Source organism: Chanos chanos, chromosome 13 (assembly GCF_902362185.1).
Source record: "Chanos chanos chromosome 13, fChaCha1.1, whole genome shotgun sequence".
Classification (NCBI taxonomy): domain Eukaryota; kingdom Metazoa; phylum Chordata; class Actinopteri; order Gonorynchiformes; family Chanidae; genus Chanos; species Chanos chanos.
This window is the reverse complement of record NC_044507.1, coordinates 8,550,429-8,665,615: the sequence shown is the minus strand read 5'-3', so window position 1 is coordinate 8,665,615 and position 115,187 is coordinate 8,550,429. Positions and strand designations below refer to the sequence as shown.

The 115,187-nt window shown below is 38.4% G+C and overlaps 10 protein-coding genes across 11 annotated transcripts; 2 read left to right on the top strand and 8 right to left on the bottom strand.

The window, feature by feature from the left end:
• The first annotated feature begins 12,385 nt into the window (after positions 1-12,385).
• LOC115826985 (ferritin light chain, oocyte isoform) lies at positions 12,386-15,244 on the top strand. The gene is made up of 3 exons (XM_030790938.1): positions 12,386-12,553; positions 13,227-13,373; positions 14,949-15,244. Exons 1-3 carry the CDS (start codon positions 12,386-12,388, stop codon positions 15,240-15,242), a joined length of 609 nt encoding a protein of 202 aa, XP_030646798.1. The 3' UTR covers positions 15,243-15,244.
• Positions 15,245-17,821: 2,577 nt separating this feature from the next.
• Positions 17,822-19,026, top strand: myod1 (myogenic differentiation 1). Its single transcript, XM_030790107.1, has 3 exons — positions 17,822-18,331; positions 18,596-18,674; positions 18,791-19,026. The coding sequence occupies exons 1-3, from the start codon at positions 17,822-17,824 to the stop codon at positions 19,024-19,026; spliced, it is 825 nt and encodes a 274-aa protein (XP_030645967.1).
• Positions 19,027-21,758: 2,732 nt separating this feature from the next.
• Positions 21,759-29,748, bottom strand: tnnt3a (troponin T type 3a (skeletal, fast)). Its single transcript, XM_030789938.1, has 12 exons — positions 29,729-29,748; positions 29,471-29,484; positions 27,567-27,754; positions 25,635-25,648; positions 25,397-25,442; positions 25,155-25,271; positions 24,888-24,965; positions 24,607-24,720; positions 24,362-24,474; positions 24,179-24,269; positions 23,435-23,475; positions 21,759-21,795 (listed from the first exon to the last, which is right to left on the bottom strand). Exons 1-12 carry the CDS (start codon positions 29,746-29,748, stop codon positions 21,759-21,761), a joined length of 873 nt encoding a protein of 290 aa, XP_030645798.1.
• Positions 29,749-35,846: 6,098 nt separating this feature from the next.
• Positions 35,847-62,193, bottom strand: lsp1a (lymphocyte specific protein 1 a). Its single transcript, XM_030789837.1, has 13 exons — positions 61,840-62,193; positions 54,621-54,767; positions 51,666-52,041; positions 51,412-51,554; positions 50,906-51,161; positions 50,623-50,763; positions 49,397-49,440; positions 48,060-48,141; positions 47,420-47,560; positions 46,207-46,305; positions 45,481-45,573; positions 44,130-44,238; positions 35,847-36,377 (listed from the first exon to the last, which is right to left on the bottom strand). Exons 1-13 carry the CDS (start codon positions 61,896-61,898, stop codon positions 36,355-36,357), a joined length of 1,713 nt encoding a protein of 570 aa, XP_030645697.1. The 5' UTR covers positions 61,899-62,193; the 3' UTR covers positions 35,847-36,354.
• Positions 39,060-40,050, bottom strand: LOC115826138 (uncharacterized). Its single transcript, XM_030789838.1, is given in 1 exon segment — positions 39,060-40,050. A coding segment is annotated over 1 exon segment (678 nt). The 5' UTR covers positions 39,814-40,050; the 3' UTR covers positions 39,060-39,135.
• A 12,839-nt stretch (positions 62,194-75,032) lies between the features above and the next one.
• On the bottom strand, positions 75,033-76,393 carry LOC115826225 (troponin I, fast skeletal muscle-like). Its single transcript, XM_030789961.1, has 5 exons — positions 76,352-76,393; positions 76,046-76,174; positions 75,636-75,725; positions 75,378-75,554; positions 75,033-75,119 (listed from the first exon to the last, which is right to left on the bottom strand). Exons 1-5 carry the CDS (start codon positions 76,379-76,381, stop codon positions 75,033-75,035), a joined length of 513 nt encoding a protein of 170 aa, XP_030645821.1. The 5' UTR covers positions 76,382-76,393.
• Positions 76,394-79,526: 3,133 nt separating this feature from the next.
• On the bottom strand, positions 79,527-81,297 carry LOC115826214 (troponin I, fast skeletal muscle-like). The gene is made up of 6 exons (XM_030789948.1): positions 81,290-81,297; positions 81,150-81,186; positions 80,848-80,976; positions 80,258-80,347; positions 79,973-80,149; positions 79,527-79,613 (listed from the first exon to the last, which is right to left on the bottom strand). The coding sequence occupies exons 1-6, from the start codon at positions 81,295-81,297 to the stop codon at positions 79,527-79,529; spliced, it is 528 nt and encodes a 175-aa protein (XP_030645808.1).
• Positions 81,298-86,580: 5,283 nt separating this feature from the next.
• LOC115826215 (troponin I, fast skeletal muscle-like) lies at positions 86,581-88,575 on the bottom strand. The gene is made up of 5 exons (XM_030789949.1): positions 88,540-88,575; positions 87,493-87,621; positions 87,214-87,303; positions 86,944-87,126; positions 86,581-86,667 (listed from the first exon to the last, which is right to left on the bottom strand). The coding sequence occupies exons 2-5, from the start codon at positions 87,613-87,615 to the stop codon at positions 86,581-86,583; spliced, it is 483 nt and encodes a 160-aa protein (XP_030645809.1). The 5' UTR covers positions 87,616-87,621; positions 88,540-88,575.
• Positions 88,576-92,669: 4,094 nt separating this feature from the next.
• Positions 92,670-94,466, bottom strand: LOC115826244 (troponin I, fast skeletal muscle-like). Of its 2 annotated transcripts, none has more exons than XM_030789982.1 (6): positions 94,459-94,466; positions 94,242-94,278; positions 93,970-94,098; positions 93,316-93,405; positions 93,048-93,224; positions 92,670-92,765 (listed from the first exon to the last, which is right to left on the bottom strand). In XM_030789982.1, exons 1-6 carry the CDS (start codon positions 94,464-94,466, stop codon positions 92,670-92,672), a joined length of 537 nt encoding a protein of 178 aa, XP_030645842.1. The 2 variants fall into 2 exon arrangements, with proteins under 2 accessions (XP_030645842.1, XP_030645843.1); XM_030789983.1 differs by having other exon boundaries at positions 92,670-92,759.
• Positions 94,467-97,958: 3,492 nt separating this feature from the next.
• LOC115826231 (troponin I, fast skeletal muscle-like) lies at positions 97,959-99,435 on the bottom strand. Its single transcript, XM_030789968.1, has 5 exons — positions 99,397-99,435; positions 99,099-99,227; positions 98,881-98,970; positions 98,592-98,768; positions 97,959-98,054 (listed from the first exon to the last, which is right to left on the bottom strand). The coding sequence occupies exons 1-5, from the start codon at positions 99,424-99,426 to the stop codon at positions 97,959-97,961; spliced, it is 522 nt and encodes a 173-aa protein (XP_030645828.1). The 5' UTR covers positions 99,427-99,435.
• Between the last annotated feature and the right edge of the window lie 15,752 nt (positions 99,436-115,187).

The following is a 115,187-nucleotide window of genomic DNA, read 5'->3' as shown; positions in this document are numbered from 1 at the left end:
CAATCTCCTTGCCCCTCAAAGTCCACCTGTTAACTAGCCCTGGGTCCAGCAAAGACAAAATACAATCAATAAATAATTAATAACAATTAATTTTGGTCTCATGACAAAGAATGTCTCTCAGCATTCACATTAAGATTAATGTGCTCAGGGACTCACTCCAAATCCAAACAGATTTTGCATTCCCTGAATTCTGCAATTGCTTGCAAAATGAAAGACACGTCTAAATCTTTGGAAAGCTTTGACTTTATTTACTTTCCTTCTTTGTAAGTATATTTATTTTCAATTCATTATTCATTCTTTTTTCCTGATTATCATTCTGTCTCAAGCCCCTTTTAAAGAATGGGCCTTACCCCGTAATTAACCGTGAATCATTTCCCCTTACCAGCGTTACTATGACTCTACTAAGTCTGACAGTGTGAATCATTCAGAGCTTATTTTGATATGTATATGCAATAAACATCAGTAGCAAGCAGTAGCAAGCACCTATTTGAATCATTACCCATATACTCGTATGTATAATATACTCGTGAACAATGTCGGGATAAAAATGTCATCAAGCTAATCTTTGGGTTTTTTTTGGATCCATTCTCTCATACAGGCTCTGTATGGGTTTTACAGATGGGCGGTCAGTACTCGGCCAACCTGTTCGGTATCCCTGATTCAGAACAATTTGACAAAGAAGCTCATTTTGCGGACCAAAGGATGAAAAAGCACAACACACAGGTTGAGAGTGAAGACAGTACTTCTGTGTAAAAAATTTTAATAAAAGATTATGTATTATGACATCTAAAAGTAAACACACACAGGGAGAGAATTTAAAGGAAGCATTAGCTATTCAGTCAGTAATATCTATAAATGAAACTGAAAACATATTCATTTTGCTATTGTCATAAGATGACAAAACATGCGTTAACACGAACTCCTCCGTGTCACTACTAAAAACAGCATGTAAGTAAGAAAGGGGTGGAGGGCACAAAGCTCATCTGGAAAGCACATCCAGTCTCCCCAATCCCTCTTCTCCTGCCCCCCTGCAGAGGCTGGTCAGAGTGGGGACAGTTCATTGTGATTAACGCCCTTGCGAGAACAGCATGTCAAGACATGTCCGTCCTGTAGTTAGATCCATTCTCTGTGGTTATGATTGGGAAGAGGTTGGCCCTCTTACTCCCATGAGTTAAAACTCAACAAGGCTGGTGACGGTGCCCTAACTAGGGTCACAGCTTTGTTTGGAGAGACCTAAATGTGGTAGACTAATTCAAAGCAGTTTCATGAGAAACTACTGGATAAGTATGGGAGGCAATACTCAAGCCTGGAGTGGAAATAAAACTTAACCTCTGTTGCAGTCTGGCACATAAAAGCCTTACAAAGAAAAAAAAAAGAAAGAAAAATCAATAGATAAAAAAAGAAAGAGAAATAAAAAAGAAATATACAAATCACGCACAGTGAAACTGTAAGTATATGACTCATTCACTGAATAGCCAGAGCAACAACAACAATAACCTTATTATTATTATTATTATTATTATTATTATTATTATTGTTGTTGTTGTTGTTGTTATAACAACATCAACATCAACAACAACAACAACAACAATAATAATAATGATAATAAAACATCATCAGTAACACTATTACTACTACTACTACTAATACTCATCAATACTCAACTGTTTCTTAAAATTATGAGCAAATGGAAGGATTGCACAAGCTTTTGTGACTTTTTTTCCCCCTGTGAAAATAATCCATAACAGCATTAAACCTAGAAAACACTGTTTCCTTTTTTTTTTACATGCAATGAATACGTACCTGATCAGTCTGAATACCAGTGTTAGCTTATCCCTGCCAATAAGTGAACATACACACACCCCCCCCCCCCCCCACACACACACACACACACACACACACTCACACTCACGCACACACACTGTTGCCATTGCATCTTCTCAGGAGAAAAAAAAAAAACCAAGCATGTTAGTACAAAAGTAAGAGCCAAAGTGTAATGATTGGCAACCTTGCCTATGTATACAATAGAACATACCTTCACTGTGTATAGATCTGAGGAACATTACTGCACTTTAAGAACAATGGACTGACTGAATTTCCATTATCAACATTATATAATCCTTTCCTGGGATGTGGATCTGACATCTGGACTCTTTTGGAAGATTTTAACTTGGATCACAGAAACATAGGCTAACATTCTCCACCTGTATATATCGACCAGTTTACAACTCTGTCTGCCACCCAGACAATATACACCTGGATATCGTGCAATTATTCACAGTCACTCAAATTCCTGTGATGTTAGGGGCACGATTGCACTGATATGCACTTTAGGTGCAATGAACGTGCAGTTATACAAGTGATATATTAAATCTGATACCCAGCAGTGTTTACCCTCTCAGACATGGCAATCCAGACCTGTAAAATCCATTGAGATTTAACTATACCCCCATTGTTACCCAGAATCCACGTGTTTAAATTTCACATCATGGTTTTTAAAACTGATTTAGTGTTGTGGCATTGTATAACAAATCAATCACATTCTCCTGGGTTATGACAGTTAATTTTGCTTTTAATCTGACAACTTGTTTGTTGGCAGGTTTAAGTCCTTTCAATATGTTTTTTAAATGTACTGAAATGTTCTTAGAACGCAGAGCACTAGACCATATCTAACTTGAGCTACACACTACGTAAATCAAATCAGAAGAGCTTTTTTTTTTTTCATATTTTCCACAATTACGCATGCTCGGTACTCCAGGAATGCTTAGTTGTTGCGGAGAGATCAGAGGCTGGATTGGGTTTAGATCATCTACTTTAATGTGCAGTGTGAAAGCAGCGTGGAGGATGAGATTGGGTATGGGTAACGATTTCTACTGTCAGCACCTCACTACGCCTCTGCATCTTACACTGCATGGATGAGAGAGGTGGCTCTCAATCAATGAGTTGGCTGACAAGAAAAATTCCAATAAAGGTTTTAATGAGTAAGATATTTCTGTTTCTGGTAACCTTAAAAAAAAAAAAAAAAAAAAAAAAATCTCAGTCATGATTACTCAGTCCTGAAACATAAACAACGGTGGTTTGCAGGGGTCAATGTCCCCACTCTCCAGTTTTAGCTCTGCTGGCTTCCTACAGCTGATGACTGATCCCCGGGTCTTGGGGGTGGTGGTGATGGGGGCTGTCGCAGCTTTTCTATTTCTCTCATCGTTCAGACCCGATCGCCCCCTGCTCACACTTCACTCCCTCCTAAAAAGACCACGTCCCTATTTTCCAAGGCTGGTGCCAACAGCGTGGACCCCCCACCCTGCCCTGGCACAATGCCCACGTTAAGTGCAGGACGGGCAGGATGGCGCCTCTGGTGCTTAGAACAACATTTAATGTTTCACATCAGTGTGGGAGCGTGGATTACACTCTGCAGTGCTTTAAATCCACTGGCATGGTAAACGATCAGTGTGTGGTTTTTCAGCACAATACACGAGGGCACGGCTCATTATTAGACCAAACACAGGGGAATACATCCAGACGCACAGAGAACAATCCACACCTGGTCTGGCTCAATAAAAGAAAAAAAAACCTAACCAACTTAACCATGTTCCCAGTACGGTCAGATATCTGATCTAATTGAATTCAATGGAGAGAGCTTATAATTTTGTGGTTTGAAAAACGATAATAAAAGCAGAAGAAGAAGAAGCTAGAGTTTGAACACTGAGAGTGGAAGGCCTTTGGATGAAGTATTCCAAATGGCATTCTATGAGAAATGGAGAGAGTGTGACACAAACCAAATGGTCCTGTCACAAAGAACACAGCAAGTACTTCCAAAGTGCCCAGCTTCCTCAGTGGCTGAAACACAGCCCCTCTCTCACAACCAGCTCCCCGTCTACTGTTGCATGTTCTCCTACTTTATAACACAAGACAACAATCACGTCATTTCCATTTTTCTTTTTTTTTTCACCCCCTTTTTAGATAATTTTGTTTTGAAAAAACACTGGCTCATGTTTCAGTTTTCCGAGTTCAAGTGCCGACTTTAATGTGGCTGCCCAGCCCCGGTCCTCTGCTCAACTAAAATGTCTGTTTGACTGCTGCCAGTTGGGAAGATTTGGCAGGCCCGTCAGGTGGTGATAGGACATACTCCATAATGTTGTGTACGCACGCCTTTCACTAATGGCAGCAGGCAAGAAAAAAATGGGTGGGGGGTGGGGGTGGGGGTTGGTGGTGGGGATTGAGAGGATGGTGCTTTTGTGAATAAGCTGAACGGATCTCGCTGACAGGATAGAGGTCAGATTCCCATACTCACTATATCTTATTAAAAATATATCCTGAAGCATAGCGCTTTTCATCATCCAGCCCACCAAATAATTGTTGGTTCAGTGAGTAACAAAACTCCCTAATATGCGTTTGACCATTTTAAAATAGATTTTTTTGTTGCTGTTGTTGTTATTGTTGTTGTTGTTATACTTCAGAATGCTCTATATTCGCTTCATCTTGGCAACATCCATCCGCTCTCATATTTTGACTTGTCTTAAATCAAAATGAAACAGTTGTTATACCCTCAGAAATATACTGTTAAAATCCTGCCGCTGCACCCTCATGTAACCTAATCTAGCAGTGTTTCAGGGGCCCTGCCAGCTCAAATTAAGAGCGGAACTGCACAGCTCTCAGTATAAACACCAAGGTAGGCTTTTTACTATCCACACACACAGCATTCCACTGCTTTTGTCACAGCTACGCTTGAAATTAGCATTAAGATATTGGGGTAGTAACTTAGTAAAATGGAGACAGAGAGGGCAAAACCAGGAACTCTGGGAATTAAGAGGTAAAGCAGATATGATACAAGTTTCACTCTTAAGTCTTTGCCCGATTTATGAGTAATGTGGAGACTACGTAGCTGTCTGTGAGAGCAGTACCCTTCACAAACGGTGCGACTACTAACAGGCCCAAAAACTTCTCAGCACTGTGTTAGAAGGAGAGGGGAGGAGACACATGTCACCAACTCTAATTATTGCAGATGAGGACAATTAGCAAGTAGCACCTTCTGTCTCACACCCAGCTCTGTGTGCATACTGATGGCCTTTAGTGCTCATGTAGCAATGTTGTAAAGTATTCACAGCAGAGGATACAATGTATTCTGGGGGAAAAAAAAAAAACCCATGAAAAAACGTAGGGAATTTAAGGTCATCGCTTGTTTCTGTGAGAATGAGCACAGAGATCCTGACTGTGAATAAAACTAGTTATTAGACATAAGCCTTGAATACAATGACAGGTCCTCTGTCCATTAATCACATTATATGATCACATGCATACAACTGATATTCTAGAAATGTTGCCCTAGCAATAATGGAGTGCAAACATTTCTGTTGTCAGAATACAGATAAATCAGACAGACAGACATAACCTGCTGTATTGGGTGCTCTGAAATAACATTTGGGCTGCCATGGACCACAATACGCCGCCATTTGGATGTCACAAGAAATGTAGCAAAATGGACCACCAAGTAAAAAGAAACAAAGACAAAGAGGTGACAATGGCTAACAACCAAAGACACATACTTAGCAGGCAGCTACCCCTAAATCTTAGCCATCAGAAACTAAATTTGGCCAAAGTGGGTTTGGCCTCTGACTGTTTTTCCACACCTGTCACCCCCGTCAACTCAGCGAGGGCCCAAACTCTGGCCCGTTTTTTAACGTCCTGTTGTCACACGACAGCATCTCTGTGTGTGTTCTCTTGGGATTTTTGTCCTGAGAGGTGAGGTGGCCCAGGGAGATCAAAGAACAGGGTTTACAAAAATATTGTACCACTATGATCTTCGCTTTGGGTGCAGGGACTCCTGCGGATGTTTGACATAGTCCACCACCAACGAGGCCTCGGAGACTCAGACTCAGTGTCTCAGAACAGCGGGCAGCTAGAAAATTCACATGGATTTTATGCGTTAAGAATTCCGACTGATTTGAACCGAGGCATTTCTTCAGACGATGGATTAAACGTTGCCTCACAAAAAAACAGGGCCCGTTTTTGGTTGGCGAGTGAATCTATTCTTTATATTACACTGGGTTCCGACAGCATTCTGGAGTCAACACAGGGTTGAAAACCCCACAGTTCAAATACAGCACAATCGAGTAACACATGAGAAAATGTAGGAAAGTTTGGTACACATAACAATAATAATTCATAGACAATTATGTTTTCTCCAAAAGGTCACAATGTCTTGTACTTGTATGATTATTAAATAAGCGCTGAGATATTAAATATGAGTATGGGATGAAGTGCCACTATTGATGAATCAAGCACTGGTGATGGCAGAATGGGTTTAAATGATCGTTTTCTGATAAACAGGAGTGTAAGGGCTTCTCCTTGCTGATTGATGCTCAGACAGACAGCTGTTAAGTCTCCATCTAAATTACAGATAATGCAGGTGTGCCTGGATAATATGCATGACTGTATGTTCCCTCTATACCATTCGTGATCTTGACAATGTTGACTGAGCTAATGCAGTGGTGAGTTGGGGTTCCCATAGCTTTTGGCCTGATAGGAGTTACAGACCACACACAGAGCCGGTCCAACACACACACACACACACACACACACACACACACACACACACACACCACACACACCACACACACTAACTTTTATGTGACCCTGTGCCTAACCTGCAGTGTAATATGACCCACATTAGAATCTCTCACATTTATTTTAAAGTGGTCATCAAGGTCGGCAAGAATTTGGTTTGTGTTTGTGCATGCACAGGCTTCTCCTGTTTCTAAGAAAGCAGGGACAACATCAAAGATCCACTCATCTATACTGTCCTTCTAAACCGGTCACACAAATAAAAACAGTGAGTTTTTTTCTTTCTCTAGTGAGGACAGACTTGTCACAGCTCTGGATAATACACGTAGTAATGTAACTCTGTTACTATCAGTCACTCCACCATACAATTAGTTTTCATTTATGGAAGGAGAAAAGCTGAAAAGTCATTTAGATAGACAGAGATAGAGAGACAGACAGATAGATAGATAGACAGACAGACAGACAGATTATAGATAGATAGATAGATAGATAGATAGATAGATAGATGCATACAATGCATCAAGTGCACCCTTTTTCATTTGTTTATGCAGGCAAGAACAAGAAACACGCGCGCACGCGCGCACACACACACACACACGCATGTGTATACACACAGTGACTCGTGTCTGGGTGGGCTGATTGGGAAGGTGTTCTTCTGTGACTGCTGTTGCTGTTTTTAAAGGGTTCTTCTTCAAAGGAGGTGTTTACAGCAGAGCTGGGGACTTGGCTCTACACCCCAGGATCTCTCAGACACACAACACACACACACACACAACCACACACACGTCCCCCGAGCTCTTGGACTACTCACACAAATTGCTCACTAGCTCTTAAGTTGTGTTCAGTTTCATCCTAGTATCTCATAGAATTACATTGCCCTTTAAATCGCAACGAATGCTTGACCGTGCTCCACACCAGGAGACCGGCCCTCTACCTAAAACACACATATAAACACAGACGCTTCGTACGTTAGGTAGTTAACACTCTCGTGAATCACTGCTATTCTTAGATCTCTAAAGAGGTTTGGAGACATTTTGCTGTCCTTGTTGTTAGCTTACACTTCTGTTTCCTAATATTTAAAAGTATCCTAAAATTACGAGATATGAATTAAGAATGAGAGATATGAGATTTAGAAACATTTTATCTGCCTCTTATATTAAGCATCACTAACGTATGAAGTCATTGTGTCATTTTAAGGACAGCAATACAAGGAGAGCGTTTTCCATCAAAACAGGTGATAAGTAAAAAGTTTGGAACTCAAGTTAAAGCATGGACAGTAAGCATTTTTTCTACTTAAAGTGTAAAAACTGACACCTGGCACTGTGGCTAATTATCTCCTGTAGCACTACACAGAATGAATTGGTTGTGTGAATTTGTGGAAAGTTCCAGAACACTTTGTGGAAAGTGTAAGAGTGTACATAAAAGCTAAGATGACTTTCACATGGTACTAGGTCATTGTCACTATTCACAGAATCTGAGAGTGATCTGAAACTTTACCCTCTGACCTGGCTACCCATGCCAACGTGCCCCTCCAAAACATTCACACTTAAACTGAGCCTTTCATCACCAGTCACTAGGGTCCCAGAGCCCCGCCTAAGCTCTGACGACTACGTATAGCTCACATTTTAGCCGTCATCACGGGCCTTTCAGTCAGCTTTTACAATAAACTATTGTCCTTTAAGCATAGCATGGTAATTGTTGATTTCTATGTCACGCAACTGTGTTATGTTCATTTTTAAAGAAACATTCTGACCGAATGTGCGTAGTCTTTTAACTAACAGTCTTTGGCCAAGCCTTCGTTTGCCTTGAGATGTAACTCGGCATCATGATGATTCATCAATCTTCAATTAATGCTGCATAACAGAGAGGATTTATGACAAACACCCATTTGCACTGCACTATATTTGTCTCTTTAATGAGGAGGCAGCATTCCAGGAGCTCTCTACTTAATCACAGTGTCTGGCACATAGGTGCCCTGGCTTACGCCACACTGCACAAACCATCATATCCCCTTACCGTACCCCGCTCATCAACCAGCTGGCATGCACCTCTCCAACAGGAGTTTAACAACATCTCCACTAGGACCACAAAACTTTGAAGAGCACACTCTAAAAACCTTATACCACAGTAAAGGTCCTCACGAGCAGCATGCTTCAATGGCAGATGATTTTTGGGACGGTTTCAGGCACCAACTGTGAAACAGCGAGTGGACAAAGAGATCACCTTTCTTAGGTTACGATCATTAATTGTTTTCTTGCTGCTTTCTTTTGGGCTTAATTAGCGGAGGACTAAGTTGAGTTGCGTTTTGTTGATGACGTTACAGAATATAGTTAATAGACAGCTGTTGGCCCTGGTAAAGGCAAAGTCCCATTGATCTGTTTCCCAGCTGTGCCCTAAGCCACGGGCGGCCTCCGCTGCACTGATTCAGTGTAAGACCTGTCTGTGCCTAAGATTTACCCAGACGCTGCGAACAATTCATATCATATTCACGCAATTTACAGAAAACTGTGTCGGTTACAAACAATGGATGTTAACTGCTCACAATATACAGTAAACCTACGGAATGATTTGGCAATGCTTTGGTTATCTTAAATTTGTCAGTACAAAGGAAATACAAATACAGTGAAATAAATGTTATCTTGAAACTTCTGATTTCAGTAATGTTGTGCTTTGAGGGGATAAATCATTACTGCAGAATTTGTTTCAGTGACGACTGTTTTCCCTTATACGAGTTTGTGGCAGCGTTACAATATTTCTATTTTATTTTCAAAAAATAGGACTGTAAATAATGTAGCGTTCCCATGCCACTGGTACATATTTGTATGAACTGAGTCCAGTGTCCAGTGCAGAGACAGACATTATGATTAAAGACCTTATTCCTGAACTCACACATTGAGCATTTACACCGACTAAGATACGAACACTCACTGATGCTCTGGATCAGCCCTGTCAAATATAGCTCAGCCAAAAATATTTGACTGCAGTCTTAATGAGTAATTTTGCACTCAGTATAGATGTCTTAAGGATGCATCCTTTAAATGGCACTCAGATTCAGCTGTGAATTTGTCACTTTTCTAAGCAGACATCTCAATATAGAGTGCAAAAAAAAAAAAAAAATTAAATAAAAAAACTAAAGCTCGTTCTTGAGTTCAATACTGGGAACATTTTCTAAGATAGACTGACACACTTTGTTAGTAAGGGACAGCAATGTTCCAGGATGGAAGAGAGAACAATATCCCCAAGACACACTGTTAAGACCCACTGTCTAGCCCCAGCGTGTTTGGATAACATTACGAGAGGGATGTCTAGCCACTCTGAGCCATCCTAAACTATCAATAAGTAAGGACAATCCTACCAATCCAGGGAAATGTCAGTCCCAGCAGCTACAGGGCCTAACAAGTACAAACCCAAAGAGCAGAGGTTAGACAAGAAAAACAGAGCGTTTGGCTGGCTCCAAGATAGGACATGCATAAATCTGGGTTTTCTCTAGTAATCCCCATGCCCCTGCAGCACGCTCAAGCCCTTGCGCCCAGCTCTACCCTTCCTCTTTACTGCTTCAATCCACTGGTAATGTAATCTGTTGCACAGACAGCCCAAGCACAAAGCTTGTGTTGTAATAATGGCCCATCATGTCAGGCCGCCATCTTTACAGAGGAGAGCAGGTGTGAGGAGTTTGACTCTCCCCATCCACTCCAACCGTTTATCGTCAGATTTAGCAAGGCCGCAATGTATGTTATTGCACAGAGAGACGTTTTTGGCACAAATATAAAGAGACATTTCGGCATGCAATCTGCCTTGGCTTTTTCGTGACCGTGATATCTTTGATGTGCACCTCATGTGGCAAAATGAGCATTTTTTTTTCTTTTTCATCTCTGATGGATTTCTGCGTGTTAATGTTTTTTCTTTTTTTTTTTTAATAAATAAACAACTCTGAGCACTACATGTGGTTTTTACGTTCAGAGCTCACAGGAAGAAAAACATTCTTAATAACATTTGTAGATCATTAGTAGGCATTTAAAGGAAAATGAGTCTCAAATCAGTTCATCGAGAGGGAAAAAAAAATAGTATCACTAATAAAAGTTTACTGAACATGATTCTCTGTTTTGTGATTATACATGGAAGAGAAAAAAAAAGAAGAGGTAAAATATCATTATAATTTGCTGCTTACACAACATGTATCGCAAAATACCAAAGACATAAAAACTACAGTATCAGCTTTGTTTCCTAACACTAAATTCACCGTTACACAAAATAAGATTTTTTTTCTTTTTCTTTTTTTTTTTTCCATGAAAATGGCCTCCATGATATATGGTTCATTCACGAGTAGTAAAGATGTGACTGTCTGAGACTCTTGAGTGTCACTGGACAGCTGTGCACTGTTACACAGCACTGAGCCAGAGACAAAGACAAAACATTGGCTGAGGCAGGACGATCCTACAGGGAGGTCTCTGGGGAACCCCCACAGGTATGACTGGGGTTGAGTCACTACACTCTGTACAAAAAAAAATCTGCTAAACAGTACCAACAGCTTCAGCTTCTGGACTATACTGACACTCAGGTAAACAGACAGATACTTTCTTCTTATCATGAAAATAATAATGCAAAAACATCGATTGCTTTTCCCAGTTTTTATTATAGTAGACTATCACTCATTCACTACGAGTCTCTGATGCTCTCTCGGGATCCCCTGGAGTGTGGCTGTAATTTGTTACACTTAAGTCCAGCCAAGCTGATTACATGTATGTCTGAGGGTTGCAGAGGTCAGGTCAAGGGTGCAAGTCCTGTTGACCCCTGACTGACCATGAGGTGGTTATTCCTCTTTCTTCCCCATGGGGAAAACAGGCCACTAAGGACCGGCAATCTCATGTGTTAGTTATCTACGCCAGAGAGAGCACGGCGCTGCAGACTAAGGCTGAAACAGGAGAGAGTGTCTCTGGGGAGACTGAAAGGGGACCTGTGAGCCACAGGCTGACTATAGACAAGTGTAACAGTAGCATGTCATCCTACATAACATGGGCGAACAGGAGACCTGCTCCATCACTAATCTGGGATCAGTCCACCGTGTACGTGGTAATGATGGCGGAGATGATTAGTCATAAATCTCGCCAACTGGTCTCAGTAGATCAGCTTATAGGAATTTAAAGAAAACGTAATGCTTTCAAGAAGATAACTTTACATTGCATTCTCAGGTGTCTCAGTATTTTAGTAAACCTGGCCACCAGAAAAACTGAAACTAGTTCAAATATCAGAATACTACTTCTACTACTAACGATATCCTTTGTAAATATCATTGATTATTGTACCTATATGGTTCTTAAGCACTTCTGAAAATTTTCAAAGAATGTCACGTATACTCTAAGCTAAGGCGGTACATCAGTTTTAGATTGTGATGGAAATAACCCCACTGAATTTCCTTTGCATAACCATTTACTTGTTTACTTTATGTAGTTCTTAATGTCATAAAACAGCATGCGTCACGTTAGAGAGATAACATATTAGTGTTAGAGTATTTTGTAGAATGTGTTCCCGTGTTCTCGCTAAACCCACCCAGGCAAACAGCCTTGCACTCACTCAGACACACCGGATGAACTTGAGAGGATGAACAGGAAACGATTTCATGTCGACTTCTCGGCTAAATTTACCCCGTACCACTGCTATTCTCCACTTTCGATGCAACGCGTTGACTATGTGTCCAACTTCGCAATATCTGACTTTATTTACATCATGTGAGGAGACGTCAGACCGCGGGCAGTAGCGTAAAGTATAATTTCAAAATCAAACACAGTTTCACGTGTAACTTTTTACGCACTGCCGCAACTTTAAAATGTCGGAACCCAGTGGAAAAAGATTAAAAACCTGCCTCCCGATCTGCAAAACACATCGTGCATTAGTCGGGAGTCGAGTTAAACAAAATCTGCCAGCAGTGGTGGAGGAAAGTCTTTGTGGAGTATCGACCTTAATAATGGAGGTCGCTTACAGACTTCAAGCACTGGTAAGGGTGAAATACGCAGGTCTTTCCATATGCGATAGAAGACGTCATGTAATAATAATTAATAAGAATAAACTTATTCGTTCTGATATCGAAGCCACCGCAGTATTTTGAGAAGTGTCTTTTGCGTTTAAAAAATATCGTAAAACAATTGTTAGTTCCTGACCAATATTTTAAAGCACTTCTGTCAAAAAATCTAGGATTGGCAAAATATTTTTGTCCCCCCCTTGAATTCTCTTTTAAATTCAGATTCAGATGATCCCCATATATGAAATATAGCTTCCTACTGCAGCGTAAGCGATTACACAATTTACCTTTAGGCAACTTGTTAACGTACTATTTCGTCGAATTTGTATCCGCATACCTGTTCACATGTAACACTTAACGAAGAAAATAAATGCAATCGTTTAAACCGATCAGGCCTAAACCTACAAGGGAGGAAATCAGGGACAGTGTTCTAGTTTAGCAATAGAAATTTTTAATCGATGTTTGTTTATTGCTTACTAATGTTGATAAGAATACATGGCATAAGATTTGCTTGTTTGCATTAAAATCTTAGACGTTAAATGTGTTTGTAACCAGTTATGGTTCATTATTTGATTTTATGTCTTAAGTTTCTCCCAATAATGTATATTCAAATTTAATTAATCCATAACCATGATGTTGTCCTTCACAGGCTAACATCTTTGAACAAGATGACCTTTCCTTGCCTAGAGTAGCAGCATTCTTCCATCAGGAGTCTGAAAAGGAGCAGAAGCAGGCAGAGGCCATGTTAAGCTACCTGTCTGAACGTGGAGGATATTATTGCACTAAAAATATACAGGTAATTCTCAGCAGACCAATGAAAACGATGTATTGTTGCGTGCCCATACCAGTTAGTTCAGTTTCCTGTCACAATATCTGTTTTCTTTCCTCGCTATCATGTTTGGTGTTCCAGTCACAGTTAAAAGATTATGGATGTCATGTCCTGTGGAGAGAAAATATGTTTATACATGGAAATCTTCCCATCCACTCCATTGGGATGGCTTTTGTCACTTGACCTACAAACAAACGTGTTTCACCATATTATGTCCAGTTGCTTTTAAGTCCTTACTCTTCCCACATCAGTCAACAGTGCCCAATTACTACATCTTTTTGAACTGTATGCCACCTGTGCCAACTTTTGCACACCTACCGTTAGATAGGTATATGCTCTCTGCATCCAAATCTCATTCTGAATCTATTAACTTATCGACAAATGCCAGTACCTGGCTTGCTGTTTCTGGGACTCACTGTACTCTGTTATTAGTTTTCCAGTTGCTTGTTTTGATGGTCTGTGACTTACTGCTCTATTAATAGAATAGTGCTAGCAGGTAGGGTAGGGTTGCATTGTGGTGTCTGCCAGATACCAAAATGCAATCCTACACTATGTGCTAGCATAATGTTAGCAGTTGCTCTACGTGACTTTGTTTTTCTCTTCAACTGTGAACATATTACACAGCTTCATATGGGATTCATATATCTTTTTCAGGAGTTGACACTTCTGTTAGTTTAAGCGCCAACCTGTATACATTTCAGTATTTTCAGTAAGTTCATCCTCATGTTAGTGTCTGTGAAATGAAAAAAAAACATGTAATGCGCAAGACTTCCATGGGTGCTGAAATGCCCACAGTAACTTTCAAAAAGACATACCATCCATGTGTCCACATACCTTTGAGATTTCATTTTTTTAGCAGGGCTCCTGAGCGGAATGGGGGAGGGGTGGGGAGGGTGGGTTGGTTTAGGAGGACAGAGGTAAACCCTGTGGGCTTTGCGGGGATCTCCCTCCTAACGTCCGTCAGAGTATAAATTTCACTTGAGTTCCGGAAAATTGAAGAGATTAATGGGAAAGGCGGAAGGACAGTGCATTAATTGTAGTTCCAGATGTATGCTATGGTTCTGGGGCTGCCACTTTAGCCTGCATCCTTTTTTTTCCCCCTTCCCTTCCGTCTCCTAGTTTTATGACTCATGTTAAATTGATGCCGAGTGAAACTGGTAAGGGTCCATCAGCAGCAATTTGGAACACCTCGTTATCCATTGGTTACTGAGGGGTGTGTATGCGTGAGCAAAAGACTCTTCAGTGTTATTCAAGAGTAATAGTTCATCACCACAGAGTTGTTGAGATTTTAATTGTTCTTCTTCTTTCTTTTTTTTTTTTTGAATCAATCTGGATCTCACTTTTTAATTCCTGTGTTGTTTGTGAAACCATTTCAAATGAAATAATTATAGTTTATTGTCTTTTAAGGTGTGAGAAATGCTTTTCTTTTAATGTCTTACCTGGCATTGTAGCTGAACATGTTTGTACAGTGCTCATGCTTTGTGTGTGTGTGTGTGTGTGTGTGTGTGTGTGTGTGTGTGTGTGTGTGTGTGTTGGTTTCAGAGGCCTGGCTGTGAACAGGTGTGTGCCGTGTCTCAGGCTGTGGAGCTGATGTTGGGTCAGTGGAAGGAGGAGATGGCCATTATGGTGGAGTTATGCCAGCTTGCCCGTGAACACGGTGACACTCATTCAGCCAGTGTGGTCAAGAGCCGTTTCCTAAGCCCCCTCATCCCAAAGGTCAAACTGCTTGGTGACCTTCTGACCAATGCTCGCAGAGTTGGGTGTACTGCCGAGGACACAGCAGGTTTCGGAGAGTACCTCATTGACCAGCTGCAGGAGGAGCTCCCTACTGTTTGAACATTACTTCTTCTAATCTTCTCATCGGTGCATAAAAAGAACTTCTTCTGTTTACTCACAAACCTATCAGCACTTCTCAGATCTCTTAAACTGTTACTGGTATTTCATACTGTAAAAGCAAGCTGTATGTAGGTGAACACACTCCATTTATGACAGCGTAAAAAGAAGTTGGTCGAAGTATCACTGTTGTGTGAAAAAGATATTGCTTAATGATCGGGAACTTAAGTGTTACATCACCGTGGAATTTCCAGGTATTATTTTCAGACGTGGAGAGGGAAACACTCACAAACAATACATTTGGACTGTCTTCCGTTTGAAACTCTTCTTTATGAGAAGCTCTGTGGATACCAACATACTAATGTACACATGCCTGTTCTTCAACTACACTTGAATGTCTTTTCTGCCTTTTCTTCATGGTTTTCCATTTCATTTTGGTTCATCAATACAAATACTTAGTAGGCCAGATTATTAATGTGTGTGCTAAAGTGGATATAAGTCCACTGGGTGGTTATGAATTTACTAATAGATTTCATGACTCCATGTATTGAAGAAATTTTGAAGCTTCCACTTTATGTCCTCTGTTTTAAAATGCCTCCTCTGGGTATACAGCATGATGTAATGTATCATTTGTCTGTTTCCTCCTATTTTGCTTTTATATCTCAGTATGAATAGTAACATGTTTTCAGTCTTTTGATCAGTTTCCATGAAGCGGTTGAAGGTAGCAGTAAGCTTGGTATATATATTTCATGAATTTCATTTGTTGCGAAGAGGAACATATTGCTTTTTTTAAGTTCCTGTTTGTGTTTGAAATGTATTTGTAGTTTTTTGAAATAAAGATAAAAGTGCTTCTGAAATAATCATGAATGTTGCCCATTGATTTGAGATGCTGATGCATAGCATATTCAAGGCGCAGATTTTAATACATTTTCAAACGACATTGCGTTTTCACAAGCGTGCCCCGTTGTGAGAAGACAGGCAAGCAAATGTGAGTTTTATCGACTCATTACTGCCATCTACTGTGTAGGCGGTCTGTATAGAGTTATTTTTGTAAGACGCTAAAATTAAATCATGGTCTATGTATACACTGAGGTATTTGGGAAAAAATCTATTCACTTAACGACGGTGATTAACCGTCGGTTAGTGAAACACAGCAAGAAAAGAGAAGAAATCAAAATTCAATCGTTAATCTAAGGTCTGGATAAGTTAACTGGAAAAATAAAACAAACAAACAGAAGTTGATGTTGAAGTACAGTACCATTGTATCAGTTTAAGCATCTAAAAATTAACAAAACAAAGTGAGAGACATACAGTTTTCTCTGATAACGTTTTAAACTCATGATGGGTGATGCTAATTTCGAAACTCTTTAAAAAATCATTTTATGTGATGATTAATCCGTAGCCGATCATATTAATTAACATTTTTAAACTGAACAATTTGTTCTCTGACATGCTTTTTGTTAACAGTTGAGCTCATGCTGTTTATTCGCGGGGATCGGTGAAACTACTGTGTGAATTTTAATTCGCAATGCAATTAGCCTACTTAGGATGATGCGAGGAACATTAAGAATGTTTTGATTTAATGATACCATTTTACTTCGTAATGTAAAAATACCTAAATAAAATAAATGAATAAATAAACGTTAAGTAAACTGTGTTTAACCTTTATTGTATTTACTTGTATTTACTGCCGCACTTCAGCGTATAATGATTTATTAAAAAAGGGAAAAATGTACCAGTTTATTGATAGTATAAACAATAAACCATTTCATTATGTCAATTAAAATCCTTTCGTCCTAGCTGTTGTCTAACATTATCCACAGGGGTGTATAAAGTACAAGTTGAAGCACTGTTACTAAAAAAATGTACTCTAAGTAGAGTTAAAGTATCCCTCACAAAAATACTTTAATAAGAGTAAAATAGTCACTCATTTACAATTTACAAAAGCTGTTGCCAGTTTAATTCCACTTAGATAACTTTTTTTTTTAGTAACAGTACTCCTACTTGTACTCTATACACCCCAGATTATCCATACCAAATCAAACGTTTTAACTCCACAATGGGACTCCTGCTCACAGTTCGCACACGGATAGAGTAGATTTTAAAACTTAGCATATATGATGTGACCTCACTGGCTTGTTTTTTTTTATGCCACTGTCGGAAAAATGAATGAATAATCTTTATCGCAGCGATCTTCATCACTGAAACTGTCATTATTCTGCTGAAATTGTATGCGAAACTGTAACCCCACCCATGTCCACTGCTCACGTGTTTATTGGTCAACCAAGGAGGCTATGACAAATAGACTCCACGCCCCTGACTCCCTGAGCCAAAATAAAAGCAGACCATTCCTTCTCATCAGCAACAGGTAGCTGGAGTGCCTAAGCAGAGGAATCAGCAGACTCAGCTGAGGCATTGTGTTAGAAAACTGTCTTGAACATTCGTTTATTTTTAAGAGGGGATTTATTTATTTTTTAAAATTTTGGTCAAAGCCTCTTAAACAACAACGAATACTGAGGCTGTGGCTGAAACGAAATAGGCATACTTTTGAATCCACAAAAGTTCAGTTTTGACTAAAAGAGATGGAGCTGTCGGATATCCCTTTCCCAATAACCTCTGCTGATGACCTCTATGACGACCCTTGCTTTAATACCAATGACATGCACTTCTTCGAGGACCTGGATCCCCGACTGGTCCACGTGAGCTTGCTTAAGCCCGAGGATCATCACCACATCGAAGATGAACACATTCGGGCACCGAGTGGCCATCACCAGGCGGGCAGGTGTCTTTTGTGGGCATGCAAAGCCTGCAAAAGGAAAACCACCAACGCCGATCGCCGAAAGGCAGCGACAATGCGAGAGAGAAGACGACTAAGTAAAGTCAATGATGCATTCGAAACTCTGAAGAGATGTACGTCAACAAACCCCAATCAAAGACTGCCAAAAGTGGAAATTCTAAGAAACGCCATCAGCTATATCGAATCTCTTCAGGCTTTGCTTAGAAGCCAAGAGGACAGCTATTACCCTGTGCTGGAGCACTACAGTGGTGACTCCGACGCCTCCAGCCCAAGATCCAATTGCTCTGATGGCATGGTAAGTAACTGGCATTGACATTTATTGGACAATTTCGTACAATTTCGTTCATTCATTTGTTTGAGATTAGTTTAAGTGAATAAAGGTGAATAAGACCATTGAAATATGTACTGGAATTTTATATTTAAGTGAAAATCTTGATAACTGATAGGCACTAAAAAAATCTTCGTAGTCATATAGCTAAAATATTTATTCTCTGACAGTTGGCAATTCATTTATAGATTTTTTTTTTTGAAATTTAAACCCCCATGTTTCCTTTCTCAGATGGATTTCAATGGACCTACTTGCACGTCACGAAGACGCCATAGTTATGACAGTTCTTACTTTACGGAGACTCCAAATGGTAAGTCATTTTACAAAACTAATAGGTGTCCTCACAAACACAGTTGGCTATCACGGTATTTAATGTCTCTATCATCTGGGATGGAAATTTAATATCTTTTTTCATTGTGTTATCAGCAGAATCACGCGCTAATAAGAGCGTAGTCGTCTCCAGCTTGGACTGTCTATCTAGCATTGTCGAGAGAATTTCGACTGAGACCCCAGCATGCCCTGTGCTGTCCGTGCAAGAGGGTTCCGATGGCAGTCCGTGCTCCCCCCAGGAAGGATCTATTCTGAGCGAGACAGGGGCACCCGTGCCATCTCCTACCAACTGCCCCCAGTCGGCCCAAGATCCCATCTACCAAGTATTGTGAACATTTACGGTCTCAAGAGTATGCGAGAGACAAATCAAAATGAGAAACATTCACGAAGATTATTCTTTTCACGCGAGAGAAACAGGAAAACCACTGACGAACTATTCAACTTGTTTGAACCCGGGGAATAGGAAAACAAAGGCTTCAAGTTTTGCTGTTGAAAATATCCAATTCCATGAGGTCTATCAATATGACTCGTCAGAGGTCAATTTCTTAAGTATGTTTATTTATATAGTTGTATAACGAAAAACACGTGACCATAAAGTTTTCTTTCTTTGTTTCTTTCTTTCTTTCTGTTTTAATATATTTCGTTTCTTCTCTTTCATCTGTATTTTCCTGAAATATTCATGAGATAGTAACCATTTCAAAAACGAAAATTGACGGACCATTTTGTACATGTGTAAATAAGAGCGTTTTTTAAGAAACGGTAAACGGACAAATATTTAGTATTTAATGATGCTTGTTTTTGAAGTTTGTTGTGTCCAATGTTAAACTTTATATTTATACATCTTGAATGCGTGAATATCGAAGTAATAAAATATGATTATTTATACACGAAAGAGTACTGTTCTCTCTCTCTCTTTCTCACCCTCTCTCTCTCTTTCTTTACTGTGTTCCGCTGTACTGAACGTAAATAATAGCTGTTTTGTCATATGAATTTCTTATAAAAAAAGTAGAGGATTTCCACTAGCGAAACGTTTTACTTGAAAATTGTCAACCAACTGCGTATTCGTTTTGTTTTTCACTTATACATCAGAAACATAGACTGTCATTTAAGGTTAAAGAATACTAAATAAAGAAAAACTGAATCAGAGTGTTGATTACAGTAAGATTTTCTATTATTATTTACTAATTCACTTGTACCATTATTGTCGTTAGGATTACGTGAACATTATTTAAATTTTTTTCAACGAATATCTGAGCGAAAAGTATTGCATATCCACACGAAAAACAGTTTGTCAATTCGAAACGGCGAAATTAATAGATTAGTAAAAGTCTTTCAGATTCGTCCCAAAAATTCATTTGAAGGAATAAAAATGATGGGTGCTGGATGGGAGACATATTTTCATTAGCCTAAAAACATGTTCTAGAAAAAAGTGGCCTATATTACCAGTATCACAATGACATATCTCAAAGGGCTGTGACATATGCAATAATATAATGGAATTTTAAACACGATCACATACATTCTGATTTCATGGTTTTCATTGGTTCATCAGTTTTATGTAAACGTTGTTAAACAACTGATGCTCTAGCAGAATGGTTCATTACGAGTGCGATGCATCAGTGAATGTGTGGAAATCTGAAGCAAGTTAACTGTTGTTTCTGTCGGAACGACCTCATTATTATTATTATTATGATTATTAATGTTGTTGCTGTTGCCGCCACCGCTGTTGTTGTTGTTGTGTAGACTCAAAACAAAGAGTACATGGAGCAAGAGTGATTGAAATGTGAGTAATTTGGGGATTAAGACAGTAACGCGCAAATATCCTTGGCTAAATTGTCGAGAAATACTACGCTTGTAGCACCACCGTGTGTGGAGATTGAAAATAGCAAAATTGCCTCTCCGACTTGTGAGCTGCAACCAGACTTTGCTTCTAACTTGAAGTTTCTTCGCTCTAAAAATGAGTCATTTAACTACCACTAAACACTTCATTAATGTCGCCATTAGTCTAACACCGATCTTTTTCTGTTCACCTTAAGCTTTCTTCCATAACAACACATAGGAAGAATGAATCACTTATGGAGATGGAAACGAGGAGCGTTGAATGACTTTTAAAGAGTGGTGTTGGCTGTTAGACATTTTCTGTGTCTGCATCACACAAGTAGTGTTCATTCTTATATAACTAACTAAGTTGGAGATACCTAAGTTTTCTTTCTTTCTTTCTTTCTTTCTTTCTTTCTTTCTTTCTTTCTTTCTTTCTTTATCTGATTTACAAACTTCCATTGCACGATTCAAAGTTAACTCAGAGATTCAGGAATTAACCCCTCATGGCCCTTTGAAGGCTTAATCTAAGGTAGTCAGAGGGGAGCGAAAATCATAATGCACACACAATTATGAAGATTTCCCGAAAAGAGCTGTCAAATAATCTGGTGATTTAATTGTAGAAGAAAGAAAAGGAAGCTCTTCAAATTTCAGTGCTTTCAAATGTTAATACAGCTTGACAGAAGTCAATTTCTAAAGTATACCCCTTTTCAATGTTCTGTCATATGAAGAAACGGTGTGGCCATAAACCTAGAGGTTGCGTAGTAGTAAGTGATGAAGAAACTGCTTAAAAACTGAAAAAGTGCTTACTGGTGAACGTTTATTGAGGGAATGTAAGTGTTTCACCAGCTATCTCATTCATCTTGGGTTGGTGTGAATGTAAGGGACGTAGATGAAAGTGACTTTATCATGTGAAGAAAAGTCTCACGAAGAAAATATCCTTGAATAGATACTTGGATAAATATATTGATTTTATTGATGTTTGAATAATAACAGATCTACAGTCAAGGTTTTAGAGTAACATTTTATTTACAGGAAAAAATGAGAACCAAACGACAATCCAAGACGTGAAATTGCGGAAATGGATCCTTAGACTAAAGCAGCTAATAACTTCCGGTAACAATAAAACATTTCCCTGCAAGTTGTCAAGCTGTTTGCCAAGGATTGCACTGCAATCTGCAGAGATGCATCAGGCCTGTTTTCGGTGCAGAAGAGGGTCAGGGAGGTGAGCTTCGGGACAAGATGCTTACTTTCTGCGACGAGCGGCAGCTCCCTTCTTGCTGCTGTAATGCGACAGTCACAGAGAACAACCAAGTGAGACCTTTTATATCGATAACCTCTAATACGGACAGAATTAAATTTATTACATGAGTGTACTTCACCTTCTCATTTACACACACACACACACACACACACACACACACACACACACACACACACACACACACACACAACAGAGTTGTTTAACATTGCTGTTTAACACCAAAACAATGAAAACTAAGTGACAGACAATACCAGACCTTATCGCAGTCAAGGAGGAAGACTGGCATGCACACAATCCACTGCACACTCTACAACTCTTACCGTCATAGGAGGGGACATGACTTATTTCATGTATCCTCAGCCATGGATTGAGCGTAAAGGTTTAGAATAGTCATGATATATGGTGTTTGTTTCTCTATGGTGGAAAGCTGGAAAGCTATTTCTGTTCATATCTATATGGAGCAGATTTTCATCAGCTATATAAAACATTATTTATTTATTTATTTTTTTTTAAATGATTTAGCTGAAGTATCTTACCATCATTTCTCCACCTCAGAGAAAGTTTCCATTTATATCACGGGTTGGCTTAGCAGTCCAGATAATAGACTCTTACTATTGATCATCTTTTATTGAGAGGAAATCTTTTGGGGGGGGGGGGGGGGGGATTAAATTGCTAAAAAGCTGTGTTTTTTTTTTTTGTTTTTTTTTTTGCAAGTGTATAATTTATCTACTACGAGGTATCTCCACACCATCTTCAGTGATCAAAAACGATCAAGTGTTTCTTTCATGAACCTCCCCAAAAAACATAAGTTTATATGAAAATTCAGCCTTCATGCATATGATGGATATATGAGAAAGTTGCAATGGTACAACAGTCTCTGGCTTCATCTCGTTCTGAGACAAAGCATGTCTTATGAATGGGATGGATGACTTAAGCAGAAATAAAAATGTGCTAAATTCTCATGCTGCTATATGGATGGAATGAGATGAAAGAGGATGGAATGGAACAGAAGAATACATCGTGAAATGGAGAAGAGAAGACCACTAAAATGAACTTACTGTTTCTGCAGCTCATCAATACGGTTTCTGAGAGAGATGACCTGGAAATGACACAGCAGTACACTGAAAAAGGCATGGCTACGTTACGTCTGTGGAGCCCCCAAAACTTACCTTTCAGCTGCTCTCTCACCAAGCGGCTGTTGAACCAACAGGGAGACTATCTATCATCTAATTTATCATCCTCTGCTACTAAATAACTAACTCTAATTACCTTATGACTATGCTGATTATCATTCGTGATATTTTTACTATTACTAAAGATCTAGATTCTTGAATTAGGCTGCGTGCTCCGCAGATAAGAAAATGGCAGCGCACAGCTGATATGCTAACTGTACGATATGGCTATTTCTAATTTCTTAAGATGTAAATACATAATTTTTTGTAGGTTGTTATTCTGAAGTTTTCATTACTGAATATATAGAAAAATATAAGTTGAGTGGAGGTGTGTTGCTCCAGTTGGTTATAATCACCTCTCCATTGAGGCTATAGAGATGCCCATGTCATGAGGTCCTGTAAAAAAAATGTCCTGAGGCAAGCATAGACACGCCATGCTTGTGGAGGGGAGCCCTGCACCTGACAAGCCTGAACAAATTTACTTACAATTTACTCAGCTCTTCCACTCTCTTACGCAGGGTTGTAACCTAGTGGAGATGAAAGCAGAGCTGAATTCAAATGTGTTCCAGGACAAGGCCATAGCTAGTGGGAAACTCCAGAATGAACTGCTTGGTTGATTTTAGTTGGGACCTTTTGAAGATTGTCTTAAGACGTTATGTGTACCATTGTGGCCCTAGTTCCTCATTGTCAGTAAATTTAAATATCATTCATTCATTCTCTAAGCCGCTTATCCTAATTAGGGTCTCATGGTGCGGGAGCCTATCCCAACGTTCATTGGGTGAAAGGCGGGGAAACACCTTGGACAGGTTGTCAGTCCATCGCAGTTAATATCAGTCATTCAATGAAATTCATGTAGAGTCTACTGAAAATGAAACTAAAAATAGGTGTGTATTTATATTTACATAAAGCAATAATTGAATTGTCTCAGACCCACCATCCACCAGTCTCTCTAAATCAGATTTTTTTCATTGTTGTTTTTTTTCGCAAGACCTCTGTGTCATTACCCAACCCTGATCTTTCCTCGCTTTATACTGCTGAAGAGAGTCATTTTTAAAATTATTCTTAAAACTGCCAGTTCAGAAGAGAGCTGCAATGAGACAAATTGTTAATTTCCACCTGCATTGATACATCTTATGCTTGTACCAAAGGTTTACATGAACTTCATTAAAGGGCTTTCTCTTGTGTCTGCTGCAGTCTGCTTTCTGCTCTTTTGTTTCCTGAAGTGCTCACCTCATACTTCTGTCTCTTCAGTCTCTCCATGTGGTCAAACTTCTCAGACTCCAGAGTCTTCAGCCATTCGTACAACTCATTGGCCTTGTCCCTGTGATGGGGGAAGTGAGATATTTGTTGGTTAAACTGACTTTTTACCCATGTGTTTTTTGTAGAAAGACTCGGTGATGTTAAGGGGCCTACTTGAGCTTATCCTCATTAAGATGGTCGATGTTGAGTGGTTTGCGTCTCTCAGCCAGGATCTTCCTCTTCTTCTCTCTCTCTGTCTGCTTCTTCCCACCTCTCTTTGAGTCAGCCTGGAATGCAGAGAGATCCAAGAAAATTGTACATCATACTAAGAAAACACACACACACACACACACACACACACACACACACACACCAGATAGACTATTTGTGTGTGCACAATAATGTCAGATCATTTGTACCTTCTGCAAGTAGCTGCTGTAGTTGGAGCCCATGTTGGACAGTGCTGACTTCTTCTTAGATTCCTCTTCTGCCTTCTTCTTAGCATTCTCTTCCTCTTTCCTCAGCCTCTCTTCCTGTAGAATCAATCACATCGACTTTTAATACATTCAGTAATCTTTCAGACCAGCCTCTTAAGCAGAAATCTGCAAAATATGGGACCTAGAGGTTTTGCGAGGGTAAAAGTGGAATCGGACACAAAAGCTGTGAAGGTGCGAGTGAGATGGAGGCAGGCGGTACAAACCTCACGTCTTGCCTGGCGCTCCTTCTCCTTCTCAGCTTGGATCCTCTGCTGCTCAGCTCTCTCTGCCCTGCGCTTCTCCTGCAAGGGGAGCACAAAAGCAAATGACCAATTCAGTTTTGATTGGATGGTGCTTAACAGTTTATGAATTTCACTCGTCTAGAACGGCATATTTGTGTATGTACTTGTGACTCTGAATATTCTGTGATCACAGTCTGATTTAGTCTTTATTGATTATTTCACAAAGAGACTGAAGCAGGCTGCACTTACAATCCTGGCCTTCAGGGCAATCAGCTCCTCTTCCTCCTTCTTCCTGAGCTCAAAGTGGGCATCGATCAAGGCCTGCAGCTCAATCAGATCCTTGTTCTGACGCTTCTTCTGAATGTCCTGTAAGGAGCATACACAGACAAATGCCACAGGTTACATAGTGAGCATATTATCAGCTTAAGGCAACATCAGCTTCCATGGATACCGGGTTATGAGAGAAAAGGGTTAAATAGAGGACTACTCACATCAAAGTCCACCTTCTCACCCTCTGGGATCTTGGGAGCAGATGGTCTGCGGAAAAGAAAAATGAGTCATATCAATTCAAGTCACTGCAAATATGAACATTGCTTTACTGTTAGTGGGGTTTTTTTTCCCTACTCCATCAATGGTAGAGTTAGTAAAATAACATTAATTCTAATGTTGATCATCTTGAATGACATAAGTTAAACATGAGTTCAAATGAAAAGTTAAATGGTAACTTACTTGAACTTAGGCTTCTCCTCTGTAGATTAAGAATGAAAAGGGGACAAACATGTTACAGGGTTAGAAATCCAACCATAGTAGTACATGAAGCAAACATTTCCAATTTTTGGGGTAGTGTATTTTAAATATGAGTCGTAAACACACTCTAGTTTAGAGGGTAAAACTGTCTTCAGATGGTCTGTCAGTATTTCACATAAAGTGGAATAAAACAGACAATAAATGAACAGTGTTTGGAAAACAGCTGCTGGTGAAGTACAGTAATCAAACCAATGTCGTATAACTCTCTGTATGTATATATATATATATATATATATATGTATGTATGTGTGTGTGTGTATATATATATATATATATATAGATATAGATATAGATATATATAGATATAGATGTTTAAATATGCATACATCAGATTTTTCTTATGTAAGTCTGATTTTTAAGGAGATGAAAACTTTTCTGTGCTATAAAGATTGAAATAGGTTTTGACTCAAACAGTCAATCTGAAGTATGCTTCAAACGGTGTGTAGTTAAACTTTCGTCTGAAATTTGTTCATCAAATGTCTGATCCTCCCTTGTAAAATTAGCGTGTTTATGTGTTGCACACCATGCAATGATAAGTAGCACAGTAACAGTGAACGCACGTTCATTGTATAATTGTTAGCGGTTGTTAGCATTAGTTAGCATATATTCTTTCACCCTTTCTCCATTTGATTTGGTATCCTGATGTTGGGACACACCTGTATAATGTTTGTTTCTGTCCTTTTTTTTGGTATAATTTTTAAATTCAGCCAATGTCACAGTGATCCTCACTTGAAAACAGATTTTACTGGGAAGGACAGGAATGCGGACCAGGAACAATACACTCTGACCAACCCAAGCAATGTATACAATGGGATTGATATGCAGTCAGCCTACCTTCCTCTTCAATGACCTCTGCATGCACCAAGCATTAAAAGCAAGAATAATGTAGACAATTTTAGTGATAAACCCAGTGAACTGCACATTCACTAGGTCACATTTGGCAAAGCACAATAAGCAAGGAGAAGAAAAGATACGTTGCATCTTTTCTGTTGTAAAACATTAGCAATACGTGTCCAATATCAGGGCTTTGATATGATTAAATATGCATTATTTACAGATGGATTAGAAGACATTTCAAACTTATCTTTTTTTTTTCATTAATACATCAAAATACAATTTCAGTTACTTTTTCATGAAATAGATTATTCATTTCCTTAAACAGGGTGATGATGTTATTTGTTAATATAAGGTTCATAAGAACAGTACATTTGTTCGGTATTGCCATCACCCTGATTAAGGCTGAGTAACATAGCCATGACACAGCATTAAACATCCTGAAAATCATGTGTAATGTTAATTATGATTACGATACAAAGATGTAAAGAAACATAGCAACAAATTGCCCACATGATCATGCTATAACTTGGGTAGCTTAATCATTCAGCTTCATCTACTTGCTAACTAGAGTCACTAACAGCATCCATATGACTATTATGCTTGGAGCATGAGCACTAGTGGGAGGCCTGGGTCCCCACAAGCATACAGTACGCATAACCAGAGCCTTATTACAAGGAGGGAGAAAATCTGTTCTGTTGAGCCCAAGAAGCAGCTTACATTTAAACTTTGTAGTAGTAACCAAGCAGGGAGATTTAGGCAAATGTGGTCACATTGAGATAAGCAGAAGGGTGAGTAATATGGGTTATGTACAAGCTTAATATGACAGCATCACTTATTGTCATTATTAGATCAGCCAGCTCAGAGGAGGAGGTCATGTCATGATAGGTAGGACTTTAGACTCTAGCAGACATGTCTGCTTACCCTTCTTAGTCTGTTCTTTGAGGCTATTATTGGCTGGAGCGCACTGTCGCTTTGGGAAGGATGAGAGAATATTCCTTGCCACATACCTTCATGCACCTCAGGCTCTGGTTCAGGTTCTGGCTCTGGTTCTGGTTCTGGTTCTGGGGCTACTGGCTCTGGCTCAGGTTCTGGCTCAGGCTCAGGCTCAGGCTCGGGTTCGGGTTCTACTGCTGGTTCAGGTTCTGGCTCTGGTTCAGGGGCCACCTCAGGGGCCACTTCTACCTCTACTACCTCTTCGGCTACAGCTTCACGGCATGCAAGGAGCGGTTTCAGGGAGAGGAGGGTTGATGAGACGTTAATTAGTATAGAAGAAGTTGAGGGACAGTAAGCATTAGAACGAGAGAGAGAATTTGCAAGGTTAATGAATGGCTTGTGGTGAAAAGCCGAACAAGGCGAGAGTTTTGGTCCACTAGTAGAGGAGATGCAGAACGTAGCGAAACATGAGAAAAGATGGTGGGAAGAAGCAAAGCAAAGGGTTTATCAATTGCAGATGGCACAGAGAGTGTTAAAAAGAGTGTAATGACACTGTGTATACACAGACCTGGAAAAAAATAAATCCCATTCCATGTATTTTCAAAACGTAACAGAAAAGTTCTGTCTTTTTAATCGTTTGTAAAGCATTTAGTCATCATCATTTATCACACTTTTCTAGCTTGTGCTTTTTAAGCAAGAAATAATAAACACAAGAGAGAGAGAGAGAGTTTTTATAGTTTGTAAATTTAAAACAGACTGTTTTAAGATTTGGAAGATCATGAGGTTCAAACAGAGATGTCATAAGAGACAAATGAAAATATCAAGAGAGGCAAACAATGGACTAAAGGGACAAGGAGCTTCAGCGTTCTACATGCCAAAAAGTTAATGATCAGAGACGTGGAAACATTATTAAGGGGAAGACACCTGAAAATCAGTATTCATTTGATTGGGTCACTTATCTTCCTTAAACCATATCTTAGTGCTCTCCATTGTTGACTTAAGAGTTGTGAAAAGGGAGAAGTACAATAGCAAAATGACCTGAGTTGCCAAGCTGCAGCCATAGTCATGTTGTAGGCGCAGCTTGTTATCAATCATAGCATGATACTGTCCTCCACAACTGATTCAATGCTTTTAAAGCCTAAGATACTTTTTGAATTATCGGGTCAAAACCATGCTTTGAATACACCATTTTGTCTGTTAACTAAAGATTTCCATTTTACTCATAGTCGTGTGACTATATTCAGTCTTGGAGGAGAGTATAACAGCACTGTGGTGTGAATCCTGTTACAAATAGCATGAAATGTGATTTATGGCACATGTTATTTTAGGCAGTTATGGTACCATACATTTGCACAGGTTTTTGAAAGCAAAAGTCATGATGAAATAAGTATGCTTAGGTGCTGATAGCAGAGTTCATGCCTGCAGAGATGCACAGCGATTCCATTGAATGTATAACACTGCTGTATAATTCAATGCATAGAAGCCTGTTTTAAGGACTAAAATAAATAAATAAATAAACAAACAAACAAATAAATAAATAACTGAGCCAAACAAGGGGAATATTTCGTGAGATGAAACTTAGTCGCCCGTCTAAACTTTGTTAAAAAAAAATGGTGTGATGAATCTACATTTTCAAATTAAAGAAAAGAATAAGACAGTTACTTCCAGGGTTTGTCACTAGGTTTTGACACCAAAGTTTTGTCACTTTGTTGAATTTTTAAAAATGGTCGACTGAAAAATTTCACTTCAAGTAACATGTCTGTGAATAATAGTTTGAACTTAATTCTGCCCTTATTGGAATGTGAATCATTAGGAAGCTGGCTCGGAATTAAGCAGCGTTGTGTTGGAGACATGAAGGGTGAAGAAATAAAATAAAATTAACAACTCCATAATGTAAGCACAGTGAAAATCATTTGGACCACAGGAATTTTAGTAGTTTTGACATCTATATTTTTGGAGAATGAGGAAACTATAGGTAATGTACTCACCTTCGACCTGTTCACTGAAAAAAAAGAGAAAAAAATCAATGTTATTAATTCAGGATCGTACATTTGTTTATCTAACTGTAACAGAAAGGATCCTTCAAGTATCATTGCTAATATTTTGTAGTTGAGTATGAGTTTTCCTGGAGACAGAAATGGATCATTAGACAGAACCAACATGTTGACCAGTTCGAAGAGAACACAGCTGAAAAGGTCTGACAAAACAGCATGAAGTCAATAAATATAAAACATAGCAACACTTACACTTCCTCTGTGTCAGACATGATTGCAGTGGACTTTGGACCTAGGGTAAAGAAAGAAAGAAAAAGAAAAGTTGTGTTTTTGAAAATATTGCATCAAAGTTTGCATATATTTCTAGTTACTCTCAAGTCCTATATAAATGCACACACCAGTAGGATTACACAGCATAAAAATGTTTCTCTCTTTTAGACTCCCATGCTGTCCCCGTCCTTTAATGCCATCCTACCGGGATAACTAAAAGATGTAGCAGTCGGTAAAAGGCGTTAAGGAAATCTATGTCCTGAAACCCTCTCAGTGTTTGAAATAATTTAACGATTGAGACTGGATTGTGTTTTGCTCTGTGAAAGATATCCTATATTAGGTCTGAACATGTCAACTTTAACATACTTTTACTTTCGCTCGTGATATTTTCTTATTTATTCTCAAACGTGTATAATTTAAAAGGCTGCATTGTTTTCATTTTTTGCTGAGAAATCTTCTTCTTGTCTCCTCTGGACTTGAACCTGTCTTGAGAGGCCTGACTGATGTTAAGTGAAAGGGCACACATGCTTAGAATACTGTCTCCGCCCCTTTTTTCACTCTCTGACTTGGAGATCCATGACACATGAAAGGTCAACGTATAGAGCAAAGATCATGATCTCTGGGCATTTTTGGAGATAAAATTTATTTTACGAATGAAGAAGCTGAAAAAAAAATATCGAGATTCATTTGAAGTTAATCTTCTTTGCACTTTTTTGATCTTTTGACTGTGATTAAACTGCATCTCATGGTAATTGTAACTGAAAATAACAATAAATGATAATTAATTGGCACTTTACTCTATATCACTGTAATCTTTGAGTACATTGAAAAACTATTAAATGTGTGGCTTAAAAGTTCATTAACAGAATTTGAAATGTGTTCCCACCCTTAAAGCCCCATGAGACTTAAATATGCAGTCGTAGACAGCTGCAAGTGACTCTCTGACATTGTTCAGGATCCAGTTTCCTCATTACAGCTCAAGTTCTTTTTCTTAGAATAGTATCCATTGAGCCAATTTCTTTTCCTTTTCTGGTCATAGCCTTCACTAGCACATTTCAGATAAGTTTCTAAAACATTGGGCACTTCTATGCAAATTTCACTGTGCAAAGATCTTCCAAACCACTTTTAGCAAAGGATAGCCTATCTCACAGAAACAAATACAGCTTGATCTTTTAATTTAGTGGAATCTGTTGAGGCAAATCAGTTCAAAAAAGAATTGAAGTTCATCTTTCAGATATAATAGCAGTAAATTTGACCCTAATACCAAGTGAAAATGATTATTTTCTCCAGTTATCGTGGTTCAGTCTGCCACATTTCTGAAGCAAATGAAACTGACTATGCCATTATCTTTAACAAAACCAGGTAAGAATAATTTAGTTTGGTTGATTGGTAAGTGCTTAATTTGCTCAGGGCGGAAGTTTAGAATGTGTCATTGTATGACTTCATTTCATGATAGCCTGTCATCCTTATTTCTTTTTTGTTTTTCTCCAGAGGATCTGTTCCAGGTTTGGTTACATAAACACCCATCATAATAATGCCCAGTCCCCCACACAGTGTATTCACAATGCTACCTCAATCATTAATTGTCATGTAATCTGTGATATAGCAACATGTATCATCAGATTATCATTATGAACCTTTATTACCCTCTATAGATGGTCTTAGAACTTGTAGGGATGAAAGTTAAACACTGCACAGAACTGTGAACATGCAGCAGAGCAAAGGAGAGGCTGGTTTCAACGTCAGTTACAGAGTATAATCACATACACACACATACACACACACACACACACAAAGGGTAACATTAATGGCAACAGTTCTATGTAATTATCTACATCATTAATTCATTACTGCACACTAAATGTGGAGTCAATCACAGCTGGAGCCCATTTACGATATTTACACAAGATCAATAATAAACAACCAGATATTGTCAATCAATTTTTCACAAACAAACTGATACACATATACATGTCCGTACACACACACGCACACGCACACAGACATATATGTGCATACTCTGTTCTAAATGGATCAGTTCCAAGTATGATGTAATGATGCATATGCATCTGCTATCGCAATCAATTTTCACCTCCTGGCTCCCAGCACCTTCATTTTCTGCTAAGCCAATAACTGGTTGCTCCACTGTAAACATCAGTAGTATTCATGACCAGTGTCTTCTCTAAATCTTAAGTGTCCAGTACATTTGGCAGTGTTTTAGCATGTGTATTCTCAGCTGCTGTCAGGAGGGGCGGGGGGCACTGAGCTTCATTCACCACACATGCTGGCCCTACGCACCATCCTTTTTCCCACCCTCTCTCCCTCTCTATCACTCGCATACTCTTTTTCTCCTTACCTCAGAAAAGCTGAAAGAAGTGAGCTCCCTGGTGGTGGAGACTGGCTCTAAAGTTCTGCAAACATCCTGGGCCGATTATGTTCTTCTGTTATAGTGACACTTGATCCCTGGGGGTCTCCCATTGGCCAAGACAATGTCGGGGGTGGAGCCAAAAAGGGCATCTCTGAGTCTTGGCCCTGATTCTCAATAAGGAGATGGATCTATTGAGAGAATGCAGGGAGGCACAAGTTTGGCATGGGCCACTCAAGGCACTGTTGCTATATTTGTGATCGCATTAGCCATGTAAGATGTAAGATTAACCCTTGCTCTGACAACGTATATATGTACTGATAGGGAAATATCATTCAGGTATTTCTACACTAGTGTAGATTTGCCAAGTCTAGATCTCTTCCCTAGAAATGTTCACAAATGTTCATACATTAATAGTTGAAACTGCTTGGTCAGAAGAGGACATGAGGATTGTTTCCGAATTTCATGATTCTTTCAACTGATTAATTAAATTGCTGAGCAAAATCACTCCTCACAGGTGTAAACAATATTTTATCCAGTATAAGCATTCCTAAGCAAACACCACTAATTAAAATGATATAATGTAGAATGTACAGCATTGGATAAACTCTGTTAGATTGAAAATTTATATTAAGATAAGTGACTCCAGTGCTTCTGTGGACACTTTATAAATGGGCCTCTGTGAATGACGTCAAGTGCTGATCACAGCCATCCGTCTGTATCAGGATCATATGCAGCTCAGATGAACTGGAGCCGAATAGCAGGCATCGTGAAGGAGAAGACATACTCACCAGCAGGGGGCAGTGTTCTTAAAGAGTCAACACGGTGAATGTGCTGAGCAGGGGTGGTGACATCTAAGGTGCCTTGGATACCCCCTGCCTCGCTGACAGTCCCACTGCACCGTCACCATGGAGCACATTCTGAGTAAAGCGCTCAGATTTTATTTTTGGACTGCTATGGAGACTGTGGCTTCCATTTGAAGGAAGGGGGTATAGTTGAACTCAACATGAGACTCCCGTTCTGACACACCAGGCTGGGACAAGCAGGCAGCAGCCGGCCGCCCCCCAAAGCAGCAGTCACACAGGTAAGAACAACCAATTTCACTTTCTCTTTTTTTTTTTTTCTCTCTCAGCAATGCATGATGATGTGTTGATGTCATAAACATGAGACAACACTTAAGACAGGTACTGTGACCTGTCTCCCAAATTGGGCTTCAGCCCCATTGTGGTGAAACTGTTAGACAAGTCTTTGGAATGAGATTTTAATCTGCCAAATCAATCTACCACCAGAATTGCTTCATGATAAAGGAAAAGGTTACATCGCTTTCAAGAGCCAGATGAATCAGAAAAATATATCTCCTATGCTTCATCAATATTAATGATTTATTTTCCTCTCAGACTATGGTAGTGTCGTTCTTTAATGTTTTTTACCTAATGGTTATTGCTGTCTTGAATGTGTTTTGAGGCTAAAGTTATGCATTCTCATTTATAGGGGACTCTGTCTGAAGTGTGCCATCTGTCATCTGTTATAATCATCTCTTGGTAACTTCAGTGTGTGTTTCTATGTGTGTGCGTGTAAGAGTTTGTGTGTGTATGTGTGTATGTATGTGTGAGTGTGTGTGTGTGTGTGTGTGTATGTGTGTGTGTGTGTTTGTGTGTGTCTGTGTGTTTGTGTGTGTGTGTGTGTGAGCACGCATATGTGTGGGTGCATGTGTGTGTACATGTGTGTGCAGGTTAATATTGGCATCTAATGTAAAAGTACATGTACTTCCATAAGGATATTTTTCCCAAGGTGGTTGCTAAGTGGCAATTGTGTGCTAGGTGGTTTTATTGCCAGGCTATTCTTACCCTTTCCTCTTTTGAACTTGCATCTTGGAGGTGCTCCAAAATACCTAACCTACCAGAGCCTTAAAAGGATGACCTCCACTCATATGACAGGCAACAGGTTCAGCTTCTGTTTCTCTCGGAGCGAGGTCCCTTTAAAACACTCTTACCATTGGCCTATATGTGAAACATTGCACTCAGAGAGGACTATCAAGAACGCTGCCATATTAACACAATTAAAGCAAGGCCTGCCACGATTTTGACCCACATGGGAAGAAAGGTTGAAAATAACAACATTAACGTAAATCATTCTGCCTGTGCGTAGTCCTGTGTGATTGCTGACATGAACAAATTTCACACTTAAAATGGGAATGACTGTATCTAGACTTTCAAATTTAGGCAGATTTGTTTGACTCTTGTGAGAGGCTTTAACTCAAATGGTTCATGTTTATTCTTACTCTTTAATGTTCACTTAAGTTTAAGGCTCAGCAGATTTCAAATTAGGTTGACTGATCAGACTCAGTAAAAGCTGAGTTAATTAATATAACCTGGAAATAAGGGAGATTACAAGGTATTTGAAAATATCACAAAAATGTGACATTAGGTCAAAAACTTACCAGACAATTTCGGTTTAATGATAAAGTACACCTGGTTTTGTGACCGATAGTATTTTTATATTTGGTATTTAAAAGTAGACTGATGAACGCTTTGAGTGGTTGACTAATCGGCTGTACATTTAACAACATTTATAGTGGCCTGTGCTCTCAGGTTTTGTGACTGCCACACCTCTGGCCACATTACACGGGCATTAATTTACACTGGAGTGAGGGTAGAGCAGTAGGCATTGGACTAAACTGTATGACACGGAGCAGGTGACTGGATCTCTCCTTTGCTTTCGACCTAAAATTAGGCCAAGGAGCCATCCAGCATTAGCTGTGTGACACTTCATTTCATGGAGAAGGGCAGTAAACTTGACTGGCCTCCTTGTTTTTCCCTGCAGCTCCCACTTGCTATTGCAAATGACAGCTGCATGACACATTTACCACTAGCACCACCATGCACTTGAAATTGAGCTAAATCTGCTGAGAGACAGCCAATAAAAGTTCTGAGATGCCTGCAGATGTGTGATATTCAAGCCTATGACAAATTAAAAAATGGTCATATTTTATTTCAAATTATGTTATGGGAGTTTAGAAACTTGAGAATACTGAATCACTATGATGAAATGAGATAGTAAATTTTAATATTTTGAAGAAAAAAACACAGAGAAAGTGTTTGAGGCTAGGGAGTAGACACACACTCATTCTAAAATTCTAAAATTTCCCCAAAATTCGGCGTGTTGGTGGCCCAAAATAGGTTCTTAATAAAGAAAAAAACTTGAAAACATTAGACCTTTATGATGTTACAAAACCATTGATTTCTGTGTGTGTGTGTGTGTGTGTGTGTGTCTCCATGTATGGCAGACTCCAGCGTACAACATTAAACAAAAACAACAGCTGTGTTTTGAAAGTGAGAAAATTATGTGTGTGTAAATATAATATAAATTATCACAGGACAGCCCTCTACTCCTAATGACTTGCATGTCAATAAAATATATTCCTGAAAAGAGCTAAGTTTGACATGTGGCACAAAAAAGTTCTCAATGCGTTGAGAACTTTTCTCAATGTGAACCACCATGTCCCTCTGACATGACATAAAAAGCATAAAATTTCCAATTCTTCCAATTGTTATAACCCAAGAGTTTTTCCTTTCTTTTCTTTTCTTTTCTTTTCTTTTCTTTTCTTTTCTTTTCTCTTGTTTTCTTTCCAAACATGATTTTTCAATTTTCCACAGGGGGACTATAAAAGTAGCATGGCCACAAAACTCTGGATAAAAACAAATATTTCAAAAGAAAATGAGCTTCTTAATATTGTTCAAAGAGTTCAAGTTTATGAATCTTTTTGAGGATGTGTTGGTTAATTGTAATAAATGGCCAACCATTCTACATTCACATTGATGGCATTCAACTAACAGTTTCTTTTAATTTGTCACAATATCAGTACAAATATTTAAGATAGTGAGGACAAAATAAAATAAGGAAACAAACAAACACATTATACTTCATGTGAGTTAACAGTCTAAACAAAGTTCAGTGAGAAGTATATATTGGCAACCCAAACACAATTTCATGATGAATTTCAATAGAAAAATATTTGCTTGTTGCATAGTTAAGAAAATGAGAGCAAAGAAAAATGTGTGTGTTGACATGAAAAGACATAGCAAAAGCACAACAGTTGTTGCAGGAAGTGCTGTTATTTTATATGATGTGTGGGAATGTGTGTGTGTGTGTGGGAATGTGTGTGTGTGTGTGTGTGTGTGTGTTTGTGTGTGTGTGAATTTATACCATAATTAAACAAAAAAAATTCTTGTGACCAAAGTTTCTAGAGGTCATCATGGCACAGATCTAAAAGGAAAGAAAAGAGAGAGAGAGAGAGAATTATTGTTAGTATTTCTTCAAGAATAGACAAATACTGACAATATATCATGATTTGACAGTGCTGGTCCAAGGATAGCATAATAATTTGTTAAATGTTTTATTATCCACAGAACACCTATTCATGATCATAAGTGAAGAATGCTAGGAAAGACAAATGTGCTAATATTATTTTTTAATTGTTACAGGGGGCTGAAGTTATCATGGCTGTTAATATCAGTAGTATTCCCCAGCCAGGCCTGCTTTCCCAGCAGTACCCACCACCTTTGCTGCCAAAACCTGGGAAGGACAATGTCCGGTTGCAAAAATTACTCAAGAAGACCGCCAAAAAGAAGGCAGCTCCACAGGCCTCACAGACACCTGTACCTTTTCGCTCAAGTTTATCCCCTGTGAATGAAGCCAGTCCTGACCTAGAACACAGTGACCACTCAACACCTCCCAAGACCCCAGAGACACCCACATATGTTGGCACACTGCACCCGCGTTTCAATGTCAGGCCTCTCTATCAGCACTCACCTTCCCCTTACCCACACCAGAGGGGCATAACTTATGGCAAGACAACAAGGTTTTCACCACAGCCATATGTTGCACCAAGCCATGCTTATACACACCATGTGGCACCACTGTTTTCATATACACCCCCGCCTCGTCCAGCTAGTGCATCACCAGTTATGCAGTCTGTCCCAAGTGGTGTAGGTTCCTTAACATCAGCCATGACTTCAGGATCTGAGATAATCATATACTCAGACACTATAAGAGATGCTGCACAAACGTCAGCCAGCATCCCAACCTCAGATGTTCTTACCATCACTCAGAAAACAGATGCCAGTTTAAGTCTTACATCTACTGTGATTACCTCAAAGTCTCCAACTCCTCAACTGACCATTTCTGATACCAGTAGGACCTCAAAACCTATGTTTGATGTTCCTCAAATCACAGTGTACACTGCCAAGACAACAGGTAGGAGATCACCTTATTATGGAGCAACACAGACTGTTATGTCCAGGAGTAGAACCCCTGAAATGAAAAGAGCTCCAACACCAACTTTTGAGGTAAGGAGGATAGTCACACCAGTGTCTGATCAGAGAAGAGACACAACACCAACAAGAGAAGCAAGAAGGGGTGCAACACCAACCTCAGAGATTAGAAGAGTTACAACCCCAACTTCTGAAATCAAGAGAGGTTTAACACCGACGTCTGAGATTAAAAGAGGTGCAACACCAACTGCGGAGATCAGGAGAGGCACTACTCCAACCTCTGACATCAAAAGAGGCCCAACACCAACACCTGAGACAAAGAGAAGCACAACTCCAACACCTACAGTAAAAACAGATGTAACACCAACAATGGTGAAGAAGAGGGTGACAACTCCAACACATGAGTCCTCATCGAAAACTCCTTCAGGGCGACCCAAGACTCCCTCACATCATGTGACACGTGCTAGAACACCTGTTTTTGAAATATCAAGACCAAATCCTCTTCTATTTGCTGTTTCTCCTATTCATATGGATGGTCGGAGATCCAAAACACCGACTTCAAGTTTAGTTGGGCCTAAGGATGAAAATAAACAGCCAGAACAGGTAAAAGAAAACAGTGTCCCTGTAATAACTCTAAATGGAGAGGTACACTCTAAAGTGGATTTGTCAGAATCTTCAGTTGCAAAAACACCCACTGAAAACTTGACAAAACCTGAGGCTTCAGTTCCTAAGACAGAATCACACGAAACTGCAAAATCTACAGCTCTAGATGGTCAGGGGAGCTCCAAGATTCCATCATATGATGTTTCTAAGCCTGAGGCGCCTACAGCTGGTTACCAACAGCCGAAGACACCGAGCTTTGAGCCTTCCAAACCTGTAACACCAACACTTGATTATCAGAGACCAAAGAGTCCCTCTGTTGGATTGCATAAGCCTCGGGTGCCACCATTTGCAGGTCAAAGGCCTAGGACACATGACACATCAAAACCTAAATCCAAGTCAACATATTATGGATTAACTCCTGCTGAATATGTTGCCTATGGAGGAATTCAGAGTTACACACCATCTTTTGCTGTCTCTAGGCCTAAGACACCAACTACCGAGGCTGCTATACCCCCACAGCAGGAATTATCAGCACAAGCATCACCTGCAGCACCTACAGCATCTACGCAAGCCCTAATGGTTGAAAAAACAACTCTCCTAGATGTTACAAGGCCCGAAGCACCAAGTAAGGAAACTCCCAGTGAACCTGCAAGTAACTTACAAGTATCTAAGACATCTGATGTTCAGAATGGAGCTAGTACAGTGTTACCACCTTCTGATGCATCAAAACCAACAATGCTTTCACATGATACAAAACCAGCGTCTGGGATACAGCCCCCCAAAGCAACAACTGAGGCTCCTAAAGAATCTGGTATCAGCGAAATACCTAAGGTTGAAAGTCCATCATCCCAAGCACAGGTAATAAAGAGCACTATTTTTGAAGCTCAGAGAACTGGAATTCTGTCTGGACTTCCCAAACCAAAGACACCCACCTCTGACACAGTAATACGCACAGCAAAAATTGAAAACAAAATAACATCTGCAATTGTAACAGCTGGAGCCAGTGTCAAAGATGAAACTGACTCTAAAAAGGAAGTAAAACCAGCCGTAACCAAGACTGGAAAAGTTTCAGAGGAGTCATTGAAGCCTAAAATGTCTTTGTTTGAAATTTCTAAAATTAGAGAACAAGCCAAAGTAGTGACTCCACCTCAGGATAAAACATCTAAAATATCAGATGCTGACAAAAGTGGAATAAAGCCGACAGAAAAACCAAAGGAGGACCAGGACGACAAGGAGAAAGTTGTTAAAGTTGATACACCTGAGGCAAAAGCCAGTGATCTACAGAGGAAGGAGTCTACAGTGGAAAAAAAGGAGGAGGGAGAAAGCTCCTTCCCAGCAGCTGGACCTCTCCTGAAAGTGGTCCAAAAACCAAAGGGCATGAAGTCTAAGGTCAGTGGTTGGTCTCGCCTCAAGAAACACATGGTAGAAGAGGTAGAGGAGCCCAAGTTTCCAGAGCCCGAGTCAAAGAAAGATGGTCCTAGTGAGGGTGAACAGAAGACGGATTCAAAGGAAGCTGCAGAGTTAACCAAGACAACTGAGAGCACAGAAGCAAAGGGCAAAGACTCCCCAAGAGCTACTAAGATGTGGGATGCTGTCCTTTTCCAAATGTTCTCTTCCAAAGAGAGCATAATGCAACAAATTGATGCCAGCAAAAGTGAGGAAGAGAGGAAAACAGAGGAAGTACAAGAGATATCAAAAGAAATCCCAGCATTTGCTCATCGCTTACCAGTTCTCCTCTATAGCCCAAGGTTTAACGCTAGAAAGCTGAAAGAAGCAGCCTCACGACCACTGACAAAGATCTCTACAGTATTTGAGATGGGGCTCATTGGTCGTAAACATAAAGATGAGGAACCAAAAGACTTTAATAGAACGGCCAGAGGGTTCGCAGCTGTAATCTGATGTAGGATATTAAATAGGAGACTTTTTTGGTCATGAGTTTACAGCTCTTTTCTTCCTCCTGTGTTCTTAATTATCAAATGGAATATCTGTTAAAATAATTTGAGCCACATCAAAATTACAGATATAAATTTGAATTACTAATGTACAAAAGAAATTCATTAAAATGTATATCTTATTGCCTCTCTTGCAGTCAGTAACCCTGACATGAAGGAGATAAATTTGAAAAGAAAAAAATCTTTGATGCTTTTGAGCAACTGAGAAATCCTTTAGATTTGAAAGTGGTGTAAGATATAGCATTGAGTTTTCTCTGATTAATCTTCACTGAACTAGAACACTGAATATTTACAGCCAACTTTAGCATAACTATTACTTGCACCTGCTTAGAATATGCAGGGTGTAGAGTAAGAAGAAAAACTAAAGCTTGCCCAAACTACATGCTCTCATTCCAGCCAGCCATGAGTTAAATTACATGCTTTATTTTCGTATGACAAACAGGCGAAAATTGTTGCTTGTTTAAGTGATTACAAATTGATGCAGCTTTTTAAAATGACATCATTTTTCTTAGACAGACTTTTATGTATGGTGCTTGATAATGGCATTGTGAAACATAAATGAGGCCAGAACAGTGTTCTGTGGTGGCAGGTGCTTAAACAAGCATTGTTTTCTCAATGTTTGTTTATTAATTGAAAGAACAGGATAAAATCCTGAAACTGAATTTTTGAAGGAAGCAGCTTCACAGTGAAAAAATGAAATAGTTAAGTCATATATGGGAGAAAGGATGACGGTGCAACTGTGCCATGTCATTTGGCAGCAGAAGTAACATGTAGAGTGAGATATGCACAGTATGTAGATTAGGTTTAACTTTTTAAATCAATCATAACAAAACTAAATAGAGATGTATGCAACGCATGGAGTACCCTGGTGACCACAGCTTGAATACATGATGTTGCATGGTTGGCATAATGTGAACAGACAGCTTTCATGAATATAAACTCAACAGTGACACAAAAGCTGATGATCCTTCTCAAAATCAAGATGATCAAAGATTTGACCTCCATCTTCATGATCATGTAGAGCAACCATGAATGCTGACTGTCAAAGTATATGCATGGCTGAAAGATTCAGACTATGCAAACTGTGCATCAAAGTGATAGAGAGAGAGGTAAATTTGAATAGTGTTTTTATGTTTGATGCTTTGCTTTTATCTTGCATGTATGTCTTACATTTAAAAATTGGACTTGAAACACTGTGTCTATTTTGACGGTAATGTGAAAATGCTTTGCATTTTGATGTGCATTGTATTAGATCAAATTAAATTTTATATATTTTTCTAATAAAACTGCTTGATTGGGAGAAAAGTCACAGTATACATTTGTAATTTAACACAGCTGATGTGTGTTGCCAAATTAAAGCACTCAGATAAGTGTTTGTTTGTAGCTATGTTCTGCATTTCCAGTCAACCTACTGTATTTATTTATCAAAATAATGTGATATTCAGAACAAGCAACCTGTTTTTACCCTCAGAATTATGATATGAACCTAACTATTTATCATCACAATACATCTGAATTTAGGGCATGTGATTTACAAACATTCACGAAAATTTTGACAGCTAGCTTTATTATTTATGTATGGTAACTATTTGCAGTATCCCTTCACAAGCAAGTAATCCACTGGTATGTTTTGCACTCTCTAACACTCTCACAGTGTATGGCTCTCTAATGCCTTTATTTTAAGGCAGAACCACACAGCCCACTCCTAACTTTCACTTTCCGGGAGGACATGGGTGAAATGAATAGCCACTCTGTAAACTTGCTCATACAGAAAATCTGGTGGAAAGAATGCTAAGACCTAATGACTGGTTGTTAATATTAGAATCAGAATTTGCATCAGAGTCATGACTATGCAAAACATTATATGCTATCATTTCTCATCAAACTAAAGCCCATATAGCGTATATTTATAGAGCATAACTCAAAGTCTGATCCCTCGGATACATTGCTTTGCAGGTGAAAATACCTCCAACAACATTCAACAAACACTATTGTGGTCTTCCTGAAAATACACAAGCAACTGTTTGAACCTGTCAACAATATATAGAATCTTAATCATTTAAATCGCACATGGGTTAACAGAGCTTAGCTTGAACGAGTTCAGGTCAAATATTTCTATTTCACACCTGTACTTGGCACAAGGCTGTAAGTATGGTTCAAGAGCTTTGTGTCAGGCATAGAGATGTCAAATCGTGAAGAGTAACATACCCACAGCATGCATTAGTAGGACTTTTACTTACAGTTACACTTTCAATTCTTCCCTTAATTGATAAGGGAGTAATTTTTATTCATTTTCTGCTCACATAAATGAATAAAAATAAGACCAAGATACACAAAAGAATCAACAAAACTGTCCAACATTCAAACTGTACTATTTCTAAACTACTATTTGTAATTGTCTGTTTTTGTTTTAGTCTTGTTCTCTATGCTGAAGCAAACAGGGCTCTATTTAGAGAGTCTTGTTGAATGTAATCATACATGGCTGGTATTAAAATTGGTATTTTCATCCTGTTTGAGGGTGGAAAACTGTGATCGCTAACTGAATGGTCTATATATACAAGCCTCTAGCTCCAGGATAGATTGGTTTGCCTGGACAATATCCCCAGTTGTATCCTAGTTTGATGCTACAGTGTCTGATATTTTCTTCATTTACAGAAATGTTCTTGTATGAGGGCATCAGACCAGTGCTCTTTTAACACCAGGAAACCACAGTGGCTATATTTTAAGGGGCAAATAGTGTCATGTTCACATTTATGACATGAATTTAGTTCATTTGTGTAAACTTTGTTGTACCACTTGTTGTACCATTTGTTCATGTCTTTTTTGTTGTTAGGAATAAACATAAATATTTTGTGACAATCTGGAGTAATATTGTATGCTAATTCAACAGACCCTTATCTGAAATTTTGAGTTTTAAGGAGTCCAGATGAAAGAACAAACTGTTGAGTGATAACAAAACCCATGTAGCCTTGGACTGTATGAAGCTCATAGTACAAACACCATCATATCAGATTTTCTGTATCATAGTCTTGTATGGCCATTTACAAAATCTAATTAACCTCAGTGTTTCTTATATAATTCAGAACTTGAAATATTTCATCACTTATATGGGCCTTAAGGGTCAAATCCAGTGGATGTGATGTCATTCGTTAAAAAAAAGAAAAATTCAAATCAGGAAACACTTGTCAAAGGCATGGTCTAAGATAAATGCATAGCACATTAGATGGTTAGGTGTAAAGAACAAACTAGCTCTTGGAAGGTGAGGTACTCATTGCTCTCGACTTTTGTGTTTCATATAGGTCCTGAAATTCTACGCTTCACTTCGCGTAGCTGCATATGCTATTATTTTCATTTTTATTTACATAGTTTTTAAGTGTGGTATATTTAACCTCAACAGGCCCAACCTTATAAGACTTTTGACATTCTCTAAAAAACAAAACATAAAAAAAAACCCCAGAACAAGACAGCTTTTTAGGCCATTTGAAAAATTACTTGACATTGGATCGCCATTTATTCATCAAATTCTGTCTCACTCTCCCTCCATTAAACTAGCTAAATCAAAGGTCTTTAATCAAGCAAGTTGGCATTAAGTAACATCATGTTGCTTGTCGGATTGATTAAGAAAAGTTTAGAAAATATTGGGATGCTTGTGTACCCCCAAACTTTAATTTGCCCAATTTTGATCTTTCATTTTGGCCAAAAACTGATTTGTAAGAACCTAATCAAATGTTTCAAACCTTGCTCTTGTAACTTCTTGTAAATGATACTGAACAGCGAATATTGCTTCTGTTTCTTTCAATAGGACAAACATTTAAATAATTTAACTTGCCATTATGTTAAAATGTCTATCTGTAAGGAGGCAAGCTAACCCACACGCAATTGTCACCGGAATATTTTCTCTTAATAGGCTATGGCCAAATGCATGGTGTTACCATGCTTTTCAAATTTCGGAAAATCAGAAAATAACTGACGAAATCTAGGTAAAAGTTTTTAAAAGTTCGTATATATGAAAGGTTTATATAAATATCCTTTAAAAGATAGACAAAGATAAATATTCAAATAAATAAATAAACAAATAAAAGCTTATGCTGAAAGTTATGTGCTTTATACCTGAATGTCAATGGCAGTTGATGAAGGCATGATTAGAGGCTAATGAACAATGGATCATGATGTGCTTTTAATTCTCTTACTTGATTTTCCATTTGAGTAACCGCTGCCATCCTCATTGTCAGCGGCAATCTTCTCATATTTGCCATGGCCGGTCACAACAAACTTGTACCTTTTGCCAGAGGGGGTGCCCTAAAAATAAAGGAGAATAAAAATAAGTTATGAGTGAGAAATATAGATAGTGAAGGAAAGAGACAGTGTCAGTGAGAAAGAGAGGGTAAGAGACATTGCTTCATCTGTTCTGCTCTAAGTCATTCTGAATACTGTTCTGGTTAAGCAAGACATAGTTGTCTTCCATGAGGGACTTGTTGGTATTATCAGAATTATCAACCTGTGCCTGCCATTCTGTGACTACTGATGTTTAGAGGCTGATGTTTAAAGCCAATGTGGCCTTTCTCTCTTGTGACTGAATGCGAGTCCATCAGGACTCTGAAAAATGCGGACAACACCACAATTGTAGGACTAATCTTGGAAGACAATGAAGACGCCTACAGGCTGGAGGTTGAGAAGTCATTAGGCTGGTGCAGGAAAAATGACCTGGTCCTGAATGAAAAAAAGACTACTGAAATGATCATCGACTTCAGAACAAAACAATCAATAAAAGCACCTATCCTCATCAACAGCCAACCAATTACAATAACCAACTCCTTCAAGTTGCTTGGCACACACATCAGCAATAACCTGAAATAGGACTTCAATGCCAACCATCTAATGTAAAAAGCCTAACAGAGACTCTACTTCCTGAGACAACTCAAAAAACACAGAGTCAGGCAGATTCTACAGGTCCAATTTTACACAGCCATAATCCAGAGCATCGTGTCACTTCCAATCACTGTCTGGTATGAAAACACATCTAAATGCACAATAAAGAAAATGGACAGAATTTTCACCAGAGCATCTAAGATCATAGGCTGCAAACTCCCCACATTGCACTCCGTATACACAATGCACCATCTCATGAACAATCAAGATCACAAATGACCCACTCCACCCAGTTCACCATCTTTTTCAGTGTCTCCCATCTGACAGATGGTATAGGTCACTAGGAGGCAGGACAGAACGCCTTAACCAGAGCTTTTTATAAAAGTTGTTAAATACACAGAAGTCAGACTAATTGTATGATATGTGGAGTTGAGTTCTGTATGTTTTGTCTTTTTGCACTTATGTTCTTATGTTTGCACTTTTGTTATGCACTTATTTTATGTCCTTATGTTTGCATTGGTATTATATGTGGTGTAGTGTTACAGCTATTCCATCTGTACTGAGATTAATTCCACCAGCCTAGCTTTGCACAGCATTCAGACTTCCCAGAGTTTCCTCCCAAAGTCTCTGTTAAAAGGCCACGATATGTGAATTATGTGAAGGTATATTTACCTTTGCTCCAGATGTAGACCTTTGAGTTGAAGAGACTTCTCCAATGATCTCCCACATGTTCTTCTTCTGTAACACATCTCCAGATTTAACATCCTGAGAAACACAGGAAAAAACACAGTTGAAAACTGAAATTCAATATGCAAAAATACAAAAACAATTACTGATTATGATTGTCAGAAAAAAAAAGAAAAAAGGTTAGATACTGATGAGCTCTCGAAATAGTGCCGACACCCACAAGGGGGCAGTGTTTGTGACAATCTCCCACAGATTTATCCCATCTAATTAACAGGTGACTTCAAACTCATTCATCTCACAGTCACGAGTTGGTGATAGGTGTTAATTTGACATACTTTGACAAATTAACTCCTATCACAAATCAGTATTGCCATGGCAGTGGAAATACTCTCCCCTCAAAACTACACCTCATTGCAAATGTAACCTCTTAAATGAACAAAAATTATTTTAAACTTCTTTTTTCAGAATAAGTTGGAATAAAAATGAGACTTTAAGCTCAACGAGTTCATATAAAACTCAGGCTAAACACAAAAAACCAAGACAACATACAAAAGAGATAAAAAAGGTGTCTTGGTGGCATGTATTAGCAATAAACTATAAATGGACAGTTGTAGTGCTATCCACGTATGCAGTTAATATACAGATTTCACTGGGGTAATGTGACACAACTGAAAGGGCAGACTGGGAGGTCATAAATTGGGTGTTACTTACAGATGGCCTGGAGGGGGAGCTCCTGCTACCTCCCTCAGGACTCCCCTTTACCCAATGAGTGATCAGGTCAGCCACTCCCACCTTCATACCTTCTGTGTCCTGAAACAAAGAGAGTTTTACATCAAAGACATGATGATCACCCAGGTGGCTTTCTGTGCTGAAACTCTGTCCGGATCTGTCAGTCATCATGCCCATTTGAAAGGATCAGTTCTGCACTGTGGGTTAACAGAGTGACTCACTGTGCACAAGGCATGATAGTTAGACAAGCTGTTAGGCTTGTATTAAGAAGGCAGCTGCAAGAATTCTCTCAGAACCACATGATCCGAGGTCACATATTTTTTGGAGCTACTCTACAGGCAAAACTATGACTACCTGCTTAACTCACTTTTGGCAGAAGTTATTGCCTCATGCTGATAGTGTGTTGAGTATCAGAGGATAAAAGTTATAGGTTCTTGAATTAGGTTCTTCATATTAGGTTCTTGAAACTGTACAACCATTTAATGAGAATCCGTTTTTTTTATGTTAGGATGCTGATTTTGCCATTTATTTTCAAGATTTTCAGATTTCATAGTAGATTTCTGCCCCTTTGTAGGTGGAAAACCACAATATTGTTCTGTTTGTTAGTCTGATGGTAGGTACTACAACTACTACTAATACTTCTACTATTACTACTACTACTAACACTACTACTACCACTACTACTACTAATACTTCAAGAAATGATTACAGCTGAAAATGTTACTCAAGGTATGCTAATCTGAAAGCAAGAACCTTTTATATTTCCATGTTCATTTCTGTCAAATGGGATATCTTTGTCTCCGGGATTATCCTCGACATCACTGTAGAGACTGGCTAATTTGACACTCTTAAGGGATGTTAAGTAAATTTAATGGGACAAATAATTAGGGGAAATTTACTAACCTGATTTCCATTTGTGTGTATATATATATATATATACATACAATATGATGTTTATAGGACTGCATAAAGAAAGATGCAGATCATCTAGCTCATGTGAACAAAAAAATCATAGGCAAGACAAAATTTCAATTTTTTTGGGGGAAATCCAATTCATGATTCTGATCGCTCACTTTTTGTATAATTATAACGTTTGCAGCTATAAAAATGTACCGACACGTGTGTTTGTGGGAGTATTGAGAGAATGTTATATTGAGAGAATGTTATCTTGAAAGTCTCTATTTGTGTTTCTAACCTTGGAAGGTGTGCCTTTGGTTGTGTTCTGGTTCCAGGCCTCTCCAGCCTCAAAAAGACTCTTTTTGGTAGCCACAGGCTCTGGAACACTTGGCATGTCAACTACTGCTGACTTTGTGGCCTTTACCTCTTTGGAGGAGCTCTGAGAAAAAAATGTACAGCATAGGAGACACAGGCAACTACATCAGTGTGCATAAAATCATGACATCAGCTGACTTTTTCTTTTGACTCTTAGCCTTAAAGAATATAAAAAGAAATTTGTGTCCACCCTTTGCAATTTTTGCACTGGATTTCCAAAACACTGATTGCACTACTCTCTCCCTCCCTCTCTCTCTCTCTCTCTACGTCACGTCTCAGAGTCTCAGACACACACTCATATTTACCACAGATGTAATGTTCTCGCTTGGAGTCCTTCCCAAAAAAGACTGAACCGATAAGAGAGTGACTCACTTAGATAACAGAGTGTTAACATTATGAGTATAGGGTTTTTTGTGTGAAACATGTCATAGCATGACAAAGTAAAAAAAAATAACGTAGGTCCCTCAGAATGAGGAGCCTCTTTAAAATGACTAACATAACTAATCTTATCAACAGGCTGTCTGACACAGTGCTACAGAAACAGTGAGAGTCTGGAAACTTACCTCAATAGCATGAGTGTACTGCTCAAGTTTGTCATCAATCTTGGATAGAAGCATTGGTGGCTGAGTCTTCTTGAAACTGTTACTGTTCCCAAAAACAAAGCTGTTTAGTCAAGTTATGTGAAACACGACACAGCAAAGGGGCCGTAAAAAGAGGCTTTGATCGAGTCTCTTGGTCAAAGAGCTGGTGTCTTGCAAAATAAATAAATGAATGAAAAATAATAATAATAACAACAACAACAATAATAAGGAGTGTTCTTGTCCCCTGTGCAATATCATGTTCCAACACTGACCACAGCTCAGTACTGACAACGTTTTTAATCACAGCGACTTTTCAGCAGCAGCTTCACGGGTGGGATATGATGAAGCATCTGTCGACATTCACACTGGCTCACAGGCTCAAAACAGTCGATTCTAATCGTAGATTCAACCGCAATATGACTTTGCCATAAATAATGAGAAAAACCTCAGTAATCCACATTGTCAACTAATTGAAAGAAAAAAAAAGAAAAGATAAACGAAAGACAGGCCCTATTCAGTGACAAAATAAACTCTTGCTTCTCATGAATGATGACTTTAGGTAGGAGAATGTGCTCTCTAAATAGAGTTGCAGGCAGACAAAGCTCTGTGCTGTGTCATTGTACATTGTACATGTGTACGTAATTGTACAGAAACAATTATAACCATCCCCCTGCCCCAAAATAGACAAGACTATAAAGACTAGGAGCTGAGATTTAGAGACTTTCAGAAGCCCATCACTATTCCCTAACATGGCCTGTTTCCCTATATTAGTTGACATGTGTAAGATTTTACATGAATAAACAAGTGATGATTGGCACGTGTGAGTCGTTAGTGATATGGTCGTGCAATTAAAGAGCTCACAGAAACATGTGTACTGGTCTACCATGACATATATGGTACAAAAAATCTCAGCTCCAAGCTGTTTAATCACTAAGAGGGAAAGAACGGATTAGTAAAATTTCGGCAGACAGCCAGCATAAATGAGGATTAGTGACTGCCTCAGACAGCATGGAGCCTTGTCTTAGTCACCAGAGGAAACACACCCTAAACATCTGGTTAAAGTTAAACTACCCATAAATCATGTTTGACAAAGGTGACGCTCCAAAAGGACTATAGAGGTGACCTAGGACACTCACGCTCATATATGTCCTAATATCAGACAATGGTTAAGTTAAAAAACACGCTTTTTGTATTTACCTAGAGATACATCGGAGAACTCAAAATAAATTAAGGATTTGTTTACAGAAAGTAAAATTTGTACTTGTGACTTAAATGAGGAGGTGTGCAAGTGTTTTGCTGAAGTCAGCAAGTAAACTCACCTTTTCTTCAGAGATCGATTTAAAGATTCTGTTCTCTCTGTGATCTGAAACAGATGTGAGAGTTTGGATAGGAATTACTTTTTACCGACTGGTGACTGGGGTTCTCTATTATCCTGCACTATCACAGATTTAATTCATAAGCTATGAAAACAGTTCATGCTTAAGAGGGGACCCCTCCGATTATATGTAATACCGAGCATAATCTTTTACTGGTGAGTTTCTGTGCATAGATGACTTCTTAAAGGAGGTTTAATAGTTTTCAGATCTATGCACTTCAGAAATGTAATGACAACATGCAGATAATTTCTCATCCTCTCAACTATTCAGCCTATTTACTCCAAATGTCATGAAGGTTGCATGACAGCACTCTCCCATTTAAAGTGCACTGTTGCTGGCCCTCTCGACTTTTGAGAACAAGCAGTTCCATGGTAAAACGGCATAGGATCCTTTTGAACCATGGCATTTCATATCCTCGACAGAAACAAGGTCCACTTGTTCAAAATTAGTGATCTAGTGCAAATTAAAGAAGTGGCAGAGTAAAACAAGCAACTTCTGAGATAACAGTTATGGAGAAACAATTTATGAATTTTTTGAGTGGTTACAGGTACAAGAGGCTGGCTGTCTAGAACATTAATACTAACATCTTATTAATCTTTACATCTGATGGTAATTAGAGAAGCTTACTGTCTTGATGGGCTTTTATCTCAGGACTGGTTAAAGGGGCATGTCTTTTTGAAGAAAACCTACATGGGTTTTCTGAGTGGGTGCTCTGTGCTAATCTCTGGACAGATGGTACTCTACAGGCCCCGAAATATTAAAGGTTTCTGGATAGAAATCTACGCCTATGATGATGTGTATGAAGACGTGTGGTGAAGACAGTGCAAACATTCAGAAGAATACCAAACCACACAAAGCATACGTGCACATTACAACCTACATGTAAAAGCACACACATGCAACTTACAACATTATATGGAACTGATCATCTGGAAAAAAAAAAAACAAGATGGAGGCATAACTGAATATCTGTCTTTATAATCACAGACAGTACTTTATATGAAAGTGGCAGTATATTCTATTGTAGAACAGATTTGAACTCAAATAATCAAATATTTCTGCTGCAGTATGAGTAAAGAAATGTGGCAAGAGAGAACACCAGAGATTTGTATTACTGAGTTATTTATTGAGTAATAGCTCAAAGCAGTAATAATCCAAAGGACATTTACCTTGAAGGTAGGACTTTTGGGACTGAGTGGGTTAAATGTTTCGTCTCCTTTGGAGCAGGTGGTGTTGAGGCTCTTCAGCCGTCTTTCAGCAGCCTCCGTCCTCCTCCTTTCTATGTCCTCTTTCATCCTTTTCTTCTCGTCCTAAAAGTAACCGCCCACAGGTGCTCGTGATCGACATCAAACATTTCAAAATATATACACAGATATATCTTGGCTACGGCACTATTTACATTTGTTTACATGTGGTTGTATTTAAACATGTTGGTGTCTCCCTGTACTGTACCTCCTCTTTGGCCAGTCTCTGTTGTTCCTCTTCCTCCCTTCTGCGCTCCTCTTCCTCGCGAATCTTGCGTCGCTCCTCCCTCCTTTTCTTCAGCTCCTCCAGTTCCACCTCTGCCTCAGCCTGCCGCTGTCTGAGTTGCTCCAGTTCTTGACTTTCCTTCTCCTGGTGGCTTCGACGGATTTTCTCCAGCTTCTGTTCTGTCTCATGACACACCTCCACATCCTCTCTCATCTCTGGGGCTAAGCCCGTGGCAACCCTGAATGACATACAAGAAAAGATGACATCATCCCTGCTGAATTGCATTAAAATCATCCCCGGTGAACTGCATTAAAATTGTAATTTTGTAATTGTAATTAGTCTAAAACTGTTATGATACCATTTCTGTGGAAAAGACAGACATGCATTTGACAGTCCCAGGGACTGTCCCTACTACTTCCATCTAGCATGCTCTGCTTTCAGTGTGCGGTAGGAACACTTGTCACATATTTATTATGCATATTTCCAACCTTGGAGCCTTCTTGAGTTTGGTCAGATGTGATGTCATTTCTTCAACAGCTTTGTCTTCGCTGGTTGTGGGAGGCATTTTATCTTGTTGCAGGACCACTTTAGACATGTATGAAACCTTCACCTCTGTCCTCTTGTCTTTCATCTAGACACATAAAATGTCGTAGATCCTTTATTAAATACACATTCCTGTGTTTTCGAGATGAGGTGTATGGATGCGCATGTGAAGACGTTAAATACGAAAGACCGTGCATACCTTTTCTTCTGCCTCTGGTCTTTTAACCTCCTCTCTCCTCCTTATGCCTCTTGCCTCCTCATCTCTCCACTCATTTACTTCTCTGTCTCTCGCTCCAAACTCTCTCCTCCTCTCACTCAGTCTCCTTGCTGGCTGGTTATCCACTTCTTCCTCACCCTCCTCTTTCTCAGATGATCTCTGCGGGCGAACGGGGGTGGTAACCACGGAGCGGACGTTCTCTTCTCGTTTTGCAGCTCCAGCTATTTCTCTCTCCTCCTCAGCATGTCCATTCTCCTGCCTCAGTCGTTTTCCCCTGTCTAACCTCTGAGTCCAGTCACTGAAACCCTCGTCCTCCTCCACGGCAGGGGAACTGCTGGGTTTGGACTCGCTCTCATAGCTGTAGGGTGGGACAGAGCATTAAGGCATTATTTCAGTATCTGGGAAACATACAATGTGTGTTATCTGGAGAATGGAGAAGTGCGTAGAAATGTGAACGAGCATCCCTAGGTTCTCCTCTACCACAAAAATAAAGAAATACCTTCAAACAAGACCATGTTTCAGGTTAGGCAATTAAACATACATTTACTGCCTTTTTTTTCATTTCCATGACTAACCCAACTGTTGCCAAACCAATTGTTACCAAACTTTTCTAGTGCGCACATTGGATAGAGAAATACATGGCCCTTGCCCTCAAATATAATTCTTGGACTGAAAAATGGAAAGAGTTGTTTAAAAAAGAGAAGTTTCAAGAAATGCCACACCTGCTAATTTTGAATGCCTCACTGTAGCTCTGTGATGAGAGGTACAAAAAGATTTTTACATTTGGTGGCATGTGTGCAGTGCAAATCTGCTTCTCACTGTATGAAAACAGTCTCAATGTGCATCTACCTACAATCTGTGAACAGACCACTCTTTAAACTAAAATTCCATTCTTAAAGGGTGAATCAGTTTTTTCTCATGTTGTCCCACTACAGAAAGTATGTGAGTGTTTTAGCCATATAATCACTTCATGAGGGTTCTGTGCAAATTAACAATCAGTCAGGCACAAACAGCTGTGTGTATGAAAGCAACGCACACTTGGGGCCCACACACCTGTAGCGGTGCGGCACTGAGGACTTGTAGGGCAAAACTATGCACTGAAGTCATTAAGTCCACCTATTAACACTACCAGTCAAACATCAAAAGCCATCCAGGGAAACAGATGGAGCTCTGTTAGCATTTTTGGATGATGATGTTGTTGCCACAGATTGGAGGAGAAAGCACTCAGGTGGGTGTGGGTAAAAACCTAATTTTACTTAAATTAGGGAGGGAGAGAAGAAAGGTCAAAACAACAAAATCTCTGTGTGAACAGGTCACTGGATGTTGAAATGCTACATACCACATGGGGTTGCTCATTTTTCAGTTGAATGTTATGCTTATGGGTCCAGAACACACCACAGTCTTTTTAGAAAGATGAACAGATTATTGTGGCGTTGGTGAAACAAAACTGAACTGTGACATTCTTTTGTGAGGCTGACACGGACCAATGTCTTGACTCAGTATACAGTCTGAGATTTCTTTAGCGTGTTAAATGTTGGACAGAGGACAAAACAGGAAAGCTCCCCATAGTTTAAATGTTCTGATATATGGTATAGTTATAAAGATTTCAGGCATCTGTATTTCAGACAGCTAGTCATTTGGCTTTCCCCTTCTCACAGGTACAGTCGGTTCAGAAAGAAAATGTTGTGAAAAGCAACAGCTGATAGCTCAAACAATCTAGAATATAGTAGGGAGCTGCTAATAAGTGCCTAACATATGTTTTTGTTCACCTCTCCTGCCAAACATACACATGGGCTACTCTGCACTCACCTCCACTCTATGTTTTTTCCCCCTTTGATGCCTGATGCCTTTTTCTTTTGTGCAATTTAACATCTTATGGCAATACAAAAGCTTGGTTCTTCACATTTTTTCCCATACACTTCACTGGGGTCTCTTTAGAACTCCTGAGCCCGCACTGACTTAGAATATGCCAAGGTTAAAAGTGTTTCATTAATACAGAGAAAATGAGGCGTGTACTTTTAATGATACCAACTTTACCTCACATCATTCTCTATTCATTAAGAAGGCTGCGGTGGAAAAAAAAAAAAATCTATTTCATCTTTTAGGAGTAGCCTTACAGGAATGTGTTCCAGTGAGTGATTAAGCAGATTTTCCACAGAGGAAATATAAGACATTATATATCAGTGTAAAGAACCACACTCTAACACTGATTTATCCTTACTCGGAGTGAGTCCTTAATTATGGGGTTGCTTAACGGTGATTTTTTTTTTTTTTAAATACAGAATTTGAGAAAATACATAAACTCTCTTAAACAGTAAATTTAATTCATATCATTTTAAATGCACAGTATATACTTAGCATGTAGAATATGTCATGTTATTATGTCTAACATTATGCATGTATTAAATACTAGATTTATACTAGATTTGGGAACAAAATCTAGTTCTTCGCAGCATGTAATGGGGGGGGGGGGGGTGTTACATCATGCTTCTGCTCACAAAAAATGTCTTACATGAAACAACAACATAATTATAAACTCTTGACGTACAAAATGCCTTTTACCCATAAATCTATTTTCCATCTCCTCCTCCACAGTTTTAAAGGAGATTTAAGAAGACTGGTCCTCAAGAAGTCTATAATTGTATTGATTAATAGGAACCACGCTAAGGTCTGTGACATACAGCAGTTTCCAAACACACACCATAGTAAACATTCTTTCATGCTTATGTAATCAAGAAAGGCCAGCTGTGTCTTCTCTCTGTAATGGGGAAAAGGGGCGGGGGTGAGGCTGTGGGGGGGGGGGGGGGGGGGGGGCACTGTAAATATGTAATCCATGGATTTTTCTCAGAGAACTCACTGTCTACATGATGTTAAAAAAAACTGAAGGAATAAATCGTAGGCCAGAGGACAGGGATTGCCTCCAGCTCTGTAACTTACTGACGGAACTCAGACGGGGACGCAGTGTCCTGAAGGGACCCAGCTGCGTCAGACAGGCTGTTCTCTTTACGGAAGGCCTCCCGTGCCCTTCGCCTCCGCTCACGTTCAATCTCCTCCGCATCTTCAATACTCCGCTGGGCCGTCACTCTGTCAGGAGAACAAAGGAGGGAATTGAGAGTCACTGTTGAAACGACACGCGAACGATTTTCCAACCGAGTGAGAAACAGGTTTTTGGGGGTTTTTTTTTCGTTCCGACCTAACGAAATGCTGACTCATCCGCACATCCTTTAAGGATTTCTCTAAACAAAGGCTTGTCTAGCTTTTTAAAGGACAAAAGAAAGAGCCAGTGAGAACATCTGTTTTAAGGTACAACACTGGTCATGATTGAGTGATGACATGCTGTACCAGAAGGGATGAATTTGTGCTTATCTAAGCCTGTAAACATGATCACATCCCTTGCTCTGGCATTTTGTCTGTGCTTGTAGAAACATGTGTGTGTGTATATGTTTGTGGTTGCGGTGACGGAAAATTTGTTTAGGATCCCCAGTAACAAAAAAAAGCTTGTGTTGTATAAATAAGTTGCAAACTGTGGGCAACGAGAGACAGACCATATGCTGCGGCCAATATGCCTAGAATATCTCATGTTTCAAAGTGACTGCATATGGACTTATCAATACATTCCTTCTTGGTATCACATTACAATAACATCAGGGTGGCTTCTGAATCAATTAAGGCAGCATATGGGTCACCAATGGGTCCATAATACCTTCCAGACCCTGCAAGCCATTAAAGTCATCACTTCTTGCCTTTGCTGCTCTCTTGTGTGTCGTTAAAAAAAAAAAAAAAAGTCAACACATTGTGCCTGTGATTGAAACAACTGTTATCTTCTTTCATTCTCAGGATCGCTGGCCTATTTTAGAACAGTCTGGATTCTAGATTTAAACTCAGCCCACTATCTCTCCTCTTCTTTTCTCACTATTGCATTACCTCACCAGGCCATGTCCTCAGGCCCTTTTTTTTTTTTAAAGAAAGCAAGCGAACAGCATGGGAAACAAGCAACAGGGTGAAAAGGTTAAAAAACAGCTGGACTAACCCACAACTTTCTTTCCTTCTTTCTTTCTTTCTTTCTAGGCAGCATTCTAAGCAATTTCCAGGCCTTTCATTATATCTCCTACTATATGTCCTTATGGGATTTTCCATTCTTGGCACCAGGCACTAATGTGATGACCAATTTGTTGCTGATTGGTTTAACAGTATTCATTGATGAAATTCTCCTCCCCTTTAGTCTACAGAAGCCACCTTTCACTCATCTTCATTGTCATTAACTGGCTCCATATGGGAATATGATGTTGTAAGGCCACAAAAAAGAAAAAAACCCCTCTACCTTACATTTAACTTACATTACAGTTCCCTGCACTGTGTGCGCTTAACTTTCTCAGCAGTACTCAGAGAGACCAAATCCTGAGTTTGGGGAATGGTTTTGCTTTTTTGCTATTGGAGAAGATAAACAGGCTTTGTGTGAGAACTGCTAGAGGCTCATACATTCTGTATTAAACAGGAAACTGGGTTGCTTCAGAATGAGCTATAGCTGACAGTAGAATAGTCTCATCTAGTAAGCAGAAGAATGACTCAAAATGCTAACAGAGCGCCGGGTACCAGAATCAGTTGACTAATATTACTTGCAAATACAAATGTGTCAAAAATGTTGAGCTTCAGATTAACAAATGCTGTCTCCTCTTTCAGAAGTCAGCACATAAAGTACCTTTCGTGTATATATTTTCCATAAATTTTGAGTAATAATGAATATGAAGCCTTCCACATGTTTTTCTCTCTAATAGACTCCATGTGACAAAGTGAGTACAGTTTGTGCCAAATGGATAAACAATCATGAAACTAGTCGAACTCTTGAGGTTAGATTTTCCCCAAAGTACTATCTTCATATTATTCTACCCACAGCTGTACCATTGTATCCAATGTTCATAATGGTTTTTGATGATTGACATAACAACTCATAAAGATCAGTTATCATCTGAAGTTATCATTATCTGAAATTATATGGCATTTCCCTGCTGGGCAATAATACTCAAGGAGCTCATTATAATTTCACTTACTGGCACAATATGATGAACAAAGAGAGAAGGAAGAACAAACATGTGTCACATCCATTGTAAAATCTAGGGCAGGACTCATGCAATTTTGTTAGATATTTTAGTGCCTGAAGAGCTAAGAGATTTGCCAGACACCTTTCCCTTCAAAAAGTGATGCTACAGCAATGCAGATATTGGAACTATTTCCTCTGCGTAGCCTACCGCGTCCTATAGAAAGGGTGACGAATTTAAATGAACCTTTATTAATGCCAGTTAATTGTTTCTGTTACCAGGGTGTCCTGATTAGAGCTATACATCTTTGAAATTGTCATTTAGCTAGTTTAACAACTTAGCTCGATGTGGTAGCCAATTGTGTAGTTTCCATTTGGAAAAATGCAGCACTGGGAGCTATGAAAGTCAGTCAACCAAGTAACAGATAATGTTAGCCGGGGTCGTTAAGGATAACTTAGCTAGTAGCATAGCCCTGGGCCGACCAGTGCATTAGCTTTGAATGTAGCTAGATTATTTGTTTGTAAATAACTTGTTACACTTTCCATTAACACACAGTTTAACCTTCTGAGTTAAACCCGCAGGCTGTCTGAGTCAAATCTGACCCCAACATCCCACAAGGGCTAAATGGTGTGTAAGTTTTCCAGCTTCTAAATATACTGGCATAGTTAAGAGAATACATCTATTTCCTTCTCCTCTCCGATGCGCTTGTTTTCCTTTCTTGATTTCTTAATATAAAGTATGGTGAAAAGGCTCACATCTTGTGACTTCAGTTATTTGTGCTCTTCATCATCCATTTTGTATCATTCAGAAGTTGTACTACACATTTTTATAGCCTCAGGATGAAACAGCGATTTCAGAACTGCTTTTTGCGAGAGTTGTCAATAGGGAAAGACAGAAGTGTGAGGAAATTGGGACAAGATTTAATCTAATCTCTAAATTTAAGCCCTCAGATTGATTATATTCTAATGACCTCAGTTTTAGATTATTGTTTGCTGGCAGATATTGCTAAATAAAAAATGTACATAGCACAAGTTATGTTGAGTGCAAGTAGCTATGATTTTAAAACATGGTTTTCCTTGTCTTGATACAAGAAAAACAATCAGAATGTGAATGTCGCATAAATTTAATAAGGTAGTAATATTAAGGAAAATATCCCTTCCAATATCTAAAAGTATAATAAATATGCTGATATTGTGACCCGGTGGACAGAAACTTCAGTAGAATACTTTTCATAAATCTGTAATGATGTGTTAGTCATAGTGATGAGGTGTAAGTCCATAGGGTATTATGTATTTTTGAAATTCATATAACATAAGTTGCGGGCAAATATTTTGAGTATTGTTATACTTTAATGGGGTTTTTTTTAACATCCTATCTATTTCCATCTGAAGTTCAGGAGTGCATCACTAAAATCATTTTATGGCAGCTGTGGTTTATGCAAAAACTGTCAATTAAAAAAAAATCATCTGTGTATTCCCAAGCGATTTAGGCCAACATGCCCTCATATATCTCTACCCATTTATTTTATTGTCTGAAGATTTTCTGCATTAGAAAAAAGTGCTCAGATCTGACTTTCTTTTTGGACTTCCAGGGGAAAAAAGCATTCCCTTTGTGGTGGATACTGGTGAATAAAAGTATTGTTTCCTCCAACTGCTAGTGGAAGGCCATCTGAGGTTTGCAGAGTAATGGGTCAGATGAAGTCATCATCAAATCAAAGACAGATTTCAAGAGTAGAAGACATTATTGACCCAGACACACTCAACCCTAAAACAGATTTCTACCAGGATGCCTCAAGCCAAGAACAGCCAATGGCAATTTAGAACAGGAAAAAAAGCATATGTAATGTGCTCGTAAGGAACTTGTAAACAGCATACAAAGATTAGCTTTAGCTCTGGGTTTGAAAACACGGTGCTGATCTGAGTTTATCTGTTTCTGACACTCATGTCACTTCGACATCTGTACATGCTCAGTCTGCAGGTGAAGGCTATTGACCGACCTCACACACTATCTGAATAAACAGGCCATATGAGACTGATTTGTGAGTTATACAAAACAATCACCTTCATAGTTTAAACTGAGTGATATAATATAGCTACAGTCTTTTTATTTGAGTAGGTTAGAAAAAATGCACTATACTGAAATGAAAAAAATGTTTTACATTTGCTGCAAATGAAGAATGCGAACGAACACATTTACTTAATTCTCTTGATTTTGGTATAATCAGTCATTCTGGTAAAATGCCCACTGCAATCATGGCTAACGCTAATCTGCTTTAGGAGTTCTCATGTGAATAACTCTGGACAGACTCAAATCATGGCTAAAATATTTTCTCTCATCGTCCAGTTGTTCAGTCTGTGAGATGTTTGCAATTTAATCCAGGCAAGACAAACTGGGCTGTCCCCTGTCAGTTCAAGTAGACGTTAGTCATCATGTTATGGCTGAATGTCTAGACCCCATTATGGAGACATAAATGGTGCACAGCCCATTGCCCTTTGCCACAGTCTAGAAACTTCTGAGCCCTATTTGTTTATTTTCACAGGGACTCTTCTCAAAGGTTCTCAGCAATCTACATTTTTGGATGATTTTTAACTCTTTTTTTTTTTTTAAAGTAATTTTAAGTGGCTTTGGAAGCATTGAGAGGCGCTGTAACAGTTCTTTGACAGTGAGCTCTGGTCAAGCGGAAAGAATGGTAAAACAGAATCTCTCGTGAAATGTCTCTTTCTCTGTGTAAGCTCCAAGAGAGACACAAAAGTCTGTGTGGAGCTGCCCTGGAGTGTTTACCTTGCCTTGTTCTCAAAGCCTGTCAACCTTTAAAAAAAGCAATGTTCCACAGAGATGGCATAGGGTTTATTGCCCCCTTCACTCAAAAAGCAAAGCCTCCCACATTCCTCTGTCTCTTATCACAGTATTGTAAACAATGACTGGGCTGCATAGGGCCCAGGGATCAGGAGGTCATGGCTTTAGCTACAATGAAAGAATCTGTAGATACAGGTTTGAGTGCAGTGTTTATTAGATACAGGCCTCCTAAGCCTTACCTGAATTCTTCACACTTGACATCACAGCTTGATCAAAGCTAATGTGAGCACAGTTGCTTTCTCACTGAGGTGATTCATACCAGATCTGCCTGATTTGACCCTTTTGTCAAAAAAAAAGGGGAAGGTTATCACCTGTTAACCCCAGTCTTCTGAAACTGCCTTTATCTCAGTATTTCCCACTATTGGATTTCAGCCTTTACTTACAACGTCTCACTTTGCGTCACAATACTTTTCTGTTATCTGTTAGCATTTCAGCATACCCTGTAAGAACCACAGATTACAGGGGCAAAAGAGCACTGATGAGGTGTCTGTAGAAGATGAGATCTCTGTCTGTGGAAGATTAGATCTCTCTCTTTTTTCTAACTTCCACTTTGACAAAAGTGCGGTGTCGACCACGCTATCATCTCGTCCAGTGTGTAGTCTGAAACATTCTTTTCCACTGATGTTTATAATTCTTTGGGGAAGACACACTGACAGCGGAAATGTAAAATAAAGTCATGTAAAACAAAGAGGGCTTTAAAAAATGCAGTGTCCTGATATAAAATGCATCTGGTGCATGTCCGTACAGTTCACATGGCAGTTAAGAAGATGAATGCGCGGCAAAGCAGTGAAAAGCTGCCACATTGTGTGTGAGAAAGAGTTGTTTTGGCAGAGCTTAAAGGAACTTGGGAAAAAAAAAATCCCCCCCCCCCCCTTGCCATCAATGCAACCTGTGTGTAAGAGTCAGAGTGTCTTTGACAAAGCATACCTGATCCACCTGAAACCTTACCACTGCAACCATGAATAGAGTGAAGAGATCCACTGTTTGAATAACCTTCTCATACGAACTCTAATCATTATGCATTCCATTGTTCTCTGTGTTTTCCCTGCATGTTTAGTCGCATTTTTCAGGACACCAGTCTTTCCGTACTTCTCAGGTCTCTACCAAATGTACAATTAACTAATGATTCTCAAAGAAGCAAATTCTTATTACTTTTTGTAGAAAGTTGTTTATCTTCCCTTTGTGCTGAGTCCTCTGCTGTTGATTCTGTGTTTCTGAGTGTTTGGACGTACGTCTTTGATATTTTATGCTGTTCCTTGCACAAAAACCAATCTTTTCCAACATACTTCTGAAGAACCCCTGAACCCCAGCAGCCCCCATACAGAGAGTAAGTCATGTCACTAGCTGTCACCCCAGACATGGGTCATAGGGGTCAGTTCCCCTCAACCTTAATCAGAGGGCTATATTCACTCTCTTCCTCCAGAGCTGTGCAGTGCACCCTAAAGAAGCAATAAACTGTGGAAAAGCACCAAAGCCAGCTCTGCTTACATAAACAATGCAAAACCAAGGAATGTGAGTTTTAGTGCAGATACAGCTGAAAAGGATGTGAAAATGATGGATCGTAGTCTTAATTCCAGTACAAAATTCCAGAGTCATAGAAATATACTGCACATTGGATATCAGTTTTCTGTTATGCTAACATCTCTTCTGTTCTGTATGATCCTATTTGCAGGACTGAAACTCTTGAACTAAAATTCTATTTTGAGTGCAAAATTTGACTCTTCAAGTAGTTAAAAACAAACAAAGAAACAAATCATTAGTCATTTTCTTTACTTCATTGTATTAGCACAATAGAGGGCCTAGAATCCATTAGGGTAAAGTCATTTTAAAATATTCCTCCATAACATGAGACAAAAAATTAAACATGCTCTGTATCCCAGCTAATCATTGTGTCAAAAGTGTCATGATTGGTTGATAGATTGAGAAGAAAACAACTGTGTTGGAAGAAAATGTCATAACCAATCACATTAAAAACAGACAGCTACATGTAAAAAATGACTATTTTCAAAATTTATAGACCTTTGCTACAGAGTATCCAGCACAGTGCAATTATGATAAAAATGATTAAGCTTCAGCATATACCATTGGAAACAGTCCAAATTTAATAAATTATTAACCCAAGCTTGGCTTGGCAAAGCCTGAACAAAGAAAGTAGTGTAGCACACTGATTAGTTACTCCTCTACCCTCTCACCTGAGAAATCTCTGTTTTTTAAATCCCTGTTTTATGCCTCAACCATACCCAAAGATTTTTCTCTCATCTCACCTCAGCAGGTTCTGCAAACCTTGCTTGCTTGAGCTTCTTCTCAGAACTGCACTTGACATGTCCCTTTTGTGTGATTTTGTCTCCTTTGACAAACGTGTGAGTAACGTCTCCTTTTCCTCCACACACACACACACACACACACAAAAAAAACAACACGGCGTCTTTTCTGTGCAATCCCAGAGCGTAAAAGGATAGTACGTAGTTATGCAAGGAGTTTTTTCTTTTTCTTTTTCTTTTTGGGATTCCTTTCTCTCTTTTTCACTTTCACAAATGCAAGGAGACACGGCACAGCTCCCTCTCAGATCCTCTCCCCAGCCCTGCCTGTTGAAAATATCAGGAGGGATTCACACGGCACTCGCTCGTCTCTGAGAGACAGAGTTTAGTCACAGCACCCCTCCTCTTCTCTCCTCCTCTGTTTTTTTGCCCTTGCATGTGGTTCTCATTCAGAGAGCTCAAACCTTGGTCCAACATCTTTTCCCTCCCTCTCCCAGTTCTGTGTGGCCATGTAGCTTTCCCTGAGGGAAATGTAAGATGATACCCCCACCCCATGCCACTAATCCACCCCCCTAAACCCGTCCCCTCTCCAAAAGTCAGACTCTCTCTCTCTCTCTCGTTTTCAACACAAAAGGAATGGAAGAAGTTAGGCTATTGAAAATAAAGATTGGGTTTTTTTTTCAATGACAGTGTTACATTAACTTCTGAAGACTTCTGAAAGTTATGAGTTACATACTTTTAAACATTCCTCTACTTCAGCACTGTAATCAGTGTTTTATAGTCTTATTTACCATCTTTCATCTCTGAAGAAATATTTTCAAGACTATTCCCATTGTAAATAAGTACTTAAGATATTAACTGCTTACAATAATAATAATAATAATAATAATAATAATAATAATAATAATAATAATGATAATAATAATGATAATATTAGTTCTTCCTCTTCTTCTTCTTCTTGCTGCTGCTGTTGTTAGTATTACTGTGTGCAAAAAAGTGTACACTAGCTCTTAACTGTATACAATGCTTACATTTATTAAAACAGAAGGCTGCTGGACTACATGATCTCAAATCACACTTTGAGACATAGTCATCAGATACTCCAAAATCTATTTAGGTTCCAGACCATTTAGAGCTATAAATAAAATCCTTTTTAAACTATGTACTGAAGAAACAAGTAGCCTTGCAACATGCTCTCTCTCTTTAATTTGAGACAATACCCTGGCTTCTGCCTATCTGTGATTTTGTAAAGAAACCCATTAAAAAATGAGTTACAGCGCTGTATTCAAGAGAAAACAAAGACATGAATCAACTTCTCAGCATCTCATGCACTGAGATAATGTCTAACATATGCACTGTTTCTGAGATGAAAGAAAGCTGTCTTAGTGAAAATTTCCTTGTGGGATTTCAAATTCAAATCAGAATCAAGCATAACATCAAGACTTCATGTTTGATCTGCAAGGGAGATTCCTTAATTGATTACTCATTTTCTCTTTCTTTGCAGTTTTACCAAGGAGGGCAGTTTCTGTTTTGAGAATGAAAATGGACCAAGAACAGAGCCCTGCTGAACACCTTACAGAATATCAGGCTTACAAAATATCATGGTTAATAAGCTGGGCAATTAGTCAGGCATGAGACCAGTTCTACTGACTATCCCAATTTTTAAGATTATCCAGAAAATTGTGGTCAAATGTGGCACAATCCAAAAGTACAAAAACTAAGTCATCATTGTCGTCAGACTCAAATTATTTACTTTCCTCATTAAAGTGGGTTCAGTACTATGGCCTCATTTGAAACCAATCTTTATTTTGTCATTAATATTGCTTACGTTTAACACGTCTGAGCTGATATCTGTGTTGAAGTTTACTTGTTTAAACATTGATTTTCCATTATTCTACTCAGGAAGGACACACAGGAAATAGATTTAAGTTTACTGATAACTGAGTAATCTAAATTGTTTTCCTTGAATAATGGTTTGAGAATAGCAGATTAAACTGTATCATGAAAGATGTCTGTTTCTTAGGCAAGCTTCCAATTAAACTGTATAAAATGCATCCCTGAAAAAGATACGGAGAGATTTTACTTTGAGACACTTTGCTTGAGACAATTTTCCCTCCAAAAAGAGTTCCAGACAGTTGGGAAACCCAAACCAACAGTCTGGCTTATTGAAGACATTTCAGTAGCTCATTGCAGCCCAGCACCCTATTAACTTTATGCTGGTGTTTCCTTTAATTTGTCAATACCTGTCTCCATTCCGTTCACAATACTACAGAAGCCACAGCCTTCCTGGCTGCATCTTTACTCTGGGAATCCTTACCACATGTTACAGCAGTGCACTGACTTCTTTCATCATCTGGATGTATAATATCCACTGTTCCACATCTTGGGAAGTTGTAAAAATTGATGTCTGAATCATGATGACACACGATGGATGTACAGTATGCAAGGCCTACTCATCATACACCAATAGAGTGACTGTTATGAATTTTAAAGATTATCATTAAATGCCTTTGTACACGTTCTCTTCCCACTTACTAAGAGCGAGAGAGGGAGAGAGAGAGAGAGAGAGAGAAGAGAGAGAGAGAGAGAGAGGGAGGGAGGGAAGGAAGGAGAGGGAGACAAAGAGAACTCTCAAATCACCAGATGAACAAGATTGTTAACATTGTTGCCATGGCAAACAACAAGCCTTTCACCTCTCAAGTACTCCAAAGTTCTTGATCATGACATGCAGGACAAAGCAGGAACTCAGCTGTAAAAGACCAGCATAGATTAATGGTTCCACTTGCATTTTGAGGAGAAAGTGGCCACACAGAGAGTCTGCAAGAGTCTTCATTCAAAACAACTCAATCCCGTAAATCAAGCCCTCTGCTTTTAGCACACTTACAGCTCTAATCCTTGCGCTAAGGTTCAGGGGATGCAAACTTTTAAGAAAAAGTGGTCCTGATCCTCGTGTGTGTATCATTTTCACTACAATATTAACATCTTAAAAACTTAAAAACTTGGTTTAGCCCACTGAATATGCAGGAAATGGTGTTTCTATGTGTCCAGGGGTAACATGATTCCTGTAATAAATGTGTGTCGAATTTGCCTCAGCTGCACTCTCTGATATAAACTCCACAACAATCATGCATACCTCTGACATTCAATCTAGGCCATGGCAGCTTTCCCAGTGCACGGGCATTATCGAGACATGGAGGAGGTGTTGTTCAACACTGTTGTGTGTTTATGTGTGTGTGTGTGTGGGGGTGTGTGTGTGTGTGTGTGTGTCTGTATGTGTGTACATATGTGTGTGGGTGTGTGTGTGTGTATGTGTATTTGTGTGAGTGTTTTCTGTTTTCATAAGGAAACATCAGTTAATCAAACCTGTGCACTGACAAAACTAAATGAAATGGAACGCTACGTCGTGACAAAGATACTGTGTAATAAAGAGGAAATTATTTCGTATTAAATCCAACACATTTTTGAATATGTTCACTGGGTAGTCAGCATTGTAACTATTAAAGATCTTACTAATTCATATTAGTCAAACTTTACTTAGAGGAGATCCACTTCAAATCCTTGGTCATTGACATGAATCCCTCAGAGGACAAAACGACTAAATTACTAACATACTTACTGACAAATATCCATTTATGCCAAACAATGCTGATTCAGACCACTCTGAAGCTGTGGTTGACTGCCAGTAGTTTTTCATTGAGTATGGTTTTATGATGCATGCTTTGACTATAACTGTTGTGTGTTTTGGAGAGAAGCTGGATGGAAACCAGGATGCTACACATTTTGTAACAAGATGAGGTGTGAGTTATGAGGTGTTATATAAGTGTTTGTTAGAGGAGCCATATTGCAATATACAATACAATACAAATTTATTAATAGCTCTCACTATGTCTTACATTGCTTGGTAGAATATATTTTGTTTCTCTGAGATTGGTGGCAAGCCTCTCCCTTCTGTAATGAAGACTATAAATAACATTGACATTTCTCCCGTAGTGGGTGAAGTCTGAGTTAACTTTGAGATGAGCCTAATAAAGAAGAGAGCTTTTTTCAGCATGTTTCAGTTATATTCTAACATACTTGCTACACTTATCGTTTTAGGATAACACCAATACTATTACAAAGTTATTTTGTGAAGCTATCTTCACAACTTTGAAAAGACCTTAATGGCTAACTTTCTTGAATAATTTTTCTTCTTTTTGTTTTTACTCACATATCAGTCTAAAAGAAACACTTAAAGGGGGGAAAAGCACACGAATCTATGGGAGAACATTTGGAGAATGATTCACCGAACATCACATTCCCCTTCTCGCTCAGCAGAGGCCAATGATGATGTAGTTTGGAGTAAAGTGGATATAAGTCTCTTCCAAACGTGTAAGGTCACTTGACGGCAGTGTGCTACACAGAGAATGGGAAAATGAATGACTGGCCTCACATGTGATGGAGGAAGCATGTGTTTCCCTCATTGACTGGCGATGTTAAGGGGAGATGTAGGAGTCTGTGGGAGGCTGGGCAATATGAGAGACAAAAAAATACAATAAAGCACACCCACGAACCCTGTGCTCTTGGCCTCACTCTCATTTCTATTCCTCAGTAAGAATAAATAAAGAGGGGTAATGATAAACCATTACAAAACTACATTAGCACTTACCGTACATGACCCCTCAAGTATAAATACAATAAGTCAAATAACTAAAATGAATAACAAAAACCATTACAGATCTTAAAAACCAAAATTATGATTTATTTGGAAAATGTTTAGATTAAAACACACACACACACACACACACACACACACACAACAAAAAACAGTGATAGCTATAATACATTACAAATCCCATCCTCATTATTGTAACATTTCATCTCAATCCTGTTCTTTGGTGCTCCACACTGATGTGTGTCGTAACCACGGGGCATCCGTGGCTTGACATTAATAAACTTAATTATGCTTAAAGTTACTTTCTCAAAGATCTCCTCTCTCATAGAAGTGTGCTGATGATGTCACGACCTCTGCTCAGAGCTCCAGGACCACGGAGGGAAGGGTGAGCACAGGTCTACTCTCAGGCCCCACGCAGAAAAGAGCAATCTGGTTTCTGCCTGGGGGTGCTAATTTATGTACTCTCCTCTCCACAGTAGATGAAACAGAGTAGCAAACAGATCATATTATAGTCTGTAGAAGTTCAGAACTCTGGAAAAGATGCTCATGGTCAAATCACAGGTTAGGAATGGTATTATACATGAACTGTTTAATAAACCTTTTTGAATATGTGGAGAGATAATCCTAGACAATATTATGAACACTCATTATAGTCAATGTAATCTATGCCTATGAAAGTTAATGCAGTTATGAGAATGTTTGAAAGTGGTACCTTCCCAAGAGTAAATACTGCAAAATAGGTGTTAAGGAAATGTTAAATAACCTTGAAATGAATTATGTGCCACTCAAGGAAACTTTTTTCCTGGAAAATCAACACTTCTATTTGCTGTATTTGTGTATAGAAGAAGTCATGCAGTGAATAGGTTCAGTGTGAATAATCAAAGTGGCTGGCTCTAGGTCAGGTCAGTGTTACTATAGGGATCCTCCCCGACTCTTTCTGATCATAAGCATAGCTCCTGACCTTCTGCTTCCCCACACAGCAGGTCTCAGCAGAGGGATAAAAGAGAGACTCGCTCTGATTAGACAACACAGGGAATAAAGCCAGTCGTGTTACAGACAAGGAGCTGACCTGTGACACAGTGGGAGGAATATACAGTCCTGTTCTCTCTCTTTTCTTCCTCTTCTTTCTCTCTCTCTCTCTCTCTCCCTCTCTGTGCTTCACACCTGCATGCACACACACACACACACACACACACACACACACAAATGGTGAAGTTCCCGTATAATTACCTTCCATCCTGCTTTAAATGAGTATAAGTTGTGATCATTTGTTGAATTTATGCAGTGCTGCTTGATAAGGTATGCCTCATAAAATTATATTTATACGTAGTGACCTCAAGAGGATATCTTATATTTTTTGTCAGGTCTTATGTTTCTGTTTAAACATATGCATTTAGTGTTGAAAAATAAGCACTGAGGTGGGAACTTATCTGACCTCATAAAATGTAAAAAGCCATTAATGGTTGCACTGAAGAAAGTGCAACACTGAAGAAGCTCCTTCTCTGATCAGCATAAACAAATTAAAAGATGTTGGGCAATAGTCTCAGATGGTTTTTCAATGGTGAATTCATTCGAAAAATATGAGGATGAGTTAAAGGCCGAATAACTTTAAATGCCAATGCTGCAACAGAAAGAGTGTGTTTGTGTCTGTATGTGTCCGTGAGTGCACGTGTATGTATGAGTATATGCCTGCACCTGTGTATGTGTTGAGGTCAAGCGGTGTGTGTGTGTGTGTGTGTGTGTGTGTGTGTGTGTATGTGTGTGTGTGAGTGTGTGTGGTTTGTGGGCAATTGGACGTGTCTATTACAGCCATAAATGCCCTTGATCTTACACTCTCGCTGACAAACGTCATGGTGAAGTCAGAAGATTAGTGCTTAAATATGCAATACTGGTATACAGCTTTCCTTCATCAAGACCTTTACAGCACCTCTAAACTATCAGCCTACATTGACTGCTCTTTCACAACATCAGACTAAACCAGTGGATGATGATGAAACAGCCATTGTCCCCAGAAGTGCAACCAGCGCACAAATCACTACCCTGTGGGCTATTTCAGGGAAGTTAAATGACTAACACCAAATCCACAGTGTGGGACCCATAAAGGTGGTATCCAGTAAAAGCCTCAGGTGGTCCCCTACATGTTGGGTCAGTTGAAGGTCGTCGTAAGTCTCTTGTGCTGTAGGAACGGTACTTATTGGAGCGAAGAGGTTGGCCACAGTAAGGACTGAAGAACACATCAAAAATTTGTTCTGTAGGTTCAAGGAATCTTCAAGAGAAATGTCTAATGCAAAACCCAGATCACTGAACTCATTAAGACACCTGCCAAGTGTCACCTCTGTGAGCTGAGACGTGCAGTTTAGAGTACCAGAATGCTGCCTATGGTGCAGATTCCTCTGTGCCCAACAGTGCAATATAAAACAGTCTGCAGGAGAGCATACAAACTCTACAAGACTCACAGCAACTGTCTATAAATGTAATGTGTTATTACAGCTTCTATTTCCTCCCCACCACTACCTGGAACTCATACCTTAACTTCAGCAAAGTGTGGAGCTCTCACATTGCCCTCAACAGTCACGCGCCCCTTTGTGTCTATGTCCTCCCCTGAACGTGCTTTATCTTATTTTAAGGATAGAAGGACATCCCTAGGGATAGATTGGACATACCTATATGGAAACAATTCATTTGTGTTATTTTATGATGTAAATCTAAAATCTCTACAAGCTTAATAAACTTCTTAGTAAAAAAAAAAAAAAGACATTGATATCTTTCTTCACTTGACACTGACGTTTTTCATTTCATTTTCATTCATTTTTTGAAAAAAATAGCTAGCAATAATTCAGGTAGGTGAGGGTATTTGGTTCAGCTTTATGACAACTTTTTAATAAAAACAAAATACAGTCTCAGAGCAAGAGAGACTCTCCACGTATCGTTACGAAATGCACCATTTTCATTCCCTCAAGTCTCTTAACTATTTGGTCTGCAAGCATTTCTTTTTATAAAAGACTGCCATAAAGCTGTATGGCAAAGTTCTCTCTCCACTTAAGAAGACCGAGAGGAAATAAAGCCAGAGGACGGTTTGATAAGGTGCACTCAGAGGCTGACAGATGAGTTTTCCTTTCAGTGAGTCTTTTGCAAGTCACTCTCATGCTACATTCCACGCTCACACTCTTTTTCCACTCCTTAAGTGTGCTCAGGAGAACTGCGTGCTCTTTCCAGTGCCCCAGGGCTGGAGAATCAATCATAACCCTGTCAACAGCATCAACTGCTGTCACCTCAGTGCTTCCCCACAACCACCACCCAGTCCAATATTTAATGCTCATTCACCTACTCTGAGAGGGCTGTTCTGGAGACATAGGAGTATAAGTGTGTGTAGAGAATATGGAGGTCAATGTAACTGAATGAAAACCTCCCTCTGGTCCTATATGCTCTTTAATGGTTAAGCCACACACACGGTATGGATCTGTCAGCTTTCATGTCTGTTACTGGTCTTCTTCACCCTGTCCTATCACTGACTTCTCTTATAGAGTATTTGTGTGAACAAGTATGTGCAAACAGCCATACAAACATTACAGCACTGAGGTGAGGAGGAAACTGAATAACTATAATGAAATTTATTTTACAGAGACGCCATGTACTGTTTTTAATGCCAAAGCAGCTTTATCTCAAAATCAATTACTGTTATCTTGAGCTCAGCATAGTTTTTAGCACTGAAAAGAATTTGGGAATGATTCCAAAGAAACTTTTCCCTATTTCCATTTTTCAGACATTTGTTGCCAGCAATGACCCATAATAAAAGATTATGTTTTGCCCTAAACTTTAGTTGGAGAACATTAGAGTCTCACTTGTCTAGTTTACTACAGCTCACAGACTTGGAATGAATGGAATTTTGCTTTATGTGAAACTTTATGTTTTCATGATATCCAACAGGTATCCAGATGTATGTTTCTCCTGTTTTAGGAATAGCTTAAAAACATCTACAGTGAGGAGGTTGCCTTGTGGCTCACTGTGTCAGCAAAAAGTTAGCTTGAAGTCTGAAAAAATATCACTACAACTGTGTTAGAGGGTGAACAAAACTTTTGCTTGTGAAATTCATTGACATTGAACACCTGCGTCAATAAACATAGCTCCTATTTATCTCGTGTATGTATATACTGGAACTTTCCGTTCAAGTGTTAACACATTACTAACCAAAGGAGAGCACATTCCAACTCATTCCCAACTTCAGTGGTATGACCAGTGACTGCAGAGAAGTGGCCCTTGTTAAGTAATCTTAACCTTAAGCCCAAATGACTATCACGTTGTCTAGTTCAGTTTCGATGGATGGCTCCAAAACGATCATGTATAATTGCGGTGAAACAAATTTTTGCTGAGGAATTTTTGATTCTTAATCACCTTGCGCATCTGCTACAGTTGTTACATTAGTTTATAGGGGTGGTGGAAGTGGTGCATTTTAACTGCAGAGCTGGATTTTACTGCCCCCACCTAAAGCTTTACAACATGTAGGCAATGCTTCATGTCCTTACAGGGAAATGCCCCAATAATCCTTTCTCGGTGAGAGGAATTCACTGCACCAGAGGTTGTTAACCCCACTGTGTTTTTTTGTAATTGGAATAATGTGCAGGCACATTCCAGAAGGCTGAGATAATGGGAGAAAGGTGAAACAGATTGCTAATAGAATAATTGTGTTCCCTGAGACTTCTTGCTTGCATTTGGATAAATTAGATAAATTAAATTAAATCAGCTTTCTTTCTTTTTTTTTCTTTTTCTTGCAAAGAGCAGTGTTGTGCCACAATTGACAAATTTGAGTCATAAAAACATTGCAAATTTTGTGCCAAACTGTGGCTTGAAAGGTTTCCCTAGAGTGGAGTGAGAAGGGCTTTACTCTACTTCTAACAGCTCCAAGGTCCTTGATTCAACTTGGCAATGGGCCACTTCTACAAATTCCTTCAAAAACAATTCTTTTTTCAGTGCCCCCTTATTAAAATGAAAAATGTATTTGTAAATTTGTTTTGACATGCAGTAATGTAACATACTGCATTGAAATGGTTGTTGTGAAATACTTGAAATGACAGTTTCACACAAGAGTTCTGATTCATGTCAAGTTAGTCTGTCCGCATACGCTGAGTCCATATGCCCTCTGCTGGTTGATAATTGTTAATTGTTACTATGTCTGGTGAAGATGACCAGTGGTGGGCGACTCAAGCCATTTCTGGGGGATGAAAAAATTAGTGTGGCACAAAACAGTTAATAATACTTTGCTTTGTTTGTTAAGCTGCATCAAACAAAATATCACATAAAAAGTGTTTCCCCTTAACATGCCAAATATGTGTTTCAGCATTTGTACTTTTGGGCTCTGCAAACATAAATGCATACCATCAACCTAAACATTTTCAGAATGAAACAGAGGACAGTACCAGCTTGGGTCCAACCCTATTGCATAACTGTCTAAAGGAAAATCTTTAATTCCCTCAGTTTTTAATACCTACTTGAGCTCGGAGTTGCACATAAATACTAACACCTATGCTTTAGTCATTACTTAAGTATTTTCTTTCTGTCTTTTCTTTTTTTTCCCCTTCCTTCCTTTCTTTACATTAAAAAAATATATGAAATAGTATTTAATTCAAACTGTAACCAAGCAATATGACATACAGTTCTTGTTAATCTTAAAATGCATTTCTGAACTGACTACACAAATCATGTAGGTGTTACATACAAACTATTATCTTACTGAACATAGGTTTATGTAATAACTTGGGCCTAGCTTTTCTCTTATCCCATGCCCCACCCCTAAGCACTTTCCCATGAGATCAAGACACATATAGACAAATGACATACCACAGCCATTTAATGTCCTGCTAGTCTTGTCCGGATCTTCCTTGCCTGCTTTCTTTTCAGTGGTGGCAACTCCTCTCTGTTCACTTCTATAATCAGATTTAATTGTGAATTATCCCCTAATCGAATAACTGCATTACACTGACACATCCCCTTTCTAAGATGGAATTTTTACGTTCCCTCTAGAACCCTTTCAGTTCTTTGGTCCCTAAAACAGACAGGCACCAGAGTACTTCTGCAACCAACCTGAGTCAAGTACCTGGTGGCAAGAACAGCATGTGCTTCCTCTTCTTAATCAAGGTTCCCATATGTGTCCTAGGCTCCCATACCTGTGATCTCAGATGAGGCGTCTTATAAATCTGCTTTGTCACTAGCATCACATACAGGTAACCAAATTTAACATGCAGTCAAGTAATACTATGTAACAGAAGACTGATCGTGCACTTTGCCTTCTACAAAGTTTGAACAACCAGCCTTCAATGGTGGAACTGACTCAGTGCCAGAAACATCTCGAGTTTTCACAAGGGCATTTGACATCTCCTGTACTTTATGAGTGGTAGAAATTTATGGGTACAGGAGTTCCCTCTTACTATGTTGTTGCTTTAGTGAAAATCATTGCCTCCATGTATGGTCATAGTACCCTGTATTTCATGGCTTTCCATCTCAATCATAAAGTGGAGCCTAGAGCTCTTAAATTACTGTGAGGAGCTAAAATGGAGGACTGCAAGATGACTTGCTAAGTATATCTCCTGACCCTACGGCTCGGAATGCAAAAGGATACCAAGCTATGTGAGGACCACATGACTTCACTGAGACAGCCTCTATAAAACCACAAAAACTTCTCCATTCAAGAGACAAAAATCTGAAGGATTATTTATTTCAGTATTTGATATCAAATTTAGTGTATTCCCTTTTCCTTTTTCATATTATTTACCCATCTAATGCATTTCGTTCAATGGTGCAAATGCAGTCCATAGCAGTAGTACCGGAAATTTCTTCTGCAGTATTTGTGCAGAGATTAATAACAGAAAATAGATAAATAAATAAATACTAGCTGTACTTAGAGGAAAAGGCAACATTTGTTGATTACAGCATTGCTGAAACAAGCACATTATTCTTTTGATAATGTCATTAGTTGCAGTGGTGCCTGATTTATTTCAAACATATGAAGGTGTGAGAAATTGAATGAGGGCCTTTAGCAGTTGATACCCAGTTTGGAGGCAGAATCAAAGTAGCAAAGTAGCTTCTGTGGAGTGTAGTTACAAGCATTTCACTGACACCATACTTCTCATATTAACATATTAAAATGTGCCAAGAATTTGATTTATTATCATTGACCAATGTTATTTATAATTCTGTAGATACAAAAATGAATAAGCCTATCTGTCAAGCAAAAAGGTAAATAATACAAGGTAAAAAATTTACTAATTTCTATATTTCTCAGCCAAGGTCTTGAGCCCTGAGCTACTTAGAGTTGTGGCAATGTAGTGAAAACACATCAGAATTTTCATGGGATGAATGTGGTTTATAACAGAGCTAGTGCTTCCGTCTGATCATGTCCCAAATTTGATACATGAAAGTATGAGTTGATGATTTCTGGGGGAGAGGGGGGGGGGGGGTTCAGAACGTGGAGATGCATGTGTTGAACTCAAAATGTGAAATCAAAAGAAAATGATTCTAAAAAATAGTAAACAAAACATTATATATTGGATGAAGAACAAATGCATGGTAATCGAATTGGCATTTTCCACAAAAAATATATGTATTCATAAAGTTATGCAATTTACAATCAACTCACTGCAATGAATGAATTCACGTGGAATTGCTATTTTTCAGCTTGGTCTCACAAAATGCATTAAAGAAAGGATGGTGTAAGTTCTGCACTCACAGACATAGGACGCCCCTGAAGATAAACAATGGTTAGACTATGCGATACCTGTCAAATTTTAGATGTCCCATTCAGGCAGCACCATTTCTGGAATTTGCATCTAAACAATGGCTTCGGACAAATTTCAGTAGGCGTTTGGGGTTAATGTTGATGGTCTAAATTGTTATGTTGTTATCTCTCACCTTGAGGTCCTATAAGAGCTTCAGGCAGTTTTTGCCCACCTATAACACTAGTCTAGCCTTCAGTTCTCTGTCATATTTTTGTTGCCGCAAGTATTCCAAGAGATCTTCTAAAAATGATTTCACAGGAAAAGTTTTATGCGCAGACACAATAGCTCAGGAAAAACAAATTTCATCTACAGTCTGGCTGACCAGTAGTTGTTGTTGTTGTTGTTTTTGATATCATAAAAGACTTCTTAATTTCTTCACCTCTCCTTCAGTACCCTAACTCACATGTATAGTAGCTATGTAAGTACAGAGCAGCGATATTTGTAGTTTGTCATTTCCAAAATTATCATCTGTAGCACAGTAGTCAACTGTCAAAAGCAGGCATCCTTCATACAATTTGAGACACATTCTTTATTTTTTTGCATGAATTTGTTACATCTGGTAAAAGCTAATGCTGTTGACATAAAGACCAGTGAAGCTGGACCCAAAGCGTGGGCCAAAAATGCAAAGAAAAAAGTTGCTAATGTTGATATTTTTATACTTTACAACATCATGGCCTTTCTATGTGTGCAAAACACTTCTGGAAATCACCGGAATTGAAGGAGAGAACAAAGTGGAAAGTGTTGTACTGAGGATATCTGAACATCTAGAGAAGAACCTTTTAAGCATCGGACTCAAACATCTTCTTCCTGCCGTCCATACCAGCCTTGTCCTCAATGTTCTTACGCCAGTCACCGACATCTGCAGCCTGTGAAAATGGAGGAACAAGGCGGGAAACAGTGATGAATCCCAACAGAATATGAACATTCCTCTGACAAAACAATTAACCCCACTTGCTCCAAAAAACATGTTAAGGAGGGTTGAATATGTATCTGGTTGCACGGATGAAGTTGGGAAAATGCTCAGCACTCAAAACAATGAATAGTACTACAAATTAATTGGTTTAAATCTGTGTGGCGTGTACATGTAATGTTTCACTAATTCTTTGTAGGAATTTTCTACGCACCTCCTCTTTGACCTCCTTCTTGACTTGTTTCAGGTTGGCTCTCAGGTCCAAGGATACCTTGTGCTTGGAGCCCAGCAGAGCCTGAAGCATTTGATCAGCAGACATACGCACTTTCTTCAATGCAGGCTTCTTGAACTTGCCCTTCAAGTCAACAACTTTGAGTTTCAGGTCATCAATCTGGAGGAAAAACAATATAATGAATTATTAAATAGAGATATGTTGTATGATTTTCCAAAAGGTAATGGTTATGGCTTTTACCTCCTTGTTAGTCTTGGCAACCTTGGCCTCCATATCATACCTCTCCTCATCAACTTTGTCAATGGTCTGGTGCAGCTTTTTGCACAGTTCCTGAGGAAAAAAAAACATTAATAGAAGCAAATGTAACCGAAACGTTTAGTAGGGATGGATTTGAGGTACAAAAGGTCATAACAGGTAATGGAATAAAGTCTGCCAGTCATTCTTTTTGCTGTACTTATTTTCTCACATTAGGCCTTAGGACAAGAAACAGCTCTGTTTTAAATCTAATATATATATATATGAACCAATGAGTCATTTGTTGTTCTTCAACAGATCAACAAGGCAAAATAGGCTCTGTCTCATTTGACTGTGTATTGGTTAGACTTCCACTGACTCTCTTTAGATCTAGGATCTGAGAAGGGATCTTATACCTGCAGTTCCTGTGCAGATCCAGACAGATCCAGTGCGGGGCAGTGCTCATCCATGTAGGCTGCTTTGTCAGCCTCAGCCTGTTTGGCTTCAGCCTCCAGCAAACCGAAGGCGATGGAGAGCATCAAGCTCTAAGGGAAAAGCAAAGGTCAGTGTTCAAGGTTAATGAAAACAACACTAGCTCTATGCACACAGAAAATTGAATGTGTAAGGACTAGAACTAGAACTAGAACTGTATCTACACACAAGTCTGATTATTCCTTTGTTCTTCTTTTTTTTTAAATTGTATTTATTTATTCATTTTTTACCTTCAGATGATGCCGACGGCTTGATGTCATCTTTTTCCTGTTTATAAATGCATATAAAATTTGAGGTCATCACAAATATAAGACAAATTTTCGTGATAAAACACAAGATGTGCCAGAGGGTCATTTCTGGATTGTCTTGATATTTCCAAATGACCAGGATCAGTGAATACACACTCAGATACCAATAAAGCCGTTAAATCTACTACAATCCTTGCTGATGCGAGGCAAGAGTGATTTTTTTTCTCTAAAATATCACTACAATATAAATGCAAATAGCTATTCTTCTCACTAGTTCATCAAATTAAAAAAAAAGTTAGTTTAATTGTAGAAACTCTACGTGTATTTTTAAGATTTTAAATTCACAAAGTAAGGATTCTTGAGGCTATTGATTAGAAACCCCTGCACTTCATATATTTGTGTGCTATCTGACTGAGCGATTCTTTGAATAACTGGAACTGATTTTTCCTTGTGGAATCAGGTGCATGCATAATTCAAGGCAACTTTTTTTCATCCATCTGATCTTTATTTAATCATGTTAATCTCAATTAGATTAAAAATTACTTCTCCGCACTCAGTTATTTCAACTCGAATACTTACTCCGACATCTTTGCGGCTTCTTATGTTCACACCCTGTGTAAGAAAGCACAAGAATTATGAACTGTGTTTTTTTGTTTTGTTTTGTTTTGTTTTGTTTTGTTTTGTTGTTGTGTGTTTTAGTTGTCTTTTTGTTGGTGTTGTTGTTGTTGGTTTGCTTGTTTTTTTCTGTTTTGTTTTTTGGTGGGGCGTTGACTGGTTGTTTGGTTGAATGTGTATTTGAATGTATATGTGTTATTATTATTATTATTATTATTATTATTATTATTATTACTATTATTATTATTATTTAATGGGATGAGGAAGGCAGTGTGATCATCCAGTAAAATGGAATATAATAAATATCCTCTTGGAAAATCCTGGTTACACTGTGATCAAGCTAAATCTGTCTTAGGAGGATTAGATGTCATCTATGAAAGTTCATTTATAACATGATCTTTCTCCAAAGGTCAGTAACCCGTGAACTCATTACTGATATAACAAATACAACTCCAGTCCCACCATGCGAAAAAGTCCTTTAGCGATAGAAGCCAACATGAGCCTAAATATCATAAAAGATTAGCAGTTATATAATTAAATTTCATTTGTGTTTTAATTTTGTCAAACAGAAGGAGAAAATGCTATGATATCATTTTTTTTGTTTTCACCCCCGTTTGGTCACGCAAATCCATAAAACACATACAATAGTGCAGTAAAATCAAAATCAGCTTGTTGGATGACTTTATATTTAGACATAAACAATGCAAACTAAACAAATTACAATGAGTACTGCAAACTGAAGTGTAGGTAAGATTATTGTTATTATGAAACTTTCTGATTTATGCCCCCATTTTAAATCACTTCTTTTCTGTGTCGAAATTCTTACAAGCTCATCTCTTTGCTTTCAGCAGGTTTGTCATATCAAAAATTGCTTCTGCACAAGATGACATCACCCTCACTAAAAGGATCCATTATATCCCCTATAATGCAGCTGGTAAAAAAAAGTAATTCAGAGGTCAAATTAAAATTCACCGCTGCTGTTTGCCATCCAGAACTGCATTGCTAATTGGCTACAATACCAACACTACCATGGTTATCTCTACCACAGACCAAGGTGATGTACTTGTGTTGTGTTGGTACTGTTCATGTGTAATGTGTTCTCTGTATATCTCATCCCATAGATATGAAAATCACACATAATAAAGTGGCACTTTTTTCATGCATTTTATGACAGGAATGGTAAAACATCTTTCAGCCATTCAAAACTTTGTGATATTATTGCACTTTGTGTGAGAGAGAGAGTGTGTGGACAGACAAATAAGATAGATTCTCACCTATATGAGAGGAAGAGGAGGGATGGACACTGTTCAAGGAAGGATGGCAGAGACTGGCAAGCCACAGACAGACAAAATTTAAATAGGATATATATGGTGGGCTCTGATTGCTCAGCAGAAGCTATGGCCCTGTTTATGGAAGTGGATTTCACCCCAGACCAATAGGCCAACGAGTTCCTGAAATACCATCGGCCTTTAAGACAGGCCTCGTAAATTTGCTTTCCTTCATGAGGTCTCCAAAATCAGTGCTGGATTCCCTGTCAACTCTGTGAGCTAGGGCAGATGTTGGTGATCATATTGCAAATTAACCATTTGCATTTCAAATGCTCTGTCGCAGTCTACAGTTAGTTTACAAGTTCACAAAATTTATTTCCTTATTGATTTATTTTGTTTTGGTTGGTTGGTTGGTTCTGCAACATTATTTACTATAACTATATGTGTCACTGGAAACAATGCAATCTATGTGGCATTGGAAGTTCTTTCTGTAATAAGACGCTGAATGATGAGCAAACACTCCATTGTTATGAAAATACAAAAGAAATTTATCCAGTTACCACAAGAGGTCTTTCATTCCAAAGGGGATTAACAGATTAACAGCATGAGTCAAGAGAGGGGTGGGGGGAGTGGGGGGAGGGGGGAGGGGGGTTAGGCAGGCAAATGAGGACACTGGTGTGAAAAAAAATAGCACTGAAGTCCAAAGAAGGGGTAAGGGGTGGGTTAGAGACCAAGGGAACTCTCACAGGGGTGCCAAACAGCTGGTCTTGCTATCTACTGTAGTCTCTGTATAACAAAGGACAATTTTGTAAAAACTTCCACTCATCCCTCTTTCATTAAGAGAGAGAGAGAGAGAGAGAGAGAGAGCGAGAGAGAGAGAGAGAGAGAGAGAGAGAGAAGTGGGGGAGATCTTTACAAGAGGTTTAATGCAGAATCAATGAAAGAGGGGGTGTGGGTGTGGGGGGGCCATAGTAGCTGTAGTGGCCTCTTGTGGTCATAAAGGGGTAAAACAGCTGGGTAGCCTGTTTACTCTGACTCCGACTTTCCATACACATGCAAACTTCATTTTCCTTTACCTCAAAGGACAGCCAACATGAACATAAAATCAGAAAACATAAGTAATGATATATGTGATCAAAAACAAACCTACAAGCACATTTTGCTCCCCAAAGAATTTGTTTATTGTTTTCATCAACAGTAAGCTATCACTAGAAGAGCAAAAAATAAGCCAACCTCCAGAACACCCACGCATGAACAAAGAAAAGTCCAGAAATTTAAGCCTCGGTCTCAAACATCTTCTTCCTGCCATCCATACCAGCCTTGTCCTCAACGTTCTTACGCCAGTCTCCGACTTCTGCAGGCTGTGAAAAGGCAGGAATAAGGAGGAAAAACAGTGATATATGTCATCAGAAGGTGAATGTACCGTAAATAAAACAATTAACCCACGTAGCTAAAAAAAAAACACTTTAAAGTTTAAATATGTATCTGGTTATACAGATAAAGTTGGGAAATTTTTCACTGCCCAAAAATAATTGGAAACACAGAGTAGCGTTGTGTATTAACACTGTGTACATAACTGGTTACACACATAGACCTTGATGACTACAGCTATCTAAAGGAAACATAGGACAAACCACAGTATTACAAATGAATTGGTACAAAACAATGTAGTGTACAAATGTAGTGTTTCACTAATTTTTTGTTGGAATGTTGTACACACCTCCTCTTTGACCTCCTTCTTGACTTGTTTCAGGTTGGCTCTCAGATCCAAGGATACCTTGTGCTTGGAGCCCAGGAGAGCTTGAAGCATTTGATCAGCAGACATACGCACTTTCCTCAAAACAGGCTTCTTGAATTTGCCTCTCAGGTCAATCACTTTAATCTTGAGTTCTTCAATCTGGGAAGTTACAAGAACATACTAGAGTCAAAACAGGGACAGAAATCAAGACAAACAGTCATTTCTTCATGTACATCAAAGTACAATACATCAAAGTAATGAACATACTTCCTTGTTTGCCTTGGTCACTTTGGCCTCTGCGTCATATCTCTCCTCATCAACCTTGTCAATGGTCTGATGAAGTTTTTTGCAAAGATCCTAATAACAGAGATTTAAAAAAAATTAAGATTCTGTCTGATCACTTTCAAGTATTTTTACAGGCAATGTCTTTGATAAGCATCATTGCCATGTGCCATATTTTGATAAACTAGTGCAGTATATTACATGATAAATTAATTCTGTAAACAGAAATCATCTGTGCAATGTGCAATGATAAACAAACTGTGTGAAGTTCGCATGTAAAGTATGTCACTAATGCCTGAGTGTGACATAAGTGTCTTCGAATGATACTGGGAATATGCTATGTGTTGACATATAGTTACTCCCTTCACACTTCAACAGCACAGATTAGAATAGAATAGAATAGAATAGAATAGAATAGAATAGAATTGTATAGAATAGAATAGTTTACTGACAGTTTACAGGGTCTGAAGCTAAAGGCTTGCTGGGACTGATATGGTGTTGCAGTCATTACCATTTTTGAATCAGATATTACTTTAATTTCTTGCTTTGAATACATGTATGATTTGACACTGTACCTGCAGTTCCTGCAGAGTGCCGGGCAAAGACAAAGGAGGGCAGTTCTGTTCCATGTATGCGCTCTTTTCTGCTGTGGCCTCAGCCCTTTCTTTTGCCAGCTTCTCCTCAGCTATGGCAAGCATCATACTCTGCACGGAGCATAATTTCTCTTAGATTTTTTAAAGATGTTCTGCACACGAAAGTACTCTTAAAATGACTTAATAACTGCTCTTTGCTCTCATTTCTCTACTCTTATTTTTATGACATGAAGGAATAAAGTAATATTATACTTTAATATACTTTATCAATTTATTAATCTTACCTTCAGATGATGCTTGCGGCTGGCTGTCATCCTTTTTCTGTGAGAGGAAAGGTTAAAAAATGTATCAGTAGATCAATGGTAGAGTGAGATTGCCAGATCCTTTCAGAGTCAATTGAATGGCTCACAAAACCCATACTTACTCAGACATCTTGCCGCCGCTTTCTGTTTACCCCCTGATCATAGCGAAAGAGAGAGAGAGATGTACTGAAACTGCAATCGTTCCATTTTGAATTTTGGTTTGATTTTTGATTTTTAAACGAACTCAAAATAACGTTACAAGTGTCTATGATTAACTTTAAATCAGCAGTCAAATGCAGTTTGTCCTCATAAAGGCCAAAGAAATAAGTCTGGTATGACTCAGTACATCATGGTATTGATTTCAGGCTCAGGCATGCCATCTCTTGGCTTCTAGAACAATCTTAGAGTATCACTTATAACATTGGCAGTGTAAGCCCCAATCCACAGACAGCAGATATAAATCATTCCTGCACCAATCATATTGCAGTAACCATTTTTGGATCCTCTGGAATTTTATACTTACCTGAATCACATTCCCGAGAACTACAGGAATATCTAATTGGGGAATCAGAATCTACTGATGCATTGCTTATGGTGCACCAGATACCATTGTGTTTATGATATATGCATCTATCTAAAGAAACTGTAGACTCCTCTTCTCCAGACTAGTCAAAGCATGTCACACATGCACATTACATCTTTATAAATCAATTCAATGGTGCACCAATACCTTTATATGATTCATATACAATTTTATTCTAAAATATCACTGCAGTGGTACTCATATACTATTATGATCTCATATGCCATTACAACACTCTTCATGTACAAAATGCAATTACAATTGCACATACCATTACAGAGATGCTCATATACCATTATAATATCACACCTTTCTTACAATTTCATATAACCTAAAATTACAATCATGCTCAAATATAATTAACAATTTCACATACCACTGTGATGCTAATCATGTGCCATTATAACCTCATATGCCATAAAATCTAACTCATGAACACCATTTATAGACCAAGAAAATTATCTGTAAAATGTAGCCATCAAATACATGCAAGAATTTCTGAAGCCAAATGATATCATACCAAGATTTGGTGTGCTTCTTTTGTTTCCATTTTCATATTTATTTGTTTGTTTGTTTGTTTGTTTGCTTGCTTGCTTGCTTATTCGTTTTTGTTCACAATTCCAATTAAACACCATACAACAGTGTCAACAGGGGTTGTTTAGTCAGTTCAAAACTGAATGGAATTCACACTGGAAGTTTGAGGCTAATGATATTTTCTGTCAAAGACTAATTCAAAATTTCTGAATTTCATATAGTAAAAATTCAAACCCATTTTCAACACAATATGCATTTTAAAATCTACATTAATGTAATCTCAGCAAATGAATTCTTAAACCATATTTTTTTTCTGCAGAAATTGACAGTAAAAAGGTGGAGCAGTGGCTATATTGCTCCTTTTTACTGAAAAGGGACAGCAATATGCTAAAGCAGAACAGACAATCACATAGAAATTGGAAGAGCAGAGTTCTCACCAATGAGAAGCTGAGATTTCTGACAGGACAGGCTTAAGAGAAGAATGGCAGAAGTAAACCAACAAGTGGGACTGTGATGTTGATGAAGAACGGTATATAAGGCTGGCATCAACCAGCAACACTAAATATCTCCTCCTCTTTATGGTAATGGTTCCAAACACTGTTAGCCTGCCAGTGGCCTTAAATATCCTCAGCTTCTAATCTATGCCAATATTTTTTCTTAAAATAGACACACACACACACAAAATTTCCAGATGCCCCTAAAACAGAACCAGAATCTTCATGGAATAAAATATGGTGACTTGTCGATACTCCAAAAATGAATGTGATGGTGTAATGGTGTTTCATATTCTGGAAGCGTCAAAGGCCTCAACCTGATCTGCTAGAATACATTATACTAATACGTATTCATTGTAATAAACCAACAACATGGAAGCCTTACAACACTTCATAGTATGAGACACCCTGAGACCATTACTTTCTTGACACTGGATATATATGTGTCTGTATGCCACCATGGCCTTACTTTGGTCTGAATTAGCATAATCCATCTGAAATATCTGGAGTTTATAGCTGTAAATTACAACAGATAAATACATTTGAGGATACACATACAGGATACACAAGACACATATCTGAATATGTTTTGATCACATTAAAAAGTTATCCATTACAAGAATTTGTTCTCACTGTTTGTAAATCACATCATAATGGTGTAAACTATTATTAGCTGTGAGACTAGTGGTACCACTTTACAATAAGACTACCCTTATAAAGGGTTTGTGAATGGTTTATAATTAGTTTATTAATTAGGGTGTGAACACTTTATAAATCATTAATAAGCTGTTATAAACTGTTAGATAAAAAGCACAACAGTCACCTGTTGTTTGCCAAATAGTGATCCCACATTTATCTGTACTGTTAAGCCTCCAATCTCATTGTTAGCTTACTTTGTCCTCTCCATCAGCCAGCATTTATAACTGTCAGCCCCATCAGATATTTGTTAATAAATTACTCGCATTTAACCACCATTTGCATATCTTAATAGTCAAAAAGTTTTATTTGGCATGTCAAATTATTGCATATTAAATTTTTATATCAAATTACGAGATTCATACGCTAAGGCTTTGGAAATATTGTTTACCTTGATATTTTCAGCATGCTATCAGCAGCCGTCCACATTATCATCAAAGGTTTTGATATGACATATGCTATCATATAAAAGAGGTATACAATGATGCGTGTTGGGGGGTAGATGTACAGAGCTTCCCAGTATGCCTTGGGGCCATAGACTGTTGTTTAGCCTCAGTTTGTTATTGTTCAGTTTATGTTTCCCATTGTGTGTAGTAGAAGTGTATGTGTATTGTTCATCATGTAGTCTTTGTGTTGTGTTGTTAATTCTTGTGATAATTTAATGTTATCGATGTACCATAAATGTTATTGTCCGCACGAATGAAGTACTTCCCTCCAACCATGTCAGCATGGTAAGTATGTTATATCCTGGTTTGCACTGTTTCAAAATGAAAGGAAGTGTTATCACTCCAGAGAAAAACCCAGCAACTCATTAGTAAATGTTGATGTGTTTTACACTTTACAGTAAGGCTCCCTTCTGGCAGTTATAAATGTTAGTAACTCATTAGTAAATGGTGATATGTTTCACACTTTACAATAAGGCTCCCTTTCGGCATTTATTAATGTTAGTAACGAAAAAAAAATGGTCATAAAAATGAGATGAAGCTGACAGTTTAACATGCTCACTGATAAAGGGACAACATAAAGTATTGCTAAACAACTAGCAAGATCTAAGATTTAAAACAATAGATAGATGAAAAGTGCAGCAGTAACTTGATCTTGCGAAATAGTGAGCCTGCATCGATGTATGAAAACTGTGGTGTAACTTGTTTATAAGTGTTTATTGATTATTTATAAAGTGTTACAATCCATTTAATAGCCTAATTGTAAGCCATTTATGAATCCTTTATAAGGGTAGTCTTATTGTTAAGTGGTACCGATCATTCTTATACCCAGTGATGGGGAAGCCACTTTGAAAGCAAAGCTTTGCAAGCTACCAATTACTTTGCACTGGAAGAAGCTGAACTACAGCAAAGCTACCCTGGGGAGAAATCTAGTTTGGTTAACTAAAGCTACTTAGAAAAAGTAGTTCAAACTACTCTGTCAAAAAAAATATATATATATCAAATTGACAATGCACATGTACATGTACATGACTTAACTGTAACAAAATATAATACAAAAAAGTTACATGTCAGCAAAAAAATTCCACTCAATTGAGTTTATTGCAAAAAGTGCCCACTTGTTCACAGGTCATACATAAAGCAAAATAATAGAATACCCCACTATTCATGGGAAGGTGCAAGGAATGTTAGTTTTTTATGGCCCAAAACTATATGTAGTTTCAGTAGTTAACTACACAAAAAACGGCAAAAAAGTAATTTACGTACTTGAATCACTATACAAATATGAACGTAGTTGAACTACCACAAAGCTATTGCAAAATGTAGTTAAATTACTAATTTAATTACATGTAGTTCACTGCTCCCCAACACTGCTTATAACGCTTAAGAAATAATTGTGCTTTGGTTTACATTTTGTGCTGCTGTAAGACCTGTGTTTGTTCTGATTGCAGATATCTTAGAAGGACAAGGAAATAATTGTTATATGGAAACAAAATGGAGAAGTGTTGAACTGGTGGACTGTGTGAACAGTGGCATACCTTTGATTCCAAAGCAGACCAGTGGGTGTCAGTGTTTCTTTAGAGTCTCCCTTCAAACTGCCTCAGCTTCTAAACTGCCTCACATTTTTACCATTTGGTGTAAGTGCATCATCAAACCTGGAAAGCAGCATACACCAGAGAACATTTCAGAATGGTTGAACAATACATTTAAAATAGTACAGACCTAACCAGGAAATGTAAAATCAAAATGTTCATACACTAACTTTTTTGATCCCATTATCTCAAACTAATGAACATTTGTATATGTTACATTATGTTCTGTTTTTGTTTTAATACGGAAACAGAGAGAGGATACAGAGAAGACAATTAACTTACCTTTCACAGAAGAAGCCCAGTCACAAAACACACCCATTAAAACCATCTGTTGATATATCACTTGTGGTCATGTTGGAAAATCCTTTTCGGTTGGCCTGGATTTGAAAAGCTAAAATGTTTCACAAATATTCTCACTTTAACAAATATTCAGAAGAATGCCCGACTGGTGAATTCAGTGTTAAGGGTCGATGATATATCAGTAAAGGGAACATACAATCATAATGAACCACTAATGAGGAGATTTGATAATGCATGCTGTCACAAAAAAATCTATCATGTGGACATAACTGATATATGTAAAATCAGAGACATCATCACACTATGTCTTGTAATGAGTAAATGAAAATGATATTAATCACATTATTACCACTTTTAGCCAACTACCAAAAATATATGTTTCTTACATTTTATTTCCCATATTTTTGACTGAGTGCTAGAAAATTCATGCAGACTTCATGCATTTATTATTTTAATTTATCACCAATATCTGTGAAGGGTGTTATGAGCCAGACCATAAAGAAATACAAACCAATTTCTACAGGTAAATTTCTTTCAAATCATTTATTCACACTGTGGAAGTACATTATGTCCTGGCACAACTCCCAGATATCAAAATTGTAGGCTCCTAGTGTTTCCACTATAAAATAGGAAGCACCTTACATGTTTTCAGAGGGGGTAACATGTGTGAACATTTTATTTGAAGTCTTTAAGCAAATTGCAAGTAGCAAATGGTTTCTGAGATGCCAGAGTAGCATCTCAGAATAATCTTGAGGAACAGAGACACAGAATTTAAGCCTCTGCCTCAAACATCTTCTTCCTGCCATCCATGCCAGCCTTGTCCTCAATGTTCTTACGCCAGTCACCGACATCTGCAACCTGAGTGGAAAGTAAATAAATCATCAACAGAAATTCTCACAACACTGACAAAAAATGGCTAAATGGGTTTTAGAAGTTTTGTCATCTAGCCATGCTTCAGGTAACTCAAATCACTGAGACACTCAGTTCAAAGCTCCTTCAGTAACAACCAACTTGGAATGTTACGACATCTCATTTGATATGGGGGGGGGGCACAGACATAGAGACAAAAACATGAGAAAACATGAGTGAATTTCAGGGTTTTTTAAAATGAATCTAATGGGTAATTTCACAAACACTGACCTCCTCTTTGGCCTCTTTCTTCACTTGTTTCAGGTTGGCTCTTAGATCCAGAGAGACTTTGTGCTTGGAGCCGAGCAGGGCCTGAAGCATTTGGTCAGCTGACATACGCACTTTCCTCAATACTGGCTTCTTGAACTTGCCCTTCAGATCCTGGACTTTGATCTTGAGGTCATCAATCTTGAACGATGTGAATATGATTGTTAATTGTATGAAATGGAGAGAAATATAATTTTCTTACAGGTGTATAAATGAAACTGGCTTTACCTCCTTATCACTCTTTGTAACTTTGGCAGCCAAGTCATATCTTTCCTCATCAACTACATCAATCTTTGCCTGAAGTTTCTTGCAGAGCTCCTGTGGTTCACATCCATAAAAATACATTTCCATATTGGTATGGTTATAATCAGAGCTGTGAAAATGGGGCCATTCACTTTAGAATTCAAGCACAAAACAACAGCCTAATTCTCAGTTACTTTGACAAGGACGAGGACCCTAATAATAAAACACAGACGATAAAAGATGATAAATAAGTTGATGTAACACCTGCAAGTCAGCCAAAGATCCAGACACCTCCAGTGGTGGACAGTTCTGAGCCATGTAATCTTTTCTCTCTTGCTCAGCTGCCTTAGCTTCAGCATCAAGCAGACCTTTAGCAATCGAAAGCATCAAGCTCTGCATAACAAGATACATTCATGAACCATGAAGAAAACCACAGCAATTCAAATAATAAGTTATGAATATATAAAAGAAAGAAACTCAATAACTTTATATGTATGTATTTCTTGATTGATTTATCACATCATCCATGTTTCAGTTTCACAAAGTGTCAGTGACAAACTGCAGAGGATCTCCTGTGCACTCTTGTTTAATCTGAGCTTGCCTACAATTTGAAGCATGCTCATCTCTTGGTAAGAAAAACTGGACATAAATAGTATTAGATATAAAAACTGATTTATCATCTTGTGCATTTCCAGCTTCAGTTCAGTTACAATATCTCATTTTTTACATAAACACAATATCTCATTTTTAGCACGAGAAAAACCCTTAGTAAGACTCTAAAGTTTCCAGCTAAGCCAGCTGTCATCCACATTATGATCTACAGTCAGCCCACCCCCCATGACTAATGCTAAAAGCATCCCAACAGCCGAACTGACCAATGCCTCCTCTGAATCAAAGGAGAGGGAAATTGATGCCTCTACTGTCTTTTCCGTAAGCATTTTTAAAATAAGTAATTAAAGTAAAATTCTCATCACCCTTTCCTTACATGTCTTTCAAGAAAATCGGTAGCACAAATGACTGTGGAATCTAATAAAAAACATGCAAATAAAAGAATAAATGAATGAAGGCTTAAATTAGTTCAATTAGTTCTTCCTTTATTTTCTTTCCACTCCTACCATTTAATTTGATATATTATGTATTTTATTTGTTTGTTCATTTATTTTGTAAACCGTTTTATCCCTCACAGAAGAATATGATATCACATTATCACTACACAAACTGTGGACTGTGGTAACTGAACCAGACTAAAGCTCTTGGGGGGAAAGAAAATCAAAACAATTGTTTTCGCTAAAATCCAGCATAATCATTTACCTTGAGATGATACTTTCGACTCGATGACAACTTTTTCCTGGAGAAAGTATGCAAGGAATATTATTGTCATATAAGACTCCATGACATGCACTGGAGGGTTTTCTCCTGAGTGGGGCATCAGAGCATTCTCACACAAACCTAATCTGATTTCAAACATCATGTTAATTCACACAGCACCACAGGCAGAGTGGAAATGTCATGCACAAGACTAGCTGCAACTGAAGGGAATTCTCATGGACAGTACATTTTGTACATGTAGTATCTAACATAAATTTATAGTCATTCTTCAATATAATCTGTAGGCTTATTGACTAATTAGCAAATACCTGTCAGCTCATAACACTGAAGTGTTAGTAACGCAACCATCCAACTGGTCTGTAAGGATGCAATGCGTTAGAATCACTTGGGATTGCTCACTAAGACACATTATTTATTATTTTTCTAGCTAGAAACGGTAGAATCTTGGAGTTATTGGAACAACAGAAAGTCCATTTAACATTATAAACATAAAAGTATATACACTAAAGACTTACTCAGACATCTTGACTTCTTGTTGGTTTCAGGCTCTGTGAAAAGAAATGACATAAATAAAAGCCAAATTAGCAATATTGATGCCATTAAACAAGTAACAAAGAGTTTATGGAGACTGAGGTTTGAAAACTTTTCTTCTGAAGAATTATGCAAATACTAACACTGTTTAACCCAACCAGAATTGTTCAGTGGAAGAATGGCTGTTTGTCCCTTAATTATTGGAGGATTCCTCTATAAATTTCAATTTTGTCTGTTCAGTCAACAATTCTGAATATGTGTTTTCGTGCATGTAAATTAAAGAGCTCAGTTAATCTTTGTTCCCTTTCTTATTGCTTTAGTGCAAGAATTGATATTTAGCACTGATGAAGTAAACACAGCATCAGCAGTCCTCATGTAGGGGTCCTTTGAGGTTGAGTTCCAGCTGTCTTTCATCAAGTGTCACTCTAAATTAGATTCTACCACAACATTTCTCTTTAAAACACTGGTAAAGACAGGGTACCATATGAAAGTCATTTAGGAAAGCTACCACAATTAATTCACTTCCAGGATTTTAGCCTCCTGTTAGATGCTGATGCTAAGGATTTTAAGCAGGCAAGAAATTCATGCATATCTATTCATTTAGTTGGCACTTTTTCACAAACAACCTAGAAACAAAATGTTGTGTATCTCTAAAGTAGCCTTGGGAGTGTCTTGCTCAAGAGAATATTGCTGAGAAGTTGTCTTGCTAAGGATTAAAACTCACCGCTACCTGCTCTGCGGGCTGTTTGTCTCTTAAGTCACTGCTGCTGCTTGAAATAAAGGATTCCAGTGGCAATTCAACCAGAGGTGTTAATGAGTCTTTTTTTGCCTATTTCAGGAACTGCTTTGGTATGTAGCCCATAGGTGCTTGTCCTTGGAGCATCATAAAGGATTTAAGTGTCCTCAGCTGGCCAAGCGGCTTGTGATTTTTAAGGAAGATGATATACACAACCTCAAGAGAGCCTTGCTGTACCAGGAGAAGAAAACTACTTCTAAATTTGGGGATTGCATATATAAGAAGCCAGCTGTCCTCAAGAGCCCATTAATGATAAGCTTGTCCTCATGAAGTCATTTATAACCCAGCACCACAGTATGTGCTGCCTACCCTGCCATTTGAGATTCATCAGCATCACTGAGAAGACCAAGCCCAGCAGTGACAGGAATAAATAAGTTTTTCCCCCTGTCTTAACCAGTCTAAGTATGATCTGTGCATTGACGACATAAACCTCTGTCTCTATGGAAAGGGTTTGACACAGTTTAGAAAATGCTAAGCACAACAGCATAAAATGTCCTCAAATATTCCCCACAGTCTCTTGTACCTGTAGTCAGGGACTACAGTTTACTGGCTATTTCTGTCATATTTTCAACACCTATGCACAGATCTTTAAAAGCTTTTCCACCTAAATACATCCACCTATATTACTTGTTTGTCCACTTCACTATTAAGGTAGTTCTGCAAAACAAAAGATTGAAAGTGTGACAATAAATTCATAATCTGTAGGCAAGATAAGAAGAAATGTAGTGATTTGTTTTAAAGTTTCCGCACAGTTGACCAAAGATCAATTATTATGTAATCCTTAAGAAACTCTTGTAGGTACGTTTTCCGCAAAATACCACAAATCAAGTAAACACTGTAAGCAAACTTTACACTAGCTTACACAAAAAGCCGCCAAGAAGCAGCCAAGTAACCTTCTAAATGAGCTGTTACCAAAGAGATTTGCTTACAGAACGCCAAATCATCAGTTCACATATCAAGTACTGATATCGTACAGCTACTTTTGAAAGTCAAGGTCACAGTTTTGGGATGCCCTTAGCTGCTTTGAAGATTGTGATGGCTAAACATCTGTAACCTATGATATATTCTATTTAGCTGTGCTAAATAAAATTTCTGAAATTTCTGTTTTCATTAAAATATGACAGTATTTTCCAAACAAGTGTTATTAAAACTGCAAAACTTCTATAGTCTTCATTTATACATGTAGTACATGAGAACAAAAGATTGAGTTTTCTAAACAATTCTAACTTGACACACTAGCAAAGTTTGACACACTAGCAAAGTATGAGACACTAGCAAAGTATGTTCTTAAAGTACTATTATTCTTGTTGAATAATACGTGCCTGAAACGAGAAATAAGAGAAAAAGAAAATTGCATTACCGAATGTATGTGTAGGTCAGTATAGTAATGTCTTTTTTTTCATGGTGTATTGTTATAAAATAAAGTCCAGTTATATACTAAGAAATAAAATATAAAGTGATACATCACAACTGATCCCACGAGAAGGTGATTGTCCTAAGTCCATAGGTAAATTCTGCAAAATCCAAAGGATTCCAATGATGCTTATGCAAAGACTCAAACAGTCAGGAGAAACAGCAAATAAGCGCTCACCTGTTGGAGAAGGCAACAAGGAGAATACACTTTTGAGACTGCCACAGCAACTGAAATGCAATGAGGGTTTTAATGCTATTCTATGATGGCTCAGCAAAACTCTACGTTTCTCTTTATGGCATTGGAGGGCTGCTCAGACCAACTGATCAGCACACTTCTGAAACTCTACCCACAACCCACCCCCCCCCCCCCCCTTATAAATAAGCCACCTTTCAAGTTTGTTATTCTTATTTTATGACCTATTTGTTTAGTAGGTTTCCTAATGCAAGATATATGACAGTCTCAAATTCTGGCTTATGATCACTGTTTTTGGGTGCACAGTTTAAAACTGACCTTCAACAACTGAGTACCCACTTTGATCAGGCACATTAGGACAGCTATAGGCAGTACCAGAGATATCATTTACCACTGAAGCATTAATATGGATTCATCTGACTGTGGGGGAGTCTGTTCATAAATATAGAGAGAGGCTGTAAGGGAGTCTCTTCATAAACAGTGAGGCACCTATCCTGTAAGGAGTTACAGATGGGAAGTGTTAACAAGCTTTTAACTACATTGACTGAATAATACCTTCACACAGTTACGTGTCTGATGTCTCATGAAACTTGGTTGAAAAAAACAAAAACTTACTTACCTTCATTCTAAGTCAATTGCTAAACAACAGGTTTACTTGAAATTTATATGCAGCGATGCAAAAATTGAGTTCACTTCACTACATATCAGTGATGTGAACAGTAAACCAAATAGACGGGCAGTATTATTGAATTTTGAAGAGTAAACAGTTACCAAAAGCTAAGAATGTTGCTTCCGCATTGAGGTTTTTTTTCTAGAAATAAAGCCACATGATTTGTTACATGACTGTTTCTGTCATCTATTTATTTAGAAAATGCATTTATATAATTAACATCGAAAACTGTGAATGTGGCAAAAGCCTACACATTAAAGTCATATTCACTCCAGGCTGAGTAGTTTGGCTATTAACATCAGTAGTTGGGACAGCTTTCTCAGGAACAGAGGTAAACATCAATATCTACTGTTTAGTGGCTACATCCGTATCATCATTATGAGTACACTGGCCTGGTGTGCAATATAATATAGCACCATGTCTCAGAGCACAATAAAAGAGATAGCTTGACAATAAGACTCCAAAAAGATTTCTGCCACACTATTTTTTTTTGGGTGGGTGGGGGTCCTTCAAGCCTCAGACTCAAACATCTTCTTCCTGCCACCCATGCCAGCCTTGTCCTCAATGTTCTTACGCCAGTCACCAACATCACGTAATTCCTTATCCTGAATAGCAAAAGGAGGGCAATTAAAAGGCAGTTAAGATATACGGTTAAAGAGCAATTTAAAACAGAGATAATTAACATCTTGATAAATTGCTACCACAGTGTGAAAATGCATTTGATGATCTGTAAACAGTCATACTCTGTAGTATTAGCTGCTTTCCTTGGCTCAAAAGGCTCCTGATGGTCACTTTACGATCATTTCATTGCTTTCAACAAAAACTGGACCGAATTAAGATCCGACAGCTTTCAGATAATCCACTCTATTTATCACAAATACACGTACTTCCTCTTTGACCTCCTTTTTCACTTGCTTCAGGTTGGCTCTGAGATCCATGGACACTTTGTGCTTGGAGCCCAGCAGAGCCTGAAGCATAGCATCTGCAGACATACGCACTTTCTTTAAAGGTGGCTTCTTGAACTTGCCCCTCAAGTCCACAATTTTTATGTTTAGGTCTTTAACCTGAAGTTAAAGAGACATCACCCTGTGGTTAAGAGTAGAGGAGCAATATTTTGAGACATGAGAGGTGAGGTACAGTTCAGTGAGAGCCTACCTCATTTACAACCATGTTAACTTTGTGCTCCAACACGTATCTCTCCTCATCAATCACATCAATTTTGGCATGTAACTCTCTGCATAGTTCCTAAGGGGAGAGTGGAATTATTTGTTACATTGACACAACTTGTCCCCTTTGTCTGGCTTGGGTACACTTGGGTAATCACTTTAAGGTGTTAACAGTGTAGGGGAATTTAAGTTATCTTGAGGGGTTTCAGTTACTTTTAAGGATTACACTGAAAAAAATCCCTTGCACATGGACCTGGTTAGGACCCTGTCCTTAAGAGCAAAGATGCATCCTATATCATGCAACTACTGTAGCACTGAACAATATGAGGATCAATTCTGTGGTGATTATTAAAAGTCTGATAAAGCCATTAATTTAGTGTAGCCAAAGGTATGAATGAATGAATGCATGAATGAATGCATGAAAGAATTACTGCATTACCAAACTACAAAACAGGAATTAAAGTTTGCTCTTTGTGATAATGTGCTTCTATAATCTTAGTTAAAGATTCAAAATCTATCATTAATTACATCCATGGCCAGTTACTACACTGGGAGTAACTGGTACACTCATTGACATTAAACACTCTTTTAACAGTAATCTTAAAGGCACAGGCCTAATCAGTGAGGCTGCTTTGACATTTACCTGTAGTTCCTCTTTGGTATGTGGCAAAACAAGAGGTGGGCAGCTCTCCTCCATGTACTTCTCTCTCTCCTCTTTCTTTTCAGTTACCTCAGCATCAAGCAAATCCTTTGCAACTTGGAGCATCAAACTCTGAGGACAGATACAGATTTATGATAATCACGTTTGTTGACTATTGACTTGATCATGGACTTCCTATGTGGAAATGCTCATTACACCATCTATTGAAAAGTGAAGTGTGATGTTTAAGGAATTTTACTGATAAAACTCCTTACTTTCAAATGGTATTTTCGACTCATGGACATCCTTTTGCTGATGGAGAGGGAAGATCAAATCACACCTCATTTCGTAAAGTTCACAGTCAAGCTCAACAGAAAGATACTGCTGTTCTGTTATTAGCAACAGCTCTCCGATTCTTTAAGGGCTTAACATGATTATTCGTTGTTGTTGAAATATGAATTCAAACTGATTAAGTCAAAACTGTGTACTTACTCAGACATTTTGGCTTTTTGGTGTTTTCACTCCTAAGAGCAGCATGAAAAATCACATACATGAGTTATTGTAATTAAGATAGAGAACATTTTTCAGGAATCCAATGTATATGACTGTCAATTAACATTATAAAGTAGTGCACGGTTTAAAACTTTAAGGACAAAAAAGAGGAAGGAAAATATGCTAAACGATGAAGCGAGTGGTCATAAAACAGAAGAAAAATATCTAAATCTGTGAATTTTTGCACTTCAAGGAAGAATCACAATTTGATTCAGTTTCGCTGGAAACATATGGACATGTGATTCTAAATTTGGGAGGAATGATTGCTCCCAGATCCCTCCTTGACTGATACAGTATAATAAGCTTCTCCTCAGGAGGTCAACGTAACACTACACAACAGCTGGTATCTCTGCTCCAATGCCGGTCCACCCTTCTGGAACATAACTTAGATGACGAAGACATAAGAACACATCTCCAGAATAGCTCCAGCCCCTTTATTCCACAGCAAAGGACTGTCTTCACCTCTCAGCTCACTTTATTTATACAACTTGAGTGATGGACCAGGCAGACTGACTGAATGACTGACAGATTAATCACCCAGAGCAGTTGATGCACTCTATTTCCTAAAGGTCACAAATGAACATCTATGAAGTCACCATCTAGGCTGTTGCAGAGTTTCCATATGGGGACAGAAAGAAGAGGTACTATGGAGTTCTGTACAATCATGATTGTACAACTGTTGAGTAGCATTACTTGGGAAACATAGGTGAAGGAAGGCAAAATAGGTCCGTTACTTTGACAACTTAAAATGAATTGGCAAAGATATAGTAAGGATGACAGCTGTGTACCACCATGTCAGCTGGCTTGATTAAATGAAGCTAATCTCCACACAGAGATTTAAGTGTCTGACATTAACATGAACTAATGTTTGAAATACTAAAGCACCTAATTTATCCTGACATAAAATAGAAAACGCATCCACAAGGGAGGAAGTTACTGAAACAGTAATTTCTCTCGTCCAAAAGATAGTGTTGACAAGGAGATAAATATTAAAGGTTTGCTTTCAGGCTTATTACTTGACATGGTGTCACCTTTCAACCTGTCACTTCACCAGTCCATATATCAGGCAAGTTCTGCGGCCCCCAAAGAACACAGTTCACCAAAACACATAACCAAAGAATACTACATTGTCCATTACCAGTCCAAAACAAAAACCATTACACACAGATTCCAATTAGAGTCAAGACATCCATGCTTTTCAAAAGTTAGATTTTGTTGCTTGAAATGGCTGCATAAAAATCATCATCATTGATTTGTGATGCAAAATAGAGATGCAGAAATGCACCAGTTCCCAAATGTCGATCCCAAAGTTTCAAATTGGCTAAATGACTGCACTTCCTTTATATGAGGTCGGAAATATTTAGTGTATATGTTAGTGTTCCCACTTAAACAAGTAAGAGTCATGCATAATATTATTTAAACAAATTTATACCACAAAATAAAACATTTTCTATTTTGATTTGATAATTGTATACATAAACACACAACTGACTATGCAAAATAATGATAAGTTCCAATCATGAGATATTTAATAGGAGGAGGAAAATGTCTCTCACCTTACAAATAGAAGAAGAGGACAAGCTTGAGAAGATGACCAAGTGACTGACCACATAGCCTGTTGAAAAGTGTTAAGAAGATATATATTGCATTCTATGATCACACTGTAAATCCTTTCCTTCTCTTTATGGAGATGGATTACAACTCAAACCAATGAGCAGACAAGGTCATGAAATACAGCACTATCCCGCCTTCAGTGCTTCTTCATTATAAATAACCTGGCCTTCAAGATTGTTGTTCTTACTTTGTTATCTTTTATTTAGCAGGGACAAATAGTTTCTCTATTGACAGACACAACAAAGAGTTCATAACAGCACTGAATCACATTTACTGTATCTGTAAACTACTACATGAATTTTCTTACATACTTAATGAAGCCAAGGTGTTGAAAGGGGATGATGTTGCCATTTTCTATTAGATTTGTCTGACAGCATCAGAAAGAAATGAGAGAAGTCAATCAACCATCACTTATACCCACACGCCTGTAAAATTCCACTATAATTTAAAGAGGTTTAAAAGAAGCTAGAATTAACAAGTATCTTTGCATTTGCCCACTGAACTCATGTACATTCAGTACAATTGTGACACATAAATACACACAAGGAAAATGTATGAGCTTAGATTCAGAAAAATTACTTTGGCAAATCATGAGATCAGCTTCCTCAGTCATTTCAGCAAAGGTTCTGCAGGATAGCCAGGAGACAAGGTAGCCAACCAAAGAGCATGACCTTGCTATGACCTGTGAACACAGCTGAGGCATCTACCACACCAGCATTATGAGAGCAATAGACAGTCAGCTATCAACACATGAATCATTTCAGCTTTTCAACCTAACAGTCAGTGGTGGTTCAGTTCCCTCTGAAATGTATGACTTCACGTATAAATGTAAAATTAAGCAGGGACATGTCTGCAAATGGTTCATGTTCTGTAATTTACAACATTGAAGTTTCCAAATGGTTTCAAAATTTTAATTCACCCATGGTCTGGCATTAAACTCCTTTAAAATAATTTTTATATCTCACATTTTAGATAGAAATAAACAGAAATAACAGTTTGAGATTTTGACTGTTATAATTTCACCCAGGTTAATCCAGTCAGTCTTAAAATCATAAAGTTAGTTAGCCTCCTCCTGTTAGTGTCTAACAGTTTAACAATTTCATGTTAAATTCAGCTGAAGCTCCCTTCAGGTTATTAGTGTTATTTTCATATTTTGAATATAGGATTTTTCCAGTAGAAAATCCAATACAAGAAAATCTGATGTACTGATGCAAGAAAATGCAACAAAAAGTACTTGTGACAAATGTCTGTGGGTACAATGCACATAAGCTGTGTCACAAAGTTAAGTACTGTTCTCATAAACTGTTTTTGAAAATAATTCTGACAGACAGGGCTTGTATAAATTTTTTGTTTTGATTTTATCAGTATATCAGGCCAATATTAGGTGGGATTAGCCAGGACTTCTGTTACAATTCGGTATCACAAATATGGTTTTGGCTTAGAACAATAACTAAAAATACCCATTATGTTGTATGAGGAATGACCATACCATACAGAAATTTACTTCAAACCATTTATTAACATGCAGGGTACTCTGCATCTACATCTGTTACAGCCAGAAAATGTAGACTACATCCGAAATTCCCTCTATCAAACAAATTTGTTCTCTGAATGAAAATATATTGCCTCAGCATAAAGCAGTTACAGATATTAATTTAAGTTTACAATAATGTTAGTATCTTGCTAGTTTTTTCTATGATTGAATATCATTGTGAACAATCAAAGCAGCTGAAGACTGTAAGACAGAAGTAGACATAGAGATAGCTGCTTTCTACTGAGAGGCCAGAACGACAATTAAGAATTTTTGTGAAATACAGTTACAAAATTTAAGACTCTGTCTCAAACATCTTCTTCCTGCCATCCATACCAGACTTGTCTTCAATATTCTTACGCCAGTCACCGACATCACGCAGTTCCTTATCCTATAAGGGGGAAAGGAATAAATCATGAAGGAAAAAGACTATGGGACAGTCAAGTGAAATGGTTTAGTGTTTTGTCAATGATTTATTTGAGATCACAAGGTTATCACAGAATTATTATGGGATAAAAAAAGATCTCCCAAATCATGTGATTTTACAGTATTTCTTATATGCTGATTTATGCTAATGTAGATTTCCATGTAACTGAGAGGCCTAGCCACATTTACTTAGTCTTCCTCTCTTTCTTACACATAACTTACAAATAACTGTGTATGCGAGATGAGAGCTGATCTGGATGTTTGAGTTGTTATCTCAAGTATAAAATCAGAACATCCTTGTCTATAAGTTTGTTTGAGCTGCAGATGAGAAGTCACTTGGTCACCTGCTTGTTCAGTCACGTTTGTGCTTTGATAAAAAGACGTATACACTGAGTGTCTTGTCTGGCTGATATCCTCCTGCTCAATCACTGGGTTCAGGTGGTTTTGCACAGTGTCCCCCTCTTCACATATCATAAAAAAAGTGTAAAAGGTTATCACCCACCTCCTCTTTGACCTCCTTCTTGACTTGTTTCAGGTTGGCTCTCAGGTCCAAGGATACCTTGTGCTTGGAACCCAGGAGAGCCTGAAGCATTTGATCAGCAGACATACGCACTTTCCTAAGAGCAGGCTTCTTGAATTTGCCCTTCAGGTCAATAATTTTGTATTTCATATCCTCAATCTGGAATCAAGGAGACAGGAGCATATGTGTCACTTTTTAATATTAGAAGTTCTTCAGTCAAACCTCAGTCAAAAACAGTGAGATACAGTAAACCGTGAAATTTAAATGCTACCTCCTTAGCACTTTTGTTCACTTTGCTTTCTAAATCATATCTTTCCTCATCAATGGCATCAATTTTATGGTGGAGCTCTCTGCAAAGGTCCTGGAGAAACATAGAAATTGACTTATTATTACTCATCAGTTTTGTATAGAATAAGAGATTTTTCTCTTTTGATACCTTAACCTGTGTTTCCTTATGAATCTAAGGCATGAATATTTTGAATTTTGTACCTGTAGCTCTTGCATACTTCGTGGCAAAGACAGTGCAGGGCAACTCTCGGCCATATATCTCGTCTTTTCCTCCTCTCTCTCTTTGGCCTCTGTCTCCAGTAAACCTCTTGCAACAGACAGCATTACACTCTGACATATAGACACAAGACAAGTATTCAGGCCAAGATCAAGATATTAAAAATTAAATCAACTTAAAAAAATATAATAGTGCAACAGTTACAATAATGCAATAGTGGGTATAATAATGTCATTCATGTTTGATGCAAAGAGGTGAAATGAATTCAAGGATCATGCATACCTTTAAGTGATGCTTGCGACTCGCTGACATCTTTTTCCTGGGGAGTCATAAAATTTTTGTTCTTTTAATTAGTATTAATCATGATACAGGTCAGTGGTGACAAAGTGACGTAAGCTTAACAGAATAAATCAGCACATTAGTCCCTACACATGACAAAAAAGACGTTTCCATCTAAATCAACGAGATAACTGCCTGTAAGCTCTGCATAGTTTGAACACTCAGCAACAGTGAACACCTGTGAAAAGTGTTGATATTGCTGTTTCCTTCTATTTATAGAGAGAAAATATCAGCACTGCTCAGGCTTCAAGTAAGATGATCTGCAAACAACTGGTTAATTATCAGTCTGAGGAGACACCTCGTTAGAGTAAATTGGATCAAAAATAGTGTCACTTGGATGATATTAGCTCATATTATCTTTAACAGGTCAGAAGGCGGTAATGTCCGTTCACAATGTGAAATCTAATGCCCACAAGTTTTTGTCAACTGCTACAGTCGCAAACACATTTTTACTTTGGGAGTGTATATGAAGTATTTAGCTAAGGGGGTCCTGTCTCAGCACTGTAATATGGCCTTTACCATGTGTCCTTTCCTATTGAAGTTATTATATTCTAACCGTACTCTGTGTTGAAGCAACATCCAATAAACATGATATGGATTCTTTATAGAATCTTTAACAAAACTATTAGCTGTGCTATTAAGAGAGCAAGATCACAAGGAAGGTTAGCGTTGTCACATTAACAGAGATTTTTTCATCATCATAGCTAATGACATTTTAAAATAAAGCTCAAAGTCCTGCCACGTTAGAGGAGAGCAGTTGACAAAGTATGTAGCTGACTACGAATATCAGACAAATAGATGATTCAAAGAAGTTACATATCAAGGCAGGTCAGGTGAGCTTCTAAATAGAGCACAGTAAACTCATGGTTAATATTTGTCTTGCTATTTTATTATTGTCTTGTTTTAGAGGATCATTATTCTTTTATTTTTCTATAAAAATGATTTAGAAGCAAAAATGTAGTGGAACTATGCTATTTAAATGCTAAATACAGAGTAACACAATGTTGGAAACATTTTTTTTGTCTCTAATTAAGGTGTGAAATATGACTGTTTGCAACTGAGATTTAAATCATTAAATGCTATTTTTTCAACGTGAATATGTGAGAAAGTTTTTTTGTTTGTTTTTTGTTGTTTTTTTCACACTTGACAAATGTGTGAGTGGGTGATTCTCTCATCTATGGAATGGGAGGGGGTGGGGCACAAAGAGCACTGGGGGAAACTGGCAATCATCCAGAGAAAAAGTATGCCCTACATGTGAGGACCTTGGTCCGAATCCAGCTATTCTCTACTTTCCCTTTCATTAAATTCAGTGTGGAGTTTGCATCCGCGTGTCTGCATGGGTTTCCTCTGCGAGCTCCGGTTTCCTCCCACAGTCCAAAGACATGGAAGTCAGGCAAATTGGAGATACTAAATTCCCCCTTGGTGTGAATGCATGTGTGATTGTGTTTGTCTAAGTGTCTGCCCTGTGATGGACTGGCGACCTGTCCAGGGTGTTTCCCCACCTCTCGCCCAGTGAGCCCTGGGATACACTCTAGGCACCACTCCCACACACACACTCTAATTAGGATAAGTGGCTTAGAAAATATATGAATGAATGAACGAATGAATGGACAAATGAATGGATAAATTCAGTGTTTTCACGTGTTATATGTTGAAAATGTTTCACACGTTTAGTACACCTTGGAAACATTTTAAATGTTGTAATATATATATCACACAGTAATAACCTTTGATTTTACAAATCTATTTTAAATCTGAACACACATTTCTTGCATGGTGCCAGCATGAATTAAATGTTTCATTAATGTACGTCATATTTAAGAGAATCCAGTCAATAACAATATAATGTGATTTCATTACCCTTCCATAAGCAATGTATGAGTAGGCCAACATAAAACTATGTATCCAGCACAAATACTAATTAAATGCATCTGGCAGTCAAGAACAGCGATTTCCACTTGTGCCATACATGCTATCTTCGGCTTGAAAACCAATTCCGAGATCGTTTAATGATTTTCTGATGCGTAGAGTGAATGATGCATTTTAATCTAATGACATGCTGCTTTTCAGGGGACTTACTCTGACATCTTGGCTAAGTCTTGTTCTCACACCCTGTGAAATAAAGAAAGAAGTAATGGGTTTAGCACTGCATCTACAGTGGTACATTTCATCACTAAATCAAATATATTACAAAATTTGAAACAGATGTGATGAAAGTAAAAAATAAACATTTATTTATAGAGGCAGATTTTCATTTGTTTTCTGCCCCTGTCCAGAGATGAAAACAAATATACCCCTGCAAGGGAATCTCATATGACCTGGACAAGGTTCCATCAGAACCTTGTTAATACACTTGGAGAACTGAGGAGCAATATCAGCAAAATTCAACCATGTGTATTTAGGCTTAAGTTTCTATATTAGGGTTATAGTATGTCATCCAACTGTCTAGCCTAGGTGGTCCTTTTATGGTAAGCTTGACTCTGGATGATGATCAAAAACTTGACTCCCCCTGCCCATCTCTGACATAGCCAAGACATTACATAGAAAAACTAAAACTTGATGCACTGCTAATCCTGACAGTTCAAAATAAATTGCTGAGCGTGTGCTAACTTGTATAATGTGATGACCAAACAAACCAAACAATTCTGTAATTGTCCCATAACTTGGCAATATTATAAGGGAAATGATTAAAAATGCAATCTAAATCTAAATCACCATGAAATGAGAGTCTTTATTTTGCACTAGCTACCTGATACCCATCTCCAAAGTCCAGACAAACTATATTATAAAATAATATATACTATAATGTAATATTAACAAAATGCAAAAAAATATGCTGTTTAATAAACTGTTGTTTATTAAACAGCAAATACATTTTTGAAATTTGACATATCTTTTAAACACATCATCAGTACCTGATAACAGCAACGTACTGTGGAAAGACAAGATATGCTAGGCAGTAAATCTGCTATGATCACACCGAATTTTCACTAAAACACATTTCTTTGCAGAAACTAATCTCATGCTGTTTCAATACAGCTAATGAAAGAGAGAGAATTTTAATAGTAATCTCTGTGTATGCGATACTGTCATTTAACATAACAACCGTGTGATGCCAGGACAAAAGTACTACTGTGTAAATGTGGGCTGATCCTTGGTAATCTCCTATTTGCCTCACACAGATTCCTATGCATAACTTTTGGGCCTTTATTAAGCCCATCACAGTGACAATCATGCTACCGACAGAGAATTCCAGAGCTACTTAGAGCATCCTAATATTTTCTTTTCAAGAGTTTGTAGTGGCACCAACGTAAACACTGAACTATCACTTTCACATAGAGCATTTCCAACCAGAGATCCAGTTTCACCATCCTTTCACCACCCATACATCAACCACAGGTGAGGTGGATAACAAACCACTGAGAGTTTAAAAATGACAAGAATTTCATAGACAAAAATCACAACAATGGTGGCGAGATCTGTTTCTCTATTCTTTCCAATTTTTATGCATGAAGTACGAAGGTTATAAAATATTGTAAATAAAATGGCCATGTTCGCTCGGAACGTACCATACCAATGCAAATCCTACAAGACTGAACCATTTCTGCGACTAGTTTATAACAAATAAAACAGAGCAGAACATCATCACAATAAAAAAAGCTTATAAATGCAATGAAACCATACATTTTGCACATCTTATTTAAAACAGTACAAGCAGTAGATCAATCTGAATGTATAAACTGTATAGCTCCAAAATTCTACACAAGTATAGAGCAGTGCAGACTGACAAAAAAGACAGGCTCTCACCTATGACGAGAGGAGACTGTGGGCAAAAAACAGATGGAAGAATGGGCAGGCGCGGGCAGCTGGCATTTTACAAAGGTATATATTGCATTCCCCAATGGCCAAGGAAATCCCATCTTTCTCTTTATGGAAGCAAATTCAACAAGAGACCAATGAGCTAGCAAGCACCTGAAATACTATATCTAACCCTCAACTCCTCCCTTCCTCCATCATTATAAATAACCCTTCCTTCAAGATTATGATTCTTATGTCTTCATTTGTTTAAACAACACCCTTTTGTAGAAGAGAAAGGTGAGTAACCCATGCTTTTCAGATAGTGAAGTAAGTTTCCCTCACCACCATTGTGTCAGAAGAAAGCAGCTAGCTTTGATGGATGTAAACAAAAGCCTTTTATGTTTGAAGGAGAGGGACTGATTCAGAAGGCAGATGAATAAACTGCCTAAGTGATGTGGCAGAGTACCAAGGGCTTAACCAACCACTCGGAAAGAATCTGTCAGCGGGAGAAACGAGAGATGACCAGTGTGAGAGTCCAACGAAAAAAATAAATAAATAAACCTCTTTGAAGAAGTGAATGGCACTCCATAAGAATTGCAACAAGCCAAAAACAGCTGATGCGTGCACAACACACTGTAACACTGGAGCACTTAGTGATTCCATATTGTAACAGTTAAGGGTTTAAAGCAGTCTGGCCATTACAAAGTCTAGTGGTTAAAGAAGAAGTGATAATACATCACAATTTGAAAAAAAAAAGACAGCTGCTCTCTGAAATTCAAATGAAAAGATTCCTTCAAGAGATGCTGGGGGAGAGGGGAAGTGTAAATCATTGTATACTTCTTGCAGCCCTTGGGACCAAGAGGAGGGAGGGGGAAGAATCTTCAAGTGGTCTAAAGTTCAAATTGTTGACAGACAGCTTGTGACAGAGGTTCTTAGTCATTATTTTTATTTCATGAGCTTAAGATGAAACGTTTGTCCATATATACTGCGTGTGCAGTCTAGAATACTTTCAAATGTTTAATATTTTGTTGTCTTGTTGTATATATATATATATATTTTTTTAATATAGTATTTTTTAAACTATCAATACATTTTGGTACTTATATTCAAGGTGAAATGTCCAGTCCCTTAGTGACAGCAATGTGTGTTGATATGTGCTATCTCTTGGTGTGAGGTGGCTGGTCAGAGACATTGTAATTCACTTATAGGTATGGTTTGCCCACATGTATGATATACATAGCATTGACCAATTTTATATCTACTGGCGAACAGAACAATGAATGAAATGAAAACTTCATTTGAAAGCCCCTGGGGGTCCTACCACACTTTCTTACCCCCATCAGCAATACCTGGCACTCTTTCAGGTGAGATCCTCAATTTTTACGTGAATATAAATCATTTATCCTATCTATGACGAAACTGCTACTTGAATTGCGCGGGTCTCTGTCAGGCTTGTTCCTTAACTTTAGTCTGTCACCCCTAGTGCTTTGTTACTGTTATATTGTGTTTTCTGATGAGTGTATCTTTTTGTAGAGTGGTCATTTGAGGGGATAGAATTGTGTTAGCCACTAACTTTCACATGCTGAAACTATTCTGTTTAACCTCTAACCCCACTCGCTGGGTATAACACATTTTAGAGGGAACAACTATTCTGAATTGCCAGCACAACAGAAAGTTTTGAGAGAAAGATGCCAGGGCTGTCAGGTATCATGGATGCAGTCATGCTTTATGATGATATCCCGGTGAATTGATATTCAAAAGATTGGCATAACCGGAGCCTAGCAGAGAAGTCTTGAAGTACTTCAAGATCACAACTGAATAAGAAGAACCGTGCTCCATACTAGAACCATTGTGGAGTACACTGAAGATCAGTTAAAGATGTGCCAGCCTAAACCTGGCAAAAATGACAAAATTATCTGCTGGTCAAGTCACAGAATATTCAAGAACTGAGCAAGATATTGAACATAACTGGCCCGTGCAAATACATGGTACATGAACTCAAAATTCTGCTGTCCTCCAGTCAGATGCATGCACATAATCTCCAGTCATTTACTGTTAATGCTTGGAGATAAATTCAGATGCAGCCTTCAACAAAGTGAAAGAAATGCCAGTATTCATAAATTCTACCTGTCTTTTCTATTGTTTTATTGTTGTATAAAAGATATTTAAGGATGTCTACTTAATTAAAAACCTAAACTGCTGTGGCATATTCTGTGGTTGGCTTGGTTCATGGACCATCTTTAAAATAAATAAACAGATATTTATTTTAACCATCTTTAAAATAAAAAATAGATTAAGAAGAAGAGGAAGGAAAGGGAGAAAGCAAGAAAGAAAGCAAGAGAGAGAGAGAGAGAGAGAGAGAGAGAGAAAGAGTCTCCAGACAGGTCATATATCGTATCTGACCTTTTTAGCTCTTGTGCAATTAGCCATTAGCGGTTAGCTGTTAACAAGTAGCAGTTAGCCAACTAGCAGCTGACAGAGGAAGGGTAAAGGGGCGATGCTATATGACCCCATCCCAAGAAAAGAACAAATCTGCCACTGTCCTATATCAAGTTAACCAGATGACAGAAGAGCTTGAATCCATTACAAAATAAGTTACATCATGCAAGAGCAAAGAAGAAAGAAGGGCCTTAATCATACTGAGGAACTCATATAGCTCATGTAGCAACCCCTCTGTGAAGGAAAATGTCTACAGAGTGTCCTGGCAGCATATCTCAACATACTGTCTATATGTTGTCTAGCTTTTGTCAAAAGGATTTGGAATATGGAATTGGGTAAAAAATTCCTGCTGTTGTGTAGCATCTAAAATGCCAACTCTAGTAGCAGTTATTAAAATCTATCTAACAATCATGTGGATCCCACCTAAGAACAGGTTTAGCAGCAGAGACATACTGGGATGAAAATATTGCATTTTGTTGGGCTCAGCTTTCTGCTAATTCAAAATGCAAATTGGAACCATGTCAATGGGTAAAACAGGAGACGACTGTGCAAAAACTGTCCAAAACTGTGTTAAATCATAAATATGACCATTATGTGTAAATTTACAATATATTCACAATGTGTGTGTGCAAATTCATAAATGTCAAAGACAAATAAGGCTCAAGAAATCATCTTTAACGACCTTAGAATGAGACGTCCTTGTCAACGTGAATAAACTTTGTATTTTTGTGATTTTTTGTTTATGTGTATTTTACTATCTGTAGAGATGTCTGATGAATGAGGATCACAGGCTAGCTAACCAAGAAACTCTTTTTTCACTTCAATTTTCGAGATGAATCACATTCAGTAGAGGCCTAGAAACTAAGGGACATCATATACTCAAAGTCACTACATAAATTTCAGTTCAGCTGATACATATTTATGTGCATCAATGCATCACGTCGCCAATAGGATAGTTAGTGTCACTCCCTCAAGTTGAGAGCACCTTATCTGACAGAGCAATCAAACTGGTCAGATAACTTAATGGTCTGGCAGAATTCCCTAACAAGTCTTGGACAAAAGTAGAAGTGAAAGAAAGATACCATAGGTCTCCCTCCAGATGAGGTACTCTCAATTCTGCAGTCCCCCAGGCCGGTCTGTGCAGATGAAGTGGCGTCACAGAGGATAACTAAGCAAAGTGTGAGTGAAGACCATAACACGGGGCAATAAGACCATAATCTGCAGTCTATAGTTCATGTTGTGGATCATTCTGCCATGACTGATGACACTGCAACATCCATATGGGATCAGGATTCTTCTTCCTCAGCTCAAATTTGAGACAGGGAGACTCCCAACCCAGACTTGAGGCTCCATTTGGGCCAGTTCAAGATAATAAGCCTGTTCTTGCTTTACTATGACCTTTGCAATCAGTGGGAACTGTGCACTGATGTGGTGGTAAAATTAAATTAGCCAAATTCTGCTTAGGTATAAGGTCCAATAAGACAAACTTCGTTTAAACCATTTAAAGTGTTACAGCTTCAAAACAAGAAAAGAAGTCATAACCAATTGAGCCACTGATGCTTTAATTGTGCACTTTAATAACTACATATACAAATGCATATGACTTTAAAAACATGATACAGAAAATACATTGTGTCATATTCTGGTTTCAGACGCAATGAGATCATTTTCGGCCATAAAAGTTCACCTGAGAGATCAAGTTGTGAGACCGTCCTAGAAAATTAACAGCAAAAGTTCAATTTAAAGCTATACATCTATACTATAAACCAGAGCACTTAGAAAATAAGAGAAGAACTTATGCTTATCGGCAGCATCATTTCAGTGGACGGCAGGACTGCAAGAAATAGAGGATGATAACATTGACTGACTTGCACATGTCACCATCACGCCAAAAATACTGGCACTGTTTACGGGCATGACCACTGCAACAAAATTTATACAATGATAATTACTTCTTCAAATGGAACTGTGCTCTCCCATACATCACAATGTACTCCAGTTATAACATGGACAGCAATAATATAGAGATTTTTAGAGCATAAAAACATCATGTGTCAATGTCTGACAGCTGCATACAAGTGTGTGAGTGTCACAATACAGTCACACGAAACAATTTCAAACAAAGGCACCAAAACTCAAGATCCTCTTTCTTTACCATACTCGCCAATACATAACAAAATAGAGTATCACTGTTAAGAAGCATAAGCAATACTAACATTTCTGAAAGATTTGTTTAATCTTGCTAAATGGCTAAAGAGAACACCATAACAGAACAACTTTTAATTTTAAATAACAATTTAATTTATAACAATTATCATCATCTACCATATTCACAAGAACAAAATCCAAAATAAAAGTCTATAATTGGCTGAGCAACTAATATTCAAAAACTGATGGCATGTTAGGGTAAATTGAATGTATTATGTGCGCAGTTTAATTGCAACCTCATTATTAGTGCAATATTTCTTTGCAGCTGAACACTGCTTCACAATTCAGTCTGACTTGTAAGACAAATACTGACATTCCACTGAGATACAGGTTGGAATCACAATACCACGTTCTCAAAGCACCAAAGCAAAATTTTCTTCAAATAGTTATTCGATAAAGAAAAGGGAAAAAAAAAGACACTTGGTTAATGAGTATTTTCCTCATGGAGGACAATTCTTACCACATATCTTTCAACATGTCCTACAGCTCTGGAAAATTCAGAGAAACACAGACACCGCTCAGGTTGTTAAAGCTGCCAACAATGCAGGTATTTCTGTTGGTGGCAACTGTCGTCCATGCTTCAAAAGTCAGCTTGTGCTAGTGAAGAATGAATCTGCAAATTTTGTAAGTGGTGACTTTCTTCAATAATATGTCTTTACATGCTTTAATGCATTTGGTCTTCTTTGTGTCTGAGACAAACGGCACAACATTGCAGCCATACTTGACATCATCGGGTCTCCTGAGATCTCCCATCAAATTCCCCTGAAGTAGAAAGTACCACAATGACATGGCGTCATCCCAAAACACACAGACTTCTAGGGCAACTGATGAAGTCTAAATGTTAAATACAAAAGGAGACATCTCCAGGTTTAGCAGCTGTCTGGAACACGCTTTCTCTCTCTTTTATTTCTTTAATGTGAAAGAGAAAATGAGTCAGATTCACAAGCTTTGAAGAGCCAGTGCATCTACTGACATTTTCACAGCAGTTAGTTAATATCATGACAACCAAGTGACTTGTAACCAACAATAAGCTGCCTTGAACTTTTCACCACAAAAAGACTTTCAAAAAACAAAACAAAAACAAAAACACCCAACCCAAATGACTTGAGATGACCCTCTCCATCAAGCAGGGCAGTCAGGTCCAAGCCACTTTGCGAGAGATGGCCTGCTTGAAGCACTCTGGGTCTACGTTGCCCCCTGGCCTAAGGGTTCTCTCCAGGTTAACCAGCACGTTTTGATGGCATTCTTTGATATTCACTGGGTGTTTTGCTCTAAGGAGCTCATAGGCAGCAATAAGCCTCATATTTTGCTTAACCATTAGGTACTGGATGATACAAGTGGGGGCGAGGGAGAAGCCATCACGGCAGTGCACGAGCACACGCTTTCTCTTCTCTGTGGATGCATCAATGCACTCATTGATGTCCTCAAAGCAACGCTGCCTGAGAGCTGGGCCCTCTCCACTGGTGTCAGGCAGCTCGCTGATGTCTACTTTCAGGCGAGACCAGCTGTGTTTTGCCCCGCGAGAGCAGGTGCAAGGAATGAGGCTCAGACATGTCTCTCCCGGCAGGCTGCTCATGTCAATGATACTGTCAATGTTGTTGCGACACAGTGTACGCCCACTGTAAGCAGCGTTAAGGTTCCCCACGTAGATGTAATCTGTAACCTTGGAGATGACAGGCTCAGAGTACTGGAAGTGCTCCGGGCCACCCTGCTTGCCATCCGGAGTGTCTGGCACCTTGCCGGCCCTGCGACTATAGTTACGCAATTTCTTAGAGCCGGAACGCGAGGGTGGATTTGAGTCAGACTCGGAACTGCTGTTCCAGGGAGGGGAGAAAAGGGAGAATCGGCTAGAGGACTTGTTTTTAGTCAGGGTGTCCACCGGGCTAGACAGACCAGAGCTGGACGCAGTGGTGGATCCAGAGGCGCAGAAGAGAGATGCTCGCTCCAGGGACCCAGTGCTGCTGGCGGCACCAGCATTGTGGGCCTGTTCCATCTGAGGCATATACACAAACATACACACGCACATAAAAACAGACTAAATAACATTCCATAGCACTGGTGCTGCTAGAATTACAATGGGACACTTATCATTTAAACTGAATCTGCCTCTCAGATAACTGAGTCAACAAGGAATATTTCTTGCGTTTGGCATGAATAACCAGTTAAAGTACTTCTGAGCTTACAGATCCAACTAAACACACACCTGAGCTTTGAGATTGTTCTTCCATTCCTGGGTCTCCAGGGCTTTGAAGCGGCCATTGCTGTCAGAGGAGACAGAGAGGCAAAGGGGCCGGTGTGTCCTGGGGGGCAGTTGGGGGGTCAGGGCCAGAGGGACTGGCCGAGTTTCAGGCTGCTCATTTCTACTCATCATCAGATTTGGACAGGAACCTAATTTTCACAAAAACAAATGGGTCGGATCAGAAGACGACATGAACTTTGGAGTAAGTCAGCGCTTCAAGTTAGGTCTGAATATAACTAAATGTGTAACTACAAGCAAACAGATTCTAAAATACAAAACTGTAAAAAAGAAGTGGTTTGTGTTTATATGTTTAGTGGTTATATGTTTCCGTGAAAAAAAAAAAACAACAATATTTAAATGTAAAACCTATTGCTAGTTTTAAGTTAGAGATACATTTCCAATAAAAATTGGTCTGTGAATTGTGGTGAGAAGAGAGAAAATCCCCATCTCCATTGTTGGCCAGAGACTAAATATATTCTGTCAGTGCTTCTGATGGTACAAGTGTGCTCATCAATGGCACTTAAGAACCATACTGATCAATACAGGAACAACTCCAGATTACCACTTTAACCAAGCTCACTTCAGCTGGTTTAACAAAAACATATTTAAAAAAAAAAAAAAAAACATATAACATAGATGGGTGTGTTTGATTTTTCACGTGTTACAAAAATGTTGGTTTCCTATGTCAGAACATACTTCTGCATACAAAATGTGTTTCTCCACTGTCACAGTCTTCATCATAGTTGTTTTATAAATAAACATTTGTTTGATTTTTTAAAAGAAGTGTCATAGTGCTCCAGTTGTTTGAAACATGTGTAAAAGAATATAAAAAAAAGAGTTAAAATGACAGAGGATATCTAATTGAACATCGAATATGTAGCATTATACCAAATGGATCGCAGCATAACTAAACTTCCTCTCATTTCTAATGAAAACATTTTCAAATTTTCTCCAATCTGATGTAAGATCAAGAAAACCTGCAAATTAGCAGGATTCAGAAGAGAAAGCATCCAGTAAACTTGAAAACATCCATTGGAATGATCAGGTTTGTATGTAGAATGACATTTCAAACAGCAGAAATCCTACAGTAGTAACCTAACTAAGACGCACCCCGTGCTGAACCACCGTTTTCATTTCACTGCTGTTTATACTGAATGCTGCACTGTTGCAGGGGAGCCCTAGATATGATCACTGAAAAAGATTACTTATACACACTGTAAGTCCTCACAGCTGAAATGATGATAAACTCAAGAGATTATCGGGATTTCCTGGTTAAACTGCTAATTTTCATAAACACTGCGGCAGGGAATTTCTCTTAAAAGACTACAGCGCGGAAACAACATGGAAAATGTCTGTGTTTGAAGGTGTGTCCAAATGTACCTGTGGAAGATAAGAATCCTTTATGTGTACATAATAGACTGTGCTGAACCAATGTTTCCTCATTAGACAAATGACCACAGCACATGAACAATATTTGAGAACAACATAGGAGCCACAGCAAGCAATGAACCTGATTTTTATCATGAGAATATCTACTAGCACAAACCAGTAATAAAGAGAAGGAAAACTGTAAAAGTTACTAATACATACCAGTAGCACATGCTGATCGAGATATGGGTTGCAACTGTAAATGATTGCGGATCTTTAGGGAATTGAGGAGATTCTTGGCAATCATGCCTGAAAAAAAGAAAAGAAAAGAAAATGAGGTTTTGTTCTCCTTGGTTGCAACATTTGACTACTATATTTTTACTATATGGTAGTATTTGAGTAAACGCCATTTCAAATCCAAAACTGAAAAGAACTCACTTTTGCTTTTTGAATTCACTGACTAAATTTCAGTTGGTTTTCTATGTTAAGTAATAAAGGCCAAACCTGGCTGTTCTAATTACTGAAGTCACAAATTACATAAGACAGTTTACTTCACTCTAAGCTTCTAAGATTTTTCCCTCAGTTCCCAAAGTATTCATTAGAATAATCCTCAGCTATTACCTGTTGAATTTGTTGAACTGAGTAAATGGAACATGGCCTACCTGTCTTCCCATTTCTGCTGGAATTGATTTTATTATCATATTGGTGAGGTGCAGTAAGGTCTTTGCTCCATTTTTCAGCGCTTTCCATTTTCTGCTTCCTACAGAGAGAAATTGACAAATAAGGAAAAAAGAGAGAAAGAAAAAAAAAATTACAATATGTATAAGATTTTCCCCCCAAAATAAGTAATCCATGAAACATGAAATAGCACCAGATAGTGTTTCCCTATACTACCATGTAATGCAACCTGGCTGCAAAAAACATGAACACCCCCGCAATTTCGCATTCCATGACATAGCCTTCAGGAGACACGAAAGTGGAGATCACAGCGTTGCATGGAATGTCTGATTCGTGCTTAGGCGAGTCGCCTCATGCTTATAGCATCTTTAATAATCTGCTATTGACTATCGTACATGTAAAGCCACTGGCAGCTCAGCACTGTAGTAAAAGAACGTTTATATCACTGCGAATCTCTGCGGAGGTATCTAGAGATCACCATTATCACCTGATTAGTTACTGGCTGGCAAGCTGATGCAGTAGCCTGTTAGTCTATTTTTCAGCAATGCATGCATGGCTATAAGCGGAATATGTTCACCAACCCATATTAAGAAGATCAAACAACAGCACCAAACCGCGAATAAAACGACCTTAAAACATATCGATATCGACAAAATGCATCAAATTGAAGATTTTTTTGTCAACACAACCCCTAGCCATTCAATCTCCCTTTGCAGCACTCAGCTGAATGAAGCTCACGTGGACAATTGACCTCATACAAGCGACGAACAGCTGCTGCTGGTAAATGTAGTCCTAATGTGTGGTTTACCGTCAAGGATGTGTGTGTCCGCAAGTGAAAAACGAAAATTACGGTTTTATGATTATGTTAGTGCAGTTTAACTGTGGTCTGAAATGGCATATGAGTTTGGGTTTGTAAAAGCTAATTATGGAATCGTATTGGTACGAAATTGAATGTGTACAGAGCACACTTGAGGCACATCCAACTCATAAACATCACAAAGATTGTAGCTGTGGGGGGGAGATGGTTAATTTCCTCTTTTTTTAAAGTAATTGTAAAGAGATTTGCTAACATTCAAACTGAGTTTCTAACGGTCTGCTATTGCAAAGGTTGAGTTGTACGTGAATATGTGTGTGTGTTAAATCTTAACCTTTCAAAAAGCATAAGACTGCAGTTGTACTTGTTTGTGCAGAGATACCCTTTTTTCAACCTAATTTCCTATTTTTATTGTTTTAGATACAAATGTTTAATGTATTAAGTAAACGACACCAATGTTCTTTTCCCATTTGTAATCCCATACAGTTTTATACAATGTTTTACTCACCCCGTGATATCCAATGTTTAGTTGATGTTATAATCTCTCCGCTCCGAGACAGCTTATCAGTCTTTGTTATTGACTGTCGAGCAGTTACTGAGAGCAATCACTTATGTGGTGTGGTCACATCACTGTTTAATTAGACGGCCGCACTCTCCATGTATCCTGGAAACCTCAGCACACAGTGATGTCACACTCTGTGCACTGTGTTCCACAGTGCAATGATAAGCTGACCACTGTTTTCACAGTATTTTGCTTATTGTTCCAAGCCAAAGGTGTTAATCAGTAGACACATCAGATCAGAATCAAAATATGAAATAAACAAAGTAATAGGTTATCCAGAGGAACTCTTCTCTGTTAAAAACATTGCCGTTGAGTTGTATTTTCCTGAAGGGAAACAGTATAGACAACACTTACAATAAATCAAAGTTGTTCCATAAAAATCAGATAATGAAGTGTTATCCTTGTCTTTCTTGCTTTCTTTTTTTTTTTTTTAATGAAGAAAGCTGGGAAGAACTTGAAAGACACCACCGCATCTTCTGTTGCATCAGATGTCTGAAGCAGGGCTGTAATGGACACTTACACATGCATGATAAAGATGAAGACTCAACTAAACATGGGTGGGTGTTGTAATGTTGTCATTTGCATTTCAAAGAGTAGGCTCTTGCTCCTCAACCATTCAATTGTGAACAAGACGTGTCTGTTTATGACCTGCCTGCAAGACTGCTTAGAGTGCTGGAGCCAGGCTGCCTCCAGGAAAGTAGCCTCATGCCTCTTCTATGTTCCTGGTCATATTACTTACACCTCTTTTATCCCATGTGAGCATAAACCAGGATTCTGTACGATAGTACGCAAAAGAGAGGAACTGCTAAGAAAAAAGGGGGTAGTGAGTATCAAGAATAATGACTTAATTTCATGTATTATTTTTATGTATGGCTCTCCAGTGACTGCAGTTCTTCTAATGTGTGCTGACACTGATTAGCCATTTGCTTCCATTGATGTCTCAGCAAAGACTGAGCTTTGGCAAAGATTGCAGGACAGTCAGTCTAAAATGCACAGAAATGTATCTTTGCTTTGTTCATGTCATTCCAAGCTGTGAAGGATCTGACTGATCTCTGCATGTCTCACAACATGACCTGTGTGTGGAGCAGAGAAAAGGGGGGGGGATGCCCCTGTTAGAACATCAGAGCACCCCATGCTCACAGCAGGGTGAAGTGTGAACTAAAGGTTGCCTCTACTGGATCACTGGACCAAGCTCCATGTCACCATGGAGACAAACACGCATAAACACCATATGCGGCATTCACCCAGTCAATGCCACATAATATCACATCAGATGAAGAATGTCTAAGAGATAACATGCATAGTTGATTTAAAAAAAAATAGTTGAGGACCAAACTCTAAGTAAGCAACAACTTTACACTTAATCCTGAAAATTATCTTTGAGTGGGTATAATCATGGTTCGAATTACGAGGGGGACTGGGGGAGGGGGGGGGGGGTCTGACCCCCCAAATTAAGACTTGGGCCCTGCCAAAAGAGGTAAAAAACAACAACAACAACAACAAAAAAAAACAGTTTGGGGGTGCGCATTTATATATCCTATGCTATCTAGCCCTGGAGAAAAAGTCGACCCCCCCGATCGTCACTGTATAATTCGCACTCTGGGTATAATTAATTTCAAAACAATCAG

Bases quoted from the DNA above. Each gene is read 5' to 3' on its own strand.
- myod1 (XM_030790107.1), top strand. From the start codon at position 17,822: ATGGAGCTGTCGGATATCCCTTTCCCAATAACCTCTGCTGATGACCTC. The intron at 18,332-18,595 runs GTAAGTAACTGG...TTCCTTTCTCAG, and splicing joins CCAATTGCTCTGATGGCATG to ATGGATTTCAATGGACCTAC. The intron at 18,675-18,790 runs GTAAGTCATTTT...TTGTGTTATCAG, and splicing joins CTTTACGGAGACTCCAAATG to CAGAATCACGCGCTAATAAG.
- tnnt3a (XM_030789938.1), bottom strand. From the start codon at position 29,748: ATGTCTGACACAGAGGAAGT. The intron at 24,966-25,154 runs GTAAGTGCAGCC...CTCCCCTTGCAG, and splicing joins TTGCCCTGAAGGCCAGGATT to GAGAAGCGCAGGGCAGAGAG. The intron at 23,476-24,178 runs GTGAGCACTTCA...CATCTCCACTAG, and splicing joins TGAAGAGACAGAAGTATGAG to GTTACAACCCTGCGTAAGAG.
- LOC115826214 (XM_030789948.1), bottom strand. The intron at 80,977-81,149 runs GTAAGATTAATA...TGCTCCGTGCAG, and splicing joins GCCGCAAGCATCATCTGAAG to AGTATGATGCTTGCCATAGC. The intron at 80,348-80,847 runs GTACAGTGTCAA...CTCTGTTATTAG, and splicing joins GCACTCTGCAGGAACTGCAG to GATCTTTGCAAAAAACTTCA.
- LOC115826985 (XM_030790938.1), top strand. From the start codon at position 12,386: ATGTCGGAACCCAGTGGAAAAAGATTAAAAACCTGCCTCCCGATCTGC. The intron at 12,554-13,226 runs GTAAGGGTGAAA...TGTCCTTCACAG, and splicing joins CTTACAGACTTCAAGCACTG to GCTAACATCTTTGAACAAGA. The intron at 13,374-14,948 runs GTAATTCTCAGC...TGTTGGTTTCAG, and splicing joins ATTGCACTAAAAATATACAG to AGGCCTGGCTGTGAACAGGT.
- LOC115826215 (XM_030789949.1), bottom strand. From the start codon at position 87,615: ATGCTTTCGATTGCTAAAGGTCTGCTTGATGCTGAAGCTAAGGCAGCT. The intron at 87,304-87,492 runs GTGTTACATCAA...TGTGAACCACAG, and splicing joins GATCTTTGGCTGACTTGCAG to GAGCTCTGCAAGAAACTTCA. The intron at 87,127-87,213 runs GTAAAGCCAGTT...ACATCGTTCAAG, and splicing joins TTACAAAGAGTGATAAGGAG to ATTGATGACCTCAAGATCAA.
- LOC115826231 (XM_030789968.1), bottom strand. From the start codon at position 99,426: ATGTCAGCGAGTCGCAAGCATCACTTAAAG. The intron at 99,228-99,396 runs GTATGCATGATC...TCTATATGTCAG, and splicing joins GTCGCAAGCATCACTTAAAG to AGTGTAATGCTGTCTGTTGC. The intron at 98,971-99,098 runs GTACAAAATTCA...ATGTTTCTCCAG, and splicing joins GAAGTATGCAAGAGCTACAG to GACCTTTGCAGAGAGCTCCA.
- lsp1a (XM_030789837.1), bottom strand. From the start codon at position 61,898: ATGTCAAGTGCAGTTCTGAGAAGAAGCTCAAGCAAGCAAGGTTTGCAG. The intron at 48,142-49,396 runs GTGAGTTTACTT...TTTTGGGAACAG, and splicing joins AATCGATCTCTGAAGAAAAG to TAACAGTTTCAAGAAGACTC. The intron at 45,574-46,206 runs GTAAGTAACACC...TGTGTTTCTCAG, and splicing joins GCTCCCCCTCCAGGCCATCT to GATGTTAAATCTGGAGATGT.
- LOC115826225 (XM_030789961.1), bottom strand. From the start codon at position 76,381: ATGACATCAAGCCGTCGGCATCATCTGAAG. The intron at 76,175-76,351 runs GTAAAAAATGAA...CTTTTCCCTTAG, and splicing joins GCCGTCGGCATCATCTGAAG to AGCTTGATGCTCTCCATCGC. The intron at 75,726-76,045 runs GTATAAGATCCC...TTTTTTCCTCAG, and splicing joins GATCTGCACAGGAACTGCAG to GAACTGTGCAAAAAGCTGCA.
- LOC115826244 (XM_030789982.1), bottom strand. The intron at 93,406-93,969 runs GTAAATGTCAAA...CTCTCCCCTTAG, and splicing joins ATACCAAAGAGGAACTACAG to GAACTATGCAGAGAGTTACA. The intron at 92,766-93,047 runs GTACGTGTATTT...TTTGCTATTCAG, and splicing joins AAAAGGAGGTCAAAGAGGAA to GATAAGGAATTACGTGATGT.